The sequence below is a fragment of the Patiria miniata genome, unplaced genomic scaffold, assembly GCF_015706575.1.
Source record: "Patiria miniata isolate m_02_andy unplaced genomic scaffold, ASM1570657v1 HiC_scaffold_3, whole genome shotgun sequence".
Taxonomy (NCBI): domain Eukaryota; kingdom Metazoa; phylum Echinodermata; class Asteroidea; order Valvatida; family Asterinidae; genus Patiria; species Patiria miniata.
The window spans coordinates 39999747-40143925 of record NW_024037069.1 but is presented as its reverse complement, the minus strand read 5'-3'; the positions used below and the strand labels follow the sequence as shown (position 1 = coordinate 40143925).

General features: G+C 39.8%; 6 protein-coding genes across 6 annotated transcripts in view; 2 read left to right on the top strand and 4 right to left on the bottom strand.

Annotated features, from left to right (window-relative positions):
- Positions 1 to 6485, bottom strand: part of LOC119736807 — a 21611-nt gene extending 15126 nt beyond the window's left edge. Inside the window, exons 1-2 of the mRNA XM_038210816.1 lie at positions 6105 to 6485; positions 2582 to 3840 (exon numbers count right to left, since the gene is read on the bottom strand). Of these exons, the coding sequence (XP_038066744.1) occupies positions 2582 to 3840; positions 6105 to 6474 (1629 nt within the window). The 5' untranslated portion in view covers positions 6475 to 6485. The remainder of the gene's footprint in view (positions 1 to 2581; positions 3841 to 6104) is intronic.
- A 34374-nt stretch (positions 6486 to 40859) lies between these two features.
- LOC119736806 (protein NLRC5-like) lies at positions 40860 to 46313 on the bottom strand. The gene is made up of 4 exons (XM_038210815.1): positions 46190 to 46313; positions 43001 to 44572; positions 41758 to 42412; positions 40860 to 41013 (listed from the first exon to the last, which is right to left on the bottom strand). Exons 1-4 carry the CDS (start codon positions 46311 to 46313, stop codon positions 40860 to 40862), a joined length of 2505 nt encoding a protein of 834 aa, XP_038066743.1.
- A 9717-nt stretch (positions 46314 to 56030) lies between these two features.
- LOC119737731 (protein BUD31 homolog) lies at positions 56031 to 61638 on the top strand. The gene is made up of 4 exons (XM_038212286.1): positions 56031 to 56237; positions 58858 to 58980; positions 59831 to 59997; positions 60766 to 61638. The coding sequence occupies exons 1-4, from the start codon at positions 56144 to 56146 to the stop codon at positions 60814 to 60816; spliced, it is 435 nt and encodes a 144-aa protein (XP_038068214.1). The 5' UTR covers positions 56031 to 56143; the 3' UTR covers positions 60817 to 61638.
- A 5695-nt stretch (positions 61639 to 67333) lies between these two features.
- On the bottom strand, positions 67334 to 92263 carry LOC119738426 (transmembrane protein 184B-like). Its single transcript, XM_038213323.1, has 7 exons — positions 91743 to 92263; positions 81758 to 81923; positions 74648 to 74738; positions 73301 to 73471; positions 71693 to 71862; positions 69197 to 69426; positions 67334 to 67796 (listed from the first exon to the last, which is right to left on the bottom strand). Exons 1-7 carry the CDS (start codon positions 92085 to 92087, stop codon positions 67491 to 67493), a joined length of 1479 nt encoding a protein of 492 aa, XP_038069251.1. The 5' UTR covers positions 92088 to 92263; the 3' UTR covers positions 67334 to 67490.
- A 1954-nt stretch (positions 92264 to 94217) lies between these two features.
- Positions 94218 to 136438, bottom strand: LOC119738335 (ubiquitin carboxyl-terminal hydrolase 7-like). Its single transcript, XM_038213185.1, has 34 exons — positions 136033 to 136438; positions 128091 to 128261; positions 127043 to 127145; positions 125343 to 125438; positions 123342 to 123412; positions 122415 to 122479; positions 121191 to 121279; positions 120667 to 120775; positions 119671 to 119801; positions 119206 to 119260; positions 118661 to 118741; positions 117629 to 117719; positions 116804 to 116886; positions 115704 to 115813; positions 115011 to 115164; positions 113695 to 113839; positions 112596 to 112665; positions 111806 to 111937; positions 111495 to 111657; positions 110867 to 110966; positions 110304 to 110396; positions 108695 to 108762; positions 108130 to 108230; positions 107441 to 107594; positions 106422 to 106489; positions 105564 to 105672; positions 104780 to 104857; positions 103797 to 103897; positions 103251 to 103350; positions 102098 to 102214; positions 100862 to 100933; positions 100598 to 100646; positions 99930 to 99980; positions 94218 to 99501 (listed from the first exon to the last, which is right to left on the bottom strand). Exons 1-34 carry the CDS (start codon positions 136094 to 136096, stop codon positions 99398 to 99400), a joined length of 3348 nt encoding a protein of 1115 aa, XP_038069113.1. The 5' UTR covers positions 136097 to 136438; the 3' UTR covers positions 94218 to 99397.
- Positions 136439 to 136651: 213 nt separating this feature from the next.
- On the top strand, positions 136652 to 140447 carry LOC119738336 (UPF0472 protein C16orf72 homolog). The gene is made up of 4 exons (XM_038213186.1): positions 136652 to 137002; positions 137943 to 138026; positions 138575 to 138871; positions 139655 to 140447. Exons 1-4 carry the CDS (start codon positions 136804 to 136806, stop codon positions 139849 to 139851), a joined length of 777 nt encoding a protein of 258 aa, XP_038069114.1. The 5' UTR covers positions 136652 to 136803; the 3' UTR covers positions 139852 to 140447.
- The last annotated feature ends 3732 nt before the right edge of the window (positions 140448 to 144179 follow it).

The following is a 144179-nucleotide window of genomic DNA, read 5'->3' as shown; positions in this document are numbered from 1 at the left end:
ATATTGAGATCACTAAGCGAACAAATACAGGGCGAGTAAAAAAAAAGCTGTATCCAAACCTTCCAAAAATATAGTTCATATTTAAAAGATATGTAGCACCAAAAATAATAATGACTGAAAAGCCAATTTCATATGCTACTTTTAGATGGAAAAAAATACTGAAATCGCTCAATCCGTTCAAAGAATATCACCATTTAAAGACAATGACAATAAAACCTGCCTCGTCCAAAAATGCGATTTCAAGAATCGTCGTCACAATTGTCTTCAAATATCACCAGCGATAAACCCTCTGTTTAAAAGTTACAAATATTCAACCAAGTCCTTCTGAAGGCCGTCTTTTAAAAAAATGGATTTTATAAATTATATTGTTTGCCTAACCAGGGTTGTTTATACAGATACTGTGTACTACAGTTGTTGACAGTTGCTGAAACAAGTATTCTGTGTCATTTTCTTTGTTATTCCAAATATTCAAAATACACAATAAACTACTTTTTTTGGACGAGGGAGATTTTAGAGTCATTGTGTTTAAATGGTGATATTCTTTGAACGGATGGAGCAATTTGAGTATTTGGTGTTTTTTTCCATCTTAAAAGCAGCTTATGAAATCGGATATCCAGTCGTTATATTTTTGGTACTACATATTTTTTTTAAATATGGAATATATTTTGGGGGGTTTGGGTTCCGCTTTTTTTTTTTACTAACCTTGTACAGAAAAATCGATACTTGAGTGGCTGTTTTGTCAGTCGGCATCTTATATATGCATGACGTCACGTGACATGATCTGTAACTCGTTTTTAGAAGAGTGGTAAGTACATGTACAGTCAAACCCAACATTGTTATTTCTTGACAAGATGCTTCCTTTTCACTCCATGTCGTATTGCTCGACGACTCTCACTACAGCTGCAATTCCCGACTGATAAAATGTATGATACCAGTCTTTTTTCTGTACATGTAAGTCGCATTTGGTTAAACAGTCTTGAACCATCTGGGTCGGCTTCTCACGCACTTCTGGCAAGTTCAACAGACGAAGATTTGGCAGCCTCGGAATTAGCCTCAGTACAGCTTCAAGAAGCCTGCTTACCACGGAGAAGTTGCGCAGATTTAATTTTTGAAGCTGTTGGCAGTTCTTGAGACCTTCCACAAGGTCATTCCAGTCAGATTGCTCAAGACTCATTTTCTCCATGTCTAATTCCTTTAAGAACGGCATTTGCTTCAAACGTCTCATGAAAGCTGCCGTGTACGGGCCGAAATCGCTCCAACTGACGTTCAACTTTTGAATGGAGCTCTGGGTTGGCTGTGTAGCGTTCATTGTGTCAATACTAACAGATTTAGATACATTTGTGTGACGTGTGCCATAGCAACTACGACCTACACAGTCGTACAAGGTGAGTTCATCTATGGATTCTGAAGCACAAGCCCACTGCACAACTGCTAGGGAGGCTTCTGCGTTAATTGACCCCATGGAAACTTCCAGGACACGTATATTAGCAAGTAATGGCAGGACGTCTTTGACAAGAGTGATTATTTGTTTAGAAATCAAGTAATGACCTCCGAAGCTGAGTTTCAGCACATGCAGAAGTTTCGTGAACTGAAGGCACGGAAAGGCATTTCTGAGAATACAGACGTCTTTCAATTCAACAACCTGCAGCTGGGGAGCTGCTGCAGGTAGGTTACACACATGGTCCATGAGGTCAAAGTCACAACCATTTTCGACCACTAGCTTCAGGGACTGAAGATTCGGAAACGACCTAACGCGGCGTAGTATGCCCAGAGTCATACTGTCACAGCCTAACAACTTCAATACTTTCACGTATTTTGTTTGGATGACTTCCGAAGCATTTGTTTTGAGTGTAGATATATCATCTTCCAAGTGAACGTCTTCAAGAATTAGTTCATAAAGCTTGCTTTGATTCTGGAAAAATCCCGTCAAGTCCCTACATTTCATACTACACCCATATAATTTCAAAGTGCTGAGACTTGTTGCATAGGACTGAGATAATGGATTGAATATGGCAGACAAATTTGAATAATGGCCACCAATACCGAGCCTCACTAGTGACTGCATTCTTGAAAGTGCTTCACCGAGACAAGCATCGGGTGCGTCACTTTTTCCAGATCTATATTTAAGGTCTATATGGACGTCTGTTACTTTTGGGTTGCACCTCAATATGTTCGTTAGTAAGGACGTGTCCTCATTGAAAAGAACGTTTTGAATCACGACTTGCTTCAGCATGTATAGAAATGACTGATTTGAGGAAGTCGCGCACTCGACTAGAAAGTTAAGAGCAGTCTTGAAATCATTTCCACGGTCCATGTTCACCGTGAATATATGATTAAAGACGGTCCCGGCAATATCGTGCAACTCGGCCGAGTGTGCTTCGAAATGCATCAAAATCCAAAGCCTCCTGAATGGCTCATTTGAGTCTCGAAAAAGGCCTATATCAAATTGCACATCCGATATTTCAGTGTCCCAGCTGAAAGTATCAGCAACGTAGCGAAGAAGGGATTCTGCCGCTTTGACATTTCCACCACAGCAAAAGCGCATCACGTACTCCATACCCAAGGCATTGTCCCTATCCACCTTACTCAGGTAAGATTTAAACAACTCGTTATCAGACTCGACTAGACTCGCCCAATAAAACCCAGCAATTGCCTCTTGGAAGGTTTTATGAAAGAAAGTCACGCTTTCAACCGCACGTAATTTACTTCGAATTTTCTCTTTCGACAGAATTCCAATTTTGCAAGCTTTGTCAACCACCTCAGAATTCCCAAAGTCCCTAGCTTCAAAGACCAGCTTCTGTCCAAAAAGCAACAGACCATCAAGCGCTTCTTTTCCTAAAGTTTGCAAAAGATCTATCAACTGATTCTCAAGTAACTCTTTATCTTCAGGAATTGGCAAACCGGATTTTTCAAAGTGACGTTTCAAAATGAAGAGAAGTGCTTCCTTAAACAACTCTGTCAACGTCTCGGGGAGCTTCTGTTCGTCTGACCATACAAGACACATGAGCAGCAGCATTATGGGTGTTCTCGCCAAACTACGAAGGGTCTCAGATGCCTTCAAATATTCGTACAACCCGCCAGAATCCTCTGAATCGTCGCCTTTGAAAAACTTCTGAATGTATTTCTGGACTCCTTCGTCTGAGAAACCCCTGGTCTCAATATGAATGAAAGAAGGATTGAGCTTGCACAACTTGTCCACCATGTGGGGACGTGTTGTGACGATGACGGTACATCCACGAAGAATCTTATTTCTGATGATGTTATTGATGAAACCTTCAGATGGCAACTGGGAACCCTCTTTATCATACTCATCAGCGCCATCCAACACAACCAGGACTTTTTCAGCATGTGAACTCAGGTAAGTTGTCAGAGATTTGCGATCAAGGTTCGTATCTTGGGCAAGGATTTGGTCAAATATTGCCTTGGTCAGATCTGGGACTCCCTTAAGTTCTCGCATACTCAGGACTACCAAAAACGTGAATTTGGAGAGTGAAGATGTAGATCTCGGCGTCTGTAGTGCCCAGTCGGTGGCAATCTTTGACACGTTGGTAGTCTTGCCGCTACCAGCAATGCCAGACAGCAAGATAAACCTGACCGGCTCGCCGTCTTCATACTCCAGTTTAAACATATCCTCGTGGGATTCAATTGTCCGTGTTTTCACCTTCCTAGCCTTGTCCTGTCTCTCTTGCAGCTCCGGTTTTACATAAATATCATGAATGCTACTGACTTCAGATGGGAGCCATGGGAGCAAAGGAACCACACTCATCTCGTCTTGGTAGTATCTGATGAACTCATCGCGGTAAGCGTCAAGGTTGAAATGTCCCGCACCATCCTCAGAACCTTACGATTAAAGACAAACAATGTATATGTTAAATTTACGACACTTTGAAAGATAATATTCTTTTATTTTTTTTAAGGTTTTACCATCCTATTTCGCAATTTGTTCATTCAATAAAAAATAATTTTCATTCAAATTCGAATAAAAACGTGCAAGCGTTTTCGCACTAGGTTCAATGTAGGGAAATTTTAAAATATTTTAAGGTATTTTCCTTAGATGTAAAAACTAGGCATCAAGTTACGTGCATTTTAATGCGTGTAGTTCAGTCCCGCTCGGGAATTCAGTTTGGTGCATAAGTTTACAAAAGTAACACATGCTCAATGAAATTGGGTCATTGCATTAGCGACATTATTGTATGATAGTGCTAAACAGAAACTGAAATAACATGAATCTTGAAAAAGCTGTATACATGTTGGACTGGAATAAAGGCCCTATTTCAAATTAAAGTACTGTACAAGTGCATGCATGAAATGAAACATGAAAATACTTGGCGATAGAATATTGCGTAAAAATCCAGAATTTCCTGTGAAGACCAAAGAGACCGATTTGTGAATTGGTGTGATCACTTTGCGCAAATGTCACATAAATGAAAAAAATGATAATTTTCATATCTCCAATACGTTTGGCGAAATTGAAAGTCAACTTAAGTTGTCTCCTAATTAGAATTCACTTTTTTTTCAAAACGAACACTTAATTCTTTCGATCAAATTGGCCCACTTTGTGCGAAATTGAACACCAATCAACGAATTGGAATATGCTTAATCGAACAATTTTGAACGTATACTAATTGGAAACATAAAAAACAAAATCAAAAGTTATAACTATAGCAATAAGAAAACAACAACAGGACTGACCCCTAAAATCTCATTAAATGGAATGTACATTTTGTCTGGTTCAATGAACAAATTGCGAAATTGGTCGGGTTCATCGGGAACACCGGTTTTCCCATCCAATTTCACACCTTTACTCATTTAATCATAAAAATCGTTTATTGAAAATGTGCATAAAAATAGGCAAGCGTTATTTCACATCCAGTTCAATTTAGCAAAAGTGAACATTTCTGGATATCTTCGTTAACGTGTAAAAAGCAACCGATAAATTACGTAACATGTTCATTCGATTTCATGAGCTTTGGATTTCAGTCCCGCTCGGGAATTCATGCAGTTTGATAGATGTGTTATACAAAAGTAACACGTGTGCTATATCGTGTTATGAAACAACATATATAAGGCCAAAAAAAGTCTCCGGTTTCTGGTATGGAGCTTGTCCAAAAAGTGGTGCTGCGACGCGGCTTTTTTTTTTTTTTTACCTGTTTTTTTTTGCTTCAAATGTCGGCTGATAACTGCAAATGGTGCCCGACTAAACTTAGTGCAAATATTATGGGAGACCAGAGAGGCCACATAAAACTTATTCTCGATCATAACCCCATCTAAAAATACATTAAAATTGTGCAGCAGCAGGATTCCAGTCAAACCAGTGAGTTTGGCGGTTTTGAGACATCATCTTTCATTGAAAAAAAAACTTTTTCATTTTGCCGACGCGCATGGCTACGGCGACGCGCGCGCATACCAGAAACCGGAGACTTTTTTTTGTTTGGCCTAATGACTTGACTTTGAAAATGTACAGTTTTTTTCAATGAAATATTCGAAAGCTTGAAAAGGAAATTTGAAAAATGCATAACAGAACTAAAAATATTTAGTTTCAAAGCGATAAAAGGAAATAAATATGTGGAAATTTGCCGATAATACACGGCGTAAAAAAGACAGAATATGCAGACCAAAGTGATCAGTTTGTTAAGTTTTGATGTGATCACTTTATGAAATTGTCAGCCTAATAAAGAGATAATAAAAATCGTATAAGTTATTTGAAACTTTTTTCTCACCGCACATATGATTGAGTCCAATGAAATGCAAGAATACCAAATGAAGTTAAACTTAATTCCACGACACTTTTATGACAGGAAAGAAATCTATACAATTTGCCGCGGTGGTTAACCGAAAACGAGCAAAAGAAATGGAATGGAAACTTCTTGGAAATGGAATGAACAAGTTGCGAAATTGGACGGAAAAACGTATATTATGAATTATGATACACCTTCTATTTTTTTTCTATAGGATGTGTGCACGTCATGAACAAAAAACAGAACAGATTCAGTTGTTATTTTGGTCGGATGTCCTGCCAAATGTTTGTCCCAATCTTTCACTTTCTTTCTTTTTTTGTCAGAGAAAGTGGTACCTTAAAGCATTGTATTCAAGATTACAGTTACCTCTCAGAAACAGAATCAGATCATTCCTTCCAGTCTTTTCAAGGGCATCGCAAAGATCATCCTGAGCGCCGCTACCATCAGCATCATGAAGATGATCCCACCGCTGCCACCATGTTTTCAGCATCTGAAACGTCCGCTCTTTTTGCGAACGAGGGTGGTCAGCTCGGAAGTTTTCAATTTCAGCGTCCTGGAACTCAAGACGTACTGCCAAATGTGTCCATTTGTGTCCGATTTTACCTGCCAAGTCATTCAAAATCCTCTCATTTAATCCTCGAGGTTCGGTTGGTTGAGCCTGTTGAGACTGGCCTGAACTGGATGGAGTAGTTACTGGTTGGCCAACAGGCTGAGTTTGTTCATAAGTTCTCTTCATTGTTGGCTGACCCCCCCCCCCCCCCCCCCGCCACCCGCCTTAACTTTTTAAATATGTTTTTGATCGGCAACTATGGGGACGTTTGAATAAAAAAAAACCGTCAACACTATACTTGTATTAACTGAACTACATTCCCTTTGGTTTTCGAGCAGGTTTGTTCAGTTCTTGGCGGACGAGAGGCAGGTTAGTCCAGCAATTAAAGTCTGTAATAGTCCTGAGGATTATCTAATCGGAGTGAGCTGGCTGCACTTGTCTGGTTCGGAAACACCTGTAGCAAGAAAACAATCATTTTCAATGAATGGGATGACAAAGGTTATTTGGTAAACGGTTAAGAACAACGGTTTGAGGAAGTCACAATCAGCTCTACGAAAAGGTATAAACTCTACTATCTGGAACAGTGGCAGTGTTGGGCCAAACTTGAAGGACTGGGATTGTGCACAAACTGAATAGCTATAACTCATATCGGTCAAATAAAATTATTATCAGGAAATTTAAAAAAAAACAGATTAGTAGGTACAATCGGAAAAAAATGTAAAAGCGTTATTTCATGAGCGTTATCAATGAGGGGAACTAATTTCTGCTAAGAAAAGTACAAAGACAAAAATATGGTGACTTGTTTTTTTCATATGTGACAATATTTCAGAGCCAAACAGACATGATTTTAAATAAACGCGGTTCTTTCCACGGTCGATTTCCTTAAAAATGTCACTGGAAAGTCTTACCTTTAAATACCTCTACGTCGCTCCGTCCAGGGTGGTTTGACTACGTGGCACGATTGTACTTATCTCGTTAATCTAGAAAAAGAAAGGTTCTAATATTAACTATTTTTCAATCATTTTTTTCGGACTTGCAGTTGTTTTCTTGTTCTGAGTCCTACGAAGTGACTAGCAAAGGCGTTGGCAAATAAATGGTTCCAAAGTCGAGTAAATCACACGATCAAACCGTTTATCTCAATGGCTGCTGGTAGCGTGCGTGCGTAGTGGTTGCCAAGCTATGTGTTTACCTGACCCTCACACCTCCCCATACGACCCCTGCACTCTTTAAAAGATCTGTTCTTAGGAACACAATTTTTGCAACTCCTCTTAAATGTATGACAACTATTTGACATCCCTTTTTGGTAAATTTTATTGAAAAGAACACTTCTTTAAGCATTTTTTAATGTTCCATTCCTTTCCGGACAACTGAGGGCAGGGCGCTGCTGCTGTGTTCAGGAAGACATGCTCAGTTAAGGGGGTTTCTGTTCAAATTGTGAACCCACATTTAATCTCGCTTAAAGCCATACAGCTTACACAGCTAAGTAACATTTAAACGTTATGACAACAATTTTAGACAGCCGCGAATATTGGTTGGGCTCTAGCTTCGGCGCGAGATTAACAAAAAAAAAAGTAAAATCAAACAGAACCGCTTTGAATCAATACTAGAACAATCTCGGACTTGTACCTTGTTTGCATTGTAATTGTTTACATGGCCCTCACACCTCTCCACCTTTACGACTCTGTACACGGCACTCTATAACAGAGATTAACCCAACAAAGCTCGGTTTGCGAGACGTTTCCAAAAAGTACAAGGTTCGAACAAGCCTATATCAAGCGCGCAATCGACGTGCAATAATTGTCAGGATAGTGCACACGTATAATGTTTTAGATTGTAAAATTACACTAAACATTATTAACAAAAATCCACGGCTTAAGTTTATGACTTATACCGATATAGACTATACACAAGTGAATACCGATATAGACTATACACAAGTGAATACCGATATAGACTATACACAAGTGAAAACATGTAAAAGAAAACAAAGCAAAAAAACCCTCTATATTCTTCATAAAACAAACAAACTCTTTTGGCATAGAATATGAACCTTTCTCTCTGCCATAAAAAAACACAATAACACTTGTCTTTTGCATGCGAAAACAAGATGCCAAAATGACTCCCTAAAATCCCTAAAGTTTGCCTCCCAACTTTTTGACAAAAAGTACAACTGGCGCACCACTCAACAGGACAGGCCTTGTTGTCCCCTTTTATTTGATACCACATTTGATATTGTAATGCCTGCAGTTTTGAAAATTTCATATAATTTCCACTTTTCAGCCATGTCCACTTTTGCATGGTAACTGCCTCATTATTCATTCTAGTGCTTGAGTCATTTATATTCAGTTTGTACATAAACGCACCTTAGATAGGCATGAAAAAACCTTTTGTAAATTCGTTGCAACTGAATTTCTGTAACAAAGAACAGCCTCTGTGAAATCTGATTTGATTTACGCCGAAATGTTAAATAAAGGCGATGTATAGAGTCCCAGTTAGTCGAATTAAATGTTACCACATGCAGCATGGAGGACGGAAAGTGGGCATCTTCTTCTTTTTGCTATCAGAATAGCAGAACAGTTTCCATCTTAAAAATACCTTTCTTTCGTCTGTTGCCAGAAAAGAAGAGTTTACATTTTAACAAAAATAAATTGTCTGCTTTTCTTCTTTTCTGGAACCCGAAAAGCAAATTTTAGTTGTATTCTTTTTGGACATCTGCTTTTTCTTGCTCAAAGAGCAGAAAATAAAACTGAAAGTTTTCCACCATTTCTGCATTTCTTTCACATGGAAAGTACATTATACTCAGGCTGCCGAAAAGTGGCCTTCTACTTTTTTCCATACAGAAAGTAGAAAAGACGATTGAATATTTTGACGACAATTATTGTCTACTTTTTCAGCTGTTCAGCTTTACCAGAAAAGCAATTTCATTTAGGCGGCCCAAATGCATACGTCGAAAACATCCAATCTTATTTTCTTATCCTCGAGCAGATTTCAACTTTCGTCCGCCAGCAAAAATTGGAAAAGCAAAATCTGCTTTTCAGGAAGCAGACGACAGAAAAGTATGAAAATTGAACTTTCGAAAACGTTAAACCTGCTTTTCTGTTATTCTGATAGCAAACAAGGAGATGTCCAATGTTCGACCTGCATAAAATGATTTGGGTATTTTGGGTATCGGAATGACAACAGAGTATTTCCATAGCTTTGGGACTGCCTGGATATCCAATAACCACTGAAATAATGAATGAAAGAAGTTTACCATAAATCCCATCAGGCCCAGCCGGCTTACAACATACAAAATTCCCATGGGATATTTCAACTTCAGAGATATAGCGCATCATGATCCTGTTTTTTCTCTAATCATTGGCGCCTTCCTCGTTACTAATTAATCGCGGCTCTTCGAAAATTTGATTGTTGTAAAACTTCTATAAAGAATTTTGACATGTTACATTGTATGTTAACAGACATTATTTGGTGTTTGCAACCCTCTTAAAACAGGTTTTATTTGGGGTTGCTTTTGTCAATCTGCCCTCCAGTAGGTTGAAGCCTGTTCCAAACTCATTTTGTAAAAGGGGCGGGAACCACGATTATTCAAGAATTAAAACTCTAAAAGAACTATATAAATACATTCGTTTTCCTTATTGCTAATTGTATACACATTTGATAATCTAATAGTTATTTGTTTGAAAATATAATCACCATTTGAAAGTATGGAAACAAATATCTATTTGAATTGAACTGAAGCAAAGCACCCAAAGGCAATGACAAAAAAAATAGAAAAGCGGGAAGGGGAGCTTGATTTTACTTGAATCAATCGGAATAGATTTTTGTGAACTTTGTCATAACTGGTCAAGAACCAACTTGATTAGGCTTGCCTTGTCTTAACACACAATGAATGTTAGACAAAGGAGGAAGTTATATGTTGGCCACATATACGATAACAAACGAGAGAAAAAGACAATAACGCTAATTACAGTGGCGCACCCAAGGGAGGAGGGCTCGGGGGGGCTTGAGCCCCCCCCCCCCCCCCCACAGGTTGTCATTTTTTTAATTCTTTTTTTTGTGTGTGGTAATTTTCATTGTTAGTCCCACCATTTTACCTTGCCAATATGTATGTGGCCTATTTTCGAGTAGTATAATAGGGGGTGTACGTGGCGCCACCAACGTCAAAATAGTCCCCCCCCCCCAAATCAAATTTTTCTCTGCGGCCAAACATTTTGGGCAACATTTTTTGAAAAAAAAATTGAGGCCCCCCAGCCAAATCCTGGCTGCGCCACTGGTTAATCATGAGACGAATGAAGGTGAACTCGTACCAAACAAAAATCCAAATTGGAGAAGATTAATTGACCTACCTGTGCACAGGATCGCTGCTTGAAAACGAAGCCTCGCGTCACCACCTTTTCTCTCAACACGACCCAGTCCCCGGACAGTTATCCACTCGAGCAAAATATTGAGCAAGGAAGTTTTTGTTCAATGATAAATCCAATGAATCCAATATGGCGGCTGCTTTTGAGGAGGGTTAACTCAAACCTGCACGTAAGCCCCAATATCTACATATAACAAGTGTATTGTTTGCACCAAAAGGTTCAAATTCCGACGAGTCATGTGATAGATATGATCTTTCATTCATAGATATTGTAGTCTCGATCAAAGCAGTCAACTCGATTAAGGTTAATTTAATGATAGTGGCGGTTCCCTCCCCCCATTTCATCCATACTGAAAGTTTCCTTCGACAAAACATGGAGTCCTTAAATCATTAATGGTTGACAAACATTATTAAAATTGTGTAAATATTGAATTGGAAAAATTATGCCGTGCTGTTAAAATGATACGATTTGCCTTTACGCGCCCCTCTTGAAAAGTGGATGCATCCCGAGTTGCCCTACCCCCCCCCCGATGGTTAATCCTAGTTATTTCCTTGATCCGCCCCTATGCGGCTAGTAGTAGCAGTTCCAAATGAGTGCACTCTTCACAATAAAGCATCGATAACCTTTGTGTAGTTAATTAAAAGTGGGAAAAGTATCCTTCTGTGAATACGGGTACAGAGCGCCCTCATATAGAGGACGACATTTTTTTAAGTGAAATATTCTGATACGACAGCAGAAAGTTTTCACCCCAGCGTATTATAAATAGGAATACTCAGTCAGGGCGCTCTATGCATTAATGCTTTGTTTGTTTAGTATCAATACACGAGTGGAATTTTGAATGGCTATGGGCGGATGGGATGCTTTTTTTTTACATTTCAAAATCGTGAGTTTCAACTAAGAAATAAATGTGTTCGAGTTGGCAAACGCGTTCTCCTCAGATGACTTGGGCATCAGCAGATTGCCTCCCATCTTCTGGCAGAATTCCTTGGCTTGGGCCCAGGCCATGGGAACTGAGTGCACGTAGTGCCCATGCAGTCTCCTGGAATGTCTGCCAGGTGGGTGGACAGGGGATGGAACCCAGAGTCACTCAGCAAGAAAACATTTCCAAAAGGAAACAGAATTTCGCCGATTTAGTTTGCCAATTGTGTTGGTATTCACATCTCATCATTATGATTAACACAATGTAAGCTACACACAGACCGTACCTTCCAAACAGGGAGCACGAAATCACTTAACAAGGAAATGTCTCCATGGACACGTAAGCTTCTAGCGACCCGCGCGTCGTTACGGTTGGAAATGGAGGCATTAAACAAAACACTGATTTTTTAACGGCTTAAGTTTTTTCCTATACTTGGCTTTTCGATCTTGTTGTTTCTTGCGCTTCTAATATTCCGTGTTGTTTATTGGTGAGCCGATTATACAATAAAATGGTAAAATCGGTTCACCTTAGGCATATTGAGATTTTTTTGAGAGAGATTTTAGGACAAGAAGTAATCGAAATTCGACGTCAGTGATTGAAAGACAATGTAATGGTGCACTTGGGAATTAATACTACGTGTATTTATTTTTGTTTACAGAAAAAAATCGTTTGAATTCTCTGCATATCGGTATTTTGTTTTGTGAGATGCATTTGATGATTATTAATGGCACCCTAGCACCCAATCAATATCTTTGCATTGCAAACACAACCGAAGTTGGATTCAAATTTCAGTAACGCATGTGACACGCTCATCACACAACTGAGTTGCAAAGTTGAGATAAAAGGAGTTTCCGACTCTTGCCTCCGGTGGATGACTTGGCTGGAATTAGCTGGTTGTCAGGGATGTCAATGAGTGTGTTGATGATCCGGCACATCATTGTGACTTTGGAGATGGCGCTTCGATGTCGTAGAGACTCGTAACCAAAGTTACTCAGCATGGCTGATTTTGTGGATAAAGGGTGGATGATGTGGAATCATTATCCACAATAGAATTAGATTGGCTGATCGGGTGGTTTGCTTAGTGCATTTAGGGTTGGAGTGGAATACACCCTTTGTACAACAAATGATTGGAAAACGGGAAACTTCTTTGACTTCAATATTGGTCCAACCTCTAAGTCAGAACTAAAAGTGAGTTTATTTAATCCTACTCTCCCATTTATGGGCTTTATTTACATAGTTGCATAATTTGGTGTACAATTCAGTATGAAAAACATGTACCATGTTCACAATCCAATCACAATCTGTCATTGCTATAAAGTGACGTAAGGACACGCCTACTCCAAACAATAAGCCAATCAGGTTTTAGTGACTGTATTAAAAAAAATACAGAAACTCGACAAGAGCTATATCACTATCATAGACAGTATACGTGCAATATTTAGAACATACAGATGAAGACTTTTCACATCACTACAGAGTGTGCCAGAAAGTGACCGAATGAGAAAAAAATTCTGCAAGAAATATGTGGCTCGCTCCATTTTATAAAAATAGCAGAAAGGATAAAGTACATTGCATTGACAAAAGTAACTGTAAACATTTCACGTAATTTGCATACTCTTTTCCCAAGTTTTGTCTATTTTAATAAAAAAAAATCACTTAATTCAGCTGTCTACCACTGATCATTTATCGTTCAACGAACTGAATGAATAAAACATGAACGAAAACTTGCAGAGGAAAACAGAAAAAAATGGCATCAATATTTCAAAATAAAGAAGAGGTCACATGTTCCTCATATTCAAAACACAAAATCTGACCTGACAGTATAAAACTATGTTTCAGTCTTGAACAAAATTAATAAGATCTCATTTGTTTTTGAATGCGTGTGTGTAGTCTGTAATTCTCACTCAGCTCAGTACCTTCTAATGGCATTCTGATAGCATGGGTTGATTTCAGTATTGTTTCACATGAGTTAAGAACATATTCTTTTAAGACATTGGCTTATATATGTGATGCGATCAAGCTACATGAGTCGTTTTGTCGGGAATTTTCATTTGGAGATACAGGCCTAAATAGGACCACTTCATCACATCACCTTATCACATTTCTTGGTGTTCCGTCTTCCATATTTTTTAACTAAAGATGGTATCAGGATGCGGTTTTCACAGCAGTAATGCTGAGATTGTGCTCTTTTCAAATCTGTCATAAACCAAATTTTGACCGGGGTCGACAAACGACTCATTTAGCTTGATCGGATCACATATACTTGATTTGTGTATTTTTAACTTTTTCTTCCGGAGTGAACGGAAGTTGGAAGTTCGGAAAATTCCAATATAGACCTGACTTAATTCTTACAATCAGTACGAAAATCAAACCATGCTTAATTCTTACATGCAAATTTTTCAAAGTGTTTTTAAAGGTGTAGCAGAAACCCTAGATCACAAAATGTGCACTTATTTGACATCAAATTATTAAAAAAGGAATCGGTTGGTAAAAAATGTGACAAACTATCTTCAACTATAACTCACGAACCAATGATAGCGTGATCATACTGTGTGATCTGATAAACGTTTATATATCTCTGACTTTCAATACCACTATGATAATCTTCAACTATAACTCACGAACCAATATGATAGCGTGATCATACTGTGTGATCTGATAAACGTTTATATATCTCTGACTTTCAATACCACTATCTTCAACTATAACTCACGGACCAATGTGATAGCGTGATCATACTTATAAACGTTTACATATCTCTGAGTCGAGCGCAAAGCTAAATTCCATGATTTCAAAACTGGGGTTACTGGAATTGTAACGACAAATGAGTATGAATTGAAAAAAAATAATACAATTTTCGAAACTAGATCCCCAAACCAACAAATTACTGTTTTTTCCCCTTTTTTTCATTTTGGTTATGCAATGCTTAATATGAAATCAAAGACGCAATCGAACCGGAAATAATTGTTTTATTAATTGAATGCATGAATTAAATCTGGGCTAATAACCTGTAGAAGTAAAGTAAAATGATTGAATTGTTACACTGACAAAATAGGCACTGTATTCAGTCTTAATTAGAAAGTTTACGAGCGGCAATCTGGAGGTTGCCGGTTCAAACCCCGCTCCAGTCAATTTCTTTGTTTAACCTTAAAAAATTATCATAATGCACCTAGTCAGTTTCTCTTTGTAGTTTATTTGCATTAAGTATTAATTTTGTTTTCTTTAAACATGTTTTCATCATCAAACTGAACAACAAAGGAATGTCAGGCCCCAAAAATACAGCAAGACCAACATTATTATTTCTTGAAAAGCTGCCTCATTTTCGCTCAAACTGTCGCTCGACGACAATCACTAGAGCTTCAATTTCTTGCTTACAATATTTACCATGAGCAGATTGACACCGTAAACAGTCTCGAACCATGCCGGAGCGCCTCCCACGCAATCCTGGCAGGACCAACTGCTGAAGATTTGGGAGCCTCGGAATTATCATCAGTAAAGCTTCGAGAACCCTGTTTTCCACGCTGTTTTGGGGCAGATTTAATACTTGAAGTTGTTGGCAGCCCTTGAGAACCTCCACAAGGTCAGTCCAATCGGATTCCTCAAAGCTCATATCCTCCATGTATAATTCCTGTACATTTGGCATTTGCTTCAAAAGTCTCATGAAAGCTACCGTGCATGGGCCAAGGGAGATCCCTCTGACGCTCAACTTTTAAAGGAAGCTCGGGGTTGGCTGTATTGCTCGACGACTCCCACTAGAGCTGCAATTTCTGATTTATTCAATGTACAATACCTAAAAATACTGCCTAAAAAATGTGCTTCGCTTCTACCACACTGGAAACAGTCTTGAACCATCTGGGTCGGCTCCCCGCTCGCTTCTGGCAAGGTCAACCACTGGAGATTCGGTAGCCTCGGAATCAGTCTCAGTACATCTTCAAGAGCCCTGCTTGTCATGACGTTGTCGCGCAGATTTAATTCTTGAAGCTGTTGGCAGCCCTTGAGAACCTCCACAAGGTCAGTCCAATCGGATTCCTCAAAGCTTATAATATCCTCCATCTCTAATCTCTTTAAGAGTGGCATTTGCTTCAAAAGTTCATTAAAAGCTGCCTTGCACGGGCCGAGCGAGATCCCTCTGACCTTTAACTTTTGAAGGGAGCCCTGGGTTGGCTGATGTATAGCGTCCACTGCGTCAATGCTAACAGGTTCTGATTTATTATCTAGCTGCGAGACCAGCATCGATTCCCTTCTGGACAATGTGAGTTCATACATCGACGGTGAAGCGCAAACCCACCGCATAACTGCCAGGAAGGCTTCTGGGTCAACTGATGTCTTCGTAAGAAAGATAACTTCCAGGACACGTAGATTACACAGTGATGGAAGGACATCTTTGGCAAGAATGATTATATCTTGTGAACACAAACCGTCAACGAAGCTTAGTTTCAACTCATTCAGTTCCTTAAGGCTCTTTAGCTGTTCGGCAAGGTTCGGGAAGAAATCCCGACAAAGACTGACCATTGCCAATTCAACAACCCGCAGTTTGGGAGCTGTCGAAAGTAGGATACGTAAAGATTTAATATGGTCTTCGGACAACAAAACAAGATCTTCTAGTTTCAGGGATTTAAGATTCGGATACGACCTAACGAGACGTAGTATACGACATGTTCCGAGATTATCCTTTATCTTCAGTGTTTCCAGGTTTGTGGTTTGAATTGGAATGTCAGTTAGTTCTTGTGGAGATATATCTTGCAATGGAACACTGTGAAGAACAAGCTCGCGAAGCTGGCTATACATTATGAATCTCACCCAGTCCCTGCAATTAATTTCACACCAACTTAATTTCAAAGTTTTGAGACTACGGGACTTGGATAAATGATTGAGTATGACATAAACCTTCACATTACTATCACTCTTAATCCCATCAATCTCGAGTTTTTCAAGCGATTGCATTCTTGAAAGTGCTTCACCAAGGCAAGCCTCGTTTAAGACTTCATTGTTCTTTCCGACAGTAGATATAAAGACGTCTGTAACTTCTGGGCTGCACCTTAATATGGTCGCTGCAACTGACGTTTCCTCTTTCAATCTAACGTCTTGAATCAGGACTTGCTTCATCTTGGTTAGCAGTGACTGACCTGAAGAAGTTGCGCACTCAACTAGAAACTTAAGAGCAGACGTGAAATCATTTCCGCAGTTCATTTTAACTAGGAAAACATGGTTAAAGATAGTCTCGGCAATACTGTGTAATTCTTCTGAGTGTGCTTCAAAATACATCAAAATCCAAAGCCTCCTGAATGGCTCATTTGAGTCTTGAAAACGGTATACATCATCTGAGATATCCATTACTTCAGTTTTCATGCCGAAAGTTTCGACGTAGCGAAGAAGGGATTCTGCCGCTCTGGCATTCGAACCACAACAAAAGCGCATCAAGTACTCCATACCCAAGGCATTACTCTTGTCCACCTTATTCAGGTAAGATACAAACAACTTCTCATCAGACTCGACTAGACTCGCCCAATAAAACCCAGCAATTGCATCTTGGAAGGATTTAAGAAAGAAAGTCACTCGTTCAACCGCACGTAATCTACTTCGAATTTTCTCTTTAGACAGGATTCCAATTTTGCAAGCTTTGTCAACCGCCTCAGGATATCCAAAGTCCCCAGCTTCAAAGACTAACTTCTGCCCAGGAAGCATCAGACCATCAAGCGCTTTACCTCCTAACGCTTTCACTAGTTTTATCACCTCATTATCAAGTAGCTCCTTGTCTTCAGGATTTGGCAAACCGAATTTTTCAAAGTGACGTTTCAGAATGAAGACAAGTGCTTCCAGAAACAACTCTGTCAGTGTCTCGGGGAGCTTCTGTTCGTCTGACCATACAAAACACATAAGCAGCAGCATTATTGGTGTTCTCGCCAAACTAAGAAGGGTCCTAGATGCCTTCAAATACCCAAACAGTCCAACAGGCATCTTTAGATCTTCGCCTTTGAAAAACTTCTGAATGTATGTCTTGACTCCTTCGTCTGAGAAACCCCTGGTCTCAATGTGAATGAAAGAAGGATTGACCTCGTACAACTTGGCCACCATGTGGGGACGTGTTGTGACAAGGACGGTACACCCACGAAGAATCTTGCTCCTGATGATTTTATTGATGAAACCTTCAGATGGCAACTGGGAACCCTCCTTATCATACTCATCAGCGCCATCCAACACGACCAGTACCTTTTCTGCGTGTAAACTCAGGTAATATGTCAAAGATTGGCGACTAAGCTTCGTGTCTTCTGCAAGGATCTGGTGGTATATTGCCCCGGTCAGATCAGAGACGCCCTTAAGTTCTCGCATATTCAGGGCCACCAAAAAGGTGAATTTGGAGAGTGGAGACCCTGGCTTCTGTTCTGCCCAGTCGGTGGCCATCTTTGACACGATGGTAGTCTTGCCACTGCCGGCAATGCCAGACAGCAAGATAAACCTGACCGGCTTGCCGTCTTCATACTTCAGGTTGAGCATGTCCTCGTGAGAGTCAATGTCCTGTTTTTTCACCTTCCTACCCTTGTCCAGTCTCTCTTGCAGCTTCAGTTTCACATAGATATCATTAATGCTACGGACATTAGATGGGAGCCATGGGAGCAAAGGAACCACACTCATCTCGTCTTGGTAGTATCTGATGAACTCATTGCGGTACGGGTCGGGGTCGAAATTTCCTGCACCTTCAACAGAACCTTAAGATTAAAGACAAACAATGTATGTTTTAAATTTTAAATTTGACACTTTGGAAGATAATATTCTTTCCTTTTTATAGGTTTTCCCATCCCATTTCGCAACTTGTTCATTTCGATCAAACACAATTTTCATTCAAATTCGAATAAAAACGTGCTAGCGTTTTCACACTATATCTCAATTTAGCGAAAATCAAGATATTTCAGGGTATTTGCAGTCATGTGTGAAAAATAGGCGGAAAGTTACGTAACTTTTGCATTTAATCACGCGAACTTTGGATTTCAGTCCCGATCGGGAAGTTCAATTAAGCCGTTGCATTAGCAATATATTGTGTGAAAGTGTTAAAACAGAAATTAAAATAGCATGAATCTTGGGAATGAATCTTTATAGGAATGTACGGCTTTTTCAATGTGCATGCATGAAATGAAATATGAAAAATACATAACAGAACCTTCAAAATGCAAAGTGTCCAAGTGATAGAAGGAAATGGTGCATACTTCGTGATAGAATATTGCGGAAAAAACACAAATATTCGTGTGCAGACCAAAATGATCGGTTTGACAATTGGTGTGATCTTTTTTTTGGAAATGTCATATCAATTAAAAGATAATAAAAATGGTGTAAACTTCTTCAAATGAATTTCTTCAAACGAAAATACGATTAACGTTTGGCGATATGGAAACGTCCAATTAAGTTGTCTCGTAATTTGAATGTACTTTGTTCAAAACGAAATTGGTTTGTGATCAAATTGGCCCGCTCCGTGCGAAATTTAAAACCAATAGCGAATTGGAATAATTATTATGCTTACTCGAACATTTTTGACCGTACACTACGTTTGAAAACATTAAAACGAAATCAAATGTTTTAACTACGAGTTAGAAACTAATATTTGAACCGACTTCCCAAAATCTCATGAAGTGGATTGTAAACTTTGTCCGATTTAATGAACAAATTGCGAAATTGGTCGGAACATCGGTTCTGCCGTCTGATGTCACACCTTTGCTCATTCAGTCATACAAAAACATTCATTGGAATTCGCATAAATATGGGCAAGCGTTACACCCGCTTTCAAGCGTTCAATATTAGAATAAGTGAACATTTTCGTGATGTCTCTGTTTACATGTACACGTATAAAAAGTAACTGAACCTGTGTATTCGATTTCGTGAGCTTGGATTTCAGCTCCGCTCGGGAATTCATGCTATTTGATGCATACCTTTACGTGTTGTGAAACAGCAATAATGACTTGACTTTGGAGGGGGAAAATGAAAGAATGTACAGCTTGTTCAAAGAAATAAGCGAATGCTTAAGAAGGAAATATTTCACGAAGTATTTTATCGGCAAATTTCCAACATATTTATTTCCTTTTTATCACTTCTAAACTTTAAGTTAAAAAGTGAAAAAAGGAAATAAATATGTTGGAAATTTGCCGATAAAATACTTTTTGAAAATGTCACCTTAATAAAAAAAAAATGAAAATCATACAAAGGTATTGAAACTGGTTTTCTTGTCGCCAATACGACTGACGTTCAAAGCAAAAGCATGTGCCAAATTAAGTTGAATTCTAATTCCGCCTCACATATATTGAAAACAAATGCTTCTATAAAATCTCGGCGGGACACAGAAAAGCAACAACAAAAATTGGGTTTACTGGTAAGCATGCGAACGATTATTGAAAAAGTTTAATAAAATGAAATTGAATGCTCAAAATTCCTGTATTCGTACCCAACTCTCTTAAACCTCTTGAAATGGAATGAACATTCTGTCTGACTGAAGGAACGTGTTGCAAGATCGGACGGGAAAACCTATTATGAATTATGATACACCTTCTAGGTGGTTGTACGTTATGGAACAAAAAAAAAGAAACAGATACAGAATGGTTTGATATTTTTGGTTTAGAAAGAACTCTTGGGTTCAATATTACACTTACCTGTTACAAAATTAACCAGATCATTCCTTCCAATCTCTCTGAGGGCATCGCACAGAGCATCCAGAGCACCGATGCCCCTATTATCATGCAGATGATCCCACCTCTGCCACCATGTTTTCAGCATCTGAAACGTCTGTTGCTGTTGCGAACGAGGGTAGTCAGCTTGGAGGTGCTCCATTTCTGCATCCCTGAACCCAAGATGGATTGCCAATTCTGTCCATTTGTTTCCAATTCTTGTTGCCAAGTCTTGGAAAATGCTCTCACAGAGGACTTGTGTCTCGCTGGGCTGAGTTTGTTGAGATTGGTGTGGATTGGATGGAGAAGTGACTGGTTGATCAACAAGTGTGCCTGGCTGAGTTTGTTGAGATTGGTGTGGATTGGATGGAGAAGTAACTACGCTTGGCTGAGTTTGTTGAGATTGGTGTGGACTGGATGGAGAAGTGACTGGTTTATCAACGGGTGTGCCTGGCTGCGTTTGTTGAGATTGGTGTGGATTGGATGGAGAAGTGACTGGCTGATCAACGGGTGCGCTTGGCTGAGTTTGTTGAGATTGGTGTGGATCGGATGGAGAAGTGACTGGCTGATCAACGGGTGTGCCTGGCTGAGTTTGTTGAGATTGGTGTGGATCGGATGGAGATATGCCTGGTTGATCAACGGGTGGGCCTTGCTGCGTTTGTTGAGATTGGTTTGGATTGGATGGAAAAGTGACTGGTTGATCAACGGGTGTGCCTGGCTGAGTTTGTTGAGATTGGTGTGGACTAGATGGAGATATGCCTGGTTGATCAACGGGTGTGCCTGGCTGCGTTTCTTGAGATTGGTGTGGACTGGATGGAGAAGTGACTGGTTGATCAACAGGTGTGCCTGGCTGAGATTGTTGAGATTGGTTCGCACCCGACGGAAAGAAAATTGAAAGTACCCGACGAAACATTTTGGAAATTGTGGCATAACAGTCGCTTGGACAGTTTCAATGTTCACAGGTGATAACTAAGGTAAGACATTTTTTAAGTGACGCGGGAGTTTATGTTCCGGACCAAGCTGCCGTCAGCGCTTCGGCGTCCGTTGGTTCTCTTCATTATTGATTAAAGCCCCCCCCCCCGCCTCAACGTTTGGAAACTGCTTTTGATTGTAAAAGATAATATATGGGACTTTTTGTGTTTTATAAAATCGAGCTTGATCTATATCAGATGCGCTATTCAGTCCCCTTTGCTTGCTTAAAGTTTGTTTTCGGTGTCCACTGGGTATATGGAGGGTTATTTCATCCGGGTTTGCTGGCTGCACTTGTCTGGTCCGTAAACACCTGTATCAACAAGATAATTATATTCAATTAATGGGATAATAACGTTTTTGGCAAACACATATAACAACAAATGGTTTGAGAAACGTCGCAATCAGCTCTACGAACGAAAACTCTACAGAGTCTAAAGGAACAGTGCCGGTGTTGGGCCAAACTGGGCAACAATTCTGTTTCCTTCCCGGGAGGACTAGGAAAGTGCACAAACTGATTAGCTGAAATTCACATCGATCAAATAATTTATTAGGAAAATCGAAGAACAGAAAAAAAAATCTCTGGAAAATCCAAAGCTGATCAAAAAGGGTAAAAGTGTTATTGCGATATTTGATATTTTAAATGGAAGTTTCTGCTAAGACAAAACTCCTTTTTTGCAAGAGCCAAACAGACATGATTTTTCCTTTCCTTGATAATTTCATTGTCAAGTCTTACCTTTAAAAGCCTCTACATAGCTCCGTGCTGGATGATTTGACTACGTGGCACTGTTGTAATTATCTCGTCAATCTGGGGGGGGGGGGAATTTTAAACATGAATTTGATTAGTTGCCTATCATTTTTTTTCAGACTTGTAATTATTATCTTGTTCTGACGCAGTCATCAGCAAGAGCGTTGGAAAATTAATGGTACCAAAGTCGAGTTAAGATAAGCATAAGCCGCGTATTGGCCGGCTGTCGTGTGAAATATTCCTGCGTATACAGGGTGAGTAAATAAGAAAAGGAAACCCAAATGGTGCCCCTATTTTTTGAAGAATTTCTGCATGTAGCGCTTTCAGATCTAGGATATGAAAGCTCAATTCTTTTAGTGAAAGAATCATTCAAATCGCTCATATCATGTATTTTTCCAATTATGGAATTTTAAAGACATACACCGTTTTTAAGCTTGTCCACACATCACATTAAGGTACGTGATATTTCAGTAAAAATGAAACCATGTCGTTTCCTGAAAATGATATCAGAATAATCCTATGCATCTCCGTGTAGGCAAAACTATAAACTTTTGACATTATAAAGTATGTTATATTAACATTGAAGGCAGCAGGTTTTTAAATAAAACAATGTCATGATAAGTGTCAGTTATTATGGTTATCAGATTGTTCTGATGTGGTTTGTTTTGTTTTGCTGAAATATCACTAACCTATATTAATTAGAAAAGTACATGAGTGATTTGAATGATTCTTTTACTAAAAGAAAGCTTATTAATGGCTTTCATATCCATATCTGGAAAGCGCTACAAGCAGAACTTCTTAAAAAAAATAGGGGCCCCATTTGGGTTTTCTTTTTTGTTGACTCACCCTGTATAGGGTGATACAAAAAGTTTACAATTGTTCAGACGCACATTATAACTATGGTGAAAACGGCGCTGAAAATAAAACCTCAATTAAGAAAAGCCGATGGTTTAAAGAAAGATGGTCAAAAAACAGTTTTTTTCTCAAGTATGCGAGATATTGTCAACCCAATAGCACCACGTGCACAAAGAACTGCAATAATTAAAATAGCTCGGCATGATCATTTTCCGGTAAATAGCCGCTAATTCTTGAGCTTTATTTTCAACGCCGCTTTCACAATTTAATAATTGTATAAATACTGCCAAGAGCTTATTGTTTGGAATATACTAAAACAATTTCAAAATGTCTGTACCAACTTGGAGAAATCTTCTTCCAAACAAATTGCACACGTATGTTAGGACCACCCTGATTCCATGGTATTTGTTTACATGACCCTCACACCTCTCCGGCTACGACCCTGTACCCGACAATCTATATCAGTGATTAACCCAACAAAGCTCGGTTAACGAGACGTTTCCAGAAAGTACAAGGTTCGACTCCGTCACGCGCGCACTCGAAGTGCAGTTACAGGTGGTATTTGCCTAGTCTATAGACCCTGGCCCTAGTCTGGTTCCCTGACCCCATTCTCATTTGGACTTCAATCTTTAAGGGGGGCGGGAAACAGTCTACCCTGGCCCTGGCGAAGCCGACCATGGTCTATGATACGTGAAATATTCGGCGATTAATTATGCAACTAGACTGTGTATGACCTCGAGAAACTGACCAATCAGCGGGCGCCTTCTATATACACGCGCGTAATTCGAGCTCCCCTCGTGCGTACACAACACGCCCACGATGAGTATCATTTTTGTACAGATTGTTGTATTACAAAAACACAGCATCGAAATTGACCAATCACAATCTTAGTCCAGATTTCGGAATGAAATAACGTCACGCATGCTTATATATATCAGTAGTTAGATGGGAGACTGGGCTCCGTGGATAATGGGTGATACTCAGACTAGTATTTGCCCGAATAGTGCACACATTTAATATTTTTGATTGTAAAATTACAATATTTCAAAGATGTTGATTATTAAAAGAAATCCACACGTTATGACACGGATATAGACTATGAACTCGCGGTACAGTTTGTCTGCACATCTTTGGTACAATTGAAAATATTTAAAAACAATGACAAACAAACTCTGTTGGTATAGAATATGAAGCTTTCTCTCTGCCTTAAAAAAAAACCTCATAATAACACTTGCATGTGAAATATGCCAAAATGACTCTCTAGAATCCCTGCTTTTTGCATCCCAAAATTTTTTTGACAAAAAGTACATTTGACCATATTCAATCTCACTGGCACACCACTCAAAATGACAGGCCTTGTTGTCCCCTACCACATTTGAGATTGTGAAATCTGCACTTTTGAAGAATTCATACATTTTCTACTTTTCAGCCATGTCCACTTTTGCATGGAATTTGCTTTATTGTTCACTTAAGCGCTTGTGTCATTTATATTCAGTTCGTACATAGACGCAACTTGGATAGGCATGAATAAACCTTTTGTAAATTCGTTTTAACTGAACTTCTGTAACAAAGAACAGCCTCTGTGACACCTGATTTGATTTTCGCCGAAATGTTAAAACAGGCGATTTGTAGAGTTCCAGTTAGTCGGGATTAAATGTTACCACATGCAGTATGGAGGACGGGAAGTGGGCATCTTCTTTTTTTTGCTTTCAGAATAGCAGAAAATGTCTATTGAAAAGTACTTTTCTGTCTTTCTGTTGTCAGAATAGAAGAATTTACATTTCAACTTTCAACTTTCTTCTTTTCTGCTACCTGCAAAGCATGCTTTTCCTTTTTTTGCTGGAGGACGAAAAGTGGATATCTGCTTTTTCTTGCTCGAGGAGCAGAAAATAAAATTGAACTTTTTTGACATTTTCTGCTTTTCCTCCACCTGAAAAGCAGATTATACTCAGGCTGCCGAAAAGTGGCCTTCTACTTTTCGCCATACAGAAAGTAGAAAAGACGATTGAAAAAATATTCTAACTGATATTCATATAAAAAGGAAGGGCATAAAAGGCCAAACATCTTTGAATTCTAATGCTGGAATGTTTGCCTATTTATGAATTCATTTTGACCCATTCGTTTGGCTCAAGGCGTGGGCGAATTTGAATGCTATTCGCTCTGGTCATTTCAAGTGTAATTGTCAAATAAAGTGGTTGACGTATATGCTTACAATCGCGTGCTCGAAAAACTGTATTGAAATGTAACACCCCCCCCCCCCCCTTTGTAATATCCCACCCCGGGTTTAAACTCGATGTTCGAAATGTTCAAGTTTAAACTTGATGCTCGAATTTTCCAATTTTAAACAAGATGTTCTTAAGTTTACTACCATTACTACATTTAATTTACTACCATTACTATATTTTCCATTCCAGTAATGGAAAATATAGTTTATGGTATTAAACTAATGGAAACTTTACATCTTGTTTAACTGCCATTATATTATCATTATCAATTAAATACATTTAAAACAGCTTTCTTGTCATGTTACTATGATATTCCACCTCCTATGTAGCAGTAAAGGGAGACATTTCAACGTTTCAGTTTTTATGCTAATGAAAATTTCCATATTCATGATCCAAAGCGTGATGTCATTCAAGGCAGAGCAGTAGTGTCTCTATAGCTTTGTGTACAAATATATATCAAATTTTTCTTCATTTTCTTTGAGTAAGTTCTACTTTTTTACTTGTTTATCATGTTAACCCTAAAGGGGCCGGGGGAGGAATCCGCCCCCGCCCCTCAACATTTTCCGTGATAGCCTCTAAAAAACATTTTCGCGACCCGAGCTGTTATGACTTTTTAGCCTCGAGCTTTGCGCATCTTTTGATACGAAAAACATAAAAATCGGACCACGGGTTGCCGCGTAGCGAAATTTTTTTCGGCGCTATGCGCCGTGAAAACTGAATTTTCGCATATACGTCGTGTACACAGAGCAGAATTGCCATTCGTAAAATGTGAATAATTAATTAGCCATAATTCCAAAACCCTTTGACCTATAGTCATGAAATGTCTTGGGTATGTTAAGGTAGAGTTGCTCTATGCATGTGCCGAGTTTCAAAATTTTTCGTCACTCGATGGTTGAGATCTTAAGGGGGGGGCGGAATCCGCCCCCCCCTCCCCCCGGCTGAGAGATGATCAAAATAACCCGGCCCCTTTAGGGTTAAATAGCTTATGGACAATAGTTGTGGCCAATATTTCTTCAAAACTTTGTGTGTGTGTACTTTTGGAGGACTACTTTTCTGTACTGTTCATATGCACTTTTGCCAAGCAAAAAGCGCCCTTTCACATGTATTTAAAAAAGGACTCGCTAATAATTGAAAAATTACCACTTTCTTGTCACTTCCAATGAAAACAAGTATTAGATCCTGTATGTATTGTTGCAGCACATAGTAATGTTCATGAAAACAAGATGAGCTGAATTTCCACTGCATGTTTCCTTTAATGTTATGACTACAGTTTCAGACAGCCGCGAAAATTGGTTGGCTCTAGCGATTCTGCTTCGGTGCGTGATTCACAATAAGCAAAATCAACCAGAACCGACTTTAATCAAGACTAGAACAATCTAGGACTTGAACCTTATTTTGCATAGACATATTTTTTCGAGTCTACTTTGTATATTAACCGATACATAATTAATTGCTACTATACATTTAAGAACGAATGTTAATTTTATTGTTTTGTCTTGTATTGTTGGGCACATCCACCAAAAGTTTCGGCTGTTTAGGATGATGCGTGCCTCCAGACAGTGTGGAAATAAATGTTTTTCCTCTCTCTTGAAGGCCGCATGCACAAAATAGCTAAGGTCACTATACTGCAGTTGCAATTTGACTAGGAAGAAAGTTGAGGAAGAAGAAAGTAAATGATGAAAGAAAATATATTCCATCATATCCTGATTTGAAAGGGCGTGGGGGCGCACGCCCCCCTTTTTCCTTCAGAACAAAAAAAAAGAAGGCATCAATATGGGGAGAGGGAGAGAGACTCAAAAAGAGGGGAAAAAGAGGGAGAGACAAAATTAATAGGGCAGTTCACGTCAGACCGTAGCCTGCTAGGATTAGTGGCACATAAGACAAAAATTCTTATTGGGGGACTGTCATACTTTTACTTCAATTAAAAAGCGACGGGACCAAGAACCGCGACGAGACAAAATAAGGCGGCGACGAGCGAGAGGAGACCTATGCTGTAAAATATTCTGTAGATTACAGTTACATGATTTTTCTGCTAAGGAAAGTTGGACAAAGCCCCTTGATTGCAAGAGCCAAACAGACATGATTTTAAATAAACGCGGTTCTTTCCACGGTCCATTTCCTTGATAATATCATTGTCAAGTCTTACTGTAGTGAAATTCCTACAGCAGCTGTATATATTATGTGCAGTCCTGGCCGAAGAAATAAAAAGTCAGTTAAGTCATTTTTTGTTCTGAGTTCTGCCCTAGTGGCCAAGGCATTTTTGTGTTCTATTGCCCATTGTGTTCAGTTCTTTGGACTGGGCAGGGCAGGGCATTCCATTCTACGCGTCGGTATATAAACCAGGAGCGCATGCTTTCACGACCCCACTCCTTCGCTGTGTATAGAGACTTAGCAGTGTTTTATATAGTCGTCTACTCTACAGTTCCAGTCGCCATTTTTTATGCCATATGTGTCCGGATACGGGAATATGAACCATTAGGTAGTGTTTGCTCCTTACAGTGACTGTTCCCGTGGAAGGACACACTAGTTTGTGTATATATATACGCCTGTAAATAATTATCATCAACCAAACCAAGAGAAGTTTGACGAACAACCAGGAGTCCAGAAGAAGCCGCTGCAAGTTTAGAGCGCAGACTCCAGATATTAATTTAGGGTAAATATTTATAATATAACTTAGTCCCTAAATTACCATTAACCCCAAAAGGGCCGGGTTATTTTGACCATCTCACAGCCGGGGGCCCCCTAAGATCTCGGCCATCGAGTGACGAAAACTTTTGAAACTCGGTATGCGCACGGAACAACTCAACATGAACATACCCAAGAAATTTCATGACAAGTCTATAGGTCAAAGGGTTTTAGAATTATGGCCAAGTAATTATTCGTATGCTTTGTGTACACTACGTATGGGGAAATTCAGTTGTCACTGCGCGTAGCGCCGGAAAATTTTTCGCTGCGCGACAACCCGTGGACCAACTTTCATGTTTTTGGTATCAATAGGTGCGCAAGACTCGAGGCTAAAAAGTCAGGACATCTCGGATATTTTTTTTCAAGGATATCGCGGAAAAAGTGTGTGTGTGTGTGTGTGGGGGGGGGGGGGGTGGCGGATTGCGCCCCCGGCCCTTTTAGGGTTAAAAGCCGTGCTGGCTGATTTGAATACGTGGCACTGTTGTAATCATCTTGTCAATCTGGGGGGGGGGGGGTTAAATATTTATTTCATTATTTTCCGGTTTTTCTATCATTTTTTTCGGACTTGCAATTATTATCTTTTTCTGAGGCAGTGACTAGCAAGGGCGTTGGCAAATTAATGGTACCAAAATCGAGTTCAGATAAGCACAAACCGCTTATTGGCCGGCTGTCGTGCGAAATATGCCTGCGTATACAGGGTGAGTAAAAAAAATAAATATTCGGTCTCTGGACAGACCAAAAATCCGGAATTGACGCAGCCACGCGACTTTTTTTTTTTTTTTTTTTGCTTTTTTTTTTTTTTTCATAAACCTTGGATTGTACAGACAAGGTGGGGTACTATTTTGCTTTTATGGTGTCCTCATGTACATTGGTGTCCTCCATAATTTGCCTTGGTGCTTTCGATCATTTGCCTTGGTGAAATTTCTCATTCCTTGGTGCTCTTTGGTAAAAAAAAAAATGAGGAGGTGCGGAAATAGAGGGCGCTGTTGGAGCTACTGCAGAACATTTTGGAAAAGAAAAAAAGATTGACGCGCATGTTTTTTTTATTATTGGAAGCAGCAGGTTTTTAAAATAAATATTATGATAAGTGCCAGTTATTATGATTATTAGATTGCTCTGATGTGTTTTTTGATATGTGAATAGTTTTCGTTTTGCTGAAGTACCACTAACCCCGGCTTATTGTGATCCGTGGACAAGCTTAAAAAACGTTGTTTGTGTTCCATAACAAAAGTACAGGAGCGATTTCGATGATTTTTTTTACTAAAAGAAAACTTATTACGGGTTTTCATATCCTAGATCCGGAAAGCGCTACATGCAGAACTTCTTTTTAAAAAAATAGGGGCACAATTTTTGATGACTCACCCTGTATAAGGGGATACAAAAAAAGTTACACTTGTTTACACGCACAGGATGACTACGGTGAAAACGGCGCTGAAAATAAAGCCTCAATTGAGAAAAGCCGATGGTTTGAAAGAAAGATGGCCAAATAACACTACAGGAACAAAGAACTGCTATAATTAAAATAACTCTGAGTGATAATTTTCCAGTAATAAGACGCTATTTCTGAACTTGAGCTTTATTTTCAACGCCGTTTTCACCATAATACTAACAGGCTTGTTGTTTAGGAATATCCTAAAACAATTTCAAAATGTCTTTACCAATTTTGAGAAATCTGCCTCTTATGTACATGTATGTTTGAACCACCCTGTTGTAGATCCCATGGTATTTGTTTACATGACCCTCACACCTCTCCATGTAGCTACCACTCTGTACCCGGCACTCTTTTACTGATTAACCCACAAAGCTCGGCTGGCGAGACGTTTCCAGAAAACACAAGGTTCGACTACGTCACGCGCGCACTCGAAGTGCAGTAATGCGAATAGTGCACAAATATAATGTTTTAGATAGTAAATTACATTATTTCAAAAATGTTCATTATTAAAAGATTCCATCTTTATGACTTATATTGATGACTAAAAACTCGTGTTACAGTTTGTCTGCACATCTTTGTTACAAGTGAAAACATGTATTAAAAAAACCCTATATTCTTCATGAAACAAACAAACTCTTTTAGCATAGAATATAACCTCTCTCTCTCTGCCTTACAAAAATTACAATAACACTTGCCTTTTGCATGCGAAAACAAGATGGCAAAATAACTCCTTAAAATCCCTAATGTTTGCCTCAAAAAAAAACCGTTTTTGACAACAAGTACAACCGGCGCACCACTCAACATGACAGGCCTTGTTGCCCCCTTATATTTGATAGCACATTTGAGATTGTGATTCCTGTAATTTTAAAGATTTCATAAATGTTCCACTTTTCAGCCATGTCCACTTTTGCATGGTAATTGCCTCATTATTCATTGTAGCGCTTGAGTCATTTATATTCAGTTCATACATAGACGCAACTTGGATAGGAATGAATAAACCTTTGGTACATTTGTTGTAACTGAACTTCTGTAACAAAGGACTGCCTCTGTGATACCTGATTTGATTTACGCCAAAATGATACAACAGGCGATTTGCGGAGGTCCAGTTAGTCGGATTAAATGTTCCCACATTCAGTATGGAGGACGGAAAGTGGACATCTTCTTTTTGCTCTCAGAATAGCAGAAAATGTAAACTTTTAAAAATACCTAATGTTTGCCTTCCAAAATGTTTTTGACAAGAAGTACATTTGACCATATTCAGTATCACTGGCACACCACTCAAAATGACAGGCCTTGTTGTCCCCTTTAATTTGATACCACATTTGAGATTGTGATGCCTGCAGTTTTAAAGATTGCATAAATGTTCCACTTTTCAGCCATGTCCACTTTTGCGTGGAAATTGCCTTATAAATCATTCTAGTGCTTGAGTCATTTATATTCAGTTTGTACATAGACGCAACTTGGATAGGCATGGATAAACCTTTTGTAAATTCGTTGTAAATGAATTTCCGTATAAATAAAGAACTGCCTCTGTGCTGCCTGATTTGATTTACGCCGAAATGTTAAAAAAGCGATGTGTTGAGTCCCAGTTTAATGATTAAATGTTACCACATGCAGCATGGAGGACGGAAAGTGGGCATCTTCTTCTGTTTGCTATCAGAATAGCAGAACAGTTCCATCTTAAAAATACTTTTCTCTCGTCTGTTGCCAGAAAAGAAGAGTTTACATTTTAACAAATATAAATTGTCTGCTTTTCTACTTTTCTGGAACCCGAAAAGCAAATTTTACTTTTATTCTTTTTGGACATCTGCTTTTTCTTACTCAAGGAGCAGAAAATAAAACTGAAAGTTTTCGACCTTTTCTGCATTTCTTTCACATAGAAAGTACATTATACTCAGGCTGCCGAAAAGTGGCCTTCTACTTTTCTCCATACAGAAAGTAAAAAAGACGATTGAACATTTTGACGACAACTATTGTCTACTTTCGAAAACGTTCGAAAACGTTCAACCTGCTTTTCTGTTATTCTGATAACAAACAAGGAGATGTCCACTTTTCGTCCTCCATAAACTGGTTTGGGTAATGTGGGTATTGGAATGACAACAGAGTATTTCCATATAGCTTTGGGAGTGCCTGGATATCCAATAACCATTGAAATAATGAATAAAATAAAGCTGAAGTCAGTTTCTTATGATATATTTGAGAATTTTACCACAAAACCAGTCAGGCCCAGTCGCCTTACAACATACACAATTCTTGTGGGATATTGCAACTTCAGAGATATAGCGCATCATGATCCTGATTTTTTTAATCAATGGCGCTTCACAACATCTTCCTCATTGCTAATTAATGATCGCGGCTCCTCGAAAACTTGATTTTTTTTGTTAAACTTCTCAGGCGCGGATCCAGAAGGGGGCTGGGGGTGGGGGTGGTGGGTAAAAAAAAAACCCAGCTCTGTCAAAAGTTGTTTTTCCATAAAAATTCATGAGAAAAAATGTGAACCCTCCCCTCCCCCCCCTGCTCCGACACCCACAAATTTTGTTTTAGTAATAATGTCCGCCTTGCACAAAATACGTACAGAACCAGCTTGGTTAGGGTTTATATGTACATTAATCTGTGATAAAGTGTTAATTGTCGTCGGATTTGAACAGCGCCCCCATTGAAAGCATGGTACGAGCCCCCCCCCCCGAAAGAATTTATTTTGACACAGAAACGATCACATACGAGAGAAAAAGACAATCATGCTAATCATGAGACAAATGGGTATCAAGGTGAACTCGTGCCAAACAAAACCCCTAATTGTGGAGACGATTAATTGACCTACCTGTGCACAGGATCGCTGCTTGAAAACGAAGCCTCGCGTCACCACTTTTTCTCTCAACACGATCCAGTTCCCGAACAGTTATCCACTTGAGCAAAATATTGAGCAAGGAAGTTTTTGTTCGATGATAAATCCAATGAATCCAATATGGCGGCCGCTTTTGAGGAGGGTAAACTCAAGTCTGCACGTAAGCCCCAATATCTACATAAAACAAGTTAATTGTTTGCACTAAAAGGTTCAAATTCCGACAAGTCAAGTTATAGAATATGATCTTTCATTCATAGATATTCTAGTCTCGATTCGAGGCGATCAACTCGATTGAGGTTAATTATGATTGTGCCACTTTTTTTCCCTCCCATTTTATCCATGCTGAAAGTTTCCTTCGACAAAACATGGAGTCCGTAATCATTAATGGTGGACAAACATAATTAAAATTGTGTAAATATTGAATCGCAAAAATTATGCTGTGCTGTTGAATGATTTGCCTTTACGTGCCCCTCTTGAAAACCCCATGCATCCCGAGATACCCCCCCCCCAGATGTTTAATCCTAGTCATTTCCTGGATCCGCCCCTATGCGGCTAGTAGAAGCAGTTCCAAATGAGTGCACTCTTCACAATAAAGCATCGATAACCTTCGTGTAGTTAATTAAGAAGAAAAAAGAACCCTTCTGTGAATAAGGGTACAGAGCGCCCTCATATACATGTAGAGGACGGCATTTTTTAAAGTTAAATATTCAGTTAGGACAGTAGACAGTTGTCAGTCCAGCGTGGCACAGCAGAAAAAGACCTGTCCACACAGTCAGGACGCTCTATGTATTTTATGCATTGTTTGTTTAGTATCAATACACGAATGGAATTTTGAACGGCTATCGGATCTGCTTTTTCCCCACATTTTAAAATAGTTATGAAAGTTTAATCAGCTCAGAAACACATGTGTTCAAACATAGCGAATTATTATTATTTTAAGTAATTCAACATGTACATTCCAACGTATACTATAAGGATGATGTCCCTTGTCTATCGCCGATCCGAATATTATCATGTTTGTGAGTAAGGTGTTGACAAAGGAGAATATCAGTTGAGTGAGTTCAACGACAGCAACAGCGGCAGATACGATTTGTGCACTGTATCAAGTCTAAAATGATCCCTTTGTCATGTGTTAAATATGCTAGTTTACCCGGCCAGTGTCACTGTTTGTGGGAGTCTAAAGTCCTCGAACTACGCAATAACTATCATTATTTACAGCATAGCTTTTTCTCCCCATACCCATCCCATTCATTGCATCGATTGTAAAAAGATTCTTAAATGTCGAGTTTTTCACTGCTTTATTTAGACAAAATTAACGTGTTTTTTAAGTGCGGGTTTATGAACCCACTGCCCGCCAGTAACTGGACGGCAGTCTGCCCCTATGGTCATTCAGTGCATGGCGAGGCTGGCTTGCTGTACCGTCGCTTCTCTCTCGTACACGGTAGTCGTTTCCTAGTCGCTCGATGCAGCGTAGGCCTACTATTTGCCGGATCCGCGGTCTCAATCAGCCCGCAATCCGCGTCTTGGATTTCTCGATATTCAGATGCTTCGTTGTGATATGGGATGTCGCAGTAGGGTGTTTCATCTGAACACAGCCATTTCCCTTCTTCCATCCTATCACTGCAGTCGAACCAAGCCGTAGACGCCCCGTGTTCCTGCAGCAACGAGTTGGCGAACGCGTTCTCCTCAGATGACTTGGGCATCAGCAGGTTGCCTCCCATCTTCTGGCAGAATTCCTTGGCTTGGGCCCAGGCCATGGGAACCGAGTGTACGTAGTACCCAGTTCCCTGAAATGTCTGCCAGGTGGTTGGACAGGGGATGGAGCCCAGAGTCACCCAGCAAGAAAACATCTCCAAAAGGAAACACAATTTCGCCGAGCAGAACTTCTTTAGTTTGATTGGTATTCACGTTTCATCATAATGATTAACACAGTGTAGGCTACACACAGACCGTACCTTCAAATCAGGGAGCACGAAGTCACTAAACGAGGAAATGTCTCCATGGAAACGTAAGCTTCTAGCGACCCGCGCGTCGTTGCGGTTGAAAATGGAGGCATTAAACAAAACACTGATTTTTTAACAGCTTAAGTTCTTTCCTATACTTGGCTTTTCGATCTTGTTGTTTCTTGCGCTTCTAATATTCCGATTATACAATGAAATGGTATGATCGGTTCACCTTAGGCATATTGAAATTTTTTTGAGAGAGATTTTAGGACAAGAAGTAATCGAAATTCGATGTCAATGATTGAAAGACAATGTAATAGTGGACTTGGGAATTAATACTACGTGTATTTATTTTTGTTTACAGAAAAAAATCGTTTGAATTCTCTGCATATCGCGTCGGGTGCCCGGCAGAAGGGCATATGAGCGTTCTGACGCAAAAATCATTTTCAAGAAAATTGCATTGAAAGGTTCCATTGTTCCCTCGCGCGGATTATGTATCCAATGTTCTCCCACACGTAATATAAATCGTACCAATTTGAAATTTGTCACACGCATGAGTCATAAGTTTTGGATCAACTTGTATTAATTTCTGATGAAAAAGTTTAAATTTCATTCAAATGGAGGCAGTTTTCTACATATGCCCTTTTGCTGGGAACATGTTGGTCATTACGCTACATTGCATAAGGGCATATGCACACTTATGCCCTTCTGCCGGGCACACGACGATCGGTTGTTTGCTTTGTGAGATGCATTCGATGATTATTAATGGCACCCTAGCACCCAATCAATATCTTTGCATTGCAAACAGAACCGAAGTTGGATTCAAATTTCAGTAACGCATGTGACACGCTCATCACACAACTGAGTTTCAAAGTTGAGATAAAAGGAGTTACCGACTCTTACCTCCGGTGGATGAGTTGACTGGCATGAGCTGGTTGTCAGGGATGTCAATGAGTTTGTTGATGATCCGGTACATCATCGTGGTGTTAGTCACCATGGCTGACTTCGTGGATATAGGGTGGATGATGTGGATTATCCATAGTAGAATTAGATTGGCTGATTGGGTGGATTGCTTAGTGCATTTAGGAGTGAGACACACCCTTTGTACAACAAAATGATTGGAAAACGGAAAATTTCTTTGACTTCTATATTGGTCCAACCTCTAAGTCAGAACTAAAAGTGAGTTTATTTCATCCTACTCTCCCATTTATGGGCTTTATTTACATAGTTGCATAATTTGGTGTACAATTCAGTATGAAAAACATTCACCAAGTTTACAATCCAATCACAATCTGTCATTGCTATGCAGTGACTAAGGACACACCTACTTCAAACAATAAGCCAATCAGGTTTTAGTGACAGTTTTATCAAATACAGAAACTCAACAGGAGCTACGTATATCACTATCATAGACAGTATACGTGCAAAATTTAGAACATACAGATGAAGACTTTTCACATCACTACAGAGTGTACCAAACAGATCATGACCGAATGAGAAAAAAATACTGCAAGAAAAATGTGGCTCGCTCCATTTTATAAAAATAGCATATAGGATAAAGTACATTGCACTGACAAAAGTAACTGTAAACATTTCACGTAATTTGCATACTCTTTTCCCAAGTTATGTCTATTTTAATTTAAAAAAATTACTTAATTCAGCTGTCTACCACTGATCATTTATCGTTCAACGAACTGAATGCATAAAACATGAACGAAAACTTGCAGAGGAAAACAGAAAAAAATGGCATCAATATTTCAAAATAAAGAAGAGGTCACATGTTCCTCATATTCAAAACACAAAATCTGACCTGACAGTCAAAAACTATGTTTCAGTCTTGACTCAAATTAATAAGATCTCATTTGTTTTTGAATGCGTGTGTGTAGTCTGTAATTCTCACTCAGCTCAGTACCTTCTAATGGCATTCTGATAGCATGGGTTGATTTCAGTATTGTTTCACATGAGTTAAGAACATATTCTTTTAAGACATAAGCTTATATATGTGATGCGATCAAGCTACATGAGTCGTTTGTCGGGAATTTTCATTTGGAGAAACAGGCCAAAATAGGACCACTTCATCACATCACCTTAACACATTTCTTGGTGTTCCGTCTTCCATATTTTTAAACTAAAGATGGTATCAGGATGCGGTTTTCACAGCAGTAATGCTGAGATTGTGCTCTTTTCAAATCTGTAATGAACCAAATTTTGACCGGGGTCGACAAACGACTCATTTAGCTTGATCGCATCACATATACTTGATTAGTGTATTTTTAACTTTTTCTTCCGGAGTAGACGGAAGTTGGAAGTTCGGAAAATTCCAATACAGACCTGACTTAATTCTTACAATCAGTATACGAAAATCAAACCATGCTTAATTCTTACAGGCAAGTAATTTTTATACATGCAAATGTTTCAAAGTGTTTTTAAAGGTGTAGCAGAAACCCTAGATCACAAAATGTGCACTTATTTGACATCAAATCGTCACCGACACCACGAAGTAACACTCATGTACATACCGGTAAAAACTAGCAATCGGAGTAAACAGCAACTAAAGTTGAATGCCTTCTAAAACAACCCTTTGCGTCAAAACGACAGAGTATTTTCAGTTGGGTTTCTCGTTGTGGACACTTGATGAATTGAATTTATTAAATCTGCTGTTTTTCACCCGTTTGTGTATTAAATAAACAAGAAATAAGAGAAAAAAGATGAGTGTAAGTTCGTAAAACCGAAAAAGCTGCGAAACTGTAAATTTTCGTTTTCACGAAGTAACACTCTTCAATGTATACAGCACGAGGAAAGTGCAACTTCAGGTCAGCGCGCGCGCGCGCTCATACAACTTATTACAAGAAGAGTGTTACTTCGTGAAAACGTTTTTGCTCAAATATGAGCAGAGTGTGCGCCATGCATAGCAATGGTAAATGGAACTTGAGTGTTACTTCGTGAAAACGAAAATTGTCACTTTTGCGCAAAAGTTGCAATGGATACTTAGCGTAATAATTAAAGTAAAGCTCTAGAAGCTTTGAAACTTCGTGCATTGGATGAATAATGTTTAAAAATAAAAAAAAACTGAATATTGGAAAAAAAATGGTTTAACACGGTAGAGTGTTATTTCGTGGTGTCGGTGACGAAATTAGTAAAAAAAGGAGTCAGTTGGTAAAAAATGTGACAAACTATCTTCAACTATAACTCACGAACCAATGATAGCGTGATCATACTGTGTGATCTGATAAACGTTTATATATCTCTGACTTTCAATACCACTATGATAATCTTCAACTATAACTCACGGACCAATGTGATAGCGTGATCATACTGTGTGATCTGATAAACGTTTATATATCTCTGACTTTCAATACCACTATCTTCAACTATAACTCACGGACCAATGTGATAGCGTGATCATACTTGTAAACGTTTACATATCTCTGAGTCGAGTGCAAAGCTAAATTCCATGAGTTCAAAACTGGGGTTACTGGAATTGTAACGACAAATGAGTATGAATTGAAAAAAAATATACAATTTTCGAAACTAGATTCCAAAATGCTTTAGCCCTATGCATCAAACCAACAAGTTACCGTTTTTTCCCCTTTTTTTATTTTGGTTATGCATTGCTTAATATAAAATCAAAGAAGCAATCGAACCGGAAATAATTGTTTAATTAATTCAATGCATGAATTAAGTCCGGGCTAACAACCTGTAGAATAAGGTAAAATGATTGAATTGTTACACTGACCAACTAGGCACTGTATTCAGTCTTAATTGGAAAGATTACCAGCGGCAATCTGGAGGTCGCAGGTTCAAACCCCGCTCCAGTCAATTTCTTTGTTCAACCTTTAAAAATATTACAATGCACCTAGTCAGTTTCTCTTTGTAGTTTATGTGCATTAAGTTTTAATTTTGTTTTCTTTAAACACAATATCATAATCAAACTAAACAACAAAGGAATGTCAGGATCCAAACATCAAATGTTATAACTCAGCAAACCGTTAGGCAGTTTGCTATGGTCTCGCGATACCGACTTTCAGTCATACATTTTGGCGTACCATGCATATCTGATTATCAGTTGAAGTGTGTCCGGTTAACAAGTATGAAGATCACAAATTATTTGAGAAACCACGAAAACGATACTTGAGCAGGCAACTTATATAGGCATGGCGTCACATAATTTGTAACCCTTCTTTCGAAGAGTGGTCAACACAACCAGACACAGCATTATTATTTCTGGAAAGGATGCCTTATTTTCACTCAGTGTATCGCTTGACGACACTCACTAGCACTTCAATTCCTTGCTTATTAAATACAAATATGGTATGTTCACTATGAACAGGTTTATTGGTACCACACAGTAAACAGTCTCGCACCATGTCGGAGTGCCTCCCGCGCACTATTGGCAGGACCAACCGCTGAAGATTTGGGAGCCTCAGAATTACCTTCAATAAAGCTTGGAGACCCCCTTTTTCATGCTGTTTTTGGACAGATCTAATTCTTGAAGATGTTGGCAGCCCTTGAGAACCTCCACAAGGTCTGTCCAATTAATCGGATTTCTCAAAGCTCATACATCTCATGTCTAATCTCTTTACGAGTGGCATTTGCTTCAAAAGTCCAATGAAAGCTGCCGTGCACCAGCCGGGCAAGGGGAGGGGGGCACTTGCCCCCCCCCCCGGAAAAGCAACAAAAAAAAGAGGCGCGAAGACAAAGTGGTGTAAATTTAATGAGTTGGGGGGGGGCGCAAAATGTCCCTGCCCCCTATAAAACTGATAAATCGAGAATGTGTTGAGAAATACAAGCATTTTTTGGCAAAAACAAAATTTGCCCCCCTGGCGACGCCCATGTTGGTATTGTGCAAAACATGAGAAGAAATCAGTCATGTATTCAGGAGCCATAGAGTTTAAACATTTAAAGACAAAAAGCTCCTTTCTTATAGGTTACTCTCTTTGAATATGGAAGCCATTTTAGCGAAGTAAACATATCAGCAGACGAAGTTATAAATGGGCAGCCTAGAATTATTCTGGCTGCTCTTTTAAGCAATCTATTTAGCGTATTATTGTGACATTCATATCGGCCTCCTACGAGAGCCCATTAGCGCCACTGCAAGTATATATGTTGCGGATTATTAATTCCTTATTACGGATTACTAATTCGTTATAACGGATTATTTAATTCGTTATTACGGAATATTTAATTCGTTATTACGGATTATTAATTCGTTATTATGGATTATTAATTCGTTATAACTGATAATTTAATTCGTTATTACGGATTACTAATTCGTTATAACGGAATATTTAATTCGTTATTACGGATTATTAATTCGTTATTACGGATTATTAATTCGTTATTACGGATTATTAATTCGTTATTACGGATTATTTAATTCGTTATTACGGATTACTTATTCGTTATAACGGATTATTTAAATCGGTATTACGGATTATTAATTGTAAAAATTAATGTGCCTGACGTTGCGAACTTAGCAATTTCTTCTTCAGAGGCTAAAACCCTCTTTAGCCTCTGAAGAAGAACTTGCTAAGTTCGCAACGTCAGGCCACATTAATTTTGAGATTTATATATTTCAGGTCCATCCAGTCAGTAAGCAGTTTGCAGCAGTCTTACTTTTTGTCGGATTATTAATTCGTTATTACGGATTATTTAATTCGTTATTACGGATTATTTAATTCGTTATTACGGATTATTAATTCGTTATTTTAATCAGCAATAATCAAGAGTAGGCATGACTAGGCACTGAACAAGAGTGCAAAGACTAGTTCTTGGAATACAGTGACGAATTCTGTACAACATGCCTAGTTTGGAAGAGATGGACTTTTGAACATGCTCAATATGAGCAGACCAAGTAAGTGAGTTATCAATAATAACGCCCAAACATTTAAAAGTGCTGACCTTCTCAACTAAGGAGTCACCAATATATATTTCAAGTCATTTGACGTAATGTTATGCTTTGAGCATATCCATTGAGCATGGCCTTGGTTTAAGAAGCATTGATTGTTAACTTATTTTTCGTTGCCCAATCGTTTAATCTAGCCATTGGGTCGTTGAGGCTGCTCTCGATTACTTTCATCCCCATCAGAAGCAACATTTGACTGAATATTTTCTGCCATGCGCTCACCAATTGTTGAGAAGTGGTCATTGAATACACTAGCCATACCGATGGGATCGTTTAATTGCTTGCCGCTTTGAGAAGTGATAGAGTTCACTCCGGGCTTTTGTTTGCTGGGGAAAACTCCTTTCACTTTACTCCAAAAAGCGGATGAGTTGCTTTTGAAAGACTCTATAGCAGAAACATAGTAGCTGCTCTTGTGGGAGCGTATTTTGGCTGTTACATTATTGCGTAACTTTTTGAATGTATCCCAGTCGGCTGGTGATCCAGACCGTTTTGCTGTTTTGTGGGCATGGTCTCGTTGGCGCATCAAACTAATGATCTCACTGTTGAGCCAAGGCAGCGATTTGCTACGAATACGCTTAGATTTCTCAGGGGCATGTAAATTTACAATGTTCATGAACAAGGAGTGCCATAAAGTCCAAGCTTCATTAACATCCGTACAATCAATAACCTGCTTCCAAGGAGCGTTGGAAAGATCATCCGCAAAGGCATCATAATCTATACTCTTAAACGATCTAAAAGTGATAGAGTCAAATGTTTGCTTTGGAATTCTCCATTCGTGTAAACCATAAACAAGATAATGATCACTAATTAAAATAGGTAAAACGCCAGAGTCAGTGATAAAATCAGGTTTAGAGGTAAAAATAAGGTCAATTGCACTATTTGATGAATGAGTAATACGTGTGGGCTCCTGTATAAGTTGTGTCAGTTGAAAAAGATTAAAACAAGAAATTACTTATACACAAGCTATCGTTAAAAACATCACAGTTAAAATCACCTAAAATAATCATATCTTTATAATCACACGATGCCTTCTCGCCTAACTAAGAAGGGTCCCAGATGTCTTCAAATTTTCGTAGAGCCCGTAAGAATCCTCTGAATCGTCAAATTCCTCTGACGCGTTAGAATGCTCCGACTCGCCGCCTTTGAAAAACTTCTGAATGTATTCCTTGACTCCTTCGTCTGAGAAACCCCTGGTCTCGATGTGAATAAAAGAATGATTGGGCTCGCACAACTTGTCCACCATGTGATGACGTTTGTGACAATGACGGTACATCCACGAAGGATCTAATTGTTGATGATTTTATAAATAAATCCTTCAGATGGCAACTGAGAAACCTCCTTATCATACTCATCAGCGCCATCCAACACGACCAGGACTTGTTTTCTGCATGTGAACTCAGGTAATTTGTCAAAGATTGGCGACTTAGCTTCGTGTCATCTGCAAGGATCTGGTCATATATTGCCTTGGTCAGATCAGAGACGCCCTTAAGTTCTCGCCTACTTACGGCCACCAAAAAAGTGAATTTGGAGGGTGACGATTCCGGCTTCTGTTGACTTGACTTCATGTGCGAAATATTGGTTGGTGAATTAATACTGAGGACCTTTTCTTTGCCCAATGAAGTTTTTTTGTGAGAAATTTGCCGGCTAAAGAGTGAGTAAATTTTGCCTGGTAGTTTTGCACGTTTCAGAGCACTCCAGGTCCCAGTCTGGGTCAGTCTCAGAAAGAAGCAATTCTTCACCCATGGTGATGAGCTGCCATAATCACCAACCCAAGGGCTCGCACCTCGCAGTTCCTTACACAGGCCTATAAACAATTTCGTTAAATAATTTATTTACACATGGCGCCTCATAGAATAATGCATGACGGAGAGAGAGCGTTCCTTTTTGTCCTTTCATGTCCGGGATTAAGTATTTGGCCTCCCGGCAGAGCCAACCTGTAAAGATCTGGGAGCATCGGAATTATTTCCAATAAAGCTTCAAGACCCTTGTCATTCACGCTGTTTCCGGACAGATTTAAAAATTGAAGCTGTTGGCAGCCCTTGAGAACCTCTACAAGGTCAGTCCAGTCGGATTCCTCAAAGCTCATATCCTCCATGTCTAATCTCTTTAAGAACGGCATTTGCTTCAAAAGTTCAATGACAGCTGCCGTGCACTGGCCGAAGGAGTTTCCACTGACGTTTAACCCTTGAATGGAGCTCTGGGTTGGCTGATGTTCAGCATTCACTGCGTCAATGCTATCAGGTATATATTCTGTGTATGGCTGTGGAAACAGCCCTGATTTGAGCCGGTACAAATTGAGTTCATTCATGGATGGTGAAGCACAAGCCCACTGCATAACTGCCAGGATGGCTTCTGGGTTAACTGATGACTCCGTTGGAATGAACACTTCCAGGACACGTAGATTACGCTGCAATGATGGTAAGACATCTTTAACAAGAGCGATTATTATGTCTTCTGCATACGAACCTTCACTGGTGCCGAGTTTCAACTCCTGCAGCTCCTTAAGGCTCTTGAGCTGTTCGGCAAGGCTCGAAAAGGAATTCCCGCAAAGACAGACCCCTTTTAAGTCAACAACCCGCAGTTTGGATGCTGTCGAAAGCACGTTACATAAAGGTTTAATGTGGTCTTTGAACATCAAATCAATTCGTCCTAGAGTCAGGGATTTAAGATTTGGATAAGACCTAACGAGACGTACTATATCCACACGGCATGTTTCAGAATCACCACTTATCTTCAGCGTTTCCATGTTTGTGGTTTGAATTTGAATGTCCATTAGCTCTTGTGGAGATTTATAATCTGGCAAGTAATCAGTACTATGAAGATCAAGTTCGCGAAGCGGGCTATGCATTGTGAACAAATTCGCCACGTCCCTGCGATTAATTTTACACCATCTTAATTTCAAAGTTTTGAGACTTGTTGGTAAGTGCTCGAGTATGACAGAAACATTCGCCACACAATCACTGCCACGAATCTCGAGGTTTTCAAGTGACTGCAATCTTGAAAGTGCTTCACCAATGCAAGCATCGTTTAAGACTGCATCGTTGTCACCGGCAGTAGATATATAGACGCCTGTTACTTCTGGGCTGTACATTAATATGTCCGTTGCTAGTGACGTTTCTTCTTTCGATCCAACGTCTTTAATCAGGACTTGTTTCAGTTTGGTTAGGAATGACTGACCTGAAGAATGCGCACACTCGACTAGAAACTTTAGAGCAGACGTGAAATCATTTTCACAGTTCATTGTAACCAGAAAAACCGGGTTGAAGATAGTCCCGGCAATGCTGTGTAACTCTTCCGAGTGTGCTTCGAAATGCATCAAAATCCAAAGCCTCCTGAGTGGCTCATTTGGCTCTGGAAAAAAGAGCACATAGTCCTGTAAGTAAGTTTTCAACCCGAAAGTTTCGACGTAGCCAAGAAGGGATTCTGCCGCTTTGACATTTCCACCACAGCAAAAACGCATCAGGTATTCCATATCAACGGCATTATTCCTGTCCACCTTACTCAGGTAAGATTCAAACAACCCGTCATCAGACTCGACTAGACTCGCCCAATAAAACCCAGCAATTGCCTCTTGGAAGGTTTTATGAAAGAAAGTCACTCGCTCAACCGCTCTTAATTTACTTCGAATTTTCTCTTTGGAAAGAATTCCAGTTTTGCAAGCCTTGTCAACCATTTCAGAATTCCCAAAGTCCCCAGCTTCAAAGACTAACTTCTGACCAGGAAGCATCAGACCATCCAGCGCTTTTGCTCCTAACGCTTTCACTAGATTTATCACCTCATTCTCAAGTAAACCCTTGTCTTCAGGATTTGACAAACCGAATTTTTGAAAGTGACGTTTCAAAATGAAGAGAAGCACTTCCTTAAACAACTCTGTCAGTGTCTCGGGAAGCTTCTGTTCGTCTGACCATACAAGACACATGAGCAGCAGCATTATGGGTGTTCTCGCAAAACTTAGAAAGGTCCCAGATGCCTTCAAATATCCAAACTGTCCAACAGACACCGTTGGATCTTTGCGTTTGAAAAACTTCTGAATGTATTCCTGGACTCCTTCGTCTGAGAAACCCCTGGTCTCAATATGAATGAAAGAAGGATTGAGCTCACACAACTTGTCCACCATGTGGGGACGTGTTGTGACGAGGACGGTACATCCACGAAGAATCTTGTTTCTGATGATGTCAGTGATGAAACCTTCAGATGGCAACTGGGAACCCTCTTTATCATACTCATCAGCGCCATCCAACACGACCAGGATTTTTTCGGCATGTGAACTCAAGTAATTTGTCAAAGATTGGCGATCAAGCTTCGTGTCATCTGCAAGGATCTGGTCATATATTGCCTCGGTCAGATCAGAGACGCCCTGAAGTTCTCGCATACTCAAGGCCATCAAAAAGGTAAATTCGGAGAGCGGAGATCCGGGCTTCTGTTCTGCCCAGTCGGTGGCAATCTTTGACACGATGGTAGTCTTGCCACTGCCGGCAATGCCAGACAGCAAGATAAATCTGACCGGCTTGCCGTCTTCATACTCCAGTTTGAACATGTCCTCGTGGGAGTCAATTTCCTGTTTTTTCACCTTCCTACCCTCGTCCTGTCTCTCTTGCAGCTTCAGTTTCACATATATGTCATTAATCCTACGGACCTCAGATGGGAGCCACGGGAGCAAAGGAACCACACTCATCTCGTCTTGGTAGTATCTGATGAACTCATCGCGGTAAGCGTCAAGGTTGAAATGTCCTGAACCATCCACAGAACCTTAAAATTAAAGACAACGATGTACGTTTTGAATTCCCAACACATTGAAAGATAATATTCTTTTCCTTTTTATAGGTTTTCCCATCCCATTTTGCCACTTGCTCATTCGATCAAACAAGACTTTCAAGCGTTTTCACACTCGGTTCAAATTGGCAAAAATGAAGATATTTCAGGGTATTTGCAGTCATGTGTGAAACAAGGCGGGAGGGAAGTTACGTAACTTTTGCATTTAATTACGCGAACTTTTGATTTCAGTCCCGATCGGGAATTCAATTTGGTGCATACGTTTACGAACGTAAGTTACTAAGTGAAATTAAGCCGTTGCATTAGAAATATATTGTGTGATAGTGTTAAAACAGAAATTAAAATAGCACAAATAGCTTTATAGGAATGTACAGCTTTTTCGATGTGCATGCATGAAATGAAATATAAAAAAATACCCTTCAAAATGCAAAGTATCAAAGTGATAGAAGGAAATGATGCTTGCTTCTTAGCGATAAAATATTGCGTAAAAACACAAGTATTCCTGTGCAGACCAAAGTGATCGGTTTGATAATTGGTGTGATAATTTTGTGGAAATGAATTTCTTCAAATGAAAATACGATTAACGTTTGGCGAAATGTAAACTTCAAATAAAAATGACTCCTAATTTGAATGCACTTTTGTTCAAAACGAAATTTGTTTTTCTATCAAATTGGCCCGCTCTTTGCGAAATTGAAAACCAATACGACGAATTGGAATATTATGCTTAGTCGAACAATTTGGACCGTACACTTAGTTTGAAAACATTAAAACTACGAATTAAAAACTAATATTTGTACCGACTTCCCAAAATCTCATGAAGTGGATTGTAAACTTTGTCCAATTTAATGAACAAATTGCGAAATTGGTCGGGAACATCGGTTTTGCCGTCCAATTTCACACCGTTGCTCATTTAGTCATACAAAAACATTAATTGAAATTCGCATAAATACAGGCTAGCGTCACACCCGCTTTCAAGCTTCAAGTTAAAAAGTGATAAAAAGGAAATAAACATGATGGAAATTTGCCGATAAAATACTTTGTGAAAATGTCACATTATAAAAAAAGATAATGAAAATCATATAAAATTATTGAAACTGTGTTTTTTTTGGGTCACCAATACGATTGGTGTTCAAAGGAAATGCATGTGCCAAATAAAGTTGAATTCCAATTCCGTGGCACTTAAATTGAAAACAAATACTTCTATAATTCAGCCTTCTCGGCGGGAGGGGACACCAAAAATCAACAAAAGAATTGGGGTTTCTGGCAAGAAAGATTTTAACCATGTACACGATTATTGCAAATGTTAAAACGAAATCGAATGCTCAAAATTCCCGTATTTGTGCCCCATTCTCTGAAACCTCTCAAAATGAAACGAACATTCTGTCTGACTGAATGAGTTGCAATATTGGACGAAAAGCCTATATGTTATGAAATATGATACACCTTGTTGGTGTTTGTATATAATGGAACAAAAAGAGAAACAGATTCAGAGCTGTTTTGATGTTCAAGTTAAAGTCCTTTTTTCCCCAATCATGCGCTTTCGTTTTAAGGAAAAGGCGTATCTTAAAGTCTTGGTTTCATGATTACACTTACCCCTGAGAAGCAGAACTAGATCAGTCCTTCCAGTCTTTTTAAAGGCATCGCAAAGGGCATCCACTGCGCCGTTCTCCCCGTCATCATTTGGATGATCCCACCGCTGCCACCATGTCTTCAACATCATAAACGCCCGGAGTTCTTGCGAACGAGGAAAGTCAGCTTCAAAGTTTTCAATTTCTGCAGTCGAGATCCCTAAATGGGTTGCCAAATCTATCCATTTATTTCCGAGTCTTGCTGCCAAGTCTTTTAATATGCACTCTATTAAGACTCGGGGTTTTCTGAGCCGAGTTTGTTGAGATTGGTGTGGGCTGGATGGAGAAGTGACTGGTTGATCAACGGGTAGGCTAGGCTGAGTTTGTTGAGGTTGGTGTGGACTGGATGGAGAAGTGACTGGTTGATCAACGGGTACGCTTGGCTGAGTTTGTTGAGATTGGTGTGGACTGGATGGAGGGGTTACTGGTTGATTGGGTATGTTCGGCAGAATTATGTCATATTGACATGGACTGGATGGAGAAGTGCCTGGTTGGTCATCAACGGGTACGCTTGGCTGTGTTTGTTGAGGTTGGTGTAGATCGAATAGAGAAGTGACTAGTTGATCAACGGGTGCGCTTGGCCGAGTTTGTTGAGATCGGTCCGGACCCAGCCGAAAAAATTTAAGAAATCTTGAAAATAACCGTCGAAACATTTTGAAAAATGTGGGAAAGCAGTTGCTTGGAAAGTTTCAACATTCACAGGTGTAACTAAGGTAAGACATTATTTAAGTGACACGGGGGTTTATGTTCCAGACCAAGCTGCCGTCAGCGCCTCGGCGTCCGTTTGTTCTCCTCATTATTGGTTGAACCCCCCCCCCCCCCCGCCTCAACGTTTGGAAACTGTTTTGATCGTAAAAGATAATATATAGGACTTTTTGTTTTCGGTGTACTACTCGGTGTCTGGAGGGTTATGTCATCAGGGTATGCCTGCTGCACTTGTCTGGTCAGGAAACACCTGTATCAATAAGATAATTATATTCAATTAATGGGATAATAAGGTTTAATTGACAAACAGATATAAGAACAAATGGTTTGAGGAAAGTCGCAATCAGCTCTACAAAAAGAAAACTCTTCAGAGTCTAAATGGAACAGTGCCGGTGTTGAGCCAAACTTGGCACATTCCATCCCGGGAGGAATTGGAATGTGCACAAACTGAATAGCTGAAACTCAGATCGATCTAACAATTTATAGGGAAATTCGTAGAACAGAAATCGAAAAAAAAGAATTTCTGGAATATCCAAAGCTGATCAGAAAGGGCAAAAGTGTTATTTAAAGTGCAATGTTATAATTTTTAAGAGGATCATTCTGCTCAGGAAAGTTTAAAGACAAAACCCCTAAATTACAACTTTGAAAGGGCCAAACAGACATGATCTTAAATAAACGCGGTTCTTTCCACGGCTTTTCCTTGATAATTTCATGGTTTTGGTTATGGTCATGGTTATGGTTTATTTTCATATCATAGCACAAAAACATAATAATCAGGAAACTGCATAAAGAATGACAAAAAAAATGATACGCGGGATCCAGATAAAAAGCATTTGTATGCTTGTACAAGACCTGGAACCCGTAATTACAAATTAAGCTAATACATTAATATGTACAGACGATAGGCTGAATTATATAATTACATTTTATTCTAATTAATTTGAAAAGAAAATAACAGCAAAAATATCACATTGGTATGAATATACATAGGCCTATATAGTACTTTCTTACATCCATACATTACAAGGAAAGAAATCAATTAATTACAATACAGGTAAGGGAGGAAGAGGGAAAGAGCAAAAAGTGGCCAAGGAATAATAAAACAATGATATTTTTTCAACAATCCGTGAAATGACATTGAATTTAATATTTATTGGGATACTTAATTATCAGTCTAATTTGTCAGCAGCGACGTTTTCATGTAGTTTTTGAAGTGCTTCATTGATCTAAAGATAAACATTGGTTTAAGATGGTTCCACAATAGAGGTCCTTGGTCTCTGACAGTCGATAAGTAAAGAGATGTCCTAGCTTTATGGAGATGAAGGGTTGAGACTGACCTTGTATTATGAGAATGAATATCCGGGTTTTTGTTAAATAGCGAATGTATAGTTTTTGGGTAAATTGTTTGTTTCAAATTTATACATTAATACCCCAAGATGGTATTTATACAAGTCAAAAACAGATAAGGTTTTGTATTTACTAAACAGTGGTGCTGAATGTTCTGTATATCTGGAGTTATTAATTTTTCTAAGTGTTTTCTTTTGCATAATATACAATTTAATGACAAAGGTTGGGTAGGTGTTACCCCATGCTAAAATACCACATTGAAGGCAAGGCAGGGATAAGGTTTTATAAATTGCAAATAAGATATCTGAAGGTAATTCGTGTTTAGTTTTCTTAAGATACCCTGGTTACGAGAAAGTGACATTATGACTTTTTGGCAGTATTGCTTCCAAGAAAGTTTACTATCAATAACTACACCTAGAAATGAACATGTTTCAACTTGTTCTATTTGTGTTTCATTGTGTGTTTTTTAATTAACGGATAGTTTATTACATTTAAATCAATCGGAGATTTTGCACAGTCGTCGATTACCAGTGTCAACTGCCTCAAGTAAGTTATTACTGCTATAAAAAAAATAGTGTCGTCCGCAAATAAAATGAAGGAGAGTATTTTGGAAGAGTTACAAATGTCATTAATGTAAATCAAAAAAAGGTATAGGGCAAAGTATTGAACCTTGAGGAACTCCACAACTGATTGGTGAATAAGTAGATTTGGTATTCTGCCATACCTCATACTGTTTTCTGTCACTCAAATAGTTTTTTAACCAATCCAAAGTAAATTGTCTAATTCCATAAAATTTTATTTAGTTTACTAATCAAAATGTTATAGTCTATTGTGTCAAAGGCTTTACAGTGGTCCAAAAATAAACCGACTGTATGAAGAAAGTTGTCAAGTGAGGAACTTATTTTATCAATAAGGTCAATCAGTGCCAAATGAGTTGAATAGTTGGCCCTAAAACCGTACCGAGTCGGTGTCAAAATGTGATATTTATCCATAAAGTTATACATTCGATTTGCTACAAGTCTATCTAATACTTTTGAAAAGTATGGTAAAATAGAAATAGGACGGTAGTTACTTATAAGGGATGAATCGCCATTTTTGTATAATTATATGGGAATAACTTTAGCTATTTTCAAATCAGTGGGTACCTTTCCTGATTCGAAGGAGCGGTTAGAAATTGTTGTCAAAGGATTTAGGATGTACGGTGTTATATCTTTAATAACGTGATGATCGATCTAATCATGTCCGCTGCTTTTTTGCTAGGAAGTTTATTTATACAATTACAAAGTTCTTCAGTCGTTCTTTATTATCAAGTCTTACCTTCAAAACCTCTACATAGCTCCGTGCTGGCTGATTCGACTACGTGGCACTGTGGTAATTATCTCATCAATCTGGGGGGGGGGGGGTCGTGAAATATTTATTTTATTATTTGCATGTTTTTCTATCATTTTTTCGGACTTGCATCTTGTTCTGACGCGGCGTCTAGCAAGGGCGTTGGCAAAAAGATGGTACCAAAATCAAGTTAAATAAGCACAATCCGCTTATTGGCCGGCTGTTGTGAGAACTATGCGTGCGTATATAGGGTGATGCTAAAAAGTTAACACTTTTTCGGAAGCACATTATAACTATGGTGAAAACAGCGCTGAAAATAAAGTCTCAATTTAAAAAAAATGTCGCTGATTCATAAGAAAGATGGTCAAAACCATGTGAGATGATGGTCAACCCAAAGAACTGCTATAATAAGAACAGCTGTGCAGGATCATTTTCCGGTAAATAGCCGTTATTTCTGAAGTTGAGCTTTATTTTCAACGCTTTCTTCACCATACCAACAAGAGCTTGTTGTTTAGGAATATCCTAAAACAGTTTCAAAATGTCTATACCAATTTTGAGAAATCTGCCTCTAAACAAATTGTACACGTATGTTTGGACCACCCTGTTGTAGATTCCATGGTATTTGTTTACATGACCCTCACACCTCTCCATGTACGACCCTGTACCCGGCACTCTTTTACTGATTAACCAAACAAAGCTCGGTTTGCGAGACGTTTCCAGAAAGTACAAGGTTCGACTATACGTCACGTCCGCACCCGAAGTGCAATATTTGCCCGGATAGTGCACAAGTATAATGTTTTAGATTGTAAAATTACATTATTTCAAAGATGTTCATTATTAAAAGCAATCCACCTTTGTGACTTATACTGATATAGACTAAAAACTCGCGTAACAGTTTGTCCGCACATCTTTGGTACAAGTGAAAACATGTAAGAATAACTAACTCTTTTGGCATAGAATATGAACCTTTGTCTCTGCCTTAAAAATAACACTTGCCTTTTGCTCGCGAAAACAAGATGCCAAAATGACTCCTTAAAATCCTGAATTTTAGCCACCCAAAAGTGTTTTTGACAAAAAGTGCACACTGAACATATCTCACTGGCACAAGTACACCATTGAAAACGACAGGCGTTGTTGTCTCCTTTAATTCGATACCACATTTGAGGTTGTGATGCCTGCAGTTTTGAAGATTTCGTAAAACTTTTCAGCCATGTCCACTTTTGTGTGGAAATTGCCTCATTATTCATTTGAGCGCTTGAGTCATTTGTATTCAGTTTGTACATAGACGTAACTTAATTAAGCATGAATAAGCCTTTTGTACACTCGTTGTAACTGAATTTCTGTAACAAAGAACAGCCTCTGTGGTACCTGATTTGATTCACACCGAAATGTTAAAACAGGCGATTTGCAGAGTCCAGTTAGTCGGATTAAATGTTACCACATGCAGCATAGAGGACAGAACATTAAGTTCCTTCTTAAAGACCTTCTTAATGTTGTTCTTTGATAGACATACCTTATTTCTGTTGTTTTATTCATATACATATAGAGCAACATTACGAAGGTGTTTCATAATTATGCTAAGCAAAGAGCATATTGTGAAAGTTCAATTTCTGATTTTAATGTTTATTGTCAAAGAAAACTCAAATTTTTCTATACTTTCATTTATAAGGAAATATTTGTTAAAAAATATAATGTAGTTGATGCGCAAACAAGTCCAAAGATTGGGCACATTTTTAATCGTAACGTTTTAAGTCACCAGAAACGAAATGTAAAGACAAGAACATTAAAACGAATGACAAAAAAAACGAATTTGCTTTTTCAATTCAACGCCGATTGTTTCACGAGACGAATTTCAAAGATTTTGGACGAATCGGAATGATAACAATTTGAATTATACTGAACCTTAAATGCATGGGCGGATCCAGAGGGGGGCCAAAGGGGGCCATGCCCCCCCCCCCCCCCAATAAAAAAAAACCGAAACCAATTTTTTTTTTTTAAGTGACATCACAATAAAGGCTGGCAATGAGTACACCAACACCTTTTCCTCAAAAAAACATTGGTTAAAGTGGTCAGAAATTGCCTCAGATCGCACTACAGAGCATCTAGAATCAAAAACAAATTGGGGGCCCTTAAAGGGAAAATACAACATTTGCAAACATCAAAAAATAAAACTACCCAATCATTTTGAAATACCTTGCTGGACTGTTAGTGAATGACAGTGTAAAGCATCCTGTAAAATCATGGCACCTGGTATACTGTCATTTTCAAGAAAAGTGCTATTTTTGTATCAATTTCCAACGCTGATCGGCCGATCAGCGTTGGAAAAAACTGGCTTTTTTTTCAAATACTGGCCCCAGTTGACCATTGCACTTGTTTGCAATCGATTACACACCTATGAACGGGTACAAGCCAGCTAGACTGGTTCCCTGACCTTACAATTCCCCAATATATGTAAACTGCACTGTTTCTTCTTAAATAGTCAGGGAACCAGACTACAGGAAAATGATTGTTTTACTTGGTTTTTATAGCATTTTCGAACCCAAAACCTCAAAAAAGTCAGTGTAACTATATTTGCTATATATTTCCAAACCCCCAATTCCATCCATTTCTGAAAATTACAGCAAAAGCAAATGATGTATATTCCCTTTAAGCGGGACCCGAACCCCACGCCGTAATTTTTTGGACCCACTTTTTTGGGGGACCAACAATTTTATGGCCCCCCAAAAAAATTGCGTTCTGGATCCGCCCTTGCTTAAATGAAATCTAGTGGTGGCTTTCTGAAATTCAAATTGAGAATTGAGCTTGGCGATGTTCGGGGACGAAATTTAAGTATCGATATAGGGAATTCGTGTGATACAAGTGTTAAAATAGCCGGGAAAACCTATATTTTATTTTGGGTTGTTTTTATTTGTGGTGCTTTTGTCAATCTGCCCTCCAGAAGATTGTTTCCATTTCACAACACATTTTGCAAAAGGGGGTAGGAACCATGTATTCCCTAAATATGTTCTTTTTGCTTATTGTTAAAAGTATACACATATTAATATAATATTTCATCACGATTTGAAAGTATTGAAATAAATGCGTATGTGAATTCATTGGACATTGTTTCCATGCCGCAACACGAATTTTGAAGTAATTATTGCATATAACTTAAGTACGCCGATTTTTTTTCGGTCCATGTCTTATTCACAAGTAAAATAATAACCGTATAGTAACTTGATAGACATATCTTAGCTGGGCCTATGTCAAAGTGGTAAAATTTCTATTCAGTGGGGGGGGGGGGGGTGTCAGTGCACCCAACGGCCGTTGAAAAAAAAATAGCAAAGCGGGAAGGTGGGGGGGGGGGGGGGCCTGGATATTACTTGAATCAATCGGAATAGTTTTGTGCGCCCTGGCTTACTAGTAAACGGGTCTAGAACCAACTGGCTTGCGTTACCTTGACACAAACATAGACAGAAACTGATCACGAATGAGAGAAAAAGACATTAATGCTAATCACGAAAGGTAAATTTGTTCCGAAATTTACTACCGAAAAACCATCCAAATTGGAGAAGGCTAATTGACCTACCTATGCACACGTGTGCAGTACACCATCGCTGCTTGAATATGAGGTGCGGCGTCACCACCTTTCTCAGCACGATCCAATCACGAAACAGTCATCCACTGGAAAAATATTGAGCAAGAGAGATGCCTTTTCATATTGGATTCATTAGATTTATTATTCAAAGTCTTATATCTAAAGAACTGTTAGCCCGATTGGATGGAAACGAAACCGCGTCATTTGGACCAAGAAACTGAAACGTGTCATTGTGACTCAGACGAGTGTACGAGTCGGGTCAAATTTGACCAGGCCCCCAGGTTGAATTTGACCCGGAATTTAAGGTTTATCGTTCTATCTGGCGTGTACCTGTACACGGTAATCAGTAATGAGGCCTCTTGTCCTTGGTTTCTCAGCACGATCCAATCTTCGAACACCTATCCATCTGCCGTGAGCAAAAGTGAGGAAGGAAGCCTTTTTTCAATAATAAATCCTTTCCAACATGGCGGCAGCGTCCGAGGGGCGTAAACTTAAGTTTGCACGTAAGCCCCAATATCTCAGGTATTTATAGCAGGTTAAACTTTGGCGATAAAAGGTTCAAATTTCAAAAAGTCATAGGATAGATAATGATATCTCGTTAATTTTCTAGTTGCGGTTCTACGCGGTTCATAGTCGGTGAAAAGTCATATGATAGATAATGATACCTCGTTAATTTTCTAGTTGCGGTTCTAGGCGGTTCATAGTCGGTGAAGGGTGATTTCATGATAGTGTCACCTACTTTTCGAATTTATCCACTTCGTTTGGTGGCTTTAAAGGGACATCGCACATAAATATTGACGCCAATATGGACGCCAATATTCACGACATAGACCCATGGGCGTCGCCAGGATTTTTTCTAGAGGGGGGCAAAAAAAAATTTTGCCAAAAAATGCTGGTATTTCTCAACATATTCTCGATTTATCAGTTTTAGAGGGGGGCAGGGACATTTTGCCCCCCCCCCCACTCTTTAAATTTATACCACTTTGTCTTCGCGCCTCTTTTTCATTTTTTTTTTCTTTTCTTTTTTTCTTCCCCTTTTTTTTTTTTTTTTGTGCTTTTCCAGGGGGGGGGGGGAAGTGCCCCCCTTGCCCCCCCCCCCTCGCGACGCCCATGCATAGACCCAAGTCGCAAATATTGACGCCAAAATTGACGCCAATATTCACGACATGGGCCCATGGGTCCCAAGTCGCGAATATTGACACCAATATTGACGCAAATATATACGACATGGGCTCCAAGTCGCAAATATTGACGCCAATATTGACGCCAATATTTACGACATGGCCTCCATGTCGCAACTATTGGCGTCAATATTGGCGTCAATATTTGCGTCAATATTGGCGTCAATATTGGCGTCAATATTTTGTGCGATTTCCCTTTAAAGCCACTATAACTTCGAGAATGTTCGTCGAACAAACATAATACCTATGATCATTGATGCTCTATTAATGGAGAGGGGGGGGGGGTTCAATCCAAAGCTGATTAACCCCACAAAAACAATGAAGAGAAATTAATGAAAGAGGACAGATCATGCTTTAATTAGAGAGAATGGTAACTTGAACAGTTTCCCGATTTTTGTGACGGTGGGGTCATATTTTTTTATGAATGAAGTCACAATATCAGGGTAACCGTAAGGTCATGACCAAATTCTGCTAAATGCACTTCAAAAATCTGTCAGAATTATCAAAAATCTGTCAAATTCCCCAGAATTACTCAAAATGCGCTATAAACACTTAAAACCACATGCAGATATTGTAGTATTGCCTTAATTAAGGTTCAAATTACATTACAAGCAATCTATTGTCACAAAAAGATGTTATGCAATTGAATTTCAGGCAAAGCGGTTGCGCATCACATTGAAATCTGGTTCCCAGTGAACCTTAGCCTTTCGCCCAGGCCTTCGTGGCTTAGAGCGGCGGAGTTGCGAAGACCCGAAGCGACAGGAGCAAAGATTAAGTCAGCACGCACGAGTGGCAAAGCCACGAGGCCTTTTGCAACTTGATTTTGTTGAATTATTCATATTTTTATGCAAATAAGAAGCTTGCTGAAGGTTAACCAATCACAACACGGATTTTGCCTAGTCGCTTCCATTTTTAAAAGAAGGGTGAGTAAGGAAACCGTAAGATCAAATAACTGTAAGTTCAGATGAAAAATAAGTTCATACCCTCAAATAATTTGTTGAAATACCTTTATAAGTAAAGTTAAAATAAGATAATGTAATAACAATTACGCAGTCACGATCTCGTGGAAAACTAGACTCACATTTTTTGTTTTTAAATTTTGTGCAAGCATCCGACGTGACGCGTCGACGCGTCCGCGTGGTAGCCACGCACGCACGAAAAGGCTGATGATTGGTTGGAATTTTGCTACCCTGTTGGGGTAGCAAAAATCGAGATTATAAAGAAAAACATAAGAATTTCTCGACAAGTTGCAAAAGGCCCTCGTGGATTCGCCACTCGCATGTGTGGTCTCCATCTCCAGTCGCTTCGCGTTCGCCGCTTTGAATGCGGGCAAGCCACGATGGCGTTGGTGAAAGGCTAAGTGAACCTCAGCACCTAGACCAGCCAATCTGTCCCATCATGCAAGGGTTTGTTTAAAAAGATTGAAGCTTTTTTAAACAAATGTATCATTTTCTTCAAATTTGCTATGTTTCTCTGTAAACTATCCATTTTTGCAGAATTCTGCCAGACTGAATCTGCCAAAAAATCCATTCTGTCAAATATTCTGTCAAACTCGTTTTTTAACAAAAAATCTGTCAAAGTTAGCCGAAAATCGGCTAAAACGGTCACCCTGCACTAAATATGAAGCGATTTATGACGCATAAGCACCCTTTGGTGGCGCCCTTCTGATATCGCTAGCTAGCTTTCGAGCTGTCGAGAGTAGGAAAGGAAGAGAGAAACGTTTGAGTTTTGATTGAACTCCTCAACCCCCCAGTCTGCCAGTGTTATCTCAAACTACACCATGCCGAAAGTGAAGCGATCCAGGAAGCCACCGCCTGAAGGATGGGAGTTAATAGAACCAACACTCGAAGAAATTGAGCAGAAAATGAGAGAAGGTAAATTGGGGTTGTTACGTTTTCCCAATCAAGCGTCTGGTTCCCTGACCCAACAATTAATTATGTCACAACTTAACGTTACATCAGGATCTTTGGCTCTTGGAACCAGACTATCAACAAAATGGTTCTCGGACTTTACTTTAGTTAAAGGGAATATACATCATTTGCTTTTGCTGTAATTTTCAGAAATGGATGGAATTGGGGGGTTGGAAATATATAGCAAGGTACAACTATAGAATGCAGGGCCACTTTACTCTACATCCGCGCCTCCGTACGGCTGCGTGGAGGCGTGGAACCGCAGTCGACCTACCTCCGAAAATCGATCGTGGAGTCGTGGAGCCGCAGAGAATTGCGCCCTCTATCGGTGCGTGTCTCTGCGACTCCGCGACTCTGCGCCTCCGCCACCAGTGTATAGTGCCCCGCGTCACGCAGAGAATTGCGCCCTCTATCGGTGCGCGTCTCTGCGCCTCCGCCACCAGTGTATAGTGCCCCGCGTCACGCAGAGAATTGCGCCCTCTATCGGTGCGCGTCTCTGCGACTCCGCGACTCCGCGCCTCCGCCACTAGCACTCCAGTGTATAGTGCCCCGCGATTCTGCGACTCCAAGACTCCGCGCCTCCGCCGCTCCAGACAGTGCCCCGTCGCCCTCCTCCCTTCCTAATTGGCCCGCCCATTTAAAGCGATTCTGCGACTCCAAGACTCCGCGCCTCCGCCGCTCCAGACAGTGCCCCGTCGCCCTCCTCCCTTCCTAATTGGCCCGCCCATTTAAAGCGATTCTGCGACTCCAAGACTCCGCGCCTCCGCCGCTCCAGACAGTGCCCCCAAAACATTTACAAGCACGCCCTCCCTTCCGATCCTTCATGAGAAGCTTAGAAGACAAGTGCAGTGCATTCCTTCGCTGTACTTAGCACTTTTTTGCAGGTTTGCATATCTATTACTCCTATTCCATCCACGCCTCCAGGCAAAATAAAAAACCTTGCTTCGGCGTGGCCCTGCATTCTATAGTTGCTCCTATAGCAAATATAGTTACACTGACTTTTTTGAGGTTTTGGGTTCGAAAATGCTATAAAAACCAAGAAAAACGATCATTTTCCTGTAGTCTGGTTCCCTGACTCCATATAAGAAGAAACAGAGCAGTTTACATACATTGGGGAATTGTAAGGTAAGGGAACCAGTGTAGCTGGCTCGTACCCGTTCATAGGTTTGTAATCGATTGCAAACAAGTGCGATGGTCAATTGGAGCCAGTATTTATAAAAAAAAGCCAGTTGTTTCCAACGCTGATCGGCCGATCAGCGTTGGAAATTGATACAAAAATACCACTTTTCTTAAAAATGACAGTATACCAGGTGCCATGATTTTACAGGATGCTTTACACTGTCATTCACTAACAGTCCAGCAAGGTATTTCAAAATGATTTGGTAGTTTTATTTTTTGATGTTTGCAAATGTTGTATTTTCCCTTTAACTTAAAAACTCTTTCAAAGCCACTGATCATTGAGAAGAAACATGAATCATGTGAATTGAGCATTATTAAGATAGTTGATATTATAATGCCGGAGGTAATGCCGGCAAGCCAACGTTTACTAAAGGTTTGCCGGCGGCAATCCATATCAACAGAGGGCGCACTAAGATAGGGCTGAATTAAATAAGAATAACCACCAATATTTTGCTGACTGAACCTAGACCCACCAACTGGGGCGCTAGTAGAACTCCTTTTTTGACATTTGGGACATGTGGGATGTAGTCTGTCCTACTAGCCCCCCACAACGCATAAATCCTCATTTCGGAGACTGTCAAACATGTCAAATAAATGTCATTTTTCCAGACCATTCCCCTCAAAAGTTACTTACTTGTTACTTGGTAGTTATCCTCCTGAATACTCCACGCGGAAGTCTAACAAGGAGGCCTTGGGAAAGTGGAACTAAATTAAATCCTTAAAGGTGTTGTGGTTTGGGGCGTCTGTGGTGTCTTGAGGGAGCTTGTTCCTTTTCCGGATAGTTCTGGGTAGGAATGACTGCATATATATGTCTGTCCTTGCTGCAATTTCTGTGAACAAGTTGCCAAAAATCACGAAAAATACTTGACAAAAATACTTTCAAAATTCAAAGCACCTACATGTATTGGCTTCTCTACATGTCAAAGATGAAGTAATGGGGCTTCAGTGAAACTCACGATTATTTTAGGGGTTAAAAATCCGTGAAATTCGACCAGTTTAGCACAGACATCAGACAGCAAAACGCCACCAGCTAGAGTCTAACAGCGCATTGTCTATGGACATTACAAACGTGTAGGCTGGCATGGCGTGTTAGAAACAATTGCGTTCAGCTGATCGCGAAAAAAGTAGTCACGTGACCGCACATGTACATGTAATGAACGCTGCAGCGGCACATTTGGTATTGCACATAATACCAAATTGGTGTCCATGTGGTATCTGAATCAGTGTTGTTGTCATTTTTTGAAGTGATCATTGAGTTTAAGAAAGCAAAGAGCCATATTTTGGGACTATGAGGCTCAGTCAGAGCAATTGATGTGAACAGCGGGCCCAGTTCAGATAAGGAATTAAATAATGTTTCTTTTGTTTCATTCTATTTAAAAAAAAAAATTCTTGTGTCTTTTTCCAGCTGAGACTGAGACTCATGAAGGGAAGCGTAAAGTTGAATCCTTGTGGCCCATCTTCAAGACACATCATCAGAAATCCCGCTATGTGTACGACCTGTTCCACAAGAGGAAAGCCATAAGCCGCGGTGAGTTGTATTCATATACGTACATGTTTAATTTTTGTATTGTTATACCATGGTGTGATTGGTGTCACATGTACATAGATTGTGAAATGTCATTGGTTGAGAACTGTTCACATGACAAACTGCTACAGATCATGTAGGTACATGTACATCTCCTCATGCATGTCTTGTTACCCTGTAACACCATCTTATGAAAATCTACATGTATAACGTCACCTTTTTTTTGCCCTTCACTGTTTTTGTTCTTCACTGTTTTTTTCCTTCACTGTTTTTGCCCTTCACTGTTTTTGCCCTTCACTGTTTTTGCCCTCTACTTATAAACACTGTATACTCAGTGTTGTGCCTAGTGATTGTGAGAAGAAATTCACAAACTACTCGGGTGGGACTCGAACCCATGACCTCCTGCTTACTAGTGCAGACGTCTCATGCCACTCGACCACCGAGCTTGCATGGTTGGCTGGCCTGTTTGAAGCCCACATAACAGCAAGTACCGCAACCAAGCTATTCGTAAGATGGAATTTGTGCAGGGGTGTGAAATCTCAGCTTTAAGGCTGATTCCAGCTTTGTTTGTTTTGGATTTCAGCTTTTTCCCTCACTTGTTGTGTACAAAAGTATAGGAGATTTCCAAAGTTCAGCTTTTGTTTTTACACCTTTTCCAGCTGTTTTCAGCTATTTTTATCAGTGGTCACTCACACCCTTGTTGTCTCAGGGGGATGTTATATTCAATATTGGTAGCTGTGCCCTTCACCAACGTGTTCAAGTAGTCAAGCTGGACAACAATGAGTATACAGTGTTAAGAAAAAGACGTCAGTGCAGAGCAAAACCATTCTTTACCTATTTTTCCTGTTTGCAGAGCTTTACGACTACTGCATCAAGGAGGGTTTTGCCGATAAGAATCTGATCGCTAAGTGGAAGAAGCAAGGCTATGAGAACCTGTGTTGCCTGCGCTGCATTCAGGCCAGAGATACAAACTTTGGCACCAACTGCATATGCAGAGTCCCCAAGAGCAAACTGGAGGAGGTAAGATACTTCGAATTAAGGCTTTAGATTTCTCACCCCTCAAATAATGGATTTCTTGTGTATTTTGAGCCATGCAGCAATGCATGCTAAATTTCCTGAAAGGTTGTGTTTCCTGAATTCAAAATCTAGATTTTTTTTCACTTGATAAATGCTATGTGAACTACTTACTTGTACGTAGTAAATAACCATGAAAACTTAAAAAAAATCAAAGGAGCATGATCAGTAACCGTGAGAAAAATCCATTAATCATTTCCGACAAAAGCTCTCTGAAATTCCCCTGCAAAAGATATCTAGAGGTACAGAATTCAATTTGTCCTGATTGCCTATCTGGTAAGCAGCTTCCACAGCAAATATCAAGTGAGAAAAAAAAATTCCAGATTTCGAATTCAGGAATACAAATTATCAAGTGAAAAAAGTCAAAATTTCGAATTCAGGAAATACAAATTATCAAGCGAAAAAAATGTCAAAATTTCAAATTCAGGAAATACAAATTTGCAAGATAAGATATTGAGCATACACTTCTGTGTAACTGTAATTATGGATCTAAGAATCTGGTATTGAAGCCACATTTATGGGGCTATGTATCTCTGCAGATGCTCACGAGGCTTACGCATACATCTTACAGTTGCCATTTCATGAAAGTGGCATGAGTTTAGGAGACAGAGTTTGTCCAACGTTTTCGAAGGAACTTTCCTGAATCCTCTGAAATCCTTTGCTGTGTAGGACTCATTGGCAGATAAACAACTTTTTTTTCTTGTCTGTCATCAGGGTCGCATTGTAGAGTGTGTTCACTGTGGATGTAGAGGATGCTCTGGCTAGCAAGAGGAAAAATGACGTCGAGGAAATGTACATCTAGGAACCTAAACTATCTGAGACTCCATAACTTCTCCAAGACCAACGTTTAACTATTCTGGACAGCAAGAGCTACTTGCTGTTGTGATTGTGTATGCTAAATGTGTAACTGATGAGAGCCTTGACTGGAATATTTAGCACATTTAATAATATTCCTGGACTGGAAATAACAGCCGATGATCATTAACACTATCCATAACATCACGGTTCTTGGTGCAATAATTACATGTTGTCAAGGCAGCACTTCAGTGCATGGTTGGCCAACAATGGGGGCATGCCAAGAGCTGGATCTAAAGCCATGCTTTTTCGAACGTGAATATTTGGTTAATTTCTTTAGGGGTTGGATACTGAAAAATATTGGCATGCATCTGGGTCATTTTATAAATTTGGGGTCCCTTTTTTTTCTGTCCCTGTTACATCTGACATCTATGATTGAATAATTCTGATGCACTCCTTAATGCAGTCATTCCTCCAAGAGTGATTATGAATATCAAACTACCTACCCAACAAATAACAAATAATTTGAAGTCATTCTTAATGATACTTGAATGGCAAATGACAAAGCACCAAGGTAACAGAGACAGGAAAAATGACACACTTTGGATCCTAAATTTATAGAATGACAGGTCTGCATTGTGTACACGTATGCACATTGACACCCCAGCGTTAATATGTAAAAAGAGAATCTGATTTTGTTAATAGGCTTGTACAGTTCTGTGGTGGGTTTAAGAATAATCAAGTTTTGATAATGTAGAAACTGTTCTTGGTTTTATAATTTCTTTCATACATGCAAGATGCACACATTGGTTAGGCCAAAAAAAGAATCTCCTGTTTCTGGTATGGAGCTTGCCCCAAAAGTGGTGCGGCGACGCGGCTTTTTTTTTTTTTTTTTTTTGGCTTCAAATGTCGGCTGATGACTGCAAATGGTGCCCGACTAAACTTAGTGCAAATATATGGGAGTCCAGAGAGGCCACATAAAGCTTATTCTCGATCATAACCCCATCTAAAAACACGTTAAAATTGTGCAGCAGCAGAATTCCAGTCAAACCAGTGAGTTTGGCGGTTTTGAGACATCATCTTGTATTGAAAAAAAAACTTTTTCATTTTGCCGACGCGCATGGCTACGGCGACGCACGCGCATACCAGAAACCGGAGACTTTTTTTTTTTGGCCTTACATGCAAGTTCAATTGCGAAACCTCTGGAACGCATTTTCTGCTCTTAGGTAATTAAGTGTGCAACACATCACCAAAAAGATATTACCACAATGTAGACAAACCTGGCATGATTATTGTACACTCACAAGGCCCCCTTCAATGGAGAAACCATTGTGCTAGCTATTGTACAAACAACCTACCACATGGCGGATTATCTGAACAATAGATAGCACAATATTCTGGCCATTGAAGGGGGCCTTCATGATAGATATGATAGTGTTACCGGATTGGATCAATAAGTTGGATCAACATTTCTAGGGGTTTCAGGAAATTTGCAGCCTGCAAGCATCCCAATACTTGTATCGTTTAAATTCATTTATGTCTTCTTTTTTCATATTGTACACATTTTATGGCATCGTTTAAGAGCTTTTGTGCAAAGGACTAAATTTCCCAGATACAAGCGGAAAACAAAAAGAAATTTGAGAAATTTAGTTGTACGTGTATGTAGTTAGCATCAGTTTGTAATAACTTGATTATTTCATGTTTGTTTCTATATCTGTAAATTAATAATAAATAGTTGGTTTTGGTTTTGAAAATGCCTTGTGTTTTCTCGCTCATGATTATTCAATTTCTCTTACATTTTCTTAGACTGAAGATATGGACAAATAAACAAAACCTACAATTACAACAAAGTTGACAATTACCACATGCAATTCACATTTATTCATATACAATGTGCCTCTGTCTATGAAGAACAAATCTTTTTTTCCTGGCAATCTGATTGATTTACAATTTTCTTTATACAGGAAGAGTTTGAATTCAATTGTATCAAAAGTTGGTCTTTGAAAAGAGGCAGTTTGTCCAGGTCTCATTACCATGGTTACAGTTAACATTGAAGCTTTCAGAATACAGCGCATTAATTTTGCTGTATAAAGAAAATCATGCCAAGTTTACAGCCTTAGAACTGACGTTTCATTTTATGGTTCAAACACACGGTGATTGAAAGAAAAATTCCAGTTAAGTTTAAAACAATCCGGGACAATGGACAATTTAGTGCAAACCGAATGAAAGCCCATACTGTATCGTGTTTGTTTCTTTTTTCCAAAAATCCCAAAATTAGTTGGAGCACGAAACAAAAGGTATTAACCAATCTTCATCTTTATAATCGAAAAATAAAATTTGTAATCACTGAAAAATGAAGTACATTGCCTTTTTAGTCTGTCTCTTTTATGTCACTTTTTTGAAACCCACATATCAATACTCAAAGAATTCAACTGAATTAAATTGTGCTTAAATTTGAATAAATAAACCATGGAATGGGCAGTTTAATATCACACATGTCGTGTATAACTACTGTTTTACATATAACTACATGTCTTTGCTATGGTAACTGGACAAACATTTTGATTCTTAAGTACATGATGTACTAATTCAATTGTGCTACTTTTTGTTACCTAAATCAACACAAATCTAAATAAAGCTCTGTGTAAACACATTACTGAAACTAAATCATTGCTGAGCTTGTCTAAAGAAACGTTTCTAGTTTCATTAAACATACAAATACCACATAAAATACAACCTGCAATAATCTTCAAACAAATAATTAACTCATAAATCTGTCTTTGGCACAAATAAGCATTACTGTCAAAACAAATAAATTAAATTGGTTGTGAGAGTCATTTAGGCAAAACTGTAATTAAGTCTACATCTTCCTATTGTGCAGATTAGTCGAACGTGAATCCTGGCCAGCGCCAGTTGACCATGAATGTTTAGAACTTGTATAGTTAAAAAAAATTGGGTCATTTGCGGTAAAAACCCATCAATGTGTTATGCATTGCAACACTTTTGATGTACATGTATTTCCCGGTGTGCACGTTTTTTTTTAAAGGCGTATTATCAACGGAATCAAGTTACAAGACCACTTTTTTTTCTTAATGTTTTTCTGTTTTTTCAAAGTATCCACTGAGCTGAAAAGTCTCACCCCATGAACATGAAACAGAAATCATCGCGTATATCTTTAATCTAAAATCTAAACACTTTCTGGATACATGTCTGTTTTGTCAAGAAGCCTCATCATGTTTTTGTGCATAGTTATTGACATTTACATGTTTGTAGGGTAAGGTTCAAAGTTAAAGTGGAGAAGTTGGGTATTTTTTCTCAAAGAGTCTGCAGGAAAATCACATCAACCCGACTTCCTACTTAGTTTTACTAAGTAGGAGACCGTGTCCATCAAATTCCATCATTCACTCTGCTTCACATAAATGCTTCAGGACCAAATCCATTAAAATCCGCCACTAGTGCTGGTGGATTTTGATGGACTTTGATGGCTTATCTGCCAAAATCCCCCCAAAAGGGGGATGGAATTTGATGGAGTTGGTAAGGTAAGGGCAAAAGATAAGTACTCTACTAGAGTTTTCAATAATTTGGGGGTAGGGTCGAAAAGGTGTCTGATAGGATACAGAGTGGTGAGACCACGAATAAGGATGGCAATTTAAGGAAATGGTCAACAGTCATAAAAGGAACTTTTTTTTGGTTGGAAAAGAAATCAAAATATATCAATTCAAATACAATTACTTTAGTTAATAGCACAGTCATCTATACACATTGCATATAAACACATTTTTGTAAGTCTACTTCACATAATCACAACGGTCACACACCCAACAAACTATGTACAATCGCCACAGTGTTTGTTGATATCTAAAACACAGTTTCATCTTAAGTACAATACATGTACAGTTAATTATTTTGTCTATGTACAACAATGGATAAATGTACACTAAATTTGCAAATTACAACTGAATTTTGGCCATTTCTACAAGTACCTACAAGTAAGTGAATTCAGGTTAGGGTGTGTTGGCAGCAATCTGGGTTTCTCTGTCCTGTTTTGTTCCTGTGGGATCTAAAAACTACAATAAGTAAGTGTTTTTGAACAACTTCTCTTATTTTCATTTCTGCTCCGATTTTCTGGTCGGGGAAAAAAATGGAGCTCTGTTATTTTGCAGAATTGTTGTCCACAACATTGCTCAGCCTATTGTGAGTAGGAAAAAATTAGCAGCCAAAACAAAGTTTTGTTGCGTATTTTTGATACATATATGTGTTTCCCCTTTCTTTATACCCAGTAGCATTTAAAAAAAAAGGTCTACAAGTTCATTTTCTGGTTGGAGCCCCCACAACATATTTTAACAGTCGCGGTGTTTCAATAACTAATGTATGCTCACGGAAATACACGGATGTTGAAATATACATGTACTGGTAACCCCATATTTTTTCAAAATGGCGGTGGGGGTACCTTGTAGCCATAGTTACGCTACTGCTAATACCTGAGGTACCTGTCAATCATCAAAAACGAACAAAAAATCTTACAGTCCACCCAAAGATATCTTAGCACACATTACATGAAGTATGGTTTACATGTACATGTAGTAGAGCTAACGTCTAGACTATGGCAGGCTATGGTGTCATGTGATAGGTCCAACACAATAAAGAAATGAGGCAAATCACGAGACTAGACTAGCGCTTCCTTGAACAGGGCGCGTTGCTCATTTCCTCCGATAAGGTGAACTATATCTTACTCTATTTCTACATGTTCTATATACAGATTTATCAAAGTCATCTACTGTACAGTATATTACACCATTTTTTGTTCTTTAATCTAACAAAAACTGTTTCTATGCTTTTTACACAAGAAGTTAAGCTACTCTGCCAACCCGTTGCCACTAACGACATTTCTTAAGTACACTGATATTTACACACATATAAATCACTTTTAATTTTTTATTATTTTTTTTATTTTCATATTTCATAGGGTGTTAACTATGCCTTGTTTGTATAAATCCCATGTTTTTTTTATTATAAAATATCCAACATCACTGTGCTTGAGAGTTTCATGAAAAGAAAAAAAATGTCAAGAACTCTTGCATGTGCAGTTTGCAAAGTTGATGCTTGGTTAAGTACTTGGCTGTAGGCAAGTTAAGGTTTACTTTCGTTTGCAACTTTTTCAAGAACAAATTTTAAGTAGACTCAACTCAACGATTTTAAGTGAAATGCGGCATTTTCTGTTGAAGTTCATTTGTGGGCAAGCATCAGAGTATTTGAAGACGAATTTTAATGACAAACTTCTAAACTTGTCAGAGCAAAACCATGTATATCTCCAAGGCCTCTTCTCAAAAAAGAAACCATTTTCCCCTAATGTTTAACAATTCTTTAATGGACAACTAATATATTTCAGATTGATTCGAAAAATATTCAAAATAAATATCAATTTAAAAAAAAATGAAAAATTAAGTAGAATCGCCAGGACATTTCAAACTCATCCCAGATGTACGTGTATCATGCGTGTTCAAGGATGCTCCAGTGCAGTGCAGTGAAAGCAGTCACTACAAACTTATAATGATCACTTCATGTTTTACACAATTTGACCAAATTCAACCAGTTTCATCTTTTCCTAGATGTTTAAAGATTTCAAATATTATTCTCAAATTCACTTTGCAAAAAATATCTGCACAGACGTTCTCTGCAATACTGAAACAGGATCACACTGCCAACTCCAACATGTGCAACTGGCCTCCCTTATAAAACGTGTCCCTATAAATCCTCTGGACCTCTCTTTTCCACATTTTGCATGTGCAATTATTACCTTAGAACAAATTAACAAAACTTTGTAACTGCAACACAAGGAACAAAACTCAGTTGGCACTAGAGCACACTTGGCACTAGAGCACACTAATTAAATTACATGTATCCTACATCTCATCACCGTACACCAATCCGATATTGCAATTACAGAGGTGGTTTAGTTTGCCATTTCTGGGACGTTTCCATGCCTGATGCCATTCACAAGTGCGCTATCTAAAGCTCTAAACACTTCAGTAATGGTGCTTCCATTGTACAGGGTGAGTAAAAAAAACCCTGAAATCCAAATGTCGGGACTATTTTTTTTAGTGAATTTCTGCATGTAGAACTTTCAAATTCTAGGATATGAAAACCCAATTCATAAGCATTCTTTTAGTATTAGAATCATTCAAATCACTCGTGTACTTTCCAAGTTACACAACCACTGGATTAAAGTTCTGTCCACGGATCACAAAAAAGAAAACGAAAACAATTCACACACATCTCTATATGTGATTTGTTTTCAGAGAACTGCACCTTCTTGTGATCTGTGGACAGAACTTGAAAACGGTGGTTGTGTTTAAAATTCCTTAACTTGAAAAGTAATTGAGTGATTTAAATGATTTTTGTACTAAAAGAAAGCTTATGAATTTGGCTTTCATATCATAGAATTTGAAAGTGCTACATGCACTTCACTAAAACAATAGTCCCGACATTTGGGTTTTGCTTTTTTTATTCAACCTGTGTGAAATACCAGTGTGAGCTTTGGAGCGTCCCGGTAATGGTGGAAAACCAGCCAAGGAATCACAACAAAAAGTAGGCAACTCAGATTGGAAGCAAAACTCGTCAGAATCCAAAACTCATCATCAGAATCAAAACTCGTCGTCCGAACTCAGCAACCCGGACTTCTCGTTCTGACTGGACTTGCTGCTGAGCTTGGGTAGGCGGATCCCGCCTCCGACGCCCCCTCCTCCTCCCCCTCCCTTTCCCCCGCCCTCTTTGGAGTTGATGCTACCTTTGAAGCCCTTGTTGCCCGCGCCGTTGTGGCGGCCCGTGGTCTCACTGTCGTCCGTGGTGCCTTGCTGCATGTAGGTCTGGTAGGCCGGGGAGAAGTTGTGGATGGTGTCCTGGAACATGTCCCTGGGGTTGACGGTGTCCTTCAGGTTGCTGGAAATACTCTGGATAAACAAGAAATCAATTCAAGATTCGTTTATGGTAAAACTTACTTATATAAGATTTTAGGCTTTGCATCAGTGTTATTAACTAATCACCATGTGTTAATAACTACTGTCGCTCAGTAGATATATTCAGTTCGAATAAGAACTTGTCCTGCTTATTATTGAGTAGGTTTTTTTTAGTTCTGATAAGAACTTGTCCTGCTTATTATCACCTTTCATTAAGTAGTTTTTAGTTCTGATAAGAACAGTCCTTCTTGGTTCTAAAAGAACTTGTCTTTGATCTCATAACTTACTTAATCATACTAAGGACCAGTACAATCACCATATGGCCTGGTGCGTTAACAAATCTTGTAGTTGATTCTGACGATAATAATAACTTAATAAGGATGTGTACTTATAGGTACACATATCCACCAGGTTAGGTACTCAAGGCGCTACATCATTATTACCCTGCTCAATGGGCCAAAGAAGCATCAAAAGACCATCTCAGCTCCCTGGGGAGTATACAGCCCGATGCTGCCATTTCGGCACAAATTATCCACAATAAACATCTCTGCTCTCACAGGTACCCATTTACTCCAGTGTGGGGAGAAGCAATGAGTGACACAGTGCCTTGCCCAAGGGCACACGCACCATAACCCCAGGCTGGACTCAAACTCACAACCTGCAGCTTTACCCACAGACCACGAATTCAATGCTCCAGACCATGAGGCCATGGCACTCCACCACTGAAGAGTGGTGGAATCAAGTTCTGCCTATGGGTTTTGGTGTATGTGTCCATAGGTAAGACACTTTCTCATGAATTGTCCCACACCAATCAGGGTAGCCGTTACAGCAGGGATGGCCTGTGTTTGAATCAGTGTTTGAATTAAATGTAGCTTCCTTCCATGTGATCTGATTGGCTTAGCTTTCAAGTACATTGTATGTGCACACAAGGAAAGCAGTGGCTATTTATGTCAAGGAGCTCTTAACCCATTGAATCTGAAGTTGCTGTGCTTTTCCATGTAATGAATAATTCAAACCAACAATTTAATTTGCATAAGACGGCCACGCCCACGCCCCCGCAGGCTTCAAAAGACATTAGCTTGTGCAAGTAACTAAAATTGAGAAAAGAATTTAGAATTTAGATGCCACTTCAGTGGTTGTATACAAAGCCTATGGAGAGCCAAGAACATTTTTAAAGTATTTCCTAACAAAATTGGAAACGTTTCGCAGTCCAATTAAGATTCATGTCTTTTAACATTTTGCAATGACTGACCTTCATTGAGATAATGCGTGATGAACAAAGTGGCATAAGGATGCAACAATCTTTCAAAAGTAGGTTATAGCCAGTTATGTGAGGGCGCACTACCATGACTACTATGCAAATCGGTCACTCTTGACAAAGACTAGAGCCATACCTGCATGGTAGATGGCCTAGCTGGCTGGCCGTCTGACAGCAATGTGCACTGCTCGTAGGTGGAGTACGGGAACGCCAGATGGAGACCAATGGCTGCAAAGAACATCTCCACGCAGACCAGGAAGTTCTGGTACCCGGCCGAAACGGTACCCGCCTGGACTGTCTCCCCTCCTCCCTCCACCTCCAGGGGCGTGATGGCTCCACCCAACTCCAGAATGGCTAGCAGGACACCTGTGAGATGGTAAACAAAAAACAAATGGAATACACTACAAATCAACAATTTTGCTACAGTCAAAGTTAATGACAAGTTACTATAGTGTAATCCCTCGAAATAAGAAACGTTACATCTCCAGGATCAAAACATTATAGGCCCTCTATCTTTTTTGGATTCCCCGCGAAACAAGTTTGGTCACTCAGTTTCCAGCAGCGTTCAAGTAATTCCAAGGCTGGTAATGGACCTTATTCAAGAGGAAGCCATCTTGGTTGTGTTCCCTGAATGTATTTTATAAATTGTGAACTGTTGAATGGGATGGTGCCAGACTATTAGCATTCTAGCCTCACTCTCCATTTTTTAAATGTGGCTTAAAACACCAGGGTATGTTTAATCACAAATGTTAAATTATTCATCAGACCAGACTGGTATTAATTTGTAATCAACTTGATGTCATTGCTTTCATTTCTCTTTGCAAGTTTCAAAAACGAATATATTACCTTGCTTTTAATATAATATGGCCAACTCGTGAATAAAGCCTATACCTACTGGACGGCTAGCCCAGTGGTTTAAGTGTTAGTCTTGTGCTTTCTATCAATCGGGTCTACAGGTTTGTCACACTACTGGTCACTGTTTAGCATCAAATACTCCTTTAATTTGAAGTCCCTTTTACTAAAGCAAAACGTTCATCTTGAGAATTCATACTCAGCTTTATTGCAATTTTGGTTTCCCAGATACCATTCATGACAATGAAGGAGTCTCAAAAATGTAAATGTACAGAGGCATACATGTATGTACACAACTTGCCAATAAAACTCATGAGTGTTTTTTGTCGGTTTAAGTACTATGGAAAAGGCACAATCACCATGGCCCATAGCAACTACTAAAATCTTTCTACACTAGTTAATGAGAACAGGCCACCAGCAGAGCAGTAGCTGCGGTTACCATGGCATTTAACACTTGTCAATGAGTACCAGTAGCTAACCAGCTCAAGGCTGTAAATATGAGGACCGGACTTTGAAACTAATGATCACCGGACGGTACATGTTTACGAGCATGATTTTTACCCTCAGGAAAAATGGGAAGTTTAGAATGCTGAAAATGGAGGCAATAATAGGAAATGAAATAAGAAAAAAAAAATCTCACTAAAAAAAGAGGAAAACTATTATGCTTGTAAATCTGCGAGAGATGCTTGAGATACAATGTACGTGTACTCCCGTAATTAAAACTATGCTATCAAAACAATAACAAATAATTCATTACTGGTAATCAGAACAATAGAAATATTCCTAACAACGTGCAAAAGCTTGCACGTTACTTTGGCTCACAACCCCGAGGAAATACTCGCAGAGGAGACTATGAAGAAATCTTAGGTTTTAGAGGTGACATGAAATGCCAGATACATGGAAATCATGGCTCTGCTAACCACAGAATTCCATGCTTACGATCACCCTTTTTGCTAACCGCGATTGAAGAAAATTTCTGAGCTAACCCTGTAAGCACAGAATCCTTAGTTACGGGATGTACTGTTACGCATGCGTAGAAGCAAAAATTCCTCGCTTACCCCTGAAATACGCTTACCGTAAGCACAGAATTTTCTGCTACAGTAAGCAGGTATTTTTCGCTAATGGTTAGTAGAGCCATGGAATTGGGCCCAGGTAGGGACTGAGAACCCAATCTACATGTCATCCTCAGCTGGATTCGAACCCAGGGTCAACAGAGGGGGAAAGCGAGGAAAGACAGTACAAGTACTTGTCATTCCCAAGTCACGTAAACTGGCTGGTGACAGGGCCTTCTCTGTTGCCGCCCCCCGGCTATGGAACAACCTGCCCATCTCCACTCAGAAACTCAGGCAGTGTCTTTTTCTTCAAGAAGGCTCTCATCAAGACCTCCTTTTCCCCAAAACGTAGCTGGATGTCCTTCTGTTGTTGTTTTGTGTCTTCTATTCCTCTTTCTTCTTTCCTAGAGCCTTGTATCCTTTGGTAATATGGGGCTATACAAATCCAGTCATTAAGTACCACTGTGCCAACCTGACCCCAAGATAACCTACTGCTCATCCATCCCCCCAACCCCACCAAAAAAAGTATTTAAAAAAATGGTTCTTTTCCTGAGTGAACCCCTTCAAGAAAAAAAATCCAGCAGGAGAACATTTCCATGAGTACAAGTGCAAGTACTTTGCCATGAGTACCTGTACATACTTTTTTCTTGCAAGTACAAAAACGAGTGCGAGTACATTCTACATGTTCTAAGGAGTACAACCGTACACGTAAAAACATGTATACCAACCTTGCCAGAAAGAGACAAAGATGATGGATTTGACCATGAAGAATTTTGGCACAGGTCTGAAGGAGCTGAGGAGGTCTCGTGTGGCAAAGTAGAAGAGGAACATGGCATAGAGAGCCAGACTGACCGAGATGTTGTAGATGATGGTGATGTACAGGTACCCATCCACAACACTGCAGGACAAAGGGAGAAAAATGAAGCAGAAAATCATAACTGTCATTCATAAAATTTAAAAAAACCATGGCTTTCATTGATTCTACACAGTAAAAAAGGGCAATGCAAAAAAAAAGAAGGGGGGGGGAAGCAACATTAACATGTTCGTGTCTGAATTCAATTAAATGCCAAACCAAATTCAGTTCTAGCTTTTTATGTAACTTGTTATAGCTATGCTTTGACTGTGGGTGATTGATAAGCCAGCTGTGCCTACCACTTTGGCCTGTTTTTTTGTCTGTTGACTGAATGTGACTAGTCACAGTGCTTTCTTAAAATATGATCTGACTGTTGGTGATTCGCCTGTGTAAAGGGCATGGCAGGGAACAGGATTAATTTTTTGTTTACTGTCTGTGACTGTTCAGATAGCAGGAGGGTTTTAACACTAAAAAAAAAAAACATTTACATGTATATGCACATACTGTACATGTCCAAATTACCTATGCTCCAACCACAGTGCCTAAACTGTAATACAAGCATCCGTGTACTTTTCATGGTCCAACAACAAGATGTTTTCAAGAACTCATGATCAATGACCTTTACATAAGCCGACTCTGGATTAAATACGAGGGCAGAAGGTTTGTTCAGGCCACCTGGGCTGATTTCTTGTTTGGGGCAGCTGCATTGGGCAATGCTGATATTTTTGTGTTTATCAAATACCAAGAGAGTGAAAATATCGCAAAGTTGAACAAGCCATAGTTTATGACTGACAAATTAAGAACATCATGGATATTATTCAAATGAGCCAAGGCCTGCATGGATTACATGTCATACATGCTTGATGTCTTGAATGGAATTCCCAAGGTCCATTTGAGAAAAATTACATGCGCATAAATAAGTGGTTACATAAGCTCAGCAAAACAAAAAAGACTGATTGATTTCATTAACTGTTTTATTGCTGGTCTTTTTTGAGTTCTAAGAAAAAATATTTTTTTGAATATTTTTCGGGGGGTAAGTTATCCACCCATCCAAATTGTTAAGTATATTAATCTAACTGCATGCATTTTTCATCAACTGCGAGTTCCATTTACCATATCAGGATTGGGGTATTATGATGAGCAATATTTGTTCAATCGGTTGGCACGACGGCAACCATGAACATCCCACAGAATTGGTATTGGTACCAAATTGACACTGATGAGAGTTAATTAAGAGAAGTCATTAAATGTCATGCTGATTAGCCAAAGCATTCCTGAGTTATTACAAAAGTTTAGGAGGGACTGCATTGTCTCCCCCCCCCCCCTCACCCCCCCCCCCCCCCCCAGGTCCAGATAGAAATATCTAGATGGAATTCGGGTAAGAATGATGGTATTTGTCTTGCCTGAAGTTTACAATATTTTGTTTAAGTCATACTCATAAGCAGCCGATTCTTCACCCCCAGGAAAGTGCATCTAGACTTACGAGAAGTTTCCGTCCGAGTACTTGCCAAACGGCAGCAGTACCAGCGTGATGACCACCATGACTGGCTTGACGAAGCAGAACTGAAGGGTGGCCTGCTTGCAGAAACGTAGGAAGCCTATGGAGTAGGTGCGTCCACGCAGACAGCAGGTACAACAGAACCAGCTGGTCGGCCTGGGGTGGGGAGGGGGCAGGGCAATAGTGGGGTTGGGAGGGTTACAAATATAGTTATGAATATAGATGTACACTTTACTTTGGTTTGAGGATGGATAGTCAATACTAGCTCCCCTAGGTATTGGAAGTTGGCAGGCTAGTATCTCGAGGCGAAGCTGAAGGAACACGTTTGTGAACGTCTCATATCCATAAGGAGAGCGAGTATCGACTATCAAGCTGACGTTAATATTTGAAGCCCATGTGATAGTCTTGCTGCACATGTGGTTTTGCCCTGTGTAAGTGCGCTTGGGTGAGCTGACACCACATTATAGGGATGTTTTCTATTGTTAGGGAAATTGGGAACGAGTTATGGTGACTTTCTGCTGTCTCCATAGTGTTTTTGGTCCCCATAAATAACTATGGCTCAACTGGTGTGTAGTCCCCACAGTTACCGAACAAGATTTTGTGTACACTGTACAGTCGACTCTCGTTAATTAATACAAACTTGGCCGGACCTAGCCAAAACATTTGTTACATTGTATATTAAGAGGACTTCGGTCCCATTTGTTGGGCACATAAATGCGGAGTTCTATAACCAGAATTTGTATTAAATTAACGAGAGTCAACTGTGCATGGCAAAACTTTTATTATTATTATTCTGGTTTATTAAAAATCCAATGTCTTGCAGCCTTGCGGCTGAATTGCAGATGGGAATACAAAGATAAAATATCAACATGTACCTGTAAGTGTAAATAACGGTTTTGGCTGGCATGATGGTGAATTGACTGGTCAGAATTTTGCTCTCGCTTGTGAATATGTATGAGGTTTGGCAATATGCTACAGCTTCGGATTATTGGAACAAGTTTGATCGAGACAACTTTGGAACGAGTTTGATCAAGACAAACCAGTTATGACTTCTTCTAGTTGAAAATACCGGAAGTTGGACTATGGAAGTTGACTATTCGGGACCAAATATCATATGTTACGCAAAGAGAAATATTATGTCTATCTACACACAAAATGTGCAATTAATACTTGTACAATTGTCTCTGTGAAAGCAGTGATGATACGTTGACAGAAATGTCACAGAGACATTGGGTTTCCCCCCCCCCCCCCCAGTATTGGAACACTACAGGTTTTCTGTTGTGTGGCAATTTTTTTCAGGTCTCCGACCACACAGTAATTCCTGCTACTCACGTGATGCATTTTCCTCGTATCTCGGACATGATGGAGCTCTCGCCACCCAGATACTCATAGCAAAGGCTCAAAAAGTTGTAGATAACAAAAGCTGCAACGAGAAGGGGAAAAAGTAGGTAACATTTCACAAATTAAAGCATCCACTTGTGGGGACTTCCTGCAAATGTTGCACAAGTGCAAATAAAAACATTATGGATCCTGTTTGGAAGTTGTAATATGGATGAATTGAAACTGTACTTTTACCCCATTTACTCGAAGATGATCCAATTGATACAGACTAATCAAATATCAATGTAGTTACAAAACTTTGAGGATGACACCTTGGAAAAATTAAAAAGTACCGGTAATCTGAAGTCCGTGTGCATGTATGTAAGTCTGTATCAAAGTTAATTGTTTAGAAATTATGCCAAAGAATCAGGATAATTGTCACGATGTCGGCAAACAAATTTGGGAAATGACAACTGAGGATCACCCGGCTTTTTATTAAAAATTAATAACAGTTTTCCTTATGGATGTCACCCGTACAAGTTGTGCAATCAACATATGTACGTGCGTAAGAGCAAACGTTGGAAATCACGAACTGTGTTATTAATCACGCAGACATGTCAAATCTCCGCAGGATGCAGTTATGCGTCTACTGGGTATAAGCATAAATTTACAATTGTATGCGTCCTCACGCACACGCATCTAATCACTTTGCTCAGGAAACCAATTTGAAACACGATACACCGTCACAACAACGTGCCGTGTCGCAGTTAAGTAAACAGGATCCTGCACGCAAAACTTCATCATTTATTCCAGTTACGTGATTACCTGTAACATCCAGCACAATGAAATCGTGTGAAGTGGCTTTAGATAAAAGTGTGGCATTTGAGAAACAATAAAACCATGCAACTTATACAATTAAAAAGAACATTGCATTGAGTACCTTTTTCATCTTCTTAATATCACTTACCTTATTCAAATATTTGAATCGACCAAAAAAAAAAAAAAAAAAAAAAAATTAAAAAAAAAAACCCTGGTATTCAGATATTCGGTGGGTGATCGCATATATTCGAATATTCAAATATTTGGCACAGCCCTACAGTTAACCCATTTATAAGCTCAAACTGTTGTTCTTTGCAAATTTCTGTGCTTAGACATGGACAGGCTCCATGCCATCAGCCCCAGGTGTCCTCATACTCGCTTATGGATGAAAGTACTTGTACATGGCTTAGTATGCATGAGTGAATGTGTAAACACATACATATTAGTAGGACCCGCGTCTGCTAGCAATTTGAATATCCAGATCAATGCAGTCATTGATTTCAGCACCCAGTGGTTGGCTGTGATCAATATGAATAATTCTGGGCTGCTAACATGGCTTCAGATTTAGAATTTTGGATTTTGAAGTACCTGACAAAATTATTGTTGAAAACCTTACTTGGTTTTAAGATAGTAATGGCACTAAACTCCCTGTCAGACTGTGAAATAATTCTTTCTGGCATGCTGTCATTTTAAAGAAGGTCATTTCCAACGATGCGTCTCAAGACACATTTGCTATTATCTCAAGCACGGTTGCTATTATTCGTCGGTTCAGTGCGTGACATTGCATAGCTGCAATCAGCTGAATGCGAATGTGTCCCGGATGCTGAATTCAAAACAAAACTCAGCAATGTTTGAATAGAAAATAAAGATCAAAGAATATTGTTTTCTCGGAATATACAGCATTCACTGAGCTAAAACTTCATCGGGTCAGTTGCACCATTCTTTACATTTTGAGCACTTTTGTTGCTATGAAAAAAAAAATGCATAAATGACAAATGATGTACATGTACTCTACCTTAAAATTTAAAATATGAAATTAAATTCTGTATACTGTCAATACAACTTTTCTCTGAGCACAGTGATTTTTTAACTTTGTCAAACTAAAGATCACATGGATTTTCTAGCTCATACAACATGTTGAAGTCTAGCCTTTGGGATATTGGTAAATGTGTCCTTAGGAAAGAAATAAATTCACAAATTTCTTCTCCCCATCTTGGAATAAAATGGGTACCAGTGAGGGTTGAATTGGTTGTAAAAACATACATGTACAGTACATGTGTTAAAGACAGTACATGTATAATATGCACATGTGTCAGGCTCCATGGAACTGACAGATTCCAGGATGATCACAGAAATAATGACATGTACATAACTTTAGTCCTATATAATGAGGGTGATACCGTAATTATCAGTACACTGATGAGCTCATGGCTATGGAGAGTGTGCAAAGTTGTCCTTTCAGTCAAAATCTTTCAAGTGACTTTTTTTTAACATACTGTACAAGTGAGAGCTCCGCCTGCAGCCTACATGTACACAAAGCAGGATTGACTGGCTGTGACAGTTTATGTACTTGATAAAGGTATGCTTAAACTGTAGGTGATTAATAAGCCAGCTGTGCCTACAACTTTGTCTGTTGAATGTGTTTGACTAGTACAGTGCTTGCTTGAAATATGTTTGATCTGACTGTTGGTGACTAACCTGTGTAAAACTGCACGGCAGCCAAGAGTTTGTTTATTTTTTTCTGTCTGTGACTATGCAGACAGCAGGAGGGTTAATATTGTTGTTACTAACAACTGCATGTCATATGTGAAAGTGAACTTCTGTGAATGGAAAGTTACAGTAATTGCTCATCAGTGCCTGTAAGTCAACTTGACTTCCTGACGCTATAGCCGCTGTCCACATACATTCTGAACCCATGAGAGGAGTCATTCTAAACTTTCGAAGTGACACATACTTGTAATATGCATGCATGTGTACAATGTGTACATCATCCGAGACTAGCACTCAAGTTAGCGGCGGATGACTCATAAAGATCCGCCGCAACCTTGCACCTCCCCGGTCAGTACAAGCCCTGAATCCTGCCAAGATATTCTGATTCAGTTGGACACCCTGGGGAGGTCTTTTCACAGTCAGCCAAGGCTCAGGGGCTTCAGTAATTTTCTAATGGCTGAGGATTCCCTCCAGATGTATAACTGGGATCTGTGAACAGGATTATGGGAGTAGTGTCCCTGAGCAGGCTACTTTACAACGATTTTTCCTCTCAATCTCAAATGAGGGGTCTAGCGAGTTTAGCCTCCAAGGGAAGGTTTAGAAAGCATTACCCTGACAATTGTGGATGATAAGATGTAAAGCCTTATGTAAATCTTTCTGCTAAATTGTTAAATAGGTGTAAATGTAAATTGTTAAATAGGTGTAAATTTGTTAAGTTAGCGGAGATATTTAGTAGCTACATACATGTACATATTTTTTTTTCCAGCTTCCTAAATTGTCAAGGCCTAATGAGTGCATGTGCCTCGTAATAACAACAAATGTCTTTTTATCAACAAAAGAGAGACAACATGAATGCAAGGAGCTTATAATTATTAAGTCACTGGTGGAGCCAGTTACATTGTAAAAAGGACTATTTTGTTCATGTATTTTTTGTGCAAATTTCATTGAAAAAACCAAACAACTACACTAGTCAACAACAGTTGGACTAGACTAGTCAACCATTTCCGACCAGCCTATCCAGGTTGATGACAGGGAGCCTCGAGCAACCGTGAGGCTTCCAAGTGACGTCTGACCGTAATTTTACAAGAGATCAGTCACACGTTAATATTAGTACAAGGGCGTGAGCTGCATGTACGTCATACATCAACCGCTAACTAATCAACGATCCTTGATAAAATTGTTCTTCAAAGTCTACCGATCAGCAATACAAACGCTGTGACATATGTTAGGATAATAGGATTTTCGTTTATAAATGCACAAAGTTTATATCTACAAAAAAAATTCAACCCTGCTTCATTTTCAGCAAAAAAAAGCGTGAGTAATATAGTCAATCATGAACCAGCGACCAATGAAGTTAACAGCTGCTTGAACCAAATGACTTTTCTCCGGTTATCTGACCATGCTCAAACAAATAATATGGGTAATTACAGGTGTGGTGTGTCCTGTTGTACACGTATTCCACTTGAGAGAGCAGACACGGGCAAGCACACTCCTAAATGCAAAATTGCAAATGAGCTTGACATTTTATACATGTACCATACCGTAGGAACAACTCTAGCCAAGTATGCCAGTGGACATCCCATATATCAATTGACAAACATGTACAAAAAATGTAGTTCTTCTTTATGGTTTACTTTTAAAACTTGTGTAACATATGCATGTACATTTTTGTAATTCACTCTGATTAAATTTCTGGAAAATGACATACATTTTTGTAACTACCGTATGACCACATAATTATGAAGCCAAAAAAGAGGGAAATCTTAGCCTATTGAAATAATTTATCTTGCTTAGGGACACAAACTATTTTCAGACTTGAAAAGCTGGAGGGTATGCATATATATCCGAGCTTAATAAAGCACTCTGTTCACTGCCTACTCAAGGGACCCCAAGTAAGAATTTGTTTTAATTTCTTGACTGCATCCCCCAAGTCAAAGTCAGGCGTCCACTTGCAGTACAGACGACCAATTTCAAATTGATCTGCCTCTGCTAATGTCTGCTGGAATGGGATTAGGATTGTAACTTGATTGATTTACAATGTCCCACAAACCATCCCCAGTTACAAGAGGACATTACGACTATGTACGGTACCTAACAAGTGAATTGTCCAGCCAAGATTTCTGAGCTGGCAACACTGGTTACTGTTTAATGAATAGCACAAAACTTATTCAAACAGCAAACAGAGCTTTAAATATTTTTTTACTTTGGCACTTTGTAGCGTAAAGCTTGACAAAATCTTGTTTGAAGTTATTTTTGACAATTTAGGGTTTTCATATACCCGGTACACATACTTGAAATTTGAGCCCCAACAACCAATATGGTGCATGTATGACATTCAGATAACTCCACCATCAGCCGCTCCCAAAAAAATCCATAAAAAAATCTCGGACTCGAGTCGGACGATTGACTCCGCAAAAACAAATCGATAGGCGCCAATAAATCACCAGGCTGTTTTTTTTTCTACGCAAGCAGACAAACAAATTTATACAGACTCCATGAGCACTCTACGGTATGTCTCCTATTGACTATTTTATTCAAAAAAATTTGAAAAATTCTAAGACAAGTAGGTTTTGAAGATGAATGAGATGGTTTGTGAAGAGGAAGCCAACAATTGAATCTGATTAAAAAGAAAAGCTGTTCTAATAAATTTTAAGCTTGGCCATCCACTGTCGTAATATCCAAGTGTGCTATACGCTACTCATGAAATGAGTAATGGGCAGACGATTAGGCCCTATATTGTCATTTCAATACGAAATGTTTACATTTATTTGAGGGGAAAAAAATTCAGTTTGCATATTACAAAATTGCATTGGATTGATGTCATTGTAAAGCAAAGTCTGCAAGTTGGTAGTATTGAATACTTGAACGTCGCAGTATTTTAACTAAAAATGTATCCAATCTGTGCTTAAAACCTTTTTGACTTTTTCTGCAGCGAAGCAAAGTGTCCGTCTAGACAGGCAAATGCGAAATGTCTTCTTCACTTTAATCAGAATTTCACGGCTGAGTTGCCAATGCAAGAGGACTTTGATCAATTCAATTACACTAATTGGAAACACATGACTGGATGACATCAACAGATGCCTTCAAATATGGGTATTAATTGATTGGACTTTTGCAACATTAATCATGACAGCAATAATACACTTTTCAATATTCTGGAATCATGTTGACTTTAGTCACCTGATGTACATGCTTTGCAGTTAATAAATTTATTATTGATGAATTAATGTTGTTAAGAATACTGCCTTAAACTTCCTACTATCAGAACAGTCACAGACAGTAAAAACACAATCCTCTTCCCCTGCCAATCCTTTTTACACAGGCTAGTCATCAACAGTCAGATCATACATGTATCAAGCAAGCACAGTGACTAGTCAAATTCAGTCAACAGACAAAAGCAGACAAGTGGTAAGCAGCGGGTTTATCAATCACCTACAGTCAAAGCATAGCTGCATCAAGTTACATAAACAGTCACAGCCAGTCCATCCTGCTTTATGTAGGCTGAGAGCTCTTAACTGTTGAAAACAGTCAGTTGTTTGATTTTGACTGAAAGGATAACTTGGCACAGAATATATTCGTTTGCACAGAAGTTAACTTCATACAAGATATGCAAAGCAAGTTTTAAATTTGACATCAAAAGCTTTCACAGCGAAAGCAGCTGGAGTTGAAGTGAGTTCATTTTTTCGGCAAAGTCAATGCACAAATAAATTTTTGTTCTCATTCACTTGTAAAATAAAGTTGTTAATTTCTGCCTTAGACCTCAATGTTCTGTATACACACAATGTGTACATGTAGGGAACCTCTAAACTTGAACTTTTGTAGAATATGATCGCAATCATGCATGATGTAACTTTACCAAATTCATTTGCAATCTCCAGCATAACTACAGTACAGGTACGAGTGATCCTTTTGCTTGTACCGGTACATACAAATGTACATTGGAGCATATATAAATCCACATTGTTATTCCCTCTATACAAACATTGACGCAGGCGGCATTGAGGGGTAGGGCTGGGGTGGGGGCAGATGTGTTCACCTTACAATTGTTTATATTTGTTAAAAAGGTTTATCATATCCAGTAGGCCTATACCTGAGACATGATATCACGCCTTAACACGCCCACTTTCTTATGGGAGTTTAGTGGCTCTCATCCCCAACTAGCTTCCCAAAGCATAGATATAAAACAAAGCATCGTGTTGTTGAGTCACAGGGCTACGTGTCGGGTCAACATTTTTCAGCTTGTAACAAATTTGGACACCCAACCCTAGTTCCAAATATTCACTCAAATTGATTTACAAGGCCATTTTCATTCTGTCAGTTTGAAAAATATGAGGCCAAATAATGCAGGACAAAATGTCTGAATACTTGTCGAGGAATTTTTGCACCAGATCTCATGAGCACCTGCAGTGAATGCCCGCTCTTCAAACACTCAAGATAAAAGTGCCCATCGAACCAACAAAGCTGAACATCTAGCAATTTCTTCCCGTAATTCCCACAGCAGCTTTTTTTTTCAAGAAGTACTGCAAAACACTTGACGCGGTATGAAATAAAATTCTCTCAGCCCTAAAAAAAAAAAAAAATTGCTGAGCTCACCTTCATAAATATCTCGGACGCTGTCAAAATAGACATAGTAATGGTCCTGGCTGAAGAAGAGAAGGCCCAACCAGGAATCAAACGCGTAGATGGGAACAATGAAGAGGATACGCACAATCCAACGCTGCTCCCCGGGGCAGGTGTAGTGCCGCAAATGCATGTAAATCTGTTGAGAGTGGGCAAAGCGAGAGAGACGGTTAATAAAAAGAAATACATTATTTATCGTTTTTTTTCTGAGCAAATGGCATATGTGCTGAGCTGTTAAAAGGGCTTTAATTCATACCGGTTAAAGGTGACCAGGAATGAAGACTGCGTTTACTGTTGGGGCTTTTAGTTTTGCAAGAAGAATCACAGATAATAAGCAGGACAAGTTCTTCTCAGAACTAATATCTTCAAAGCAGTACATGTAGTTATTACCACATGGTGTTACTGCAAACCGAAACGATACCGATACCCCACCATGCAAAGCCTCAAATCTTATAAGAATCACAGAATTATTGCGTGTCTGCAACTATTTCATTGAAAGACTAAAGGTTCAATCCCACATATCATAGCACCACATGTATCCATATATGTGTCCTTGGGCAAGACGCTTGCCACAATTGTTTCTCTCCATTGTCAGGACTTAGGAGTGTGTTATAGCAATGGACTTTGTGTACAAGTACGCCCTCAATGGTGAAAGGTAAAGAGGCGTGAAGGACCATTTGGGCGTTATCTCTCCGATGAGGCTCAAGTGGGAAGGCAAAGTGCAATCACACCGACCAAAGAGACTGAGACGTGGTGGAGTGTGGCGTAGTGGTAAGGGTTCGTGACTCATGATCAGAGGGTCAGTGGTTCAAATCCAGCTGCTTGACCATATGTTGTGTCCTCGGGCAAGCCATGTCATCCCCACTTGCCTCTCTCCACCCAGGAGTATAAATGGGTACCGACATTAGCTGGGGAGTAACCTGCGATGGACTAGCATCCCATCCAGGGGGAATAGAAATACTCTCAGTCGTTTCGTGCTCCTGAAACTGGAGATACCGGTAAATGCTGGCCTAATGGGCCACATTGGTTCGGAACATTGGTACGGTACAGTAGGCATCACGCAATGAGGTGCATCAAACTGACCATAGGAAGAAATGATACAAAGGGGCTCTGGGAAGAAGCATGGTGGTTGCGCCCTTGGGCAAGTTACTTTACCACAATGACTTCCTTTAATTTGAAAAGCAAAAGTCACCTCAGTTTTTAGTTATAAGGAGAATTATGGCGAATCGAGTTGTAGAATTTAATACAAGCATACATAGTACATGTACATGGACGAGTACCAAATGGATGCACTAGAAGCCACATGGAGCAGAGAGTTCGCGCAACTACATTGTACCCCAGTAATTTTTAAGTGTGAAGAAACCTGCATGTAGCACATGGATGTAAAGTCTGTACATTTTGAGACGGACACACCTGAGCAAACTGGATATGACGTTTAAAAGCATCCTTTGAAACCTTGGGAATTTACATATGTACATCCTTTTTTTTTTTTTCCAAAATACACGTTGATTGCAACATACATGTAATGGAGTAGTTTGTTCACTCATGTTATTTCTAAAAATAGCCTGACCTCCAGCAGTCAACTAGGGCAGCACTTGCCATGTATGCATTCAAGACTGACCAACATACTAACATACATACATGTACAGGTATACATACATGTACCTGTACACTTGTCAGGCATCTTAAATAACATTCTGCATGTTCTTCCCCACGAAAACTAGATTTTATTTTTCAGTTGCTACTGTCCTAGCAATAAAAAAAATTTGCAATGAGACATCGAACAAAAAAAAAATCCCCCGACTGTAGCTACTGAATTATTTCTTCATAAAGTTTGAATTATTGGCTACCAGACAATAATTCAGCCCTAGCAGGGCGGTTCATTTGTGCACAAAATGAAAGCCATTTTCAGTGAGTTGCAAAATTGGAATTTAAAAGCTTTCTCATAATAGAACAAAACAAACAAATTGAAAATTCATCAGGAGAAAAAAAAATCCCATTTTTAGAAGAACAAGTTTAAAAGGCACAGAACAGGCAAGGCAGTATTTGAAAATGATGGGGGACATTTTTCAACTTGACTTCCAAAAGGGTACACAAAAGCTACAGTTTTACGAGATCCACAGTGACGTCAATACCCATCTTGTTTACATGTACGGTAGCTTGGCATTTGCACCAAAACTCCATGTGATATTGGCCGAGTGCGGTACATACACATAATTACAAAAACACGGAGTGGAAGATATGACAAAAGACACGCGTGGTTCAGTGAAAGGCACTTGGTAATTAAATCCTGCGGATAGCGTAACTGCCTAGATCCATGGAAATGGCCTAAATTAATGAGAAATGAACTGAGATTTCATTTCCCAATCACAAGATAGAGTGATTTGAGTCTGACTAAATTTGTGATACACTGCAGTAATTGATAATAATGCAGCAACCGGACCATGTGTACTTGACATTTGTAACTGTATTAATCAAATGACATCAAATGATAGGCAAAGACTGTTGATTTTTTTCATTTGACCAGGAATGTTTACTGTAAACAATGATACGTGCACTGTAATTTACAAGAAAGTAATTTGGTCAATAAAGTATCATTGTACAAAAATCCATGACAATCGGTTAAACAAAAAGTTACACTTTAAATCTACCTTTAAAGCCTATTCACATTTGTAACTGAATTTTGTTGAAATGCCCCAAAAAAATCCGGGAGCAGTTTTGGGATTTCACACGTGAATGTTTTCATGCCTCTGAATTTTAATAAAAAATTGACTCAATGAAAACTGCTTGCACATTATTAATTGGTATCTAGGTTGATATTAAGGTGGGTCATTCTATAATTAAGGGTCCAAAGTGTGACATTTTTTTCAGTCCCTGTTATATACAGGTACCGTTGAACTTTGCAATGTGCAATTCAACTTAAGTGTCATTAATTTAATAAAAAACGGACTTCGAACTAATTTGTAAAATTTGTTGGGTAGGTCGTTTACTTCACATTTATAATCACTCTTGGAGGAAGATTACATGCACATTAAGGATTGCATTCAGATTACATGTATGGTATGTCAGATGTAACAGGGACAGGAAAAAATGTGGACCCCAAATTTATAAAATGACCCATGTGCGCACTACAGGTATAGACATTAAAGGTGTGCACGCCCATTGTAACCAAGAAATTGAACAGATTGGAATGAAAATATTGAGCATATGAATGATAATCCGAACCATATGTCACGGTTCGTACGTAAAACCCCAACTCCACATCACGAGTCTGGACTGTTTTGGAATTCAACCCGCAGCTAGAACACAGCAGTGTGTGTGTGGATTTTTAATATTGTTGACCAGTTTTGCATAGCACATCCGCATTCTGTGCAGGTACACATATGTGCCTACATGAACCTGGAGTAAACACGCACTGCAGCGTGATGCTCTTGGTGATTTACACAGATGGGTGACGCGGATTGTGTGCGCATCACAGACAATGTAGGCCCTAAATTTCGGAGTTTGACCATATGGTTCACAAGGAAATTTCTATGTATAAAATGTTTTTAAATCTTTAGGCCTACTATAACTGTTGGTGAGGACAACAGGAAAATGTGCCCCATTGCAATTCAAACAATAAATTGATGAATAACAAGTACACATGCTTGAGGCATGTGATATTGACAGTAATTTATCCAGAAGTGGAAATTGTTTTAAATTAATAAATATTTGGTTTTAAAAGCACTTAATCATCTGACCGCATGAGATTTTATACTCAGAAATTGTAAATGTTCTTGATTCACTGCAAGAGTCAAGTCAATATTCTCAAAATTATTACATGGATACGTTACGGTCTGTAGGTCATTTGGAAAAATTTTCTTAAGCTGAAACATCAGCATTGATAAAAAGGAGCTTTAAATTATGCCAAATTATGACGAGCAATCAGAATGTGACAAATATTTTAACAGTTTTGAAATTCTTGAAAAAAAATGGAAAATGTAATTTTTCAGTTACAATCATTTCCCCACAACTTGGCAATTTAACCTGACGGCTAAGTACAAGTACAGAAACACAAAACAAATATATTGCATTTGCAAATTTGGTTTTCCGTACATGAACATGTGCAATCAATATTGAATTTCAATAATCTGCACCTGCGACTGTCAAAGGCAGTATCACAGTACAGTCCGCGGGAAATACTACACCTACACGTAAATGAAATCCAATTCTAGGAACAGAATCCAATAAAAGAAACACCACTGGGGAGATATCAGGAACCTGCTTAATAATCCATTCTGTACACATCAGGTATTGGTATCATGGGTATGGTAAAGGTATAGACCACACATACATAATGTATGTATGTGCATGTATGGACCAATATTGATCCAGCAGGTTAAGTGGACTAATGATAACAATCCTAATGGTGATTGTAAATGATAACCAGTTAAACTGGCTGGAGCTGTATATTTTGTAAGTGCTTTATTTTTTGCCTATATGGTACCAGGGCCATAACCAGCCTGGTGGATGGGGAGGGCTGTTTTTTCCATGAAGTGGACCTTACATGTATTTGCACATAATAAACAGATGATTATGCATGGAAATAGGGCCTATACATTTGAGTAAAAGTGGGCCTGCAGTCTGGGTACTCTGCCTACAGGCCTGGGTACTCTGCCTACAGGCCTGGGTACTCTGTCCAAAAGCCTGGGTACTCTAGATCTGCCTGTACAGGCCTGGGTACTCAGCCTACAGGCCTGAGTACTATGCCTACAGGCATGGGTACTCTGCCTACAGGCCTGAGTACTCTGCCTACAGGCCTGGGTACTCTGCCTACAGGCCTGGGTACTCTACGTACAGGCATGGGTACTCTGCCTACAGGCCTGGGTACTCTGTCCACAGGCCTGGGTACTCTAGATCTGCCTGTACAGGCCTAGGTACTCTGCCTACAGGCCTGGGTACTCTGCCTATACCATGTGTACAGGCCTGGGTACTCAGCCTACAGGCCTGGGTACTCTGCCTACAGGCCTGGGTACTCAGCCTACAGGTCTGGGTACTCAGCCTACAGGCCTGGGTACTCTGCCTACAGGCCTGGGTACTCTGCCTGGTCAGGCCTGAGTACTCTGCCTGGTCAGGCATGAAGTGGACCTTACATGTATTTGCACATAATAAACAGATGATTATGCATGGAAATAGGGCCTATACATTTGAGTAAAAGTGGGCCTGCAGTCTGGGTACTCTGCCTACAGGCCTGGGTACTCTGCCTACAGGCCTGGGTACTCTGTCCAAAAGCCTGGGTACTCTAGATCTGCCTGTACAGGCCTGGGTACTCAGCCTACAGGCCTGAGTACTATGCCTACAGGCATGGGTACTCTGCCTACAGGCCTGAGTACTCTGCCTACAGGCCTGGGTACTCTGCCTACAGGCCTGGGTACTCTACGTACAGGCATGGGTACTCTGCCTACAGGCCTGGGTACTCTGTCCACAGGCCTGGGTACTCTAGATCTGCCTGTACAGGCCTAGGTACTCTGCCTACAGGCCTGGGTACTCTGCCTATACCATGTGTACAGGCCTGGGTACTCAGCCTACAGGCCTGGGTACTCTGCCTACAGGCCTGGGTATTCAGCCTACAGGTCTGGGTACTCAGCCTACAGGCCTGGGTACTCTGCCTACAGGCCTGGGTACTCTGCCTGGTCAGGCCTGAGTACTCTGCCTGGTCAGGCCTGGGTACTCTGCCTACAGGCCTGGGTTGTATACGTGTGCTTCAATTTTTGCCTAAATGGTGCTAGGGCCATAGTAAACCTGGTGGATGGGGAGGGTTGTGTCCTAGCTCTATGTTTTTACCATGAAGTGAACCTTATTTTCAAGTAATAAACAGATGATTATGCATGGAAATATAGGCCTACATGTACATTTGAGTAAAAGTGGGCCTGCAGTCTGGGTACTCAGCCTACAGGCCTGGGTATTCTACCTGTACAGGCCTGGGTATTCTACCTGTACAGGCCTGGGTACTCTGCCTACAGGCCTGGGTACTATAGATCTGCCTGTACAGGCCTGGGTACTCTGCCTTTAAAGGGCCTGGGTTACCCTGCCTACAGGCCTGGGTACTGTGCCTACAGGCCTGAGTACTATAGATCTGCCTGTACAGGCCTGGGTACTCTGCCTTTAAAGGGCCTGGGTACTCTGCCTACAGGCCTGGGTAATATAGATCTGCCTGTACAGGCCTGGGTACTCTGCCTTTAAAGGGCCTGGGTTACTCTGCCTACAGGCCTGGGTACTGTGCCTACAGGCCTGGGTACTATAGATATGCCTGTACAGGCCTGGGTACTCTGCCTTTAAAGGGCCTGGGTACTCTGCCTACAGGCCTGGGTACTATAGATCTGCCTGTACAGGCCTGGGTACTCTGCCTTTAAAGGGCCTGGGTTACCCTGCCTACAGGCCTGGGTACTGTGCCTACAGGCCTGGGTAATATAGATCTGCCTGTACAGGCCTGGGTACTCTGCCTTTAAAGGGCCTGGGTTACCCTGCCGACAGGCCTGGGTACTCTGCCTGTACAGGCCTGGGTACTCTGTACAGTCGCACATACATTATGTACATCTCTGTACAATGTACTGGTATGTATGTACATAGGTTGCAGAGTTGCGTGTATGCGTGTAACACTATGACAATATCTTTTTCCATTTAGCATGTTTAGGATAATCCTAAATTCTGCTGAAACTACACAGCATTATTTAAGAAAATTAGTTACTGTTCTATGCTCTTATTACTGAACAATAGCTGGCACATTACTTTGGCCATTGCAGGAGGCTTCCAAGTGATAGCGAGCCGGGATTGGTCTACATGCACCGGTACATGTATTGAACAGGGTTGTCCGAAAGAACTTGGCTGATTGTACAGTCAGTGGTTATACATGTATACACTGTACAAGTTTTTTTTTACATATAGACAAGAAGTGGCTTTGACAAGGTTACATAGATCTTTTGAATCTGAGAAGTTTAGAGCAAAAATTTAATTGTAATTTTTGCTGGTCCGGGGGGGAGGGGGAGGGGGCACGCAGCTCCTCAATGAGTGACTGACTGACTGACTGACTGACTGTCGATTGTGGTGTGCGAAATAAAACATTGATTAGGACCGGAGTCTGGGCCAAGTCCAGGTCTACTTTTGATTTGAGTCCAGTGCAAGTCTGAGCCCCTCATTTGAGCCGAGCCCAAGTCCAATTATTTTCACCCTCACGAAAGTAGTGGACAATTGTCATCATTACAGTATGGATATTACGTACAAGTATGTAATAAAATAAGATTTCCAAGAAATAATAAAGCATCATAAAAAAACAACTAAGCACCACATACCAGTCCTCACAGTGCCCCTCTTTATCAATATAAGTTGTTAAAAGGTTTTGTAAATCAATATTTAGGTTAAAATTCTATGGATTTGCAAGTGCCAAAAAATGGCCCACAATATTGGCCTACCGGTACGCATTTATAGGTTTTTAGGATGCAAAACCGTGCATTTTTAGCATGAAGTGGCAGAAAACTAGTAAATTGCTTAACTAGATAAAGTTACCAATTTCATGCAAATTTCCAAATGTTGAAACACTCAAGTAAAAAAAAATCTTAGAGGGGTCATAGTATACAAATATTGAATGCTTCGAGTGGTGTAGTAAAACTAGCCTCCCGAGGTGATCCATGGACCATTCTATTTTCCCGAGGCGAAGCTGAGGGAAAATAGAATGGTCCATGGATCACCGAGGGAGGCTAGTTTTACTTCACCACGAGATAAAGCATTCAATATTTGTTTTATAACACTTCACCCACAGATTCTGCTTGATTTTAATATTTTAAATTATTTAAATCTGAACACAGTTGAAATAAACTTCCATTTCAATACAAAATTGGTGGAAAATGTATTTCTGTCTTAAAAACTACTCCTTCACGAAATGTTTGAACCCAAGTCTGCGGCGCGCTCTCTTTGGAATAATACGCGCTACGCACAACGCGCAACGCGCACACCAGCATGCATTTGCACACAAATACCGCGCCGTGGAAAATAGTACTTTGGTTGCTAATGGTATAGTACTTTGGTTGCTATGCGCATAGTACTTTTGGCCGTGCACAGAAAGATAGCAAAATTAGAAAGTAACATGTGACTCGCTCTCGGCCAATCAAGACACAGAATCTGTGGGTGAGGTGTTATAACAAAAAATGACTCTCAATACAAAAACCCTAACCCTGCCGAATTCAACAGGATCCAACTAAATCATATAGGCTACCCGCTGGATCCTGTTGGATTGAGCAGTTAACCGCTGTATAGGCCTATATCATTCAGAGTCGGAAACTGATGGGAAGTGGTAAATAACGCCAACTTGGACTCTGTTGGATCCAGCAGACAACTGAAAAATAAGGCACAGTTGGACTGTGTTGCATTTAAAGCTATAGGCCCCTAGTCCATCATTTGCAGCCATCCGAAAAAGTAACTGGCGTATTATTGTTGAAAAAGATAGTAAGTGGACTAAACTCCCTGTGAAATTAATCTTTCTGGCAAGCTATCATGTTGAAGTAATCAACGAAAGAAGGCCTTTCCAACGGTGCGTCTTAAGACGCACCGTAGGAAATCTTAAATTAGTAGTTCATTTTGTTATTCGGCGCACCGCGCGTAAGCATTGGCACGACGCACATGCACACGCGGTCGCTATAATTCGTCGGATCAGTGCGCGACATCGCGTATAACTGCAATTCAAAACAATTCAAAACATGATTCAAGCAACTTTTGATTTGAAATTGAGATCCTAGAATGCTGTTTTTCTCAGAATATACAGCTGAAGCTGAGCTGAAGCTTCATCAGGTTAGTTGATCAGTATCCTTCATTAGATTTTGAACACTTCTGTTGCTTCAAATGAAAAAAATTCACAAATTACAAATGATGGACTATATCTTTAAACTGACGTCTTGCTTTTATGATTAGGTGTACATGTATTTAACTGCAGGAAATCCTAATACTAGCTTCAATTTTCATGTTTATGTTTAGTTAGCTAACGTTAGTGGTTCCAATTTTTTGTACGGGAGGGGCAGTGGTACAGCAAGAGCCTGCTAACTTTGGAATAATGTTTGTTTTTCACACCTAATCATTTGAAATAAAACATATAGTTGGTTTTTAGGGATTGGAACCAAAGACTGATTGCTAATAGGCCAACTGAAAAACCTCTTTAGTCATGAATATGGTGCACTGAAAAAGAAAATAAAAACCAAATGTATTTACAACAAAATTTAAGTTTCAGACAAAGTTAACAATTATTGGTTGCAAGCATACAATATACATGTATGTAATTGTTTTCTTGTTACAATGTTTGCCACATTTTCTTTTTATAATTAATTAATTAACCCACAATTATGCTCAAATTTCAGCAGTCGTGTACACGTAGTTCAGGACACCTCCCTTTATTACTTGTTCTGCTCAAAAAAGACTTTTGCAAATGACTAAGTTTCCAAAATGACTTTTGCAGTCCAAAGCAGTGTTTTTTATTTAGATTAACTCTAGCTTTTTGTATTTTTCTAAAATGCGACTTTCTTACCTGCTTTTAGCACTGCAATTCTAGTCACAGCAGGTCACTGTTCAGGCGCTGTCATTATTCTACCCCATAATTTTCCTCATATTAAAACCCTGCCCTCTTCCTAATTTTATAGTACCGGTATGTAATTGTAATTTTATAGTATTTTTTTAATGTAGGGCTTAAATCATGTTCAATTCGCCTATATTGGCTGCGACTCCTGATGTTTTTATAATAAACCAATTGAAATGTAATACATGTAGCCTATTTTAGCAAACTAGTAAAAAAAAGTAAAAACAATAAACTTACTTTCCCTGTTGAGTGTTGTGCTGGTAACTATTTCGGTAAGTCCCAAAACGTTTAAGTTTCTTTTCGTTCTCTTATGGAAAGGGGTCCTAAACTACACGATTGCCAACATTTCATTACACAATTTACCTGATGGCAAGTGACAAGAATTGCTGCCCAGGCGAACGCGCCAGCAATCCCCTGAGCCGCCGCCGTCTGCAGGAAAATCTTCGTGTACACCGGGGCGGCAGTCGTGGTGTCATTTCCCAGCTCCTCAGTGGCATTTACGCTGGCTGCGGTGTGTAACAGTGTTGTCAAAAGTGAGCCCGAGGACTCCAAGGTCGCGAGCGCTGGGACGGATCCGCTCGCGGACGTGCCCGGTACGACAGGCGGTCCCGTCGGCCGGACGGCGGTCGGCAGTCCCGCAACTGCCGTGGTACCTAACGTAGCCAACACAGCTGCCGCTGTCGACAAAATACTCGGCGATTCCGCCATAATGACTTTCTAAAAATCGCGTGGATAGGATTAGTAAGGATTGCCTGTACTTAGAAGATGCATATCGAAATGTGACTATGATTAAATAAGGCCAAAATAGAAGGTTAATTTGTCACATATGTACACAGCGGCGGATAAAAATATTTCGATAAATATTTTATCAGCCGATAGGTCTTAACCCCGGACCTGTATGGTTTCATTATCGCATACCATATAGAGGGTACCCGACTAAATTCACACGCGGCGTGATTACGCATGCGCAGTGCATTATGCACGCAGCAGGTGCACGTCATCTTGACAGACGTGGTTGTGGAATGTAACTGTCACACTATGAAAATAACTGTCACTGATCAACTTCAAAGGCTTCACACAATGACCGCATTACTAACAAAGTGACTGGGGCCGTTGGGGCCTACACAGACTTGAGACTGTGATTGACATCAATTATGCTGACTTTTTATGCGTATGATCATGGAGGTAGGATAGCCTCCGTGGTATGATGATCTGTGCTGGGATGATTATTAGTCATCTTCTTTGAACAGTTTAATTATTTACCGATGCCTGATAATAACTTTACAAATGAGGGAAGAACATCTAAATAAATCTATATCGCTCTATATAAATAAAAAATTCGTTTGTTTGGAGTATGGAAGCAGTTTAAATTAAATGGAAATTAATTTAAAAACTTTACCTCTCGAAACAATTTGAATCGCGATCTGTAGGGGCATAATGCAAAGCCAATACTCAATAGCGTGATGGAAATCGGTAAGTGAACTAAATATTCAGCGGTCCCGAAGCGTTTCTGAAAGACAGGAAAAGGGGTTGGGGCTGGACACGGACATATTTCGAATTCAAAACTTCAGTTGAATTCAATCAAAGGTCCAGTTTTTGACCAGGCCTCCGTCATGTGGACCAGGCTATCGACTTTGCTCAGTTGACCGAGCTGCAAGTCTTTATAGCACGGGTAGAGCACCCCCCCCCCCCCCCCGAGTCGTTCATTGTGTTCCAGCAATCTCAGGTAACTGGTAACAATAGTCTCGAGTGTGCATATGCATCATCATAGAGCAAGTGGCCAGGGTGGGAAGGGGATTCACCCTCTGTCTCAACAAATGATCGTGCACGGTACTACATGGGCGTCAATCGGTGGGGGGTGGAAGGGGAGACAAGCCCATATCGTTTGCCCCCCCCCCCCCCCCCCCCCCCACTTTTTTGTCCCCGAATAAATAGCCTACATGATTCTATAGCTCAGAATAGCTGATTCAATTACTCCGAACTCGGAAATAATGTTTTTTTTTTAGATCTTTTGCTCAAAAAAGTGGTTTAAGTGGTCAGAAATTGCCTCAGATCGCACCACAGAGCGTCTACAATCAAAATTATCCGGGGCGCTCGCATTACTGCTGATCAAAGCATGTCGCCCGGTCGCCCCACTTTTGAGAATTTGAAGCGCATTTGAACAAAATCATATTGGAATTTGCGCTTTATAAATGAATGAATTATTATTATTATTATTATTTGAGAAGCGATTGACGCCCTTGACGATATAAAGTTGCGAGTCAAATGAGCGGAGTAGTTCGCCTCGCAGCCTCATGTGCCGACGCGACTTCCTTGTTCAGCAGCAATGGCGACTCGTATAAAAGCCTAATGCGAATTCACATCAAATCATGGCATTTCAGATACACTCGACCAAAAAAGCAAGTCCCCTCCTAATACTTTTTTTTGTAGAACTCAAAAACTCCAGGGCACATCTTGCTCAAATTACGACTGATCAGTTGTCGGTATCATTTGTCCTCAATTGCATAATTTTGTACAAATTGTCACTGTTTTGGGCCAAATAAAGAGTATGGCTGGATTGCTGAAGAATTTCTGTACAGATTAGTCCTTAATGAGTAAGAGGTACTCAGTAGTTTTTGACTTAGACAAAAAACATTCGAAGGTGGGGGGGGGGGGCTTTCTTTTTTGGTCGAGTGTAGTTCTCAGTGAAAAAATCCCCACAATATTATGCATGTTTGATGGTTTTGAAATTTATGGTGGGGGGGGGAGGTTGATGAGAAAGAGATCTTGAAAAGGCTCATGCCTTTCCGATTTTTTTTTTATTTGGAGCCATAAAACAAAAAAAATGACACCTTAAAGTAATCTTTCAATGTCTCACATTTACAAGGTGATTTTTTATTACAATTAAACAAACAAAAAATTGAAATCATTTTCTAATCCCAAATATCGGTCTATACCATTTTGGTTTACCACTTTTGTTTTTTAATCCCACTGTTCTCAGCGTCTATTACATCATAATTAATTAATAACCTCACTTTATTTACAATTACAATACAAATATATTAATGAACTGAGCCAAAAATAAGCCAGCCAAAACAAAAACGGTCTACATGTGCACCGAACATCTGCCGTTTGAACTCAGTCTAACGAACTGTCTCATCAGGTCATTAAATAATTAACCAAATGTGCAATATAAAAAAGCTAACATAATGATCTAAATCAAACCGTATTAAGAATGAAATTATAATATATACATATACATACACGGACATGTACATGTATAATACTTTGCGTGTGTGAGTGCTGCTTACGTTAAATACTCGCACCATATTTCAAAGATTTTTTTTTGGGGGGGGAGGGGGGGGGGATTCGCTGTGTCTACTTGTGTGCAGTTGAAATGAAAACGGAGGAACTGTAGTCATTCCGAAAATGTGCATTTTTGTGAAGGGCACTTGTGGGAAGTGAGGGCAGAGGTAATATAAGTGTGTTGCACGGTGTCATAATGCTGTGAAAATCCAGAATTTTGGGTCATATTGCACACCTACAGAAGCATTAGAAAATTTTGTACTCTCCTTTTGAAGGGAAAACAAACTTTAAGTCAAGAACTGTGACAGGTCGAAAGGTTCCACCATTCAAGAGTCAAAAACTGAACCAGCATCATTTCAAAGAGTTCCTCATCGTGAAAGTTGAATGAAAAGCAGCGTCTACATATCTGATCTTGAAAACTTCAAATTTAGTTGACATAACTAATATATTAAAGGGAAAAACAACATTTGCAAACATCAAAAAACGAAATGATCAAATTATCACGAAATATCTCACTATATTGTTAGGGAATGACAGTCCAAAGCATCCATTAAAATCGTGGCTCCTGGTGAGCTGACATTTTCAAGAAAACTTGTATTTTTCCAACGCTGGTCAGCCGACCAGCGTTGGAGAAAACTGGCTTTTTTCAAAAACTGCTCCTAATTTTTTCATATTTAGTTATTCCGCATTTACTTTGCAATTGTTTACACACCTGCGAAATGGTACAAGCCTACTAGACTGATTCTCTGACCTTACAATTCCACCAGTCTATAAATTGCTCCGTTTAATCTTAAGTGGAGTCAGGGAACCAGACTACAAGAACATGATTGGTTTTCTTGGTTTTTCCATCATCTACTAGTCCAAAACGTGAAACAAGTCAGTTTAACAATTTTTGCTATAACATGCTAATCCTCCAAATCCATTTATTTCTGAAAATTGCAGCAAAAGCAAATGTTGTACATTCTCTTTAACACCAACAAGTTCTGGTTTGCAAGGAAAATAAATACCACAATTTGACATAAGGCCATTGTTTCTGCTTCAATAATAATTTTGACATGACTTTTAGTAAGCCAAAATCTAGTTGGCCAATGATTTTCATCCCGATTTCAACATTTTTTTTCTTTCTTTTTTTGGCAATGTATTAGAAGAAACAGGCTTACCACGTGGTACTAAATTGAACTGGGATAAAAACAAAAACTTCATATTTCTGATGAAAGCATAACAAAAAAGGTTAATATGCATAGAAAAACTCTGGAAGGAATACAATCAAATCCAAGAAACTCCGACAATCAAATACAAACACTTAACAGGACAAGGAAAACAGACCCAAAAAAATGCTTCAGTCACAATGTTGTCTCTGAAACTGGCAACGACAATGAAGTTTTACGACACAAAAGCAAAGATGGTAAAACTTGTTTTTCTGCCAGTTTCACAGAAAAAATCTGGAGATTATTGGACTAGAAAAACAAAGGGAGAAAAGATGTCTCATTAGAATTTGTATCCAGGTTCCACTTGTTCACAATTCAACGCAACTTAATCACATGCATATCTTACGACGCAAGACCACTGAAGCCGTTCACAAACTTGTTCAGGTGTCATACAAATAACGAACAGTGGGAAAGAGACCAATTTTTCAAAGAGATTTGTGGCAAATACATTTTTTTTTTAAATGGAAAAAATCATAAAGTACATTTGTGTAATGCCAATGAGTTTGAAATTACAGTGAAATCTTGATAAGTCAAACCTCAAGGGAACAGGTTCAGTATCTGACTTGAGCAGACTTTTAGTTAAGCAGGGTTGTATATCATTGTTATACTACTGAAGAGAATGGATTCTTTGTTTGACTAAACAGTTGTTTTGAGTTATCAGAGTTTGACGTATCGAGATTTCACTGAGTGAAGAAAAAAAATGACAATATTTTCCTTTTCTTGCATACTTCAAGTTTAGATCGACAAAAGGCGGTGGTTTGTGCTAACGGTGCAAAACGCTTAACTAAGGTGTTGGTTTTCTTCGTGAAACCAACTGTTAAGTTTTTGAAGCCATTTCCAGTTGACATCAACTACACGGACATGACATACTTCTTAAAGTGAAAGTGATTTAATTTCTCTGCTCTAAGGAGATTACCGTGACTAGAAATTGCGGAAAATGGAAAGTAATTGGCATAATTTCTGCTACTGGAAATTTGTGGCTACTGATAGGGGTTAGCAGTTGCGTTTTTTTGGTGGATCATCAAAAATTTAAAAAAAATGATCAAAACCGTGCACAGCTACAAAATTATCAGACAAATGACGTGTACTGTGCTGCAAATGACCTACAAGACGAGTTGGCTGCTTTTAATATGCCTCGTTTTTTTCACTGTTTAAATACAATAACAAGGGAATACCGACCCACACCAAGAAAAAAAATGTATATTAAAAAAAAAAATCTACACTTTATATACAGACTATTTTCGTTGGTTAGATTTGCGAGAACGTTCACGTCTCTCTGTTTTCTTCTTTTTTTTTTTTTTTGGCAATTCAATAATAGTATAGTGTATTTTTTCTAAAGCACTTTAATCCCCGCAATTATAAATTAATTTCTTTGAAAACTGAAATGGCGTCGACCATGTGGACATATCTTTATGTACAGAGTATAAAACAAGTGGGATCTTTTTTTTTTTTTGCTCATTGCTAATTAAAGTTATGTTATATGCTTCAAAAGGACTTACCCTCTTTACTTAGTTAACACAAAGTAAACAAAACGGACAATGGGGGAGTCAGGTTGGTGTAGCAGTTCTTTTCTCGCCTTGCACCGCTGTGTCCCGGGTTCGAACCCCGCCTGGGCCAACATGTGGATTGGTTTTTCAGTCCCTGCCTGATTCTGTGAGTTTTCCCCAGAATATCATTCTGGGGTTTTCCTCCCAACCACTAAAACTGTAATTGCCTTCCACATCTTCTACCAAGGGACCCCACTGAAAATAAGTCGAAAGACTTTTGTGGGCTATCCCGGCAAATTGCCGAATATTAACAGTGGAGTTTTCTTAAAGCTGACGGCTTACTGTCAAATTTAAGATAAAATTATCAATTGTTGGTGCAAGTTTAACCTCCATATTTAAATCTGACCACCCAATTTATTTTGTGGTCTGTTAAACTTGTTTTAGAGCCATTCGCCCCCAACAAGAAAAGTGTCACGTGTCAATTATTTTTGGGAAAATGAATAAAAAAAAGCATTAAACAAACAACATTCAGTTCACAGAATCAGGTTTCATATGATTGGAAAATAGTGGTATGTAGATTAAATATTGTGACAGCGACGTCTAAAATGTTTCACCCAAATTGTCTCGATTCCAGACTTTTGCTTGGATTCCGTGCCTCTTTATCCAACGATACATTTTAATATGAGAATAAATTAGTGTCTTGAAAAATGAGACCAGCAGCATCAACATTTTCAATGGCTCTTTCAAAGGTTCGTTCAGAGATTCACACTAACCGGGCAGAGACTTGTACTCACAGTCATTACTGTAAAAATTATCCGTTTCTTTGCATGGCCAAATCGTAGGCTGTTCATTCACTTTCTGTTTTGGACGTTGTGTGATGTAAACTTGCCTGAAATAACTGCAAAGCAACTTGCAGATGAAATTCATTTGAAAGGTTGTAGATTAATGTTAAGAATGTATTGGTGAGAGAAATTGTGGGGGGAAAAAAGAGTATACACTCCCACAAAAAGGTAATAATTTCCCCCATTTTCTTAGTCGGAATTGAGTAAATACACAGAAGCAGACAAAAGTGGACAGAGAGAAAAGACAGATGTGAAACAAGAATGACAAAATTTGTGATAAAGGACTTGAGCTATTAATACAGCCATCTTGGTCTGGCAACCAATGGACACAATAGTGATCAGTTTGGCATGGGCCACCACATCACTACCACCAGTCTATTTGGGTACATGCCCTGTTCAATGCTCTCACTGTATACACACTGTTTGTTGCTGCGATAAAAGGTGCGAGATATTTGTTTGAGTAACCGAGAAATGGAGAAAAAAAAAATCCCCAAAAGAATGCAGAGATTCCCATCCCAAATAAACAGCTTCCACGCCATGTTACAAAATCTTGCGTTTCATTTTTAGAATCATAACCTATAACCTGAAAACTGAAACTGTGCATGTACACGTTTATATTACAGCGCTTAACCTCTTATAAAATGAATACACGACTCATCTGTATTTGTCTTGTATCAGATCAAAACCCCATTGCACATAGACTGTACATGTATAGCGGCTGAGATTTTCCATTCCTTCGACAGGACAACGATAGGCCTAATTAGTTTAGTTCTACTGATCAGGATTTGAACGCAAAGCAAAAGATATCGAGAATGTACAATGACCGATTGCTCAGGATTCTCTCTGAACCTGAAATCTAAGATATGTCCAGACTATGCACAGATCATACTAACCTGCGTGACATATCAGATAATTTTACGGTGCTTGTAGCACTTCCACCGATTGGTGACAAATACGTAGGAGTTCATCTTTTTGAGAATATAAATGCAAGAATTTTCCACATCTTCGGAAAAAAGTTCAGGCAAATGGGTTGGTAAAATATCTGAGTCTGACTACTATTTTTTTGTTTGATCAAAACTACGTGAATGTTATAAATTCATGTATTTCGAGTGTTGAGACAATTTTCTAGAAGGTTATACCTTGAAACTGGCGGGGAGGGGTTGGTAAGCTACGGGAGGAATCGGAGGCTACAGGGACTAGTTCAGGATCTTGATGGCTTTCTCAAAGTAGTTGAACCTAGGCTTCTTGTTCTTGTTCATGTGGTCTAGGCCTAGCCACGGCCTGGGCTGTGCTGTACCACCTGTAGGGACAGAAACGGACACGTCAATATAGACTTGATCAAGGACAACCTTGGTGCTTTGATGGACAATTGCCATTACTGCTGATCAGACTTTGGTCAATTTCTCGCACAACAGGGCGAGTAAAAAAAAAAGGAAACCCAAATGGCAGGCCAATTTTTTAATGAAGTTCTGCCTGTAGCACTTTTCAAAATTTACGGAAAGCCCTGGGTAGAGAGAAGCCAACTTGCCCCCGGCATTATTGTTCTTGCCCCGGTGTTATTGTTCATCCACTTTACCAGCAAGCGGACTCGTGAATTGACTCGTGATTAATTTGCAACCACACTCGTAAAAGACGGGACTACAACACTGGATCCTCAAAACAAAACAATTTCTGGAAAGTTCAGACTTATCAGTTTAGAGTTTTAAAATGCAAAAGGTATTGACTTACTGCTGTGTATTTGCGGCTGGAAATCCTTAATATTCACTTTGACGTCACTCTCTAGAAGAACAAAAAGAAACACAGAAGACACTTTGTGAACATCTCTGTAGCTTTAACAGATACAAGTTTATGAGGTTAATAATGATAATAATAACAGAGTCTTATATAGCGCACGTATCTACCAACAATTAGGTACTCAAGGCGCTGGTTATTATGTCTATTATTAAAGAAAGGTAAATAAAGTATATGAGAAATATGAGACCCATTATGTAGCACCTTATAAGGGTTGACAAGGTGCTGTGGCACATATTGCAGCCACTGCAATAGGTTACTAGCTTATGAAGCAGCATTTCTTTTTAATACATATAAATCCAGTCCTTCTGATATGAAAATCACAGGCGTGTGGAAAAAGGCACACCTGGATTTTTCCAGGCGTGTTGTTTTTCTAGGTGTGTGATTTTCTAGGTGTGTGATTCTGAGGTCCAGGGAAATTCAGGCGTGCAATTATTCACACTTCTCAGGAAGCTTTTAGGCATGCTATGGTGTGGGGGTGTAAATCTATTAATATTTTCATAGATTCAGTTAATAAAAAATAAAGTTTATTGAATGAAATCACAACAGATTGAACATCCACAATATCTTAAAAATTATAATGACGGTGTTAATTTTTCCCTTACCTTCCGAGATGTACGTTGGCCTGCCCATGACTACTATTGCAAACTTGATCTGAAATTGTACCAAAGAAATGTTTTAATACAAAAAACAAAAAAAACGCACACAGTTTTATTTAAAATTTTTCAAAAAAAGGCAAAGGTAGAAGTTTCTATGTTTATTACTGCAAATATCAAGGCCCAGAAACAAACAATTTTGACGTTTTTAAGGGTTTTTTAAAATTTACTTATTTAATTTTGAAGGAAAAGAAAAGAAATTGCGAGACTTACTTTTTCCAGTTCCTTCTCGGAAATATCCAGAATTTCCCTTATTCTCTCTTTGACGTCTGAGAACAATTCACCCTAGAAGAAGTGAGAAGTATAACGGTTTACATTTCTGCATTTACGCAGAATTTTCAAGAGCATTCGGATGACCCCAAATGTTCCAACTCTGAGCAAGTGCGAGCTAGATTTATGGGTATGAACCAAAGCTCAACAACAGTCCTTCTGATTTTACAATCACATTCGCGTGGAAAAAGGCACACCTGGATTTTTCTAGGCGTGTGATTTTTCTAGACGTGTGATTTTTCTAGACGTGTGATTTTTCTAGACGTGTGATATTTCTAGGCGTGTGATTTTTCTAGACGTGTGATATTTCTAGACGTGTGATTCTTCTAGGCGTGTGATTCCGTGGTTGAAACTGGGACTGAACAATCTGATATTTTTTTTTATAATATCCATCTTGGATTACAGTAAAGCCATTTCAAGAGCTCACAGAAGTATAATTATGCTGTAAATGTATGCCCAGGTGTGCGGTACAGAGGGATTCAGGCGTGCGATTATTTGCACTTCTCGGTAAGCTTTTAGGCGTGCAATGGCGTGGGGGGGCGATGGCATGCCCCAAATCAGAAGGACTGCAACTATCTTTGCCAGAACCTAACACTTGGCTCTGTGCACAGGTACCCTCTCAATGGTTACAAAGAAATAGTTGGTTGAGACCACTGAGAGGAACTTTCCAATGCATTGCTGATGACGAAGATGCTACCGGTTTGTGCACATTCAGAATATAATAAGTCGCCCATAGTTGGACTAGTTTAGTTGACCACTCAGGACCAACTTATCAAGGTCTTTTGGCATCACTGTTGGGAGCCAAGACCACGAAGTTTCATGATGATGTTTCGACCAGCATTTACTTTTTATAGTTGGGCTTAACTTAGGTCACAAATCAACCACTAGTTGACCGATGGTCCTCGATAGAACTTGCTCCTTTTCTCTAGCTCTGACTGCTTGGAACACAGTGTGATCTATCGACTACTCACACAGTGGATAATGATTGCCTCATTGGTTTATGATGAAAGGGCGAACAATCCAAAACAAAAAGTTGTTGACAATTCATTCACTTCGCTGTTGATCCTTCAAATATATGGAACGATTTCTTGATTTTCGTGAGAATTTTTCTTTTAAACTTCATCACTCTACATTTCCAGTTGTAATAGTTTGTTGTTGTCTTGCACTGTTTGGACCCACCTCTTTAATTCTCAGCAGGAACGGCATGCCAAAGGTACTGAAGAGATCCTTGTGGTAATGGGCTGCACAGACCAGCATCTCACCGTCCTCTAGGTTGACTTGGTCGAGGGGAAGCTCCTGGGGGTAGAAAACGGCATAAGGAAACTTTATATGGTGGCAGAACTCAGGATCACTGTAAAACTCTGTCAATGTGTCACTGTCAGAGTTAAGGCCAAGTCAAATCACAAGTCAGATCACAAGTCAGATCACAAGTCAGATCCCAAGTCAAATCACAAGTCAAATCACAAGTCAAATCACAGGTCAGATCACAAGTCAGATCACAGGTCAGATCACAAGTCAAATCACAAGTCAAATCACAGGTCAGATCACAAGTCAGATCACAAGTCAGATCCCAAGTCAAATCACAAGTCAAATCACAAGTCAAATCACAGGTCAGATCACAAGTCAGATCACAGGTCAGATCACAAGTCAAATTACAAGTCAGGTCACAGGTCAGATCACAAGTCGAATCACAAGTCAGATCACAAGTCATATCACAAGTCAGGTCACAAGTCTGATCATGAGTCAAATCACAAGTCAAATCACAAGTCAAATCACAAGTCAGATCACAAGTCAGATCACAAGTCAGATCACAAGTCAGATCACAAGTCAGATCACAAGTCAGATCACAAGTCAGATCACAAGTCAGATCACAAGTCAGATCACAAGTCAGATCACAAGTCAAATCACAAGTCAGGTCAGAAGTCAGATCACATGTCAAATCAAGAATCAAAGTCAGGTAAAAAAGAACAGGGAACAAGTACAAAGGAATACATTTTGCTGCAATTCATTTGAGTAGCTTGTGCATTGACTTGAGACTTGTGAGGGGACTTTACTGAATCTTTGGCGCGCACTTGCTAGAATTCCAATGGTTAACTCAAGAAGATTGGGAAACCATTTCTATCTTCTGTGCGACGTAATTCACAGAATCACCACTGAATTAATAGGCCAAGTAGAACTTCTTCAAACCCATGGCAAATTGTGAGCGGTGAAGCGAGAACCGCTTGGCACACCATTCTGAAGTGGTTGGTGAGGCTATCGTTTTGTAACCATTCTACGGTTAATGAACCATTTGTATTTTGACGTGGGTCTAAAGTGAAGATAGGAGTCTCACCTCTATCCTGTATGTCTTGCTACCAGCTGGGTTGAGATGGTCCAGGAGTGTATCCTCCTTGTGTTCTTGGTAGATCTTGTTGCTGATTACGTCCAGTAACCTGAAAGAAAGAAAAGCATTTTTTTTAAAACATTTTAAAAATATGCATCATTGTGCGTAGTAACATGCAAAAGATGCTTCACATTCGAGCGGTGGGTTGACATTGGTCGTACCTGTCACAGTAACTCTGCAATAATATTGCACTGCGTGAATTTGTGAACCGTTTTGCTTTTTTCCGGTTTTTTTTCTCGGTTTATTCAGGTTTTCACAAGATGGCTTAACCGACCCCGACTCAACCCGAAAATCACAAACGCAAAACCAAAACCGACCCGACTAAAATGATGGAAACACTGACCCGACCCGACCCGACCCTAAGTCGGTTTTGGGTCGGGTCAGTTTCAGTTTTGGGTCATGTTTGCACAACATTAACGCTAATTACTGCTTTCATAAGGCCATACATATGAAGCTTGGGGAAAACCTAAAAAAGATACACGTATGTACGTTCACCTAAGTTTGCCGGTGCCATTCTCAGTTAGCGTGAGGTACTTCTTGGCTTCTGTTAGAAGATCCCTCACAGTGTCTGTTTTGTTAGGGTACAAGACTAACTCCTAAATAAAGAGGGGAGAAATTGAAGGAAAATACAGGCATGAGAATGAATTTCAAGGAAAAACAACAGGAAACTTGTGAAAAAAAAAACAGAAAAAAATGTGAAATCAGGCAAAAAAGCCCCCAAACAGGCTCAAAACAAATAAAAACGCGGAAATGTGGGTAACAAAGAAACCCGGGAATTCCTGTTTAAACAGGAAGATTCTCATGCCTAAAAAATGTAACCATCCAGCAATGCATTTTTTGTTTTAAGACGTCCTCTCATACACTGACCCAATGGCTGCTTGCTTATCAATCTTTAAGCAAGTCATTAGTCACCATAAAAATTTGTATCCGGGAATTTTGTAAAAAAATCAAACTTCTTCAAGACAATTTCATTTTCAGAAATGCGAAAATTTTGCCAACAGTGTACAGTACACTTTTAAATGTGCATCTATCCCAAAAGTAACCTAGTGAATTATAATCAAAAAGCTTATTTGGATTAAAGATCCCACTGGTGCTAAACACCCCATGAATAATTATTCCGTCTAACTTGCTGTCATTTAGAAGAAATCAAGAAATGAAGGTGATTTCAATGATCAGTCAGTTGACTGACTGCTGGAAATAAAGAGTTCTATTGACGATATTTTGTGATAAAACGTTGTGTATGGTTTTCAATATCCACTGAATTTTCAACAGGTTGGGTTTTGAATATGCTTCTTTGGATTATGAGTGGTGTTATTATTGGAGACGCACAAAATGCACTCAAGCAAATGATCCTGTATGCCTTTAAAGATCCGGGCCACAGTGCACAACATCCACATGTCCCATATTCAACATGCTGTATTTTCAGACCCCAATCCTTGTTTTGTTTTTCTACCAAGACCCTTCCCATGGTATCTCACCTCTTCTTTGAGCTTGGAATTCACAAAGTAGCACTTGAATTGCCTCTTGTTTTCCAGCTCGTTTATCTTGATGCTCAGCTGGGCAAGAAAAGATGCAACAAAAGATGAGGATCAGTTTCAACTTTTAAATTAAACAAAAAATACTTGGAAGAAAATATTACTGAATCTTAGGGGGGGGGGGACTAAAGTGTGTATACTTGTAGAAAAAAAGAGTTTCCAAAATGGCACAACCACATCTTGGCCAGCTCTGCAACATGTGTCTGCTGTCACAAATTTTAATTTCAAGCTTTTTTTGGCCAAAAAATAAAAAGGACTTAAATGAAGATGTGCAAACTGTTACATTTCCTGCTTGTCAGCCCGTGGTTTTGGCTGTTCTTCCTAGTAACCCTACTCCTCTATCATTCTCAACCAATCAGAGATCAAGTTACAAAAACACCATCCAATCAGAGAAGTGCTTTTGAAGTTTTCAAGTCTTGTGTTTTGTTGTTGTGTTTTCCCCCGTTATTTCCCTCATAAATCAAAACCCTGCCCTCTTTCCACAAAATTAATCCTGACGAGATTCAACATGGTTTAACTGCCAGCTGTCTAGATGAAATGGAAAACATAAGAGTGGTATTTCGCCAGCTTTTTAGGTGAGTTTGAAGCATAAAAATGGGTTTTCATTGTCTTATATACATGTAGGAATAGGGTCCTAAAAGCAACTTTTACCAAATTCGGCTGGTAACTGTGTTTGCTCAGTAAATAATGTTTGGGCTAAGCACAGATAAAAAGCAAAGTGACATACCTTCTGGTAGTAGAGCTTCTTGGGTTGTCTGGGTTTGAGTGTTGACAGTAAATCCCTCAGAGTCCCGTCGTATGTACAGCGTAGTGGGTGGCCGGGACCATCTCTGTGACTGGAGATTTATTAAAAACATAACAAAATGACAGCTAAAGGTAAGACTGCTTTGTTCATGGATATTAACTGCAGAAGAACCATGGCGCATCCGATGGTGAGACCACACTGAAGTCCTGAACAAGTTCCTGGTCACAGATCCCACCATCCAGGTGCAGGGAATAATGGTGTCTCCTGAACCGGTTTCGAACTTACGCGGGGCCATGCCGCAGCAGCCTATATAAGTGGGGCTACATCTCATCTCCGCTTTGTGACTGTGGCGAACCCCAGACGATGCGCCGTATGATCAATGACTGCCCACTCTCTGGCCTTACTGGTGGCATCGCAGCCCTTCACTTGACCGAGGACCCAGCGAGACATTGGCTTATGGACAATACAACGAGATCGCCATAGCATACGACATCATCATCACCATGGATATTAAGAACTGATAATCTTTAGCACTGCTGATAATTTAAAGAGGGCAGATAAAGAGAAATCCCTTACAAGAGAACTTGAGTTGGTTTTGTTTCTACTAACAACGATTTCAGAATGCACATTATTTTTTGGATCAAACTCTTGTGGTTGCAGTCACAACGTTTAGTCCAAACTTAAAATGTGGCGAAAAAAAAATGAAAAACTGGTTCTGAAATTGCAAACCCCCAAAATATGTATGAGTAGCAAATATTAAATTAATACATATTATGTATATTAATAAAAAAAAAAACCCTGAGATTTTCGTCGATAAAAACATCAGTATTTTAGACTCACCCTTGGCTCTTGAAGAACTGCAGCAACATGGGATCTGTGTCCAACTGAGCTGCTACCGCCTTGGCAATCTGGTGAAATATGGAAAACACCGAAACTTGAAATCTGTCTGGACTCCGACACAATGCTATATGGTGTGGTGTGGTGGGATGGGGAGGGGTGGGTTATGAGGGGTTGGGCCAAGAGTGTAAGGGGGGGGGGGGGGCTACGGGACATAATACTTCAGAATCATACCTCCATAAGGTGCCTTCACCGAATTCTTCATTATTAACCCTAACCATCCCAAATCCTCCAAAATGCTTTTTGCAAACTGGAGGAATTAGCAGGATTGAGGTTACATGGCCAAAGTGCGTTGCTGATTTCGGAGGACGCACTATATCAAGGTCTTGGGCCGGACCTTGTGTTGTTTATGCTCAGCCATGCATAAATTTAGTCCTTGATTATGCTTGAAATCCTCAGTACTGCTCCAGGATGTCACTGGCTCTGCCTCAACATATTGACATTCATAGCCGGAGGATTTTGCAGGATTGAAGCAGTGGTCATTCCTCCAAGAACCACATTCAAGAAATAATGGATGATTTTGCAGGATTGAGGCTATCTGCTATTTTTCCATGGGGCCAATTGGAGGATTTTGCAGGATTAAGGTTACATCCTAGCAAAAATGCCTAGGGAGTTAGGGTTAAAGACGCATTCCCCGTGCTCTTTTCGAGTTTTATCCTAAAAAAAACGGATTCCTTTTCTATTAAATACGCAGACTTTTCGCGTAAGAACACTTAGGACCAAACGGTAAGCCACCTAAATTGCTAATTTCGAGCAATACAAAAGTTATCCACTTTGAGACATTGACCAAAAATAAATCAGGCCATGTTTATTACTAGTTTGCGCCCAAAACAACAAGCCTTTTTTTTCAGAGGGTTGCAGACATCCAAAAAACAGAACAATACCTCAGCAGGTCAAAATTAAGAAGTCAATTAAAAAATCGACCTGGAATTAAAAATCATGTTTGGGATGTTATGACTGACCTGGAAGTAATTCATCTTCTGTGACAGGACCAACATGAAGCCAGGATCCGTGGGATTATTCTTGTCGTAGAAGTATACGTCAACTCGCCAAAACAGATCTCGGAAATAATCCCTCGCCGTCGGCAGCTCATACTGGGAGTTCTCAGGGTCGTCCCTGGAGAAAATTACAAAAGATGCAGTCGTTATAAGCCGCGTTCAGTTCGACTTGTGATTTGCTTGCGCCATGACCAACCCGGCAGCATCAAGCAAGATGCTCAACCATGCTCATGTCACCCACAATAATTATTCACAATAAAATAGATGATCCAAATGCACACACAATGTCATCTCTTCCCACAGGTCCACCCCGATTGATTGCAGAAGTTGAAATTGTTCAACTCTTGGGACAGTCAATTTTGTTTAAAGCCGACAGTGTGTGAAAGTTTACAAAACTAAACGTATCCCAAACGAATTGTGCATTTCCGTACGTAGTAGTTTTGAACAAGTTCTCTCGAAAAATGTTATGGTGTTTTGAGGGGGGAAAAAAGCATAACCCTAACAATGCCTAGAATAAATTAATTCTTCTGAAACAACCCGCTCTGTTTACCATGATGAAATATTGTTATGTGAAAATCTACCAAATATAATAATTCCTTCATACAACGCTGAATATTTGAAGCTAATAATAACAAACATGATCGGAATCTTACCTCTGGAAGACGATAATATCACCGTCCATTAACTCATCCAGGGCCTTGTCAAGTTGTAATGACAGGTCTGGTATCTTCTCCGTCAGGTTGGGTTTCACCTCCTAAAATGAAATTTAAAAAAATCACCAATTGAGTGTTTGTGTAAAGTAAGTAAAAGTACAGTCTGTCACGAGCCAATGTGGCCCGTCAGGCCAGCGTTTATCTCCGGTTTCAGTAGCATGAAACGACTGAGAATATTTCTACTCCCCCTGGATGGGATGCTAGTCCATCGCAGGTTACTCCCCAGCTAATGCTGGTACCCATTGATACTCCTGGGTGGAGAGAGGTAAGTAGGAGAGAAGTGGCTTGCCCAAGGACACAACACATGGCCAGCAGCTGGATTCGAACCCCTGACCCTCTGCTTATGAGTCACGAATCCTAACCACTAGGCCACACTCCCGAGTGTTTGAGTGAAATAATCCAATGTTCTGGTTTTATGTGTTGTCACTAAACGGTATTATTGAAATACGCAAACTGCCCCATACAGTTCACACACATAGTTTATTGATACGTCCATCCAACTCACCTCATACAGTACAAGAGAAGTCCCTTGTGGCAAGCCTGCCCTTTCACACATGACTGGTAGTAGTTGACCTGAAACGAAAATGAGACAAGATGACATCAACAAACCATTCTTGATTCCCCAGTAGGGCTCATTCAGTATAAAAGCTAGTAACCCGGCCTACATCCGCACTGCTAAAAATGGTTTTCTTGAATACCTTTCTTATTTTAAGAAATTAATTCTTGTTTGAAGAACCATTTTCTCGTCTCACTCCCAAGAAAAACTTTCTGGGGAGTGAGACAAGAATGTTTTCTTGAAATAAGTATTTTTCTAAGTTCAAGAATACCAGTGTCGCCATTGTATTAGGCAAAGATTGCATAGCACCGCGCGCAGTAGGTAGTAGGCAAGCTTCCAAATCTGTGATGGACGGTAAAATCTGTGAGGAAAAATGCGGAGCCAACGCCCAGTGCTGGGTCAACATGATAATGACAACCATACATGGCACAGGTAGTAAGGGACAAGACCAAAGACATTTTTTTTCGTTCTGACGTGTCCGAACGGGAAGGTATGCCATTATTGTTCATAATCTTCCCATTCCCCCGCGTGCCCCATTCTGCGCGTGTTCCTGTTTTGCATCAATACAGTAGCGCGCGCAGTCACGGTGCGTGAGCACGTTTTGTGATGTACACTGGAACTCTGGTGAACGATGGGGCATATCACTTAAAGCCAGAGTCCATCATTTGCAGCTATCCAAAAAGTAACTGGCGTAATTATTGTTGAAAAACATACTTGGTTGAAAGATAGTAAGGGGACTAAACTCCCAGTGAAATTATTCTTTCTGGCAAGCTGTCATTTTGAAGAAATCAACAAAAGAAGGCCTTTCCAACAGTGCTTCTTAAGAAGCACCGTAGGAAATTCAAATTAGTAGTTCGTTTTGTTATTCGGCGAAGCGCGTGCAAGCATTGGCACCAGCTGATTGGCACGACGCACGCGCGCGGTTGCTATAATTCGTTGGATCAGTGCGCGATCGGCTCAGTGAGAACGTGTCTCTGATGCTGAATTCACGCCCAATTCAAAACATGATTCAGCAACTTTTGATTTGAATCGAGATCTTAGAATGTTGTTTTTCTCGAAATATACATCTAAAGCTGAGCTGAAACTTCATCAGGTTAGTTGTTCAGCACCCTTCTGTAGATCCTGAGCACTTTTGTCACTTCAAACGAACAAAATGCACAAATTACAAATGATGGACTGTACCTTTAACATAACAAAAGCACAGTACAATGGAGCATTCCTGCCTGGCCGGTTGGCCAATTTTGTTGCCCCGTTCTACCACGTGTGAACGGTCCTATTGTTAGTTTTATTGCCTCCCATGCCAAATGAGAAAGAACATGTTTCCACGTGTGGGAATGGGAAAAAATGTGTTTTGATGCCAAAAATGCCATTTGATAAAGAATTCATGTATGTTTGGTTTTTTTTAGTGAAAAGTTGCAACATACACGCATGAACCAGTAAATGCAGTGTGTGTCTCCCATTGCAGCTCTCAAAAATGGACATAAAGTGGAAATATAAAAAAATAATCAGCATGCGAAGGCTTTTTACTTTAAAATGATGGCTTGGGAAAGCTACTTACTGACTTTGGTGCTGATGGGTGGATAGATGTGACCACAGAAAGATACTCTCTTGAGTTTGGGGTCGTACATTTTGAGAAACAATAAGACATCACCTGTAAAAAAAAAAAAGCGTGGACAAAAGGCCGTTAAGGTTGACAATCCGGAGGAAAAATGAAAAAAAAAACACGAAAAAAAAACCATGATTTGTGGATATGGTAAGGTTAACTTCAAAATTATAGTCAATAGAAGAATTTCGAAGATTTCCTTGCGGAAAAAAATCATGCACAATAATAATGTGAAATTGACTTAGCTCTAACTCATAATAAACAATTATAGCATTCCAAGGTCGTAAGTTTATATTCTAATCCGGTCAACCTGTTGCTCAATGTTACAGTTTGGTTTTTAGGAACTCAATAAAACTATCAATTCAAAGACCTAGCCCATATTTAAATCACTCTGTATGGCCCTCCACATTCAACATGTATCTAAGATTCACTGATGATAAGCACCTATCTTAAGGGTTAAATTTGGTCAGAAATGTTTGTAGGGAAATGTTTTTTTTTTTTTTTTTACTGCAACTCACTTTCTTTGTCAAAACTAGGCAGACTGGCGCTGGGAAACTCAGCAAGTTGCGTCTCTAGGAAGATTGTCCAGACTATCTCGCCATCCGCAATGTCGTGTATCTGAGCGTCACAAAGAAAAAAAAACAAAGTTGCAATCAAGTTAACACTCCTTCCTCTCTGGCTGGCAAATTTCAACAAAGCACATCCAATCAGTCAATGTCAATCAAGTGACTGTTCAAAGTTAAGAGCTCCCTGCCTACATAAAGCAGGATTGACTGGCTGGGACTGTTTATGTCACTTGATACAGCTTTGCTCTGACTGTAGCAGAGTTGATCATGAAAAACATCCAAAGTGTTGTTCCAATTGTATAAGTTGCCACACATTTGTTGAATGCCACTTTCGAGCATGATTTGAGAGCTTCCACAAGGAAAAGTAGCTCAAATTTCTTCTTTAAATTTGGTCAAATATCAGCCATTCTGCTACATCTACCTGTTCTTTATAATATTATATATAAAAGCTCCTTGTCAATTTTTGACATGCGCAGGCGAATGCAAATCCTAGCTCTCAGCTAGTATTGGCTGGCGCATGTTTAACCTGATCAATGCATTTCGTAAAACGAATAGTTGAGTCATTTTGGTTAGAACGTACCGTTTTGTTAGGATTATCCAGATCCAGCACCGTCGGCCTGTAGGTCTGGTTGGTGCGACTGATGAATGGCCATATCCTCATCTGATCCTCAGGGTATCCCATGGCTTGTGACAGCATGGACATGATGTCGCTGTACGTCGACATCTTCAGAATACGGAACTCTCTATTGGTTAAAGAAAATAAAGAATGAACACAACTAACATCTGATCTTCGGGGTATCCCACATGATGTGGCTGTAATGTCGACATCTTCAGAATTTGGAGCCTAGTCACTGTTGTGCCCGATCACACGACAAGCACTCTTCAATTTACCTGAATTTCATTTTGTCGAAGTCACAGAGGTCGTTGCCTTGGTGACCGTACAGCTGATCTTCCATGGCAACCTGGAGGGTCATGTACAGGTGGGCCTCTGTCCGCTCTTTGCGTTTCTGGGCTTCTAATCTCCTATAAAAATTAAACAAAATAGAAAACAAAACCAGAATTACATATTTCATCACTACTTTGTCAAGGTAAGGCCTTGTCCGGCTTGAAATTTTGCACGAGTCTATGGTAGCCGCTGCAGCCACTTCACATAGACTCGTGTGTAACTTCCAGCCGTAGCCACGTAATTCGCACACGGCCTTACTCACTTCTACACTCTTTGGTTCCACCACAGCTGCAACAAGTACGAACAATGCCCAATTCAACTCCCTGCCCAGTGTTTCCTCAGAGAGGCCACTTTTAAACATTTGTGGGATTGTGGGTTCGAGCCCCGCCATGGCCATGCATGTTGTGCCGTTGAGTAAGGCTCAATTACTCCTCTCAACCCAGGTGTTAAATGGGTACCGGCATTATTCAATGCTGGGAAGGTAACAGACTCGCTGTGGAGGAGGTGTGGCGATCCCCCCACAGCAGCATTTCATGGACTAAAGTCTGGCCCAATCGCTTTGAAAGAGAGATGGGCACTGTGTTCCTGTTAACACAGGTTCGTCCCCCTTTAAAAAATGTACGGTCGCCATCCTTCAAATGCTATCCTGGAAATAATAATTTATGGGGTTGTGTGGTATCCTGATGTTGACAGTGATAGTGTGAGTGGTACTTGCTAATTCAAAAAGTCACCTACTTTTCCTCTAGAAGTCTTCTCTTTAATGTTTCAGGGATATCTTCGTCTGTGACTTGCTGTAGGAGATCAGCTGGAAAGGAAAATTGCAAATACAGAGGATGAAATCGTCATGTCGGTGCATAAACATCGTTACAGCCAAATTTGTCAAAATTCAACCCTTCCTGCATTTATAATAAGATTTACCCATCCATTATTACAGGAGAGTTTCATAGAAAAAATGTGCGTCGTTATGACGTAATTGATTAAAGTCATAAGGTCGTGCCTTGACTATGAGCCAGAATGTGCTAGCAAAAACGTCCATCTCAAAAATACCATACGGTCGTGTTTGTGCAAAAACGTCGTATCTCAAAACTCATTCAAATTCATGTTCTTGTACCGATGTGACACCATTTAAGTTTGTTTTTTCATTTTCTTAAAAACCAAATTAACAGAATTAGAAAATAAGACAAAACAATATTTATTTTGTAATAAAAAATATAACTAAATGGAAAAAAGGAGAAACAAAAATGAAATAAATGGAAAATACGAGAAGTATGAAAGTAGAGACTATTTGTACACTGAATAAGATGCTACTGGGAATTATTACATTACCAACAACATTCTTGAGTTGGACAAGCTAAATACAAGCATGCTTATCAATAAGCGAGATCGGCATTCCAACTGTGCATGTGCGCATCAAGATTTGCCGATTTTTCTTTCGGGATGAAACTGTCATCGAATGCGTGCAAAAGTATAGCGGGATACCAGCATAATTGAAGAGATCATCGTGTTCTGAAGTATAACATTTTGCAAAAAGCCTTTGGACAGCGAAGTGTTCTTAGGTGTCTTGTGTGTCAAAAAATTGTGCGAACGAAAGTCCCATCTCTTTTTGATTGCACGAAAAATTGCACGGAATGCAGATTTGGTTACCACGTCCCCCATAGCCTTGTGTGCATTTATCTGTGGCGGTTTTCCTTTAAAAAAAAATTGTCGCATCTTGCTGTGCACCAGACTATTTTGGAATACTGAACGGGCTTATTCTGAGATGTTTTCAGGGATAGAGTGAAAATATTTTGTGACCCAATTTAAGCCCTGTGTGAGAGACAGTTACCCAACTCACGTTTACAGCTGTCCCTGATGTACACCAACATGTAAGCATTGGTGCAGTGTCTGACCGACAGGTCGTCCTCATGCCCACCGTAGTTGTTATCGATAGCTTCAGCCTTTGTACATCTCGAGACAACGTCATCGTCAAATTTACACCACTGTGGGAACGGGGGGAAAAAGGGGAAGTTATGGCCCCGTACGGATCACAAAATGAAAACAAATCACATAAGGATGTGTGTGAATTATTTTTGTTTTGCTGAAAGAGCGCACACCTTTTTTGTGATCCGTGGACAGAACTTTAAAACGGCGGTTGTGTTTAAACTTCCGTCACTTGAAAAGTACATGATTCTTGGACTAAATGAAAGCTTATGAATTGGTCTTTCATATCCTAGATATATTTTAGTGCATCAAGTTTGGCCAAGTGGTTTGTGGGACACAGACGCACAACATTTTCCGCGTTCCACGAATGCTCGCGAGATAACTAATAATGTAATGCATCTGTGTCCTATATGCGATGGGGCCAAAGGCTGAGTGGCACCTGGAACACAGACTCACTACATTGTCTGTGTTCCACAAATTAAATCTTCAAGCACAGTACAGACGGAGCGCGCTGGCTGTAGGAACTTTTCAGTGGCAATCCTATCACATGTACATGAAGCAGGAATAGCACGAATATCTTTGAAAGCGCAATAATGACAAGTGCAATATTCAATTCAATTCAATTCACTTTATTTTCCACATAAAAAAAAGACAATCAGAGTTAAATGTATACAAAATATGTGGATGGGGATCCCTAAAAAGCAATGCTTGTCGAGTAGTGATCCCCAGTTACAATCATACAAAAATATTACAAGTTACACACACAAACTAAACATAAGGACATAACACCAGACATGAATATTCGAATGACATGCAGCTGCAACCCCGTGAAAAAAACAAAACAACAACAACAACAACAACAACAAAACACTGTTGTTGCCATGGACAAAACAAACAGGACCGAGGATTCAAGTTTGCTTGAAGATTAAACCAACATTAAAGTTTACATCTCCATGTCTGTAAAATTCCATCCCCCGAGACGAAGAGGTTGATATCAACTGACCTTTCCGTCGCCGTTGGGGTTAGCCCACATAATGACCGCCATGGTTATCACCGCTATCATCAAGCACCGAGTGTAATGTGTAATGCCAAGAGTTTGGTATCAACTGACCTTTCCGTCGCCGTTGGGGTTGATGAAGCCCACATAATGACCGCCATGGTTATCCCCGCTACATGTATGTACAAGCACCGAGTGTAATGTGTAATGCCAAGAGTTTGATATCAACTGACCTTTCCGTCGCCGTTAGGGTTGATGAAGCCCACATAATGACCGCCGTGGTTATCACCGCTATGTACAAGCACCGAGTGTAATGTGTAGTCAGCCGGTGTAGTCTCTGGTTCCTTCAGGAATGGGTCCAGGTTCAGCTTGAAAGGAAACTCGTACCTGCAAACCAAATGCAAAGTCCAATTTTTAAATATAATGTGTGGAAATAGAATCTTTTAGACATTGTACCTGAATTGAGGAAGGTTAACAAGGCTAAATTAAATAAGCCATTTCTCAAAGTTGAACCCCAAGATACCCTGTAAAACCCAAAGCCTTGTAAAACTTCACAGTAAACACTGAATTACCGCATGATTAATCTCGTATCCTCCCCTAACGCATGTTGAATGTGCACAGACTTGTGCGTGCATTTGGCATAGAGTCAGCAGAATCCAATCTCAACTGGATAAACACAAATTCCACGAAGTTTTTGGCTGTAAAATGTGAAATCTGTAGCTCAACTGCGTGTGAAGTACATGGAATGGAAAATGGTGACCTGTTATTTAGTTAGAGCAGTGTTTTCATTTTCACATCTAACAGTACTTTTGGACAGAGTGAATAAAACAAAACCCGAAAAACTCACAGGAGGATAATAAAGATAAGGGTTTGGTAATTTACTACACAAGCTTTTTAGTGGTGATTTGTGGCATTTTTCTACGGACCTGTCATTGATTTTGACGTTGGAGTCAGTGACTGGATCGTACTGGAATCGCATCAGCTGCAGGTGGAGCACTGGAGGAAACTTGTGGAATATCACACCTTTCTCTGCTTCCTGGAGACATTAAAAACAGATTACAGATGATTTCACAGATAACAGATGAATTTTACAGGGTTTGTGAAAAAAAAATCTGCACCTTAGATTGCTGAGAAAACGGGTCGGGTGCATGGTTTTTATTTCATTCGCATTTTGCACATGAAATCTGTCATCTAATCTCCATCACCTGTCACGCAAGGATATTACGATAATTGATAAGTGGGTGTTGATTTCTTGACTACAGGTTTGATTTCTTTACTGAAACAGCATACCGGGGTTTTCGCCCCTCCCGTAATCAGCGAATATAATTACAGCAATATTTTCTTCTTGATGTTACAAGATACAAGATAGATCCAAATTTTTTTGTGTTCACTGAATCCACCTTATAGTAAAGCCTTCACACTGTACATGTAGTTATAACAGTTTCAAAATATATTGTATTTTACAATATTTGCTGAACAACTATGCATTAATCAAATCATGTTTTATCCCATTGTATTGAATTGCATTGTATTTGTAATGTATTGTATATACATGTTTGTAGTCATTATTTATTGGATGCAGGGCCCCAATGGAAACCAGTTTTATACTGTTTGGGCATAACCTGGGTAAATAAATGTAATGAATAAATACCGGAACAAAAGTGCAAAGGGGGTGAGCTCTCCATGTTTTTTTCCAACAGGCATCATTTGAAACATTTACTTCTGTAGCGGGGGTCCAACCAGCCGAGACTACAGCTTATGAGACTGCAGAGAAATACTGTGCTCTATTGGCAAGAAATGACCCAATACCAATTGTGCAGACTTCCCTTGTTACATATCTTGGGCAGGTACATCTGCCTGAAATAGAGCCAGCTGGATGAGCCAATATACCAGCTGGACATTCATCTGGCTTTGTTTTACTTCATCCAATTAAGACAATTAATTTGAAAGCCTACAGGTACATCTGCCTGAAATAGAGCCAGCTGGATGAGCCAATATAATGAATTCCACAGCGAAAGGTTAATACCTGTAACCCATGTTCGCCGGCATCATACTTGTTCTCGCCGTCCATCGTTTCCGTGGCAATGTAGTCTTTGAAAGATTCATAAACTGAAGAAATAGAAAACAAATAAATAATAATAATTATAATAATTTGGGAGGCTAATCATCCTTACTCGCAGCTGGTATGCTGAATTGCGAAGGACGCGGCTACAACGTGGTCGGGCCGCTGGCACGTAAAGGCGCCCATGGCTGCCGGCCACATCGACCCATATATGACCACAGAGCACAGCCTGAGATCGAAAGTGTTTGATTTTTCCGGAGGGAGGAAAACCGGAGGGCCCGGAGAAAAACCCTCGTGGCACAGGAGAGAACCAACGCACAACTCTACTCACATGCGATCCACGGCCAGGATTCGAACCGTGGTCACCTTGGTGAGAGGCGAGCGCTTTACGCACCAGCCACCCATAATATCATGCACTCTCTAATACAGGAAGCAGAACGCTAAAATAGACCAAAGTAGAAATTCTATATTGTAAACCCTTTCAAAAAGCTGCGTTGAGGGTCAGCAGTTGTCTGAATTTCTGTTGCAAAAAAAAAAAAACATTTGCTAAAAAATGTGTTAGGTGTTTTGTTCAGATGCCACACTTTTCTGAGGTAAAGCCACTCAGTGTAGGAATAAAATGTATAAATGATGATTTTGGTATGACTGTGCAATATAAAAAAAAAACTAGTATATACTCAAGAACTGGATGTGAATTGCTACATGAAATTGTAAGTGTCCTATATTTTATGAGTGGCTTATGAGTGAACGTGAATATCTCTCATGAGCCCAGAGTAGAATTGATCTTACCGTTTTTCTTGCCTTTGATGTTGAGCTGGATGTCATAGAAAGGCTCATTTCTGACCGACTCATAGTCAATGTGTTTACATTTTATATACGACTGCAAAAGACAAACATTACAAAAACTTTTTTAGTTCACCATAGAAATAAACACATTTTTCACCACCTTTTAATTTTTAAATACTTGATAAAAATGTTAATGCCAGGCCAAGGTGGCACCACACGATGGTAGATTTGATAATGTTGATTACCGCCTACTAATAATGTCTGTTCAATTTCAATAATACAATTTTCTTTTACTCGTTCACTGAGGAAAGACACACTTGTTGCTCACAAAATGTATGTACATGGTAACTTTAAAAATTACAAGGATTGAATATACTTTTGTATAGCCATGGCAAGAAGAAAACCAAGTTGTTTGAATGAAATGCAGCAATTTAGAGGATCGGTTAAAGGGAATGTACAACATTTGATTTTGCTGCAAGTTTCAGAAATAAATGGATTTGGAGGATTAGTATGTTATAGCAAATATTGTTAAACTGACTTGTTTGACGTTTTGGGTTTGTGGATGCTGGAAAAACCAAGAAAGCCAACCATGTTCTTGTAGTCTGGTTCCCTGACCCACTTAAGATGAAACGGAGCATTTAGTAGACTTTGGGAAATTGTAAGGTCAGAGAATCAGTCTGGCAGGCTTGTACCTCTTCACAGGTGTGTAATCAATTGCAAAGAAAATGCGGAATAACTAAATATGAAAAAATTAGGAGCATTTTTTGAAAATAAGCCAGTTTTCTCCAACGCTGGTCGGCCGACCAGCGTTGGAAAAATGCAAGTTCTCTTGACAATGTCAGCACACCAGGAGCCACGATTTTATAGGATACTTTAGATTGTCATTCCCTAACAATCTGGTAAGGTATTTCGTGATAATTTGATCTTTTTGTTTTTTGATGTTTTCAAATGTTGTATCTTCCCTTTAAATATAAGCAGGACCTTACTGTAAATAAACAAACGAAATGAAATCCAAACGAAAACGAAGGAACTTACATGCATCTTCCCTTCAAAGAGTTTGGGTATGGTGCCTTCCACGCATGTACCTTTCATCTTGATTTCTATATTGTCCAGTAGCTGTGGGATACATTTTGAGAAAAAAAGAAAGAAATAGGCACATTTTAGTAATACCCAAAAAATTGAATTTTACATTTTGTGAAGTAGCATACTGCGTGAGTTTTACTGTTCGAAACCGAAGACCTATTCAAGGCCAACTCGGCTATTTCCAATCTTGTCTTGACATCACTATTCTGCGTTGGGTTTTGCTGGACTGGCCGTTCAAACCTATAGACCAGTATCATGTTGCGACCATCTTGATTTTTTTCGCCATTCAAATCAACGTAACCAAAGCGAGGCTGGAAGGAAAAATAGTCTGGTTCCTTTTTGCACAAAAAATATTGTCATTCAGTACTGTTATTGGATACAGGAAACATGACTGAAATGGTGGCAGCATGACAAAGGTATTTTGTCCTCTGAGTGACTGAGTCTCACACTGACTGTTTACCTGTTAGATTGACTAGGACGTAGAGGCATAGACTTACCACTCTGCACAGCTCTTGGACGTCGTGTTGCATAAAAGAATCTAAGGTCTCCCAGCTAAAATGTAGAAAGACAGAGACAAAAACACACAAGTCAGTTACTTACACCCAGTGAGAAAACTGAATCAAAAATGAAATCCTGAACACACCCCGTATTTAACGATACTGTGCTATGTTCTTGAAAGCATTGTCATAGTCAAGTCCATCTCAAGTCCAGTCACAAGTGCCTTTGTCGCAGTTCAGTCGAATAGCTTCTGACTTGACTTGGGGCTGAATGACTTGTGATAGACTTTTGAGGTCTTGTGGTGGACTCAACTACAACATCCTGCATGAAAGTTACAATTCACATGAACTTATGGACTCTTGTGTCGGAACAAAAGATGGTACTATCTGGCAAGCTCAGGAGAACCACTGACGGGCAGACATATTGGTCATTCACCCAGACAAATTGCTAAATCCCATTCTTACCCAAATGACTTGGTGAGTTTCTTGGTGCCCACAGCTTTCTCGCTGTGCTGGAGTTCATAGAAGACCCTCTGCAGTGCCAGGGGTACGCTCTTGGCCGAGTCGTCACTCTCCGTAGGCATCAGATACACAGCCTGCACGACACAATATAGTCAATAATAATCAATCATCAATAAATATTCAAAAAGACAATCCTGCAACAACTCAAAAACAATGCCTTGTATTTTGTTTTATTTGGGGTGTAGATTGCCATCTTTGATGGCTTTGAAAAAAATATAAGTCACATGTTGTGATATTTTGAGTTTTATACATGGTCAAAAAAGTGAATTTACTGGCAGAGTTGCAATCAAGCCATTACAAGGGAATCACAAATCATTCAGCCTCAAGCCATCCAGCCAGAGGCATCTCTTTGTCAGTGTTCATCCCTTGTTACTTGTGACTGGACTTGTGACCTGTCTTGTGATTAGGCTTGTACTGGCTTGTGACTGGCTTATTATTGGGTTTGTGATAAGCTTGTGTTTGGCTTGTAACTGGCTTGTTATTGGTTTGTGATTGGCTTGTGATTGGCTTGTTATTGGTTTGTGATTGGTTTGTGATTGGCTTGTGATTGGCTTGTTATTGGTTTGTGATTGGCTTGTGATTGGCTTGTGACTTGCTTGTGATTGGCTTGTGACTGGCTTGTGACTGGCTTGTGATTGGCTTGTGACTGGCTTGTGATTGGCTTGTGACTGGCTTGTGATTGGCTTGTTACTGGCTTGTGATAGCTGGTGATTGGCTCGTGATTGGCTTGCGACCGGTTTTGACTGGCTTATGACTGGCTTATGATTGGCTTGTGACTGGCTTGTGATTAAATTAATAACAACTCTGGAATCCAGCATGTCCCTGTGACTTTCCAGCGAAGACAATTCACTGAGACTAGCAGGTTTTGCGACCAATGATGTCAGATTGACAAACAGCTATTAGACAATTAAAGACAAAGTAACAGGAACAAATTCTGACCTTCCTGAGTTGATTTGTGAAGAAGAGACACTGAAGGAGTGAGTTCATGTAGCACGTTGCGCCTTGGTTCTTCAGACCCACGTAACCGGTTAACTTCTTGGAGTCCCAACTGTGGTGTTAAAGAGAACATACTTTCATAATTCATTATTACGAAAATTATTAACTTATAAAATTCTAACTTATTTACTATCTCGGCAAGTCTTATTGTGATTTAAGGATTTGGAAGCAATTTTGTGCAATCTCAAACCTTCATAGCTAGACAGCAGGATTTTTCTTGAGAACAACACTTTTTAAACTCTAATTTGGAATACAGTCGACTTCAGAGTCAATACCAAACATGTGCACATCAAAGCTGTTTGATTTGTGTTTTTTAAATTGAGAGGTTTTATGTTTTATGGTTAACTCATGCTTTTTAGTTGGATTACTCCTGTAACTACAATGTACCAATAGTTTTTTGTACACAGCTGGTGTCTTCAAACAGGTGACTACAAACAAGAAAACCATTTCTACCACGCATCACAAACCTGACTCCATGCGGTGCATCAGCCAAGACTTGAACCTCCAGTACAATGCTGTCATCTTTGATGTACCCCTTCTCTGGGTCCAGTAAATCCTGTTGGAACAAAGGACAAATTAGAGATAATGTTATTGAAAGGGGTCAAAATATACAACAGTGTAAAAGTTTTTGATAACTTATACGTTTTCCAAAGAAAAGAAAGAATTGTGTCACCCATTTCATAAATACTGACTTGGGTTCACTTTGCTCAACTCTTGTTAATAATTCAGTTTTCCTGCACACAGTCATTCTGCATCTGTCAAAATATTTTACCGTTCAGTCTGTTTTTAGTTATTAAAAACAGACATGTTCTGGTCCTAAAAATCCCCAAATGCACAACACTGGTTTAAGTTCTAACGATCGCCTGATAAAACTCAAGGTAAAAAGAAAATGGATTTTGAATCCTAAAAGTCTTCAAAAACATGATGAAATAAGGTAGTTTTGGGATGATACAGGATAGAGTGGTATTTCTGAAGCATTACATTGAACACCCTTGGTCGAAGACGCTAGTGATCGATGGTTAGATCGTGCATATTTAACAGCATGATTGGACCAGCGTGCCTGCACGCACTAACGTCTTGGGAATTCTGTAGTAGCCGTTGAAATTTTTCTTTATCTTCTCCCTAGGCTTTCCAGGGGAACCAATCAGCTATCGCAAAATGGTTTATAATCAGTCACCCGTGCTGAAGGCTAAGCCTTTTTTGGGGGACAGTTTATAGCGTTCGTACATACGCGCTACATGCGGTGAGCAAGCTTCACTGAGTAGATATGCAACGCAGTGATAACCCCACATGCGCGACTAACGGTATCAAATAGAAAGCCGCCGTTTTGATCAAAGATATTAATATTTACACCAACGGTCTAATTTACATGAAACGGCCACACCTCCTTTGCTGCAAGATTCCCAATAGGAAAGTAAAAAAACAAACAATTGTGCAAGGACGCTCGACAACAATATAACCATCGCTATCGATCACTGACATCCTGGGCCAAGACTATTCATTGAGCGACATTGCAAAAAAAATTTAAAATTTAAAAAACCACATATTCAAAACTTTCAAAATTACTACACCTCTTCCTTATTGTTATTTGTATCTATTATGTAATTTGATAATTTATTTTTCAGGTTGCCATGTGCACGAAGCATGGACATATGAACTATATTATTGTTAAACGATTAATATAAACTCACCGGCAATGCTATAAAATTACTGAATCCCCAGTCGTTTTCTTTACTGTAGAATAAGTGTGAAATTCCTGCAAAGGAAATAAGAATACATGGTTTTACCATACAGCATCAATCACAGGCTTCAGTTCATAGAATTCTATCTCTTCTGGCCTAAGAATATTATTACTAATGACTGTGTCAACATTTGAAACCAAAAAACACCAAGGCTTCTACATGTGCTTCACTAGCCTGTGCAACAACAAAACGAAAGTTATGAGGCCCTGAAACTGAAACCCCTCCTTAAGCAACTAAAGTGACTCAGTGCAGGATTACTTTTAATAGGAAGTACAATGTGCTTGAAGTATCCTACATCAACTGCATGCAAGTTGCGGTATTCAGTCCTTCATTTAAAGAAAATCCAGGACAGCAACAAATCGCACTCCTCAAATCTCCGAGGAGAGCAAATCGCTCTCCTTAAAATCCACGGATAAACAGCATTGAAATGATGGCTTAACATTGTTTTTTTGGTGTTTTTTTTTAATATCAGGATTTATTCAAGGGGCTGCATTATTTTTAGTTTTTGCATAATAACATGTTCAAGTGGCGTTACTTTTTTCGTTTTGTGTAAGACAAGGTAAAATTTATTTCACTAAATGCAATAATGAAAGGTTTGACTACTGCTTACGCTTTAAGCTTTTTAATACAGTTGTCAGTAGGTTCATTACTTAATTAGTACTTAGAAAATGGAGCTAATAAACGGCACATAATGCAACTGAATATTTGTTTTCAGATTCATTAAATTATGTGAAAATTGTCTAGCCTGAAGTATGTTTATATACTATTAAGTTACATATGTAGTTTATTTGTGTTCTAATAACGGAAGTTATGAAATAAAATTGAATTGAATTGATACAGAAAAAAAAATTTGGTTAAGCGGAAATGCAAGCTTACGTTTTGTGTAGTCGGACCCATCCCTCTGGTTCAACAGCCGGAGTTCAGCTGAAGCCTGGCAAGACCATGTCCTAGAAGGATAGAAACAGAAAGTGAAAATGCCAGTTGAGTACCACTTGTAGTTTCCTTCCTTTTTTCTTTGTTGTAAAAAGTATAAGTTCATTCATTGCCTATTCCTCGGCCACATTTGTTCGTCACAAGGTCGTGCGACAAAACGTCTTTACAGCAATGCCACCGTGTGGTTTTTAAATCCCCTGCTGCTGTCACTGAAACCTGACACTATTGTTACAGTGAAGCCATCATTTTATACTCATGAGCTGCAACAACTGGTTGTACAGTGATGTGCCAAGGTCCTTGCCAACCTCCTACTGTTTGATCAGTCACAGACGGTCAGAAATTCAATCCACTTCCCCTCCCTTAACTTGTACACAGGCTAGTCGCAGGCATAGTAAAGTAAAAAAAAAAGTAAAGTCTGTCCCGAGCCAATGTGGCTCATCAGGCCGGCGTTTATCTCCGGTTTCAGTAGCATGAAACGACTGAGAATATTACTACTCCCCCTGGATGGGATGCTAGTCCATCGCAGGTTACTCCCCAGCTAATGCCGGTACCCATTTATACTCCTGGGTGGAGAGGGGCAAGTGGGGGTGAAGTGCCTTGCCCAAGGACACAATATATGATCAGCGGCTGGATTCGAACCCCGGACCCTCTGATCATTAGTCACGAACCCTAACCACTAGGCCACACACTCCCCTACAGTCAGAAATTCAATCCACTTCCCCTCCCTTAACTTGTACACAGGCTAGTCGCAGGCATGCAACTGGGAATTTAGACCAAACTCCAAACTACAACAGACTTTGTACAATATTTTTCATTTTGTAATGGCACTCATGAGAAGTAAAAAATGAGGAAATCAGCGGATCCGAGGAGAAGTTGCATGCCTGTACAGCGTGTGTAAAAAAAAACGCAGGATTCAAAGCGATTTTTTTTTCTGAGAAAATTATGCTACTGGTGTGCCTAATTTGATAAGGATTTGATTGTCCATAATTTCATCTTTGACAAGATTTTTGTTTGGTGGAATTTGGACTTTTGGTTCAAAAGTTATGACAAGTTTTGTGAAGCCCTTCTGAAGCGGGTTGGTCTGATTCAATGACCTTAACACAACGACCAGTTATGTACAATGCAGGTATGCATTGAAGACAATTAAACCAGAACAAAACTTTCTTTGAAACAACTGATGATAAGTATCACTTAAATTTAATAACTGGACTATCATTGTTTCAAAGCATCATGAATGTCGTCTCTGACATGTCAAATAACATTGATTGTGGACTAAAGGATTATGTAAGCCTAATCCTGCCACACATGTCCTTCTTTGTGATCCACAAATACTTTCACCTGTACTGAATTCAAACCTTTCATTAGGTATGTGTGATTTCACAAATCAGACCAGCTTGGAATTTATAACCCTTCTTCAATGTACTCTATCTCTGGACAGGATTGTCCAAATGAGATGGGATAAAGAGCATAGTGAAGAGAAGGAAAGGTACTTTGAAAAGAGGGTTAACATTATGATGAATAGGGGGTGGTTTATATTCTTAATATTTTTGTTTCTAATCCTGCGTTTTTATTGACACACGCTGTAGTCACCAACAGTCAGATCATATTGATGTCACATTGAATCAATAGACAAAAAAATTACTGGTAGGCACAGCTGGCTTATCAGTCTCCTACCATCATAACCTAGCTGTATCAAGTTACAGAAACAGTCACAGCAAGAGTCTGTGCAGCAATTTTAACGATAAAACAAAAAGGGGAAATTAAAACAATGGTTTTATTACTGGACATAAACATAAACAACCAGTACGCTGCATATTATATTTATTGAGAATATTTGTACGTTTAGGCCACTGTCATCCTGCTGGTGGTACATGTATAAATGGTGGGATAAAAATTGGAGAATTGGTGGGATGGGGCAAATGTGTCATCTGCGAGTTCTCTTACTGTGATTCAGACTCGGCATTGCACTGCAGAAAAAAGCCCAGGGTCTTCATGGTGCGTTCCCCGCTATTGGACGTCCTCGGCATGGCCATGATTTTCCTGTGTGGAAATTGACAAAGGACCACTGCATTATATGTATACCAACATTTACAACACTCTCTTACACTTGTGTGATTTGAGGAACTAAGACTGAGAGCACAGACAGTTAATTAGAGGGAAAACAGTTACGTAGCTGATATAAAGTACTGTCGTTTTCCTAGTTCCAGATTTTTCTCCTAGTTTCGGATTTTTCCTAGTTCCGGATTTTTCTTAGATCGGGGTTTTCCCTAGTTCTGGATCGCTTTAAGTAAAAACCTACATCTTTTGGATTGGGCTGTAATACTATTTTTTCCGACCAAGTTCGTGTTGAAGAGGAAAATAAATGCTTCTTGATACACAAAGATCTTTTCGATAAAATCTCTAGAAAAAAATTGCCGACTCGCACTTTGACATGTTCGGACAGTTTGTAGAAAATCACGGGAGCCGCGAATCGACAATAAATTTTCTCCTCAGTACGTCACTCGGAACATGTGATTTTGAGTATTTTTTGTTCATACTCTACAGTCGTATAAACTCTTGCATCGAATATTTGTTGAATCAATATAGGTTGTAGTCTCAAATATTTGAAAAATTGCCAACGAACGAACGTATGTTTTGGCCCAGTTCTGGATGTGCGCGTACATAGGACCTTTGTAATTAAACTTGCGATGTTCAGGGGGCATCAAGGGCTTCATTAGCCTTTCGCCAAGGCCACCGTGGCTTAGAGTGGCGAAGCTGCGAAATCACGAAGCGACTGAAGCAAAGACCAAGCCAGCGTGTGCGAGTGGTAAAGCCACGAGGCCTTTTCTAACTTGATTTAGGCACGTGTGCGTGCGTCACGCGTCTGGGTAGTAGCCACGCACGTTTTAGTCAGGCTAATGATTGGTTGGATTTTTGCTACCCTTTCAGGGTGGCAAAAATCGAGAAATAAAGAAACACATGAGAAATTCCTGACAAGTTGGAAAAGCCTAGTGGCTTCGCCACTCATGCGTGTGGTCTCCGCTCCAGTCATTTTGCAGCTTCGCCGCTCTGTCTAATAATGCTGGTTAAAGCCACGACGGCCTTGGCGAAAGGCTAGGGCTTTATGCACAAGTATGCCTTCAACGGCCAGAAAAGAAGAGTTGGGGGAGATCTAGACTGGTTCTCGGTCCATCCACTGCATATTTCGAATGATCCAAAGTTATTTGGGGCGGGGATTCATCTGGGAAACCATCGCAAGATAAATTTGGATGCATTTGCGCACCGACGACGCCTGACGCTCACGCAAACACGCTGTGGCTTATAGCTTTGGCACATTCAGAAAGTCGTGCCTACTTCGCGCGCGAACCAGCACAGTACGCACACGCTGTGTGTCCTGTCCAAGGGCCTCTCAAAAGTGGTAAAAAATCGCCCTCATTTGTTAGCACACGGAGCCCATACCGGTGTTGAGGTTGAGTCCATTACAAGTCCAGTCACAAGTAACAGGGGATGAACAAGAACAAAAGACTTGGGACTTGATGACTTGTCATGGACTTGATGAGGTCTGGTGATGGACTCGACCACAACACTGCAATTAAAGTAGGCTATAATCCTCCAAGAGAATGCTGACTTCTTCTGAGAGTACAGAGAAGATTTGTTTTCCTTACCATGGCAGGTTCCGCACTGTCACCGACGGGCTGAGCGATGTCTCCTTTATCTTGCTGACGCCTTGCACCGTGTACTTGAAAGTAGCCTCCGAACGACTGCCGTCTGCTGAGTAATAAACACAACAAATTAAGGGATGGGCAATTGTCAGTTGATTCTGATTTATACAAGGAATCCAATTTTGGAAAAGGTGCACTTGTGATCAACAAGCTCGATCGTGAAATATCTCAGAAGCTGCGGGCCAACAAATTCGTGTTCATGCATGAGTCACGTGATTGTGCCATGTAATTTCTGGAAGGAGTACACCGTAGTGTTTCTAGTAAAATTAAAAAAACAACAATAAAATATCAGATTTTTGACCCCAGTGACCCCATGATGACCTTTGACCTCAGTTTGGTCATATGACATGTTGGGGCTGGGCTACTGATACTTTTGACAAAGGTTTGGTTGAAATCGGTCAAAATATGTAGGAGCAATAGACAATGTCAACGTTTGTTACTAACTAACGGACTAACGGAGAGACATGATGATTTGTTGAGCGAGCTGCTATCTCTTGGGGAAAATGTTTGTCTACATATGGAGACACATTCATCACAAATCAGTCACAAGCCATCCAGTCTGAAGTCAAGTGACAACCCATCAAAATGAAGTGTGGCTACAGCATTCCTCTGTCAATACTTCGCCCCAGTCACTTGTGGTATGACTTATGATTCAACTGTTGACCGACTTGACAACTTTGCAGGTAAACGTACACTATCACTGCATTTCAGTGTTACATGCGTGCTTCAAGTTTTGAATCACCGAGTTCGTTTCTGCATTCAATAGGGGACGTTGAACACTGGAGAACAATGGAAGACAATAGGGTCCCCAATTCCCGAGAGGTCCCCAATTTGGATTCGTGTACAAAACATATGGGAGGTCTTCCTAAAAAGTTTAAGTACAAACAAAAGAAAGACATTATGGGGTCCCGGATTGCAGGCAACGTGTTTTGGTGTGTGTTGGATGGTACAAAATATTATCTTGAGCTTTAAAGCAATGTGTCTTACGCACCTTCTTCTGCGTTCTCCTCCGGTAAGGTCTGGTCCCCTTCTCCTTCCATTGCGATATCGCCGTTGATGGTGACGTGGTCCTCCGACTCCTTTTTGCCCTCATCCTTTTTGGCACCCTCCGTCTTGCTGTCGTCGGTGGCTTGAACTTCTGGGACCAAAGAGTCGTCTGGTGCTGAAACGAGGAAAAGGTACAGGGAAGCGGTCAGTTGAGAATGATGGGGGAGCTGGTGGAAAAGGATGATTCTTTCAAGGCCAGATGCTTGTAGGCAGAGCTTGAAGTGAAGATATGACCCAAGAAATGATTTTGGGTGTTGTTGTCATTGTTTTTTTCAAATGGCACATGGTCTATATTTTACCAATATTTATACAAACAAATTTTCAAGCAGCTGCCCTGAAGATCCTGACATTGGGTGTGACCTTGGGCACAACTCCAGTGTTGTCTAGCTTTTTTCAAGCATTATAGTTGGTACACGTAGTATTAGGTACCAATAAGAAATACAAAATGTGCATTAGGCATGATACATGTACATGTTTTTGATCCTCAGGAAAAAAATAGGCAAAATGTCCTGAGTAATGTCTGAAGTACAGAATGCTGAAAATGGAGGAAATTTTCTAGGAAAAAAAGAAGGAATTCGGAAATGGAAGAAGAAGAAAATAGGAAATCCTCTTAAAATAGTCCAACTATCATGCCTACGCCTGGTACATGTACATGTATATGTACATGTAGCCTACACAGAACTACATGTACATGTACAGTACATGTACATGTAACACCTCATCTTAGGGCGAGACAATTCCATACGTACAAGGAACAAACAGACATGAGTCAATCTACATCGTCATGTACATTGTATGATTGTTAATACTTTGAAAACCTTTGAGCACATTGGGAGAAAAGCGCACACATTTTTTTTTCTGTGTGGCCCAAGTCCCCATGAATGTCTAAATTAACTTTGCACTCCAGCCAGGAAGCCACACCTCACAAGTTTATTACAACATACATGTACTGACTGAACACCTTTCGTTTAATCTAAAGCGTGCACAATAGCGGAATTAATGCGTTGCGTGGGAGTTAATGACATTGTCATAATTTATGCAATTAAGGGGGCATTCAGAATAGTCAATGTTAAAAACATTCTACCTTTTTTTCGAAATTGTGGGCGGGTGGGTCAAAGGAAATAACTGAAAATCGAAATTCAGTTTTCAATTAAGGTAATAGAAAAATCGACCTCGTTCCAGCGGTAGATAAATGGGGAGATCGCATGAGTGACCCTTCAAGCATATGGGGACGAGGTTGGGTTTAGCGTAAACATTGAAGTAGACTTACTTTATTACAAGTCGGGAATGGTCAGGGTTTTTTTTTCCGGTACGACACGAGCAGGCCATTACGGCAGTACAACACGGTTCGGTACGTCAATGGCACTCACTCAGCAGTGAAACAAGGCTTGAATTGAAGACTAGTGCAGGGCTGACACATTTTTGCGATAAACATGGCCGCCATCACGCATGTATTTTTGTGCGAGATCCCGCGGATCTACAACACTTTTGGACACAGCAAAAGCTTATCATAACAAAGCCAAAATAACCTCTTTTGTTTCTTTTAAATATAGTGTCTTAGAAAACGGAAACATTGTACAAAGTTTTGTGTGCTTGTTAATTTCCATCTGTTTCAACTACAAAGTTGCACGCTGGAGGCGCAGGCCCGGAAAAGCCATTGAAAACTCCTGAGCTGGGAGAGCACTGACCTACATTGTAATATATCTGCTTCATTTGAAGCATTCCTTTGTTCTTCAGTGTATAGTCATTCAACATTTAAAAATCGGTGGTTGGGTCAAAACAATTTCGACTATTCTGAAGCGCCCCCAAGTTCATTTGTGAAATGCATTTGTTAGACTCACATAGTGTTAATGATACCACTTGCATACCATGACATGCACAGCTTACAAGATATTTCAAATTGGTGTTATAGCTGATCCAACAATACATACATGTGTGTTGTGTCCATGTACAAATGTATATTGTGTACTTCCCAATGGACCGATTCACTATTACGCAACACCCCATGGTGTTCTGACCAGTCACAGCCGTGTTTTATGTCCGACATGGGTGCAAAAGAGTCTGACATGCGTGCACGCGCGTATGACACGCACGGCTGGAACATGCAGCGTGTCATTAGAGAGGAGCATGTATTAATTGTGTGCATGTGCAGTGGGCGGGGCTTACTGGATCGGTCTGTTGAGCCACGCCATGGGGGGGGGGGGGGGGGGGAGAAAGCACATTTTCCCAAAAAAATCCTTGTACTTCCTCTAGCATATTCTCAATTTCTAATTTTTTCGAGGGTGGGCGGGGACATTTACCCACCCCTTCTCCATTGGCACCCCTACAGACGCCCATTTTATTAAATGTAAAATTAATAGCAAATGTGACTTCACACCCCCCCCCCTTTTATTTTTTTTAGGCTTTTCCGGGGGTGGGGGAGGGGGGAAGCCCCCTTGCCCCATCCTGGCAATGCCCATGAGCCACGCCCCTTAGGTATATTGCATTAATAACCTTTTACATGTACATTACCAAAAACCAATAGTGCACAAACTAAACTGGAAATGTTCCCACTGCTCAATTGCGCATGTACATATTTCAAATGAAGAGGCACTGCAGAGCATTTTCAAGAGTATTTGGCAACGTCTAGAATGAACTACAAACGAACATGTACATCTTACGCTTGTAATCAAGTGTCATTAGGGCAGTAAACCCATGATCCATGTGTGCGTTATAAACATGTGCACAGTAACATGGGTGGCTTTCCATTGTACTTGTAGTTGATCCAAACTTGCAAAATCATATGAAATAGAAATGTACCAAATTTCACAAACTTTATGAAATTTCTGGCATTACATTTCAGAGATCTGTAAGGGGAGGGGCAGACCACCCCCCCCCCCCCCCCAGTGTAAAAAAAAACCCATAAATTTGTCATTTTAGCTTAATATTTTTTAAGGGGAAAAGAAGGTAGAGTAGTCTAATTATTTGCATGCCAATAATGTGGTTTGCCGTTGGACCCTCACAGGCAATTGATCTATGGTTAGTCTCTTTGGGGTCCACTTTTTTTATTTGCATGCCAATAATGTGGTTTGCCGTTGGACCCTCACAGGCAATTGATCTATGGTTAGTCTCTTTGGGGTCCACTTTTTTTCCTGTCCACCCCAAATCCATCAAAATCCATCCCCCCATTTTGGTGGATTTTGGGGGACTTGGTCCATCCCATCATGACTGTGAAACATCCTCTGATTCCTCTCGCCAACATTTCAAATGGGAAATTGATTTCCAATGATCTGTCTTCCTCCAAATTGTTTTTGTGATCTAACACACCCGATATTTTTATCTTCATCAAAAGCATGGGCACTGTACGCATTTGATTAGTGCTACTGTACATGTACATGTTGTAATGTACATTGACAATGTGTGACCAACTAAACATGTTCACGTATGTAGCCTAAACCTTCATGACATTTAATGTGAGTTGATGCATGGGAAAACTCATCAACTGGCATGCTGCAATGAACACTATAATTTCAGGTTGCCCAGGCAACTAATAAATGCAAAGGTTTCATACATTTTATTTAGTCCACGTTGAGATTAGCTTTCGTAAACTGTGTGATAAATATCACGACATCATGATGCCAGGAATTATTAAGATAAAGAATAAGCCCGTCATCAAGTTTTTTAACGTTGAAAGGGAATTGTTCTCTTTTTCTTTTTGTTATACTGGGCCAATTTTGGCAACAATTCGCTCAGGACGTGGTCACTATGATGCCATTTTATTGTAAGAATTAATAGTGACAAGCCCCAAGACCAACTATGACAAAACACTACTTGTAATGCATGTATGATTAATTGCACCTCCTTTTGGTGACAGGGTAAAGTTGCGATCATTTTAAAGTGTTCACATCAACATTTTAATGTATCTCTCTGTTCTGTACTGGGTTTTTCTCAATGACATACATAAAAATGTAATTATTTAGCGCAATCGTTGTTCCTGAGCTATTGGTTGATAGCCCAGTGCAATTGGTCTGATCTTGCTGTGATACTGGTTGATCGTGCTGACATCGATCGATTGAGCTACTATCGGTCAATCACCTTTTTTTTCAAACTGACAGCTCTGGAAGTTTGATTTAGAAAAGGGAAGTAAAAGTCTAAGACTTCGAACTTCCTACGGGACTGATCGATCACTACAAGTTTGTGCTATCAACTGATAAAGCAAATTCACCAAAAGCACCCAACTATATGCCAGCATAATGCGTCTATCAATTGTTTCAACCCCCCCCCCCCCCGGGCTACCCCACCCAAGACGTGGGGATTGTCACTTTTGAAGTGACGGGAGGGGGGGGGGGACATTTGATAGGCGTTAATGTCTAACTATTCAGGCGACCCCCCCCCCCCAAAAAAAAAAATAGTCGGCCTCTTGTCGAGCAAAGTTCTGGAACTGATGCAGCGATGCATTTTTTAAAAACCTTTTTCAAGCTTGGATTGTACAGATAAGGTGGGTACTATTTTGCTTTTACATGTATGTGTCCTCATGTGGCTTGGTGTCCTCCATCATTTACCTTCGTGCCCTCCATCATTGTGACATTTGGAGTCGAGCTGCCCACAGAAACTATGAGGCGGTGCGGCAATAGAGGGCGCTGTTGTAGCTACCGCAGAAAATTTGAAAAAAAAATTGACGCACATGATCAAAATCGACGCGCGCGTTCACCAGAGACCTACAATTTTTTTTTTTTGGCATAAGGCCAGCTAAAATAATCTCTGAGGTTTTCATCACTCAGATTGAAAAAAAAATTGGTTGAGAGGGGAATTCATATTGATATATTTTATAAATTTCACTTCTTTTCATCCAAAGTGAATGGCCAATGTACTAAACCTAGAAGAGGACACAACAAACATGAAAACTATAAAATGTAAAACCCTAACTCCCTGGGCCTTTTTTCTAAGATGTACATGTAGCCTCAATCCTGCAAACTCCTCCAATTGGCCTCATGGAAAAATAGCATAGCCTCAATCCTGCAAATTCCTCCATACTTTTTTGAACATGATGGGTGGAGGATACTTCTGAAATCAGAAGGCTTCTCTCCGTCAGCCTTCTTTGAGCCTTCAAATTCGGGGGTCAGCACTCTATGGCTTTTGGAAATGCCCTTTGATAGACGAAATACCTTTGTCTGAAATTACACTTTTTGTAACACAAATCCACCCAAAAAGTTGAGCTTGTTGATCCATAACTCTGAAATATTTCGCGTCTCCGTCTCTCCGATCTGACGAATGCAGGGTTATGTTCATGTGTGTGTTTACGTCAGTTTTGGTGGACTGTTTACTGATGGATCTTTTCATCCCTTTTTGTCAAATTCAAAAACATAACGAAACAGTCTCAACTGAAAACAATTCATGATTAATATACTAATACAAAATTTAATTCAAGCAATGCACATCGGCTTTAAAAGGAATGAAATATATTTTGTTAACTTAATGATAATTATAGGTGAAAACAGTCTACCAAAAATGACAACTTGTAACCATACAGCGCAGCGTATTCATCGCGCCAAAATGACGTACATGTTATGTACTGTTGCGCGATGCAAAGCATACCCCCCCCCCTCCATCCCAAACGGTCGAGCCCAATGTACAGTTGACTTGCTGAGGTCACGCGAAGATCAGCGCACGCGCAACGGACGTAAACACACACATGAACATAACCTTGCATTTGTCAGATCGGAGACGCGAGGCTGGTGAGTAAAAACTCAGATTTTCCACCAAAAAAATTGTCACATGATCCAAATGTCAATTGCGTGAAAATATTTCAGAGTTATGGATCAACAAGCTCAAATTTTCGGGTGGATTTGTGTTTCAAAAAGTGTAATTTCAGACAAAGGTATTTCGTCTATCAAAAGGCATGTCCAAAAGCCATAGCGTGCTGACCCCCGAATTTGAAGGCTCAAAGAAGGCTGACGGAGAGAAGCCTTCTGATTTCAGAAGTACATGTAGGTGGAGGAGTGAGCACTGCCTGAATCCTGCAAAGTCCTACTGCAGTGACTGTCAATACATTGAGGCTTGGCCAGTGACATCCTGGAGCAGTACGAAGGATTTCAAGCATAATCCAAGCCTATATTAATGCATGGCTGAGCAAAAACAACACAAGGTCTGGCTCAAGACCTTGACAAAGTCCATCAGTAAATCAGCAACGCACGGTTGCCATGTTACCTCAATCCAAAAAATTCCTCCACTTTGGCAAAGAGGATTTTAAAGGATTCAGTGCAGTTAGGGTTAAAGACCAGTCAGCTGTTTTACATGTTTCATGACCTCAGGCCGACAAATTTTTTTTTAAATTAGTTTTATTTAACTGGCCAAAGTGTGGGCTAATGAAAATAGAATTTTATGCAAAAAGTGACAGTTTACTTTGTTTGGTTAGTTTACTCAACTTCAAGAAGCATTAGTCAGCAACAAAATTAATAATAAATTAAGCCTGAAAATTATATTACATTGTAAAAAAAAATGTACAACTATAGAATGCAGGGCCACTTCACTCTACATCCGCGCCTCCGTACGGCTGCGTGGAGGCCACCGGCGGCGGAACCGACAAAGGGGGCCATGCCCCCCCCCCCCCCCCCCTCCAAAAAAAACGAAACCATTTTTTTTTTTTATGTGACATTCCAATAAAGGCAGGCAATGAGTACATCACCATTTTTTTCTCAAAAAAACATTGGTTAAAGTGGTCAGAAATTGCCTCAGATCGCACCACAGAGCATCTAGAATCAAAAAAAGTTCGGGGCCCTTAAAGCGGGCCCCGAAACCCACACCGTAATTTTTTTCCCACTTTTTTGGGGGACTAAAAATTGTGTTCTGGATCCGCCCTTGGTTAGCAGACATTACGTAGGTCACACTTCGGACCAACTTCACACTTTTCCCATTTCCTTTGATTTTGCTGTAATCCTGCTCCGGGAACAGTAACTGGACCTTGCCCTCCCACTTTTAAAAGTGTTCCGCCGCCGATGGTGGAGGCGTTGAGCTGCAGTCGACCTACCTCCGAGAATTGCGCCCTCTATCGGCGGCGCGCGTCTCTGCGACTCCGCGTCTCCCTGACTCCGCGCCTCCCTGACTCAGCAACTCCGCGTCTCTGCGACTCCAGTGCCCCGTCACCCTCCTACCTTCCTTTGCGAGGAAATTAACAATGGATATGGATGCTTCGTTCTCTAAAAAATACCGCCGAGAATTGCGCCCTCTATCGGCGGCGCGCGTCTCTGCGACTCCGCGCCTCCGCGTCTCCCTGACTCCGCGACTCCCTGACTCCGCGACTCTGCGTCTTCCTGACTCTGCGACTCCCTGTCTCCGCTTCTCCAGTGCCCCGTCGCCCTCCTCCCTTAACCTTCCTTTGTAAAAAATACCGCCGAGAATTGCGCCCTCTATCGGCGGCGCGCATCTCTGCAACTCCGCGCCTAGCCTCCGCGTCTCCAGTGCCTTGCGACTAGTCTCTGCGACTCCGCGGCTCCGCGCCTTTGCGACTCCGTGCCCCGACGTACAAGCGCCCTCCCTTCCCATTCTGATCATTGATGAGAAGACAAGTGCATTCACTGTACTTAGGACTTTTTGCAGGGTTGCATATTCTTATATTGTAGCCTATTACTCCTATCCTCACATCGCCGGCCTCCATCCATGCCTCCAAGCAAAATAAAAAAACCTTGCTCCGGCGTGGCCCTGCATTCTATAGTTGCTCCAAAAAAATATATAATCAAACACTTTTCTAAGTTTGTGTTATTGTCAATGGCAATCAAGGCAATATTGCATGGAGCATGTTATTTGTTAGCAATAGTTAGCAGCAGGTTAGGAAGGGCGAAGCCAAAGTCATTAAATTTTGACCTGATGACCCACAATTCAAATGAAACTGAAATGACCCGAGTTCTCACCCTCCTGCGTTTCCATCTCCTCTGGCTCACTCTGCGGTCGTTCTTGTTCGTCACAGTGATTCATGCTGTTGATCGGACTCTTGTTGTTCGACCTCCTTAAAAATTTACGCTCAGACTTGTCCGCGACCGACCCCCGTTCACTGCCGGGCGATGAGGGAGTTTTCCGGGACGCTGTCGGCACCTTGACGTGCTTGCTCGCGATGCGCCCAATCTCGGCGGCCTTAACCCCTCCGTAAAGGGGTGCTCATCAAGAAACCAAGTTCAGAATTTCTCTATGTGTGGAAAGAAATCGAATCTGTTTGGGAAACTGTGAAATACATGCAGAGTTTCATGCTTTTTCATTGCCGCTATCGAAAACCATTGCAAAAACAAGTAAAATGGCCACTAAAGGTTGCATTGTGGGTACTATCCTCTGCAAAGAACCAAAATGGCTTCAAATCTCTTTTCTGTTCTCCCACACTTCAGTGATTGATTCCCTATTTTAGTAAACAGACGTATCCTATCATATTATTTTTCACGAAAAATACGTGTTTATAATGGGTTTATATTGCATCTGTTTATAATTTTTGATTAATTAGTATGAAATTGATGAAAGTGACCTACTGCGCGTGCGCAAATAATTACGCCCACAATTCATTGCGTGACGACTGCGACATTCGACGACAATCGCAGGGCGTATTGACAAATTCTTCCCGAATTTTCGACATGTTTTAGGACCAAAAATCCCATCTTTATCGTAAATTTAGGGAAACTGCCTCTCAGGTTCCCATCATGAGTGAGCAGAAGGAGCGAGGAGACGACTCAGGCGGAGAACTGTGGACGTCAAGTTGGGAGCAACAATGTCTGGACGAGTTGGATAGCGAACCGAACTTGGACGAAAGGTTGCCGCAGGAACGGCAATTTGCGGCCGACCAGCTGTGGTACAGCTTCCAAGCCTGCGCAAGTGCCGTCACGCATCTTTACAAACTAGGTTAGAACACAAGGAAACACAAAGGAAATATCCTCATTGTGCTTCAGAACAAAACGGTTGTCAAATTATGTTATGGATAATCATAATAGCCTAAATATAGAACATTCATAAACGTATTTTATTTTAAATTAAAGTGAAAAAAATGTAAACAAACAAAAGAAAACCAAAAGGCCTACCCTAAGCTAGGCCTAATATTTTATGTAGACATTCAAAACAAAACTGACCATTGACACGTGGCTGTTAATTAAATATTGATTTTGTTCTTATACTTTTAATTTTATTGATTTTTCCATTTCCTTTTTTTTTTTTGTTCAGTTGAATCAATTGATACAGGTCTTATTAGATTTGAAAGACAGGAAGACAATCATGACAATGAAATTGGAAATTATACAAAACTGAAAAAAAAGGAAAAATGTGGGTTTTTTCCAATTATTACTATATTTTTTTTAACCCTAACCCGTAACTGCCCTGAATCCCTCAAAATTATCTTTGCCAAAGTGGAGGAATTTGGAGGATTGAGGTTACATGGCATAAATGCATTACTGATTTTGTAGGAAGGTCTTGAGCCGTACCTTGTGTTTTTTTTTGTTTTTTTTTTGCCCAGCCATGCATAAATATAGGCCTGGATTGTGCTTGAAATCCTCTGTATTAGTCCAGGATGTCATTGGCCAAGCCTAAACATATTGACTGTCACTGCCGCAGGATTTTGCAGGATTCAGGCAGTGGTCACCCTCCAAAGGACCATATTCAAGAAGTAATGGAGGAATTTGCAGGATTGAGGCTATATATGCTGTTTTTCAATGAGGCCAATTGGGGGATTTTGCAGGATTGAGGCTACATGTACATCCTAGCAAAAAGGCCTAGGGAGTTAGGGTTAAAATAAATTACATTTTAACTTACCTTTTATAAATATCATATGATTTGTTTTTTTCTCTTACAGAACGTCTGAGTAGTCCATCCAATGCCCTACCTCTTTGGCTGTCATTTCAGAATGCTGCCAGTTCAGTAACCAAAATGTATAAAGGTACATCATGTCTCCATTATCCACCATAATTCAGCTTGCGTTTTTTAACCCTAACGTACCTGAATCCATCAAAATCCACACCCCTGTTTCGGGGGATTTCGGCGGATTCAGGATACCTCCATATTAAAAAAGTTGGGGGATTTTTATGGATTCAGGACATGAAGCCTAGCGATACTGCAGAATTTTGATGGATTCAGGATACCTCCATATTGAGCAGTTGGGGGACTTTGATGGATTCAGGATCTCAACAGATATACTCCCACCTAACTGGTGGATTCTGATAGACTCACTGGCCACAAATTTATTTTGCATGGCAAGATTGATGGATTTTGGCAGATTCAGGATACTTTCTTGTAAATATACCCAAGGGGTTTGAGTTAAATGCTTTCATTATGATAAATTTTGTGTGAAATCTTTGCGGGTCTTAACAGTTTCTAAACATTATTGTATTTATGAACAATATTCACTGGCCTTTTGTAAAAGTAAACGAGTGACGTCTTGTGAGAAGTGTTTTTTTCCTGTATCCTTTCTACTTTGTTCTGTTACAGATAGCCTAGAAGCACACAGAAGAACCAGCGAGTTTGGCACCCAGATCGGGCACCAGCGCCGCACCCGGGACATCGTGGGCTGGGTCAAGAAGCGCAGACGCTACATCAAACGGGAGGACCTCCTTGCGTTTCTCTGCGGCAAAGTGCCCCCGCCCAGGATTCGGCCCAGTCCGATAGGCCGGGGCGGCATGGCTGACCGGGCCTCACCCAGGTCCCACACACAAGGGCACGATGTTGGACACTCGGTGGAAGCCATGGACGATCTGCAACCCTTCAGAGAAGCTTTAGCATTACAAGGTGAGAATAGATATTGGAGGACTATCAGACAGTTTGTTCTTCTGTAACTATCAATATTATACAGCAGTGGTGGCACAGTTGTTGCAACAAGTTTGCCAACATTACTTTCTGTAATTTTAAACAAAAGAAATTTTTTTAAAACTTGGTTGCAAAAAGTATTGCCATTAACAATGTGCTTCAACTCTTCAAATCGTTTGTGATAGAAACAAGTAAGAAAGTTAAAGAATCCGAACCCGGCTAAATGCAAAAAAGGTTAAAATGTATTGTTACATGCAGAAGTCAACACAAGTGGTACGATGTACCTTGTTAGCGAATAGTTCAAACATCCAAGGTTGATGTTTTTATAGTACATTTATTTTGGAAAGAATGTAGTATCCAGAGGCCACTTCTTTGGTTGTGTGCAAAGTCTATGGAGAGTCGAGTGCAGTTTCAAAGTATTTCCTGACAAAATTGGAAATGTTTCTCAGTCCCAGATTCATGTCTTTTCAACATTTTTGCAATGACTGACCTTTACTGAGATGATATAGGAAGAAAAAAGTGGCGTCAGGTTGCAACATTCTTTCCACTTTTTTTTGTTTACATTCAGCAGGCCTTTCATTTCATCTATGTTGGATTTTGTTTCATTAAGCAGGCTGCATAACGAAAAACCTGATTGGTGTTGGGATCAATAGTTGCTGTTTGTAACATACATTTTCCAGTTTTTCATTTGGCAAGCATACCAATACATTACATTGACGTGTATTTCCATTGAAAAAAAAAGTCTTCTGTGGTTCATTTCTACAGGTTTAAATGGAGCTATGGCCAACGTGGGTGTCTCCCAGTCGCCCCCGCATCACTCCCATTCACGCCGTCGCCATGGAAATGTACTAGATCTCTTCCCCGACGAACTCTTTGCCCATCCCGACTCTCGGAAGAGAAACCCCTCGCCGGGCGATGTTCACATGGACTCCCCTTCTCATAAACGCAACCGGCTACTATGAGGCCAAGCGGAGTCACGCTCTCAGTAGGTGTACAAACTAAGAAGAAAAAAAAAAGTTAAAAAAAATATAGAGAACAAATTAATGTATTATTAACAGGTTTTTGGGTGCCACTTTTGGAAAAGCATTGCATTGAACAGTGTTTGGAGCAAAACGTGTCTGTGAGTTGGCCAGGGAGCATCTTGTCTTTTTGTTTCACCGAACGGGGCAAACAGACCAGTGATGTGAACGTGGAGATCGTCATTTTATGAGTTCCTGCGAAGCTGTGCATTGAGTAGGTGTTGTGGTGCATCTGTTCTTCGTATATTGCGCCAAGTGTCTATCAAACTGGTTGGTGTATGCCACACACGCTGGCAGAGCAGACCGTGACTTGGACCGTGAACATCTGTCAGGATCTGGAATCCAGCTTGTTCAATTGAGACACGATTTAACAGCAAAACGAAACTCGGCAATGTGAAATCATTATTATTATTGAAAGTAACCATAATTTCACAATTCAAGGCATGTTTACCATAAACCAGTGTATAAATAATTTTTTTTCTCTGACCAAAAATGTTCCATTACAGGCTCAGCAAAGTTAAAAAAAAAAAAAAAAAAAACAGTTTGTGCGATTAAATAGATGTAGTAGGTACTGGGTAGGACATGTAGAAACTTCAACCCTGCAACCTTTCAGTATTTGTCCCCTTGAAACCTTCCTAAGTTATTCAAAATCCAGCTCTATGGGCTCCGTTTACAAGTACCCCCTCACCGGCAAGAAAGGGAGAGTTGGGGGGGAGACCATAGTCTGGTTCCCTGACCAAAAGATTCTGACCTTTATTTCTGATGAGTCTTAGATTAGTCAGAAATAGATCCTTTGGTCTGAGAACCAGACTAGGTAGCCCATCGGAAGAGACATTGGAACGCAGCACCGATGCCTAACGCTCACGCAAAGATGCTTTGGCTTTGTGCGCATTTAGAATAAAATTAGTAGTGGGAACTTCGCACTATACGAGTGCGAGCAAGTACGGTGTGTCCCGTCCATGGGGCTCTCAATAATGGTAACAAAGCGCCCTCTTTTGTTGGCGCACGGAGCCCATGCAGTAAACCCAATGGCACATTCATTATGCTGGAATTCCATGTTTAGGCCACAAAAAAAAAAAAATTCGGTCTCTGGTCAGACCAAAGTTCCGGAATTGACGCGGCCACACGACTTTTTTTTTTTTTTTTTGCTTTTTTTTTCTTTTCTTCAAGCTTGGATTGTACAGACAAGGTGGTACTATTTTGGTTTTTTTGGTGTCCTCATGTACATTGGTGTCCTCCATAATTTGCCTTGGTGCTTTCGATCATTTGCCTTGGTGCAATTTCCCATTCCTTGGTGCTCTTTGGTAAAAAAAATTGAGGAGGTGCGGAAATAGAGGGCGCTGATGGAGCTACCGCGGAACATTTTGGGGAAAAAAAAAGATCGACACGCATGATTAAAATCGAGGCGCGTGCTGACCAGAGACCGACGTATTTTTTTTGGGGGGGGGGCCTTAGCTGTCCTGAAGCCATCAGAAAGAGACAAAAGCAGTTGTTGAAATTGGACAGATATTGAAAGGTCGGGGATGAAGCAAAAAATAACTTGCAAAAACTTATAGTTTGGAGAATGAAAGTGGGTGCAAACTAAGGATGTGACTTTGCGTTTGTGTAAACGTTTAGCAAATATTTTGAGCACCGTTCAAACGTTCAAACATCTAGTCATTTCACAGAGGATGACGCCTGCCCATTATGTCTGCAGACCGGCGTGATTGACATGATAAAAATCAACAATGATTGACATAATAAATAGCGGGCAGTCATTGAAAAAGTAAAAACTTGTACCCCAAATGTAATCAAGTACTGCCCTGCTTCTAAGATTTTGTAAATGAAGTAGATTTGAAAACATTGCTAATTATTTGTGCTTAAAATGTTTTACTCAAGGAAGATTGCGTGAATGTAGGCTCCTGTTTTATAAATCGGGTATCGTTTAAACGTGTTGGAAAATTTGTAAATGGATTTATATGTTTTTTCATCTAAACGTTTAAACATGTAAACGTCACATCCTTCAGTTGATTTTAAATGATGTCAAGAAATAGTTGGGCAGCTACCTTTGTGCTTTTGGGTCAGGGATTAAGCTCAATATCTTGCAGAGTTATAGATTTTGAAGTAAAACGTAATAAGGTTAAAAACAGACTGGAGAATGTTTGTAAGGTACTGAATGACAAATTAAGTTGAATTGTACCAAACCTGTTTTTGAGTATTGAATCATTTTATTCAACTGAAGTGTTTTTTTTTTTTTTTGGCAACCCAAGAATGACGGTAGAGTATTTCTTCCCTAAATTATATAGAAAGAACAAATTTAGATTTATTTCCTTCTGTTTTGCCCTGAATTACCTTACAATTAATGATTAGTTTATATTTACCAACAGTAGAACATGCATAGTATTACGAAGAAACGCTAAACTGAGATTAATATTATTCAATTTGTATCATAAAACGGCTTAATAAATCCCCTTCATCTGATTGGTGGGTTGTTGATCACATGTCATTGAATTATTCGTCCCAATGCAAGGTGCGGCCACACTGCAAAAATAGAAGTTCTATTCTACGGTAAATAGAAGTTCCATTGCATGGTAATACAATTTGTGGCTCTGACCAATCAGACGATGAGGATTTAATCAGGTGGTGTGTAAAACAATAACGAATGTTTTACATTCGTGCAATGGAAGGGATATTTTCAATCAGTGACAGATGGAATGTTCCATTCCACTTGGCTTCGTCTTGTGGAATGGACCATTCCATCTGTCACCTCATGAAATTATTCTTACCATTGCACTCGTAAACATTCATTATTTGTATACCAAGGAATTCCCCTGAAACATTGTTGAATCCAGGTTCCTTATTCCATATTGTTCACAATGTGGCATCAGGAAAGAGGAAGTACATTGTAATCTTTTCTATTGTTAACACTGTATGTTTGCTACAAATAATGCAGTACATGTACGTAATTGTGCATAGTACTTGTACTGGAATGGATGCATGACAGCCTCTATCTCAGCCTGCTAACTGTACTCAGTCAATAAGAGAAAAATAGGCGATCAGCCTCGGTCCAAAATTTTGGCCACCGGTATCAAATGAGGGGAATAATCGTCATAGCGATTTTTGGCAAGATACAATGTATACACCTCCAGAGTTAGAAAATATGTGATAGCATTCCAGCGCTGGCAGCTTTTTTGTGTTTACCACTCTAGGGGCGGTACACCTTGCGCATGTGCACTATAATCATTTATGCCCTGATTTGATACTGACCAAATCAATTATACAACGCCTGAATATATCCCAGTCATCTGATTGGTGGGCCATTGATCACGTGTCATTGAATTTTTGGTCCCAACACAAGGCGCGGCCGCATGGCAAAAAATAGTAACTTCTATTCCACGGTAAATGGAAGTTCCATTGCATGGTCGCACTTTTGGCGGCTCTGTCCGATCAGATGACAAAGGATTTATTCAGGTGTTGTATAAAACAAATAATGAATGTTTCACATTCGTGCAATGGAAAGAATAATTTCATTCAGTGACGGATGGAATGTTCCATTCCACTGGGCTTCAGCTTCGTGGAATGGAACATTCCATCTGTCACCTCATGACATTATTCTTACCATTGCATTTTCAAACATTCATTATTTGTATACTACAGCATGTTTAAGTCTTCAAGTTCCCATATCTTCTGAATAGTAATAGTCTGATAGTGATATATAGTACATGTATAAGCATTTTTTTTAATGTACGGGCCAAGATACTAAAGGCCTAGACTAATTGACATGCCAGGAAACTTTGGCCTTGGTTACCCTGGAATTTTGGGCACTGTGCCTGTGCCATGTTGGGTTATTTCTAAAAGAAGGGCCATTTTTAAAAGTAGTGGCCATGCACCTGTAACAAAATCCAGTCCTGCAGCTCAGCACAGTTTACCAAATGTGAACAGGGGGTGTTTTGGTTGGGAGGGGGGCAGGTTAGGTGTGGAGGAGGGGGGGGGGGGGTAGCTATGGAGTGTTACATACATGTACATGTACAGTGTTCCAACATGCCTCATGTTGTTTACAGTGTGTGAGCCATCGTGTACAAACTTCATGTACATCCAATAATGCAGTTGTGTAGTTGCACATAATGTATTTGTAATAACTTATAAAGATTGATTGTATGCACATTGTAAATAACAACAACCGTGAACTCAATGCTAATGTCAATAGCTACAATTCACACCCGTGTAAATTGTTACATGTCCTTGTGAAAAGTAAGTTGTGTCCTCCCCCCAACTTGTAATATGGTGTGGTG

Coding starts and splice junctions, on each gene's coding strand:
- LOC119738335 (XM_038213185.1), bottom strand. CDS start 136,096: ATGAATCACTGTGACGAACAAGAACGACCGCAGAGTGAGCCAGAGGAG. Junction 122,480..123,341: donor TGGGTCCGACTACACAAAAC/GTAAGCTTGCAT, acceptor TTTCCTTTGCAG/GAATTTCACACTTATTCTAC. Junction 116,887..117,628: donor CATCAAAGGCAAGAAAAACG/GTAAGATCAATT, acceptor CTATTTCTTCAG/TTTATGAATCTTTCAAAGAC.
- LOC119738336 (XM_038213186.1), top strand. CDS start 136,804: ATGAGTGAGCAGAAGGAGCGAGGAGACGACTCAGGCGGAGAACTGTGG. Junction 137,003..137,942: donor CACGCATCTTTACAAACTAG/GTTAGAACACAA, acceptor TTTCTCTTACAG/AACGTCTGAGTAGTCCATCC. Junction 138,872..139,654: donor AGAAGCTTTAGCATTACAAG/GTGAGAATAGAT, acceptor TCATTTCTACAG/GTTTAAATGGAGCTATGGCC.
- LOC119737731 (XM_038212286.1), top strand. CDS start 56,144: ATGCCGAAAGTGAAGCGATCCAGGAAGCCACCGCCTGAAGGATGGGAG. Junction 58,981..59,830: donor GAGGAAAGCCATAAGCCGCG/GTGAGTTGTATT, acceptor TCCTGTTTGCAG/AGCTTTACGACTACTGCATC. Junction 59,998..60,765: donor CCAAGAGCAAACTGGAGGAG/GTAAGATACTTC, acceptor GTCTGTCATCAG/GGTCGCATTGTAGAGTGTGT.
- LOC119738426 (XM_038213323.1), bottom strand. CDS start 92,087: ATGGCGGAATCGCCGAGTATTTTGTCGACAGCGGCAGCTGTGTTGGCT. Junction 74,739..81,757: donor CGTCCGAGATATTTATGAAG/GTGAGCTCAGCA, acceptor TTCTCGTTGCAG/CTTTTGTTATCTACAACTTT. Junction 73,472..74,647: donor ATACGAGGAAAATGCATCAC/GTGAGTAGCAGG, acceptor TCCCCACCCCAG/GCCGACCAGCTGGTTCTGTT.
- LOC119736806 (XM_038210815.1), bottom strand. CDS start 46,313: ATGTTGAAGACATGGTGGCAGCGGTGGGATCATCCAAATGATGACGGG. Junction 44,573..46,189: donor TCTAGTTCTGCTTCTCAGGG/GTAAGTGTAATC, acceptor TTTAATTTTAAG/GTTCTGTGGATGGTTCAGGA. Junction 41,014..41,757: donor ATGCTCCCAGATCTTTACAG/GTTGGCTCTGCC, acceptor CATCGAGACCAG/GGGTTTCTCAGACGAAGGAG.